The sequence below is a fragment of the Ambystoma mexicanum genome, chromosome 6q (assembly GCF_040938575.1).
Source record: "Ambystoma mexicanum isolate Mex_15411 chromosome 6q, UKY_AmexF1_1, whole genome shotgun sequence".
NCBI classification, from domain to species: Eukaryota; Metazoa; Chordata; class Amphibia; order Caudata; family Ambystomatidae; genus Ambystoma; species Ambystoma mexicanum.
Window position 1 is genome coordinate 504,506,033 of NC_090937.1, and position 144,179 is coordinate 504,650,211.

Consider the following 144,179-nt stretch of genomic DNA (forward strand, 5'->3'; position numbering starts at 1 on the left):
AACTTGCCCACGTTCTTCCTCACTTTGCTGTGAAAACGGAGAATATGCATATCCCGCGGCCTAGATATTTCTCTGTGTAGGCTCGTCCCACACTTTGCGTGAAGTCGCGTGCAGGGCGCCCGACTGCACACAAAGAGGTGACGGATCTGCGCAGAGTTCCCACAAGCTCCCAGATATGCACACAAAGCCCATTCCATGAATCAACGGAAGGAGTTCTGCTTGATGATTAGTGCACAAAGTCACTTTTCAATGAGCAGAACACTCTTAAATTATGACCTTAAAGTTGCAAGTCCCTGCTTGCCTTGATTATCAGTCTGCATATTCTGAAAACCACCTTGGTGTTTCTGAAAATGTACATGATTATTCTGAAAGCCTCTTCCGCTGAAGACTCCTCTACCTCTTGGCAGGAATCTGTTCCCTCCTTGATCCAACTGCTCTTGGTTATTTACATGCAGCATAGCTGCTGTCTGTTGTGATCCTGGTCCTTCTCAGCTAGTTAACATTGCCCCTTCTAGAGCATATTTTGACAACTTATTTTGCACTAGCTTAGCTTCCTCATTCTTCCTAACATCTTCTCTCTTTCGATTTTTCTCCTGCAACAGCCGGCAATGGTGCATAATGGTCAGCTGTATTTCTGCCCATGGTTTTGCCTCCATACCCACCAGCTTCTTGAGCTGTCTCTGCACCTGGTCTGGCAGTTCCTGACACAATATATGATAGAATAAAGGTATAGATTTCCCCCCAGCTCTCGAGTTTCCAAAAACCACTCCTCTTGAAAATTCTGAATGTAAACAAGAGGATCCTCCCCTTCCTGCATTTAACGTGCCATAATTGCACCCATATCTGACCTATCAGGATATTGTACTCTAAGTGCTTTTCAGACTGCCTCTCTAAAATTATTAAACGGTCCCCCATCATGCGCTGTGTTCTGTGCAGTGACACTTGCGTATCCTGCTCTCACCCAAATGTCATCAGCCCTCTCCCCAAGAATAGCTGCTAGAAGACCCTTAATGTCCCCTATAGCTAGTGTGTTTCGTCCTGTCATTTTCTCTAATTCATAGATCCATTTTCCGGCACCGGAAGTCAGGCTCGGGAGCTTAGACCTTAGGTTATCCTTATCCATCTGGGGCCACGAGATATACTGTGGTCTGACCACTTCTTTCTCTAACAAGGGGAATTGTGAAATTCCAAAATCACAATCGTCTCCCATCGTCTGGCTTTCCATATCAGTGACAATGGTTCCTGATCGCCTTATCCGTGGTAATGACCTTAGCCTGTTCACATAGGGTGGCTAGTCCCCCCCCTCTCACTAAGAGGTCACCTTTTAGGTTGATCTGGCCGTGCCATAAACTCTGGTGTCCTGTATTTATTTAGGTCCAGATCCGACCATCTCACTTCTTTGTCTGTCTGCGAACACCCCTCGGGATCACAGGCACCAGCGCCCTCCTCCCCATGGAAGGTTTCCCTTTCTTTGTCTGACATATCTAGTCCCCAGGTAGTGTCGCTATCATTTTCTTCTCTCTGTTTAAAGTCAGCCTGTCTGAAGACAAGGCTCTATGCTCGAGGCTAAACAGATCCCTCTCTTTGCCTTGCGACTGAGCACCTTCAGATCGATAGTCTTTCCCTTTGCTTCCTGATTCACCTTTTGCTCTCATAACTTGATAAGCTTTTTCGATTCTGTCTCTGATATTTCCCACCTCAGAATTTTCCTCTAGATCTTCTCTAGAGGGTCTTGGCATTGGTTCCTGTGGTGGGAAGAACTCCTCTGTCTTCCCACAATACTACTGGATTAGGTTCCATTAGTTGTTTCTCGATGCGATGCGATCAATGTCGCATGCCCTTTGCCTTCTCTTTTGTGCCATTTCCTCAAAAAAAACCTCTTCATTTATTTGCTCCCACCCAACTCTTTCCTCTTCCTGTCTTTTCACTTCTTTGCCCTATGCACTTCTTCGTCTCTGCATCTTTGAATTCTTTTATCTCTTAATTTATGTTATTCCTCTTTTTCCCTTTTCTTTTCTAGTGTGTCTCCTTCTTCGATTGCTCTTTGCCTGTTGTCATACTTTCTTTGCTCCTCTCCTCTCTCCTCTTTTCTCATCTGTTCATCTTGATAAAGTTGTTCTCCCTTTATATACTATATCTTTTAGATGTGTCTTCTTTCAATCGCTTCTCTCGTTCCCTGTCTTTTTTTTTCTTGCTCGCCTTGATCTTCCCCTTGCAATATCTTTCGTTCTGTATGAGCGATATCTCGCCAGCTTTGTCTTTTTTTCCTTTCCATCTCTTTATTTCCGGTTCTATATCTAAGGACCTACTTGGTTGGTCACTTTTCTCCTTGTCCTGTGGGACTTTAGAGATCACATCTTTTTATGGAGTCCTCTCTGGGCTCTCGTCGCTGTTATGGGCAGGCGGCTCATGTGTTGGATTGCTGTACACTGTTGCTGCCTTAAGCTCTCTTAATGGTTACAATCCATCATCTTTCATACTATCGCCATTTACTTCAGGTGTGGTCGGCGGAGCAGAAGGCTCAACACTGCTCTCTTTGCACTGGTTAAGCATCCAGTCTTCAGGAGGCGGGTCTTCCCTTTCCTCCTGGTACATTTTCCAAAGATCTAAGCTAGCTAGCCTTTTGTCCAACTGTTTTTCCGTGTACGCAGCATGCAAGAATGTCATCATGTGTTGTAAAACTGCTTTTGATAGTGTCCCTCTTGTGGCCATGCCATGAACGTTTTATCTGATGTCCCCTTAACCCATTCTGAACTATATTGCTCACACTTAGGTGCATGTTTTGGCAGCTGTCTGCACAGGTGTATGAGTGGTGTAATATCCTCATCATGACTAGTCACAATTCACTGTCAGCGCTTTGGATTAAGGTGCTATATAAATAACACATCATTATCACATCATTAATACTTACTGTTCTTTCACACAGACAAAATACTTTTCAGAAAAACAATACAATAGGAACCTGCACCAATTGTCGCAGCTCCAAACCTCTGTTTCTCACTTTACTTCAATCTACCTATTCAATAAACAACATCAATCAACTAAATAAATAATACAATCTCAGCCTTTTACCACAATTTACTACTTGTCACTTCTTCAATATTTCATCATTTTTTTGACACATACAACACATATAACATACAGACGGACAGACTGGTCGGCCCCAACATATGTTCATCTCTGCCAATGCTACTTGTGGCTATTCTCTCGCCCCTAAAATGTTTTTTAATAGATCTATCTGTTTTTAGCCTATGTATCCACTTGGATTCTAAAATAATTCCTTCTAGCCGCCCCTGTACGTAGGATTCTGGGAATATCTTATGGATCGCTCCTTGTCCATATACCTTACTCGGCGCTCTTTGTCTTTCATTTACTTGACTCGTCGTCCTTAAACTAAAATACCCCATCAACCCTCTGTTACTTTCTTCCCATTATCAAGTTCCCCACTCAATGCTCATTCGTTGTATGCCACCTCTCTCAATCTACTCACCATTTGCGATTCCCTTGGGATCGTATCTTATCCTCAACCAGCCACCTCAGCCTGTAGAAACTGAGAGGGGAATTCCGTGGAAGAGGGACCCATCCAACCTGCTTTGTTTGTCTGGCAAGATATTGGTTTCGGCTGTTATCCACAGGGAGCCTCACGGTCCTCCAGCTAAATGGCAGAGGACTGGGTCGACAGACTTTTAACCATCACCTCTGCTATCACGTGAACCCGTAGTCTTGGGCCCTTTAAGATGAGGTAGCACTAGTTAGAGATAGATGGGGATGCAGATTTTACTCAAATATAAATAATCAAACTGACTCAGGAAGCTGGCAAAACAGAGTACTGCTTTGTTTGCAATTATCTAAAACAGGGAGTTACAACGGACATCAGCGGACGTATGCTCCATTTCGCTCAATACTTTTCATAAAAAGTACAATTTATATAGTAAAAACTCATCATAAGTGACGTCATCCTATGTGGCAAACTACAAAAACCTACTGGGGAAAGTGACAGGCTTAGAGGGAACATCTAAGTATATGTTCCGTACTTGACAGGTATAGTGATTAGTTCTCTAACATCAGGCGGGCAACTAAGCCCTCTAGTGCATGTCATCTACATTGTCACAAATGATACGACAATATATTGGCTACCCAAACTATAGGGTTCTCTATTATTTAGCCCAATATAATTGGTTGGCACCCTCATACCCCTCTGGAATATTCCACACGCCAGCAGCAGGCAGGCTGCTACTGCAGGTGCTTCGGGGGGATGTCTGGTCATGCCTCCCCACAAAATTAGTCTACCATCCATCATCACTCTTGCAGTCTGCCAGTCAATTGAGGCTTTGAACTTGGCCTTGTAGATGTTCTCTGTGCCTGAGAATAAAAGGTTTAGGCATAGTTTGTCTCCTGGTTTCGGTATAGCTCGACCCAATGTCTATTTTCATCTGCCTTGAACGTGAGACCATGCTTCTGAGCTCTTTGCTGCATTTAATGCTATTAAATGATGAAATTCCGATGTCTTCAGTGTTTTTCAATTCGACCTCAGACAGGAGTTTGTTCTTTACTCACGTTTATGTAACTACTGAATGGGCACCTGGCTCGCAGTCGCCTCAACCTCTTGGTGCTGGGCCAGTCAAGCCTTTCTAGAATTCTTCCTTCGCCATTAGCTGTTTTCCAACTGCACCACACTGAAAGCCTTTCTATTCACGGTGTTCAAGCTCTGCTAAAGTGTGTTGTCGAACATCCATATTCCATACATTCCTATGTATATACGTTGGCACATTGCCGCAATCTATCCACTACGTAGCCAGCCTTATGATCACTTTGTCTGCTTGCGTTACTGCGTGTGTACAATTGTAAAATGAGTTTGCATTTTCTTCAGTATTTCCATAGCATGAGCATCTTCATCTCAATCCCGAAATGTTGCTCATCTTTAACACCTCCTCTTCAACTCTCATGGAATGTTTATGTTCTTTTGCCTCTGAATCTTTTCTGGGTGTGTCAGTCATACTTCGCATGACGTCACCAGTCTTTTTTCTTACTCCTTTTCACACTTCCTCTGGGACTTTGTCCAATAGACCATCAAATCTTTGTGAATGCATATGAGGTTTTCATAGTGAGTATCTTGTTTCCAGAATCCTTTGTGGTACAGGCATTTACACTGACACTGCACATGTCTCATTTTCTGGCTCTCAACATATAGGCAGCATGGGGCGAAGCTTTTGGTGGGGGTACTTGTCCTCTCCTCTACAGATTTAGGAAGTTGGCGAATACTTGGCTGTTTTAATAACAATTACCTAAAACAGGGAGTACAACGGACATCAACTGATGTCTAACTACGTGGCAAAATAGGAAAACCTATGCAGGATTCTGGAAAGGCATTGGGGAACTTTTTGGTATACTTTCTATGGGGTATGGGATTGTGATTGGGTCTCTACTGTTAGGTGGACAACTCTGCCCACCCCTAATGCAAGTCATTGTCAGTGTCATAAATGACACAACTTTTCATTGGATCTTCAAACTGTAGGTCTCTTTGATACATCGCCCTCTTTAATTGGTTGGCACGCTTGTACCCTTCTGGAATATTCCACTCGCAAGCAGCCCGCAAGCTGGTACCCCAGGTGCTGGAGGGTTGAACTTGACCATGCCTCCCCACCCAATTAGCCCAACATCTATCATCACTCCTACAGTCTGCCATTCAATTAATGCTTTGAAATCGTCCTTGCAACGGTGCACTATGCTTGAGAACAAAAGGGAGTGTGAGCATGGCCTTATCTTCTGGTCTATGCGCAACTTGCCAAATTCTATTTTCATCTGACCATGCGATAGTAGAGCATGTTTTGAGCTCCTTCGTTGTATTTAATACTATTACATGAACAAAACCTGGTGCTTATAATGTTTTTCCATTACACCGCAACAAGAGCTCACCTCTTCTTCACATTCAGTGTATCTTTCCATGATAGATAACCAGATTCTTGGCTGCTTCAACTCTTGACACTGCGTCAGACAAGACTTCTCGAATCTTCCTTTGCCATCAGCTGTTTTATTCTACTGCACCACAATTTCAGCCATTCATTCACAGGGTAGAATCTTCCATGCTCTTTACACGTGCACTCTTCATGCTGCACGTAAAGGGTCACTTGATTCTTGATTCTTTGCTTCGTCATCAGATTCTACATGGTCTATTCACTTTCCCTCTTGTCATCTCTTCATGTTGTGTCACCTCGCTTTATGTGATGTCACCAGTCTGGCGGATCCAGGGTGGGGCTCGGGGGTGGCCAGGGTGCTGGCAGGGGGCGGCCATCCCCTGTACTCCCCCTTGGTGCCCAATTTGCCCGCCAAACCTCCAGCTGGTGAGCTATTATCTGCCCATCCTGGCACCAAATGCCAGCTCAGCTACTGATTGGGGTAAACAGGGGAGTTGAGTTCAGCCTGGAGTCTTGGGTTCCAGCATATTGTCACCAGTAGTAGTTTAGTGTTGGTGCTGTTAGCCCTGTGTTAACAATGGGCCTATAGGAGGGGTTTGCAGACATTGGCAGAAGCAGAAAGAGGGAAGTTGGTGATCTTTTCAACGCTCTACTGATTCCTCAGCCTTTTCTAACATGACTCTTAATAGGTTTGCCTGTTGATCATTACTGTTTCCATCTGGCTGGGAAGCGGGTTTGTCCTCTTACTGGTGCATGGGTACTGTAGACCATTAATTCACCTGTTTTCAGAGAAGACATGTGTTGTGATGCTGCTAAGCTGAACACATGTTTGCTGCTGAACTCTGCTTTTTTTAGACAATTCAGGTCCAGTGTGAGTATAGATTTGAATAATGTATAGATGTATTATATGCCTATGCATTCCAATTCCAAAGGACATGCAGAAATCCTAAGCATTTATCGCTTCATATACATTTCCATTACAAATAACCAAGGGATCATCCAACCAGACAGGGTCACTGCTCGTGGCACAGGCCATCACAACTCAGCACCAAGAAACAATTAATGTTTGAATCCACAATTACTTCCTGAAGCAAATTATAACCTCTCTGCTTTGTATGCCTGCTTCTACAGATGACCAAAATGTACTATCTCTACGAAAAATGAATACATCCCATCGTTGTGTTTCCAGGCCTCACTAGTGTGTTGTTGTCAATTCTCAGCAGTCATGGATAATACATGCTGAATGTGAGCAGTTAAATATCATGATACAGTAGAGGTTGGGCAATGTTTTAAGCAGAGGGGTGTAAATATTTCTCCCAAATATGATCTAGCGACCAAGCACAGTGAGGCGGCCCAAGCCTATCAAGGGGGTTCAGAGGGATCCCCCACCCTGATAACATTTTTTAAACTATGTGTTAAAAGGGTGCATTTTATAGGACACTTGTTTGAAAACTTGGGGAAAATGTCAAACAGTTTGCAATTAGTTTTGTAGGATAACAAATGAATAACATATATATATATATATATGCAAGTCACCAACAGTGCAGAGAAGTATTTCTCCAACACATTTCATGATGTGTTTGCTCACAATATGTGCCAGTATAAAAACATGTGCGTGCTAGCTGTGCCCATACCTTTCCATGCTAACTTCACCAATGTATCCCATTTACGGACATACTCATGTTTGCTTTTTGCATAATGTCAGTAGTGATACTATAAGAAATTATGCCCATGCTTGTACTGCCAATATATGGTAGTATCCCCACATATGGAAATGCTACAGTTGTCTTTACCATTAAAATACATTCTACAGTATGAAAATATGTCCAAACTGGATGCACCAAAATGCCAGTCCAACTACATAATAGCACTTATCTTTCTTGCATTATATTATAATAAAGGTCCTTATACTGTGCACTTTCACCACCTGTGTGGTCCCTTGGCGCTCTGGCGGATCTGTAAGAAAAAAAGGTGAGGGGGTGTAAGTTAGTAGGACTGAGCGGGAGAAAAGAGGAAGGGAGCTGTGATGTGCTGTTGACAGCTTACTTTCGGTTTACACCGTTCGCTGATCTGATCGTAGGTGTGTTTTTCGGTGGTAGCCATCAATTGCTGCTGTACGGGGCTATGTGTGGTTTGTTTTGTTGTTGCTGTCTTGTGAAGTGCATGCAGTTTGTTGTGCTGTAGAGAAGTGGCTGTGTTTAGTTCAGAGTTTTTTTTAGTAGCGTTGGTTAGTGGCGATTCGCTATCCTCAAAGGACTATTCAGTGGCAGTACCTTTTCACCCCCAGCTTTCAGACCAAGTGCTGCCCATATCCCTTCCTCCTTAGATCACCCTGGTGCACGGCAACCACCAGCCCCACGTGTTCCTCTGGAGGGGTGCGCGCTATGCCTCAAGTTCCATTAGTTCTCAGATCGGGATACCTCCCTATCCACATTTATTCCTCTAAGGCTCTCTGTCAGTAGCCCAGTTACATCAGACCCATGTATTCCCCTGTTTCCCATTTCACCCTCTATAGGGAAGGGTACACCAAAGTATCCCTCCCATTTGGACTGCTCTCTTCTTCTCTGCACTCCACTCCAGTCTCTCTTACTTCCCATTCCTTCTTATGGAACAAACTGCTACATTGATATGATATGATATGGCATTTGTAACGCGCCTATACACAAGTGTTTCAAGGTGCGACGAGGCGGGGGGGGACAAGGGGAGAACAGGCAACGATCCTACTAGGCCAGGTGTCATTCAGATCACGCAAGTGCAAGGGTAGGGAGACTGGGAAAAGGGGAAGGGAAGGGGAGAGGGGAAGTGCAGTACATGGTTAGTAGAATACAAGATAAGTAATAGGGCCAGCTGGTGGCAAGTGCAAGGAGAGTGCAGTACATGGTTAGTAGAATACAAGATAAATAATAGGGCCAGCTGGTGGCAGGTGCAAGGTAAGTGCCGGGAGAAGGGGCTGTAGGATACAGAGACAGTCCCGTAGAGCAGGTAGGCAGTGCAGGGAAGAGTGGCAGGGCCAAGGACCAAGATCGGTGAGTGGCCAGTTGCAGATTCAGTGCAGGTTCAGTGATTTTAGCAGGGGAGAGAGGGAGAGAAAGCAGAGGCAAAGAGAAAGGTTTTGAGGTGCTTCCGGAACCGGAGATGGTTCTCCTCAAGTTTCAGGGAGGCAGGAAGGCTGTTCCAGAGGGAGGCCCCTGCTGTGGAGAGAGATCTACCCCCAGCTCGTTGCTTGGAGAAGCGGCTGACCCTGAGGTAGTTGGAGGTGGATGAGCGAAGAGCTCGAGAAGGAAGATATTTAGGAAGAGAGAGTTGAAGGTATTTTGGCCCAAGGCCCCAGAAGGCCTTGTGGACAATGCAGAGGGCTTTGAACTTAATCCTCGTGGCCACTGGGAGCCAGTGCATGATGTTCTGTTTAAATTAAAATCTAGGTGGTTTGTGCCTTTACATCACTGCATCCATTTTGAATTGCATTGTGCTCTGTTTAAATTCGAATCTACGTGGTTTGCGCCTTTTACATCACTGCTTCTCTTTTGCATTGTATTGTGCTATGTTTAAATTGGAATATAGGTGGTTTGTGACTTTACATCACTGCATTAATTTTGCATTGCATTGTGCTCTGTTTAAATTCAAATCTACGTGGTTGGTTCCTTTTACATCCTGCACCATTTGCATGCACTGCACTCTTGTGATCCTCTTTGCATACATACCTGGCTCTCCTACCTTTTGCTCTGCATTTTGCCCTCCTTATGTGTTAGGCCTCCTAGAGACTGGCCAGGACTTTGCAGTGCAGCTACTTTCCACTGTACATCTGAATCCACTTAGTTCTTGTGCTTAGTGTGCCTCTCCCTGCCACTCCTACCCCTTCCTCTGCTATGTCATGTTTCATGTACTAATCCCTATCAGAAACGCTGTCAGGCACGTATGATGGACTCATTGCCTTGTTAGTCTTACCCTACCTCACCCCTCTCTTTTTTTATGTATAGCTCTTGCATTGTTGAAATGACTGTAATGCACAATGATTTATGTCATAAGTTGTAATCAGTTTGTATTCCTCTTTGTTCTATGTTGTACCTCCAAATACTTAGCACTTGTCCATTCTGAATGTTCCAATGGATATTAAGAATGTCAATTATGTTTGCTTACCTACTCCCTCCCTGCGTTGGAGCCCTTTGAAATGCTTGTTAAGTGTATAGGAGCTATGTAAATGACCAATAAATGAATAAATACATTTGGGGCTCAACAGCAAATGTAGTGACACCCAGATCTGAGACACAGCAGCAAATGATAAAATGCCTAATTTGAGGTAACTCAATATATGCGGAAATACCCAACTTGGGACTCAACTGTGAACGCAGTGACACCAATATTTGAGATTACGCAGTGAGTGTTAGTACCCCATATTTGAGACGCCCCTGTGGTCCATGTCCCTCACGGTCCATTAGTTGTGAGCTCAGAGCACTGGTCTCTACGCTTTTATATATAAGGCCCTCTATCTGCGGTTCAATTAAGTCGGCCCATTTCTCTCCCCTATTTCCTGTATCAAAGATGCCCAATACAAAATCTCATATAATATGAAATGGCTAGACTGGCTGCCCCAAAATGCCAGTCCAGCCACGTAAAACTACTTATCGTGTTTGCTTTATCAATGGAGGCCCAATACAAAATGTCATGCCATGGTAAGAAAGGGGTAGAGTAGCTGCACTAAAATGCCAGTCTAACCATAAAATAACAATGTTCATGCTTGCATTATCAAAGATGTCCAATACAAAATGTCATGCATCAGTAAGAAATGGCTCGACTAGCTGCACTAAAAAGCCAGTTTAGCAACGCAATAACACTAATCACGCTTGCTTTATCAAAGATGTCCCATACAAAATCTCATGCCTCATTAGGAAAGTATTAGACCAGCTGCATCAAAATGCCAGTCTAGCCACACAATAACACTTATCATGCTTGCTTTATCATACATGCCCAATGCAAAATGACATGCCTGCCCCCTATTGCATCAGCGCCTCAAACTTATACTCACTTTCACGCATAATTACATTCACTATGAATGAGATTGTGTGTGTCTGTGTGCAACACATGGGGACGTAGGGGGCAGATTATGTGTGCAGGGTGCTGGGGTCCCAGTGGACAGCCATGGTCAATTTTACTGGGCAAAAATGCCCAGTAAATAATGCCATGCCTGCCCTCTCAAGCACCCAGCACCTCACAGACACCCATTATCAACTGTGTGCATGCAAAGTGCTGGGGGGCACTGACATGTTTTACTGGGCATCAATCATAGATGCCCATTAAAAAATGGCATGGCTAGCCCATGTGCCACCCAGCACCTCACACCCACACAATAAATATGATTATGTGTGTATTTGAGGGGCTGGGGGCCCAGAGTGCCAGCATGGTATTGTTTACTAGGAACCTACCACAGATGCCCAGCAAAAAAATGCCATGCCTTCCCCTGAATCCCCAGCGCCTCCCACACGCACAGAATCAATGGGATTATGTGTGTATGAGAGGTGTATGGGGGCCCTGGTGGCAGGCATGGCATTTTTTTACTTGACATCCCTTTCCGCTGGTCCCCCCAACGCCTTGTTGGGGAGGAGGGTTGTGCAACAAAAGCATTTTTAAAATGTCATTGTTGTACAACCAATCTACCCCCACCCACCAAAATCCTCTTCCTGGCCCAGCACAAACACACACACAATATTCATATGCTGCATGCACTCGCTCACTCGCACCTGCATCCATCATCATACACTCACTTATAAAACAAGCATACCTTTTTAAAATTAAAATTAACTTACTTTCTGCCCTGGTCCTGAAGTTTCCTTCTAGCGCTCCAGCTCCTGCGTAGCACAAATCAGGAAGCTAGAATTTTCTGGTTCCTGCACATGCACCCCTCTCGGTTTGTATGTGTAGGCAGGTGCAGAAGCACATAGTCCCAATCGGTATGCAAGGCTGGGGAACCAACACGCCCTGGCCTTGCAAGGATCATTGAACATGTACAGCTGGAGAACAGAACTGTCAAAACCTTGTTTCCTTTAACTAGTTCAAGCCAGCCCAAGAGCACTCCTTCAGCTGCAAAAGCATCTGAGGGAGTGCTTAATGTTTACAGTGGGCTGGCTCCTGGCTCCTCTATAATTTTCGCAAGTGACGGTGGGTCAGCACTCTCTACACATTATGGAGGAGCCGCCGCTGCTGCACCAATACCCCTGCCAAGGCCATTCCCACTCATTCATATACACATGCACACAAGCAGTCAGGCATCCATAAAGCGTCTCTCAATCATTCACATGACATCCACCAGAGAATTTTACTCACACAAATATATGCTTGTGTGTATTAGCATGAGGGGAGGGTTCTAGTGGGTGTTGTGTGAATAAATAAGAAAGCTGTACATATGCATAACAGCTTATGTGCAAGTGAATGTGAGTGTGTGGGCCTGGGCGTGAAGGGGGCATTGGATCAGGGCAATACCAAGGTGAGAAAACATGTTCTTAACGACTATGTGCACTGCATGTATCCAGAAAGAACTTGTTTTCTTACCTTGGTATTGCCACGCACTAATGTCCCCTCCGAGCCCACACACACATACATTCATGTCCACATGCATATAAGCAGTCACACACACATACAACTTTCTTAATCATGCACCTGCACACAAGCAATCATGCACCCATACAGCCTCTCTCAATCATGCACATGACACCAACCAAAATGCTTCACACTCACAGATATACACCTTCCTATATACATGCGCACATTCACACCCCCATACAGCTTCTCTCAATCTATGAATGATTGAAGGAAGCAGTATGGGTGTGCCTCTGCTTGTGTGCATGAATATATCAATGTGTGCATCTACCTGAGTAAGTGTTCTGCTAAGCACATTGTGAATGATGTATTCACATGGCATCAAGCAGAACACTTTACTCATGCATGTACACAGATTGATAAAGACACATATACAGCTTCTTTCAATGAAGCACTTTGCACCCAACAGAACACTTACTCACACATTCATAAAAGCATTCACAGCATTCCCACAAGCAGCCAGACACCCATACAGCCTCCCTCTCAATTATACTTTACACCCACCGGAACACTTATACACACACACACACACACATTCAGGGCCTGATTGCAAGTCCTGTGTGTCCCCATCACTCAATGACACTTTTCTTATTTTAGACAGAGCTCACAATCAGGCCCTCAAATACACATAGACAGCATTCAGCCTAGCAGTCATGCACCCATAGAGCCTTTCTCTCAATGATACATGCCGCACACCAGAAAACGTATGCAGACACACACATTCAGGGCTTGATTGCAAGCATTGTGTAAAATAATGAAAGTGTATTTCCATTATGGAATGACAATGTTCTTATTTTGCACAGAGCTCAAAATCAGGATCTCATATACGCATACACAGCATCCACACAGGCAGTCATGCACCCATACACCCTCTCTCATCAATCATACACTCACCAGAACGCTTAGTTAACGCAAATACACTGTCATGCACACACACATGAAAAATACAATATCACTCTCTCACACAAACACACACATACACACATTTTTCATTTTAAACACTTACCTGAGCAAGCTCAGAAGTGATCTTCTCTGGATGGCCTGGTTATTCTACCTCTTCCTCCAATGTCATCACATCTTTGGAAATAAGTTTAGAATTCGCCATTCAGCCCTCCTACAGCTTATTCCTCTATAAGGCAGAGGGCCGGGTCAGCATTCTGGCCCCGCCCTCGGCCTGAGACGGACAGCTAAAGGGATAGGTGAAGAGCCATTCAGGATGCCTCCAGTGCTGTTTTCAACCTGCTCCCGAGGGTTCCTGAAGGGATGATGTCACCCGCTGTTTCCCAATGCCTTTCACAGACCTCTACATGAGTAAAGGCATGGCTGTTTTGTTTGTCAGGCCTCACGCATGTCAAGTGCATTGTAGGGCTTAAGGGACCCCACCAGTCGTTGCATTTGCAAAGGATTTAAATGTTTTAGATTCTTTGCAAATGCAAATTCTACACTTGCATTATTATTATGCGAGTTGAAATCACTTGCTCCATAATGCAAATAAATGTTTGTAACATTGTTTTTTTTTTTTTTAAATAAATTCTTTCTTGTTTCATTTGCAGGATCTGGAGGATCCTGAAAATGTATGAGTGTCGTGTCAGGAAAAGGTGGGGGTGGGGCACCACCCTAGTGCCCCCTATGGGTGATCCTCCAGTGTTAAGGTATGGAACTGGCCGTCTCGCTGAAGATTTGAGTGCTCTGCCAGCATGTATTCTGCGCTTGTGTGCCATAAAGAAGCACAGACACTTTGTAATTGAAATGCCACCGTTGCATAAAATACTGATGCTACGGAGAGAATTGCCGGGATGAACACTGACGTAAGAAATGATGCATATACACCAGGAGCAAGCAGCTTGCTTTTAGCCTGCAAGACAAAGCAACCACTCAACAACAAATAATGATTATAATCACTCAGGGCTCCGTGGTGTAATCCTTCGACCAAAGAGGCAGCGCGCCACAGTACAGTCCCTTCCTGTGAAGGCGGCATGATTTAGCTTGTGTTCAGCAAGTGGTGATTAAGGTACAGGGCCAAAGTGGGAATTGCAGTCTCCTTGCAGATTTTGTATTGGTTATTTATCCAGTCCCTGCAATACTAAGCACTCATCTACAAGACGTGTACATTCACATACTCATATACACAGGGAACACCGCTTCCCTAGTATGAGATATTGGATGGGGAGGCAGAGCCTTCTAAATGGAGGGGTTGCAGGCACTGCTGATTGGTGAGATAGATGAACTCTGTCGCTTCATCACAGTTTCACTAGGGAGCCAGAAGGGCTTCACACACCACTCCATCATTTAATTAAGAAGGCGGATGAGACACCGATTTCCCATTATTCTGATGTAGTTCTTCGTTACGGTGGATCAAATAAATCTTCAATGGGACACAATTTAAGATGTATGAACATTAATAGGAAGAACCCTCACATGCATAAATGTTTAAATTCAGATCACTGTGTTCTTCTTGTGGTGCCTCATTAATGCTGATAAAACTTGTGCAAATGCATCCTGTGTCTTGTCAGATTTGCTGTATCCTGTCCGGTTTATAGTGATAATATGGAAAAAATAATGCTGAAAAGCAAAAATGTCAAAAAAATAATGTTGAATGTAAATATGTCAAAATTACATACATACAATAGAAAAAGTCACTTATTTGAGAAAAAAAAATGTAAAAGAAAAATTTGAAAACGCAATGTTAAAATACCAATGTAAAATGTCAGAAAGGGTAACGTTGTTATGGGAGGGGTCCCCCCCCAGGCCACCCCCCGCAAACCCCCCCACGGAACCGTCTTGCCATCCATCAAAAAAGGGATAGATATAACACATTATGAATGACGAAAAACACACAAAAGGACGATTAGTAAGGGTTAAATGAATGAATGAAACCAAGGAGTAAAGAACCTTACATAAACGCTGAGGAACAGATGACGGTTGTGACAAACCGTCATTACATGACAAAACATAAGGTCAGAGAAGCCTAAAGGACGTACACTGCAACTACTTCACACATATACAGGTAATATTACCATACTAAATATAAAACTATATAGGCAATTGGAAAAGTGAACACTACGTAATGTGTGACAGAAATAGTGAAACATTTTTTTTCAGCAATTGGAAAAGTGAGCAATACGTAATGTGTGACAGAAATAGTGAAACTTTTTTTTTCGTTATTTTAGATTTAAAATGACAGAGAACGTGAAGTATGTAACTTCGCGGAAGGGGGGACAACAGCTAATTCACGATGGATACATTTATAATAAACAATCCCACTAAAATGAAAGAACATATTGGAAGTGCACAAAATATGCAAAAACAAAGTGTACAGGAAAAGTAATAACGGAGACTTCCACTGTAAAATTAAAAGGGGAACACAATCATCTTCCTGACAGAACTAGTATAATTAAAAAAGCTCTAAATGGACTGAAGAGAAAAGAAGTAGAAAACCCTACTGAGGCCAGCGGGTCTGTAATCGCTAGAACCTGTAACAAAATGCCGTTGCACGTCTTGGCACAAATGCCTGCAGAAAAACACATGCAACGTACAATAAACAGGACAAAACAACAGAAAGAAAATCTTCTGCCAGCACCAAGAAATTACAACGATATAAACATCCCTGATATATTTAAAATTACAGAAAAAGGTGAACATTTTCATCATGCAACATTGGAAATAAAGGATGAAACTTTTTTAATATTTTGAACAGATAGCAATTTAAAACAACTTGGTGAGTGTGAAATGTGGCAAAGTGATGCGACTTTCAAAACATGCCCCAGTCTTTCCAACAGTTTTTTTACTAAACATGGATCCGTAAATAGCCATCTAATACCTGTAATCTACCTCTTGATGCCCAAAAAAACGGAAGATATCTACAAAATAGTATTAAAAAAAATTAAAGACGCCATCCCATACACAAAACCTGCTAATATCATAATGGACTTTGAAATGGCTCAACTTAAAGCATTCTCATCAGTATATAAAGAGACAAACATACAGGGATGTTTTTTCCATTTCACAGAGGCCTCCACACGAAATACATCGAGGACAGTACATATCAACACAATGTAAAAAAACTATTCGCATTGGCCTTTGTAAAGGAAGAAAACGTTATAACATTTTACGAACATTTAATCAACAGTGAATATTTCAAAAATAATGAAGAACAAAATTCGGATTTAATGGACTATATGGAAAGCACTTGGTTGGGACAGTCGACACGAAATGGCACTCGACGAAGGCCTAAATATAATATACAATGTTGGAATTGCTACAATGCTGTAATGGAAGGGAGGCCAAAAACAAACAATATGTTGGAAGGGTGGCACAACAGGATTGACAAGAACTTTAACACTAAAAACCCAAATTTGTGGCACTTTTTAAAGGACTCAATATCTGAACAATCGCATCAAGAATTTAGACTACCTCAGAGCATTTCACTTGCAAACACCCTTTTAAAAAGAAGGAAATACCGGGACTATTGGGGGCTGCTCCGGGTCACCCGGCAGCCCCATACTCATGTCGGGGGGGTCACCCGACGGGACTCACAGGGGCGGCGATCACACTGCGGACACAAGGGGTGGGGGTCACCCCACCCGCTCCAGATAACCGGAGCACCACACGTGGCCGGGGTGCCCGGCACACAGCGGCCCCGGCTCTGGGGGCACCCAGGCCGGGGTCGCCACAACAGCCATGTTCACATGGCCCCCACACTTCTTGGGTTGGTGTTGCCGGCAGGGGCACCGTCCTCGTGCTGGGCCCGGTCCTCGGGCTTACAGCACGCGGTATGGCGCCAGGAGGGCACGGCAGAGGAACAACACCGGAGTCAGTTTCAGTCTTGACTGATGAGCCGGAAGCAGCTCGTCCCTTTTATTAACGTGGTCACATGGGGAGCCATGTGACCACAACACACACTGGAAGATACCATGTCCCCCTACAGGGGTGACATGCAACAGGGACTATGACCAAAAAATTGAACAAATAGTGAAACAGTTTAACCAAGAAGACAAACACAACTACTTATACTCAATTGCATACAAATTAAAATGTTAGAAAACTCAGTTTGAAGAGTCCACGATCCGGCATAGCGAATCCTAAGTAACCAATGACGCTAATCCAACATGTCCAACGATTCTGAAATCCAGATCCCAATCCAAGGAAAAAAAGTGAAAGCCATCGAAGAAAAAGTCAAAATCCATAATCAAAGTAAAAGCCAGCCAAGGAAAAAAAATAATAAAATCATATCCCAATCCACGGTGAAAACGCCAGATGCAGGAGAAAAAAAAGGGTAAAAATCCATATTCCAATCCACGATCCAACAGAAAATCCAAACGAAAAAAAACAATCCATCAGGTCCAGGAAATCCACTAAAAAACACATCCAAAAAGACAAAATCCAAGAACCCTAAGCACGGAAACCAGATTCCAATCCACGATCCAAAGGAAAAATCCATATGATAAAAAAAAATCCATCAGGTCCAGAAAATCGCCGAAAAAAACATCCAAAAAGACAAAATCCAAGAACACACAGCACGAAGACCCAAAGGGACCGAAAGTGGATACAAACTGGACTTTAAAAATGGCACCTACGTCAACGTAACGCTAACGTACCATTACATCAAGAACAAATAACAACAAAATCTACATTAAAATTTGTTATACAATAACACCATCTAGCAGTGAAAATAGATACTATTTATTCCAGGTCGCAAGTCACCAATACACATATAATTATTTAAAAAAATATTTATCTATTAATAAAATATTTATTGTAGTTAAAAATTGAATTTATCTTTTAATAAAATATTTATTGTAGTTAAAAATGTTATTATATTTTGAAAACAAAGTTTAAGTATTTATAATTAACTATATACCAATTTTTCTGTTTAATAAAATATGGAATATATTGTAACACTTACCTTGTATGTAGAATTATTTGAAAAAAATTTGACTTATTGTTTATTCGACATTAATATTTTCAAAATAATATCTTCGACATTTTGACTTTCGAAATTATTACATTCGAAAATAGAACTACTGCACACTATCCTGTCCATAGGCATCCCTAGTGGGTGGCAAAGGGGGTCAGTTGCTTTTTTGCCAACCCCAATTGGTGCCTTGCCCCCCAAGCCCTCAGCCCCAGTAAACAACTAATTTCAGGAACCCCTAAATGTGCTCCTTCCACCAGCTGCGGGCAATCACGTTCACATACCCTTTGTTGTTTGAGTCTGCCCTTTTGGGCTTACTGCACAAAATTACCCATACTTTCTTTTAAGTGGAAAAGGTTGCTTTAATGTGACAGGCCACAGCTCACAAAAACATGCTAACCTGGCTCCCTGGCCTTACAGACTAACATATCCATTTTAACAATTGCCAAAACAAATAAATAAATAAACAATTTAAATTCCTCCATTCCTGTCCATTGCTCCCTCCCCTCGCCTTACATTTCTCTCAACCTTCATTCCTGCTTTCTGCCATGTTCTACCTGAGGCCACGCCCCTCCTATTTCAATACCTCTTCTGCCCTCTTTGTACCTCCGTGGTAGCCCATTTGTGCAAATAGCACCACCTCCCCTCCTTTATCACTCTAGTACCCCATTGTGCTTCCCCCAACCCTCCTCCAAAGGGCCATGTTCCCAGCACCAGAAAAGCCCTCCCCTGAGGTGCTCTATCCCCTTCCCTATCCAACTTCTCCTTTACCTCCATCTCCTTATGATATCCTCCACAGCCAACCTAACATCACCCAGGTAGTACATATTCTCCAGTATTTACAAATGCAAAATCCTTGAAAATGATCTCCTGGTGCGCCAACGTTTGCACCCCCAGGACCTGCAAAACTTCACCATCTCCCTTGTTGATCTTTTTCCTTATCCTTTCTAACACACCCTAAATTACAGCCCCCCTCCATACTCTTCTTGGCAACAACTTGGTCCAAACCAACCCCACCCTGGTCCATCTCTCCTTCAACCAACTCAGATCCCTCTTCATCTTTTTTAACAGTTAAACCCCTGTATCCCTAACAAAATCATTCTCCCCTGCATGCAAAATTATCGCCAAGGGGACCCCATGAAGCTCCCTCAAACCCGCTACCATAGGCAGCAGTTGGTCCCACCTGAGCCCCCCCACCCCAGACCATCTCACTAAAGCAATATTTTAGCTGCGTCCCAAAAACACTTTTAGTTGCATCTTTCCCTGTCCATTTCACTATGGAGTGTCCACATATCCAGATCTGTGGCAACTCACTACTCCTCTGTGCCACATAGGAAAAATAAAAGATTTCATGAGCCTTTTCTCTGTCAACTACATTACACCTCCTGCCAACTGCATTACACCCCCCACCCCCTACTTTCTTTCCTTTACTAACCAACCCCATCACCCAGCTCTCTAATGTATCCCTTGCATTTTGCCGATTTCCATCGCCCCAAACTCTTAACCTCATCTTCAGAAAGACCCATCCTAAAAACTTTCCAATGCCACCCCCATCCTTAAAGAATGAGTACCAAAATCCTCAGCTCTTTTCCCCAAAGCCAACAGAGCTCTCCTCATAACCCCTAAAACTTGAGCTGCAGTGACCTCAGACCCATTTTCATGCTGAAAAACCAAAGCCTCTCTTCCTTTACATGTTTTCAGCCACAATGCTCCCATCCTCACTGGACACAAATCTTTACTACCTCTATCCAGAGGCACCCAAAAGCCCTTTCCTTTCTGATCTGTCTTTTATCTACACATTTTTATATCTATGCTCATTTCTGATAAGTGTACATCCTTCCACAGTAGGCCTCCATCACTTCTACCCGCTACCAGTTACAACACCCTTAAGCCCCCCCCCAAAAAAACAAATAAAACAAGTCAAAAACATGTCCCTCTCCCATGATGACCAGCACACCCCTCCAAAACTTTGGACAACCTCAATAACAGGGCAGCTGAAACTGGTCTCCTGCTATCCTTACACGTCCTTTTTTTCATTGCCCATCCTTCCAAAATCCTATGTGCCATTTCCCTGCAACTGGGCTTAAAGCCCCAAAACCATTTTTCATAAAAGGCAATGCCCGCCAATTTCCCTGATATCGTTGTCCTAGACCAACCCTTGTCCATACACCGCAATATAAAATCAACCACAGCATCCCATTTTCTTTCCTCCACATCCTCCATTTGCGGGATCCCCTTTTTGCAGTACATGCTGTCCTGTTTGCAGTCCTAGATGAAGGGGCTAGAGAACCCTCTACTAAGCGCAGTGCTCTCAGTTTCCTAGCCGCCACAGCTCCTCCAGGATCTAATGCCCGCTCACGTCACTTCTCTGCCACTGAAAATGAGAAAATGCATCCGCGATGCCATTATCCTTCCCTGGCACGTGAGTTTCTCTAAACATCACATTCAACTTTATAAATCGCAGTACAAATTCCCTCATTAGCTTTGCTACCCTCTGGTCCCCGGCTGACTGCCTGTTCACAATATTGACCACTGCCTCATTGTCGATGTGAAAATGTGCTTTCTTATTCTGCAGCTCTCCGCCCCACAACTCCAGTTCAACTAACAACTGGAAAAACTCCCAAAAGGCTATGCTCCTCTATCCTTTCTGCCAATGCTCAGGCCACTTTTCGGCACACCACTTACCCTCTCAGATCACCCCAAAACCTCCAGAACCTGCCGCGTATGATAAACTTCCCACAAAACTGAGTCCCCTTGCAGCCACATTGACACTCCATTGAATTGTCCAAAAATCTTAGCCAAAGCTTGCAGTTCTCCCTGACTGCTCCAGACATCCTCACCCTTTAATGCAGATACTTAGCCCCTGCCATGTTCCTACAAAAGATGCGACATGGAGCTACTAGCTGACACATGAAATTGAAATGCCCCACTAACATCTGCATGTCCACCAGTTTCATTTTTTGGGCTGCTATTGTCTTCTCAAGAATCCTACAAGCTCGCTAACCTTGTTGTACGGCAAGCGTGAGGTCATTGCCACAGAATCCAGCTCTATCCCTAGAAAGGTCAACACCACCGCCGGCCCTTCAGTTTTATCCTACGCCAATGGCACTCCCAATTCCTGAATCAATGTCTGAAAAACCTCTAGCATCCGTTGACATTCTTGTTCTTTGTGCCCCCACCTGATGAAAAGAAAATCGTCCAAATAATGCAAAACTCCCTTACAACCAAAACTGTAAGTAAAAACCCACTCCAAAAAAGAGCTAAAACGCTCAAACAATGCACAAGAAATTGCACAGCAAAACTGGCAACGCTTTGTCAACATATATCAGGCCCTCGAACTGCAACCCTAGCAGCCAAAAATCTTCTGGATGCATCAGTAACAAATGAATCGCTGCCTTGATATCGCACTTGACCATGAACGCACCACGCCCTTCTTCCTCACTAAGCCCACTGCCTGATCTACACTGGCATAGGACACCCCGCAATCTTCCGGTGCAATGAAGTCATTCACTGACATGCCCTCGGGCCATGATAAATGAAGAATCAATCTGAATTCTCCCGCTGCTTTCTTAGGCACAACCCCTAAAGGAGCCTCCACCAAGTCACCGGGCAAATCCGTTAACGGCTCTACCACTCTCTACACTGCCACTTCTTTGTGCAACTTCATTCTCACCAGGTCAAAATTTTCCCGAGCAGACTATACATTTTCCTCCCACTGCTGCATCCTCGGACCCTGATAACCCAACATAAAACCGTAGCGAAAACCTTCCCCTAAAATCCTGGCCCCTTCCCTGCTGAGTAAAAACAGAGCCATTCTTCCAAAACTTCAAACTTAACTGGAGTATAGGCCTTTCCCCAAAACCCCTCGTCCTGCCCTATGCCCCCTCCCTCTGTCACCTGTTTGAAAACATTGTGTAACAGGATGCTGTCCCACACATCGGCTACACTTGTGCCTAAATTTGCAACCGTTCTAGTGCAGCTCTCTTCATTGAATGTCCAGCATGCTGCTGATGGCTGACCCCTGACTCCTCGCCCAGCCTCATCTGAGGTGGGGTGACCATGAAAGGGCCGGTAAAGCATGGGTAAACCACTTGCTGTGTGCAGCATCGATACTGGACTCCTAGGCGCCATCCACTGCAACCATAGGTCCATGTCGATTTCTCCCCATACCCCTTGGTTGTCCTCACCCATCCTTGCCCTAAATTCTTCCTCATATCTCACCCATGCAAATCCCCCAAAACTCGTAAAGGCTTTCCTGATTACGTCCATGTATTTTATCAATGCTACAACCTCTCTGGGAATTCTTTGCATTAAACACTAGCATATATTATAAATGCCAATGTCCAATTTTCAATTGTCACCAGTACCCTTGGTCTTGCCACCAATACCTGCTCTTCTTCCTTGGACCCTTATTTAGCTCTCACCTTCTTGTGTAAGAGTTTAAAAACATCCACAAACTTCCAAGCCCATATTTTTTCTTTTGTCAGATGCGTGCCCAGTGGCTTTATAATGCCCATATAAGGCATCTTCTCGGCCTTCTCTTTAAACTCCACTGTCCTTTCCATTATTATCTCTACCACCCCTTGTGCCACTGGCTCTGCAACCTTGTCTGTCTGTACTTCGACTGAGGAGACACTTCTTTTGCTCACCCTCACCAATACCCTTGCGGACAGCCTCTCCATCTGCCCCTCTGTCCCCTGCGCCCCAACGCCCCACTGTGTGTCCCCCATCACGTACCCAGCCTGACCCATGCCACTGACCACTCCCTTTCTTGCTCACCTCTTTCTGCCCCGCCGTCACCTAGACATATCATCCTGGCCTCAACACTGACACTCCTCTTCTCTTTCCTCATCGGCTCCTGCTGCAGGGACAAAAAACATCAGCAGAGTCTCCATACCAATTTCTCTCCCACTAGTGTCTGTCACAAAAGGAATGAATTGTCGTTTGCAACTTTGGCCACTTTTTCATTGGTGCCGAGCCCAACTCGAGACAATTGTATGCCCCAGTCCGACCCTGGATAGCATTCATCTAAATGAAACATGAACTGTGAATTTTTGCCTGGGTGTTTCCGTTCTTCCTTTTAATTTTATCGGCCTCATTAGTTCACAAACGAGCTTCAGCGAGGGGACCCGGAACGGTGCACGTATTGGGCCGAAACCGAAACGGCTGCACTTTGTGAGAAAAGCCCATGCAAAGACGAACTTCTGAAATGCCATTTCAGGCTTAAAGAAACACACATCGAAACTAGACAGCGATAAACATGGTGCACATGCCCACTAATCTGTCGTCATAAATAAAAGCACTAGTTGAGTATTCGTGTATAATTCTCAACCGTCTTTTGCTGTCATTTTTTTACATAATTCCAGCGCATGTTTTCTATCCTGATGTGTGGTTTATACACTGTGGCCCCTTAACCTGGGTACAATACGTTCCGAGCATGTGCTCCGAATGAGAGCACATGCAATCCTCAGATAGGAATCCTCAGATAGGGAGGTGGGTGTCTGTTACACCCCGCAGTTTAGTGAAGTATGTCAAGAACATGTCAGTGGGAAGGAAATATCTGAATATACATTCTCCTCTGGCTCCTGAATATTGGGTGACAACACATATTTAGTTTTTTAATATGTGTTAAGGTGGAAAGAGGCCCTAAATCAGAAGTAGCACAGGCCGTTGATTTCACAACAATGTCTTGCAGAAATTACTTTTTCCAAGTTATACAACACCATGCTCATGCTTGAAGGAAGGGTGAAGGGGAATGCATTTATGAGATGTGATGATTGATAAGGGCTTGAGTGTAAATTGATTACACAAAACACCTGAAAGAGGTGACTGAAGAACGGGCTGAGGGGAGGGTGCTCTTCCTGGAGGTAACCGATAAACAATACTTGGTGTACTTTAACAGACTGTCAGATGGGGCAGAGACAAATAAAGTGTAACAGTGACTGAAACAGAATGCTTTTTTATTTATTTGCATTTTTAAAGCGCTCACACAGCCCAGGGGCATCGAGACACAGTTACAGGAGGAGCATGTCTTAGTTGCGTATTTACTACTAGCCTGTGCCAGCAGTTTCTGCAGCGCCAAACTTGTTTCATGGATCAGCAGCAGTGTGATGGGCTGGTGGTTGGCCGATTTAGGTAGGTCTAGCACTGAACTGGTGCGGCCGGCATGCCCGTGCTGAGGGCAGCGCTGCACCCGCACTGCGGGCGGCGCCGCGCCCGGCATTATGGGGCCAATATTTTTTGGGCACTGGCACTTATTTTTTTACAAATTAAGCACTGCAAGGCCTGCAGGAGCAGGAACGGCAACACCCATGACACAGAAAAGGGGAACACAGGAAAAAAACAGGCCGCCGACACAACGTGGTCAAAATAACCCTTTCAGGTAAGTGTTCATGCTTTATTTACAGCACTGCTTAAATAAACATTTTTTTGAAAAGAAACCCACCCACCAAGCTACCAGTGCCCTTCCACCCAAACACCTCTGAAAAAAACCTTTCTGACTACACTAACCATCCCCTAACACAGGCCGACAGCAGGAACGGCATGGGAGCAGCGACCAGACAAACACTAATTCTCCTACCGTCGCTTGCTCCCGAACCTTCCCTGCCCCCATATATACCCCCTGGGATGGCGCTTATGCGCAAGCCAGCTCGCTGGCCTGTTCAGCACCCAAAACCACCACGGGGGGAAATGCTTATGCATTCCCTCTGGGCCCCCCTTCTTTAGACCTGAAGGGGACCCAGCAGGAATAGAGGGGCCATCGATTCTGAAAGCAGGTTTCCCACACGCAGGGCACACTGTTGCTTTGGCAATGTGCAGCTTGCAATTCCACTGGAACCAAAATTCAAAGCGTTTCCAAAGTGAAACATGCTTCCTAAACTTAAATCCACCAGGTTATTTAAACTGTCTTTCGTGTTTTTTTATGGGACTACCCCCACAAATGCACTGTGATTTTTGCACTTCTACCTTTGAGCTTCATGGCAAGGGACACTACTAAAGCTGTTTTTTTGTCAAACTGCTCATTTGAAAGCAAATGATTCTATTGTGGTAGCATCAATTATCAAGGAAGTGAGCTGTGGGGTACTGGGTTCTAACGTTTGATTTTCACTGTGGGGGCAACATTCCCCGAGCCCTGCTCTGAATATGAGAAAGCAGCCAGCCCAACCCATTCCCTGGCCGAACGGTGCATCTCACAGCACCTCTATGTGTAAGGAATTGCAAAAAGTAATATCATTTACAGACAGATTTAAATGTATTAAATCTCAATAAATCACTGAACCTGTCACTGAACCTGCTGAGCTACCGCGGTACTTTCTACTTTAGGACGGTTCACTCTACCTTCCAAGAACTGAATATCAGATCTGGATCATTTATTGTGCTCAAAATTACTTTAATACCAACAGTGCACTTCACGGTCATGACTTTGGAGTCAATGGTGTTTCATCTTCAGCTAGACTGACAGAGTCATTTGGGATGTACATTTGGAAAGTGGAAACTGTGAACATCTCTAGGAGGATAAAGTGAGGTGCCTACCTCAATTTCTAATGACCAAAGGGTGCAGTCAGTCCTACAGATAAGGGCTGTAATATTTTCAAAATAATATCTTCGACATTTTGACTTTCGAAATTATTACATTCGAAAATAGAACTACTGCACACTATCCTGTCCATAGGCATCCCTAGTGGGTGGCAAAGGGGGTCAGTTGCTTTTTTGCCAACCCCAATTGGTGCCTTGCCCCCCAAGCCCTCAGCCCCAGTAAACAACTAATTTCAGGAACCCCTAAATGTGCTCCTTCCACCAGCTGCGGGCAATCACGTTCACATACCCTTTGTTGTTTGAGTCTGCCCTTTTGGGCTTACTGCACAAAATTACCCATACTTTCTTTTAAGTGGAAAAGGTTGCTTTAATGTGACAGGCCACAGCTCACAAAAACATGCTAACCTGGCTCCCTGGCCTTACAGACTAACATATCCATTTTAACAATTGCCAAAACAAATAAATAAATAAACAATTTAAATTCCTCCATTCCTGTCCATTGCTCCCTCCCCTCGCCTTACATTTCTCTCAACCTTCATTCCTGCTTTCTGCCATGTTCTACCTGAGGCCACGCCCCTCCTATTTCAATACCTCTTCTGCCCTCTTTGTACCTCCGTGGTAGCCCATTTGTGCAAATAGCACCACCTCCCCTCCTTTATCACTCTAGTACCCCATTGTGCTTCCCCCAACCCTCCTCCAAAGGGCCATGTTCCCAGCACCAGAAAAGCCCTCCCCTGAGGTGCTCTATCCCCTTCCCTATCCAACTTCTCCTTTACCTCCATCTCCTTATGATATCCTCCACAGCCAACCTAACATCACCCAGGTAGTACATATTCTCCAGTATTTACAAATGCAAAATCCTTGAAAATGATCTCCTGGTGCGCCAACGTTTGCACCCCCAGGACCTGCAAAACTTCACCATCTCCCTTGTTGATCTTTTTCCTTATCCTTTCTAACACACCCTAAATTACAGCCCCCCTCCATACTCTTCTTGGCAACAACTTGGTCCAAACCAACCCCACCCTGGTCCATCTCTCCTTCAACCAACTCAGATCCCTCTTCATCTTTTTTAACAGTTAAACCCCTGTATCCCTAACAAAATCATTCTCCCCTGCATGCAAAATTATCGCCAAGGGGACCCCATGAAGCTCCCTCAAACCCGCTACCATAGGCAGCAGTTGGTCCCACCTGAGCCCCCCCACCCCAGACCATCTCACTAAAGCAATATTTTAGCTGCGTCCCAAAAACACTTTTAGTTGCATCTTTCCCTGTCCATTTCACTATGGAGTGTCCACATATCCAGATCTGTGGCAACTCACTACTCCTCTGTGCCACATAGGAAAAATAAAAGATTTCATGAGCCTTTTCTCTGTCAACTACATTACACCTCCTGCCAACTGCATTACACCCCCCACCCCCTACTTTCTTTCCTTTACTAACCAACCCCATCACCCAGCTCTCTAATGTATCCCTTGCATTTTGCCGATTTCCATCGCCCCAAACTCTTAACCTCATCTTCAGAAAGACCCATCCTAAAAACTTTCCAATGCCACCCCCATCCTTAAAGAATGAGTACCAAAATCCTCAGCTCTTTTCCCCAAAGCCAACAGAGCTCTCCTCATAACCCCTAAAACTTGAGCTGCAGTGACCTCAGACCCATTTTCATGCTGAAAAACCAAAGCCTCTCTTCCTTTACATGTTTTCAGCCACAATGCTCCCATCCTCACTGGACACAAATCTTTACTACCTCTATCCAGAGGCACCCAAAAGCCCTTTCCTTTCTGATCTGTCTTTTATCTACACATTTTTATATCTATGCTCATTTCTGATAAGTGTACATCCTTCCACAGTAGGCCTCCATCACTTCTACCCGCTACCAGTTACAACACCCTTAAGCCCCCCCCCAAAAAAACAAATAAAACAAGTCAAAAACATGTCCCTCTCCCATGATGACCAGCACACCCCTCCAAAACTTTGGACAACCTCAATAACAGGGCAGCTGAAACTGGTCTCCTGCTATCCTTACACGTCCTTTTTTTCATTGCCCATCCTTCCAAAATCCTATGTGCCATTTCCCTGCAACTGGGCTTAAAGCCCCAAAACCATTTTTCATAAAAGGCAATGCCCGCCAATTTCCCTGATATCGTTGTCCTAGACCAACCCTTGTCCATACACCGCAATATAAAATCAACCACAGCATTCCATTTTCTTTCCTCCACATCCTCCATTTGCGGGATCCCCTTTTTGCAGTACATGCTGTCCTGTTTGCAGTCCTAGATGAAGGGGCTAGAGAACCCTCTACTAAGCGCAGTGCTCTCAGTTTCCTAGCCGCCACAGCTCCTCCAGGATCTAATGCCCGCTCACGTCACTTCTCTGCCACTGAAAATGAGAAAATGCATCCGCGATGCCATTATCCTTCCCTGGCACGTGAGTTTCTCTAAACATCACATTCAACTTTATACATCGCAGTACAAATTCCCTCATTAGCTTTGCTACCCTCTGGTCCCCGGCTGACTGCCTGTTCACAATATTGACCACTGCCTCATTGTCGATGTGAAAATGTGCTTTCTTATTCTGCAGCTCTCCGCCCCACAACTCCAGTTCAACTAACAACTGGAAAAACTCCCAAAAGGCTATGCTCCTCTATCCTTTCTGCCAATGCTCAGGCCACTTTTCGGCACACCACTTACCCTCTCAGATCACCCCAAAACCTCCAGAACCTGCCGCGTATGATAAACTTCCCACAAAACTGAGTCCCCTTGCAGCCACATTGACACTCCATTGAATTGTCCAAAAATCTTAGCTAAAGCTTGCAGTTCTCCCTGACTGCTCCAGACATCCTCACCCTTTAATGCAGATACTTAGCCCCTGCCATGTTCCTACAAAAGATGCGACATGGAGCTACTAGCTGACACATGAAATTGAAATGCCCCACTAACATCTGCATGTCCACCAGTTTCATTTTTTGGGCTGCTATTGTCTTCTCAAGAATCCTACAAGCTCGCTAACCTTGTTGTACGGCAAGCGTGAGGTCATTGCCACAGAATCCAGCTCTATCCCTAGAAAGGTCAACACCACCGCCGGCCCTTCAGTTTTATCCTACGCCAATGGCACTCCCAATTCCTGAATCAATGTCTGAAAAACCTCTAGCATCCGTTGACATTCTTGTTCTTTGTGCCCCCACCTGATGAAAAGAAAATCGTCCAAATAATGCAAAACTCCCTTACAACCAAAACTGTAAGTAAAAACCCACTCCAAAAAAGAGCTAAAACGCTCAAACAATGCACAAGAAATTGCACAGCAAAACTGGCAACGCTTTGTCAACATATATCAGGCCCTCGAACTGCAACCCTAGCAGCCAAAAATCTTCTGGATGCATCAGTAACAAATGAATCGCTGCCTTGATATCGCACTTGACCATGAACGCACCACGCCCTTCTTCCTCACTAAGCCCACTGCCTGATCTACACTGGCATAGGACACCCCGCAATCTTCCGGTGCAATGAAGTCATTCACTGACATGCCCTCGGGCCATGATAAATGAAGAATCAATCTGAATTCTCCCGCTGCTTTCTTAGGCACAACCCCTAAAGGAGCCTCCACCAAGTCACCGGGCAAATCCGTTAACGGCTCTACCACTCTCTACACTGCCACTTCTTTGTGCAACTTCATTCTCACCAGGTCAAAATTTTCCCGAGCAGACTATACATTTTCCTCCCACTGCTGCATCCTCGGACCCTGATAACCCAACATAAAACCGTAGCGAAAACCTTCCCCTAAAATCCTGGCCCCTTCCCTGCTGAGTAAAAACAGAGCCATTCTTCCAAAACTTCAAACTTAACTGGAGTATAGGCCTTTCCCCAAAACCCCTCGTCCTGCCCTATGCCCCCTCCCTCTGTCACCTGTTTGAAAACATTGTGTAACAGGATGCTGTCCCACACATCGGCTACACTTGTGCCTAAATTTGCAACCGTTCTAGTGCAGCTCTCTTCATTGAATGTCCAGCATGCTGCTGATGGCTGACCCCTGACTCCTCGCCCAGCCTCATCTGAGGTGGGGTGACCATGAAAGGGCCGGTAAAGCATGGGTAAACCACTTGCTGTGTGCAGCATCGATACTGGACTCCTAGGCGCCATCCACTGCAACCATAGGTCCATGTCGATTTCTCCCCATACCCCTTGGTTGTCCTCACCCATCCTTGCCCTAAATTCTTCCTCATATCTCACCCATGCAAATCCCCCAAAACTCGTAAAGGCTTTCCTGATTACGTCCATGTATTTTATCAATGCTACAACCTCTCTGGGAATTCTTTGCATTAAACACTAGCATATATTATAAATGCCAATGTCCAATTTTCAATTGTCACCAGTACCCTTGGTCTTGCCACCAATACCTGCTCTTCTTCCTTGGACCCTTATTTAGCTCTCACCTTCTTGTGTAAGAGTTTAAAAACATCCACAAACTTCCAAGCCCATATTTTTTCTTTTGTCAGATGCGTGCCCAGTGGCTTTATAATGCCCATATAAGGCATCTTCTCGGCCTTCTCTTTAAACTCCACTGTCCTTTCCATTATTATCTCTACCACCCCTTGTGCCACTGGCTCTGCAACCTTGTCTGTCTGTACTTCGACTGAGGAGACACTTCTTTTGCTCACCCTCACCAATACCCTTGCGGACAGCCTCTCCATCTGCCCCTCTGTCCCCTGCGCCCCAACGCCCCACTGTGTGTCCCCCATCACGTACCCAGCCTGACCCATGCCACTGACCACTCCCTTTCTTGCTCACCTCTTTCTGCCCCGCCGTCACCTAGACATATCATCCTGGCCTCAACACTGACACTCCTCTTCTCTTTCCTCATCGGCTCCTGCTGCAGGGACAAAAAACATCAGCAGAGTCTCCATACCAATTTCTCTCCCACTAGTGTCTGTCACAAAAGGAATGAATTGTCGTTTGCAACTTTGGCCACTTTTTCATTGGTGCCGAGCCCAACTCGAGACAATTGTATGCCCCAGTCCGACCCTGGATAGCATTCATCTAAATGAAACATGAACTGTGAATTTTTGCCTGGGTGTTTCCGTTCTTCCTTTTAATTTTATCGGCCTCATTAGTTCACAAACGAGCTTCAGCGAGGGGACCCGGAACGGTGCACGTATTGGGCCGAAACCGAAACGGCTGCACTTTGTGAGAAAAGCCCATGCAAAGACGAACTTCTGAAATGCCATTTCAGGCTTAAAGAAACACACATCGAAACTAGACAGCGATAAACATGGTGCACATGCCCACTAATCTGTCGTCATAAATAAAAGCACTAGTTGAGTATTCGTGTATAATTCTCAACCGTCTTTTGCTGTCATTTTTTTACATAATTCCAGCGCATGTTTTCTATCCTGATGTGTGGTTTATACACTGTGGCCCCTTAACCTGGGTACAATACGTTCCGAGCATGTGCTCCGAATGAGAGCACATGCAATCCTCAGATAGGAATCCTCAGATAGGGAGGTGGGTGTCTGTTACACCCCGCAGTTTAGTGAAGTATGTCAAGAACATGTCAGTGGGAAGGAAATATCTGAATATACATTCTCCTCTGGCTCCTGAATATTGGGTGACAACACATATTTAGTTTTTTAATATGTGTTAAGGTGGAAAGAGGCCCTAAATCAGAAGTAGCACAGGCCGTTGATTTCACAACAATGTCTTGCAGAAATTACTTTTTCCAAGTTATACAACACCATGCTCATGCTTGAAGGAAGGGTGAAGGGGAATGCATTTATGAGATGTGATGATTGATAAGGGCTTGAGTGTAAATTGATTACACAAAACACCTGAAAGAGGTGACTGAAGAACGGGCTGAGGGGAGGGTGCTCTTCCTGGAGGTAACCGATAAACAATACTTGGTGTACTTTAACAGACTGTCAGATGGGGCAGAGACAAATAAAGTGTAACAGTGACTAAAACAGAATGCTTTTTTATTTATTTGCATTTTTAAAGCGCTCACACAGCCCAGGGGCATCGAGACACAGTTACAGGAGGAGCATGTCTTAGTTGCGTATTTACTACTAGCCTGTGCCAGCAGTTTCTGCAGCGCCAAACATGTTTCATGGATCAGCAGCAGTGTGATGGGCTGGTGGTTGGCCGATTTAGGTAGGTCTAGCACTGAACTGGTGCGGCCGGCATGCCCGTGCTGAGGGCAGCGCTGCACCCGCACTGCGGGCGGCGCCGCGCCCGGCATTATGGGGCCAATATTTTTTGGGCACTGGCACTTATTTTTTTACAAATTAAGCACTGCAAGGCCTGCAGGAGCAGGAACGGCAACACCCATGACACAGAAAAGGGGAACACAGGAAAAAAACAGGCCGCCGACACAACGTGGTCAAAATAACCCTTTCAGGTAAGTGTTCATGCTTTATTTACAGCACTGCTTAAATAAACATTTTTTTGAAAAGAAACCCACCCACCAAGCTACCAGTGCCCTTCCACCCAAACACCTCTGAAAAAAACCTTTCTGACTACACTAACCATCCCCTAACACAGGCCGACAGCAGGAACGGCATGGGAGCAGCGACCAGACAAACACTAATTCTCCTACCGTCGCTTGCTCCCGAACCTTCCCTGCCCCCATATATACCCCCTGGGATGGCGCTTATGCGCAAGTCAGCTCGCTGGCCTGTTCAGCACCCAAAACCACCACGGGGGGAAATGCTTATGCATTCCCTCTGGGCCCCCCTTCTTTAGACCTGAAGGGGACCCAGCAGGAATAGAGGGGCCATCGATTCTGAAAGCAGGTTTCCCACACGCAGGGCACACTGTTGCTTTGGCAATGTGCAGCTTGCAATTCCACTGGAACCAAAATTCAAAGCGTTTCCAAAGTGAAACATGCTTCCTAAACTTAAATCCACCAGGTTATTTAAACTGTCTTTCGTGTTTTTTTATGGGACTACCCCCACAAATGCACTGTGATTTTTGCACTTCTACCTTTGAGCTTCATGGCAAGGGACACTACTAAAGCTGTTTTTTTGTCAAACTGCTCATTTGAAAGCAAATGATTCTATTGTGGTAGCATCAATTATCAAGGAAGTGAGCTGTGGGGTACTGGGTTCTAACGTTTGATTTTCACTGTGGGGGCAACATTCCCCGAGCCCTGCTCTGAATATGAGAAAGCAGCCAGCCCAACCCATTCCCTGGCCGAACGGTGCATCTCACAGCACCTCTATGTGTAAGGAATTGCAAAAAGTAATATCATTTACAGACAGATTTAAATGTATTAAATCTCAATAAATCACTGAACCTGTCACTGAACCTGCTGAGCTACCGCGGTACTTTCTACTTTAGGACGGTTCACTCTACCTTCCAAGAACTGAATATCAGATCTGGATCATTTATTGTGCTCAAAATTACTTTAATACCAACAGTGCACTTCACGGTCATGACTTTGGAGTCAATGGTGTTTCATCTTCAGCTAGACTGACAGAGTCATTTGGGATGTACATTTGGAAAGTGGAAACTGTGAACATCTCTAGGAGGATAAAGTGAGGTGCCTACCTCAATTTCTAATGACCAAAGGGTGCAGTCAGTCCTACAGATAAGGGCTGTATCAGTAGGGCGTAAAAATACCCCCAAGAAAAAATAGGAAAAATAAATGTAGAATCTTGCGCCCCTGGTTTCACCCTCACAAGTACATGGACATTTTTGGACCAGTAGTGCACGTAGTACCACAGAAAGAAATTAATATTAGTAATGCCTGATTGGAAGAAGTAAGTAAACATGTATCTTTTATGTGCAAAGAAGTAATTCTTATAAAAAAACATTTCAGTTTTTCAGTTAAAACATATTTTTATTTGCTTATAAAATACTTCCATTGGGAAGTGGGCGTATATTTTTACTCCTTAACAATAATGTTACTCCCAACTTACTCCTCACTTACTCCTCTTCCAAATCTTATCTGGAGTTGCCTACTTTCCCCCTATGTTCAACGGCCATGGGTGTTATATAATCGGTTAAACAGACTAAGCCTGATCGAAGTGGTAGTAAAACACCTAGAGATTACCATTAACAGGAGGTTAACCACACTGACAAGTTTTTGTAAACTCTTTTTACCAGATGCCTTTGTATGATGGCAATTACCGCCACACAACAGCAGTACCTGTGGCGAATCAACATACAGGGCACCAGTAGTCCAGGCAAGAATATTGGTTCCTAAACCAGCAATCAGCCCCACGCCTCTAGTACATCAGAAGGGATCCGAACAGTTTGGAAATACAAGTAAATTAGTAAGTTAATGGAACGGTAGGCTTATCTCTGCAAGATCGTGGATCGATGGTTAATTGCAACAAAGCGAAAAACAATTATTACCCAGCGATAAAAGGGACTGTCCAGTCAAGGCTGTATAACAATATCTACTTTATTATTATTACAACAGACAGTTCGAGCCCACTACAAAATACAACCCACCCTGTAAAGGAACACAGAGGACAGACAGTTTCAGGAAGGAAAGGGACGTACTCTGGGTAGTGACAGGAGGGTAGTCAGTAAAGCAATCAGTCTTAACTATTCAAGGTTATTTGGTTTCAGCACCACAGGAGCCTGGGGTCGTAAATGTCACTAGGGCCCCTCGGAGAAGGGCCAGGGGGACAGAACCACAATGTACCTGGTGTTTGAGATCATCTTGATGCTCATCAGTGTGGAGTTGGTTCCAGAATGCTTTGCAGCTCCTGTGACAGATTTCTAGATGCGAGACAGCTGTGGGTATCGGGCGGCCTGCAGTTCGGCAAGCGAGGCTGGATGTACGATGGCAGGCTGTTGTACACGGCAGCTCAGGGACAAGAATTGTTGTCTCTGTGCTGGTTGGTGGATCTGGAATGCTGGTTGAGGGGTCCCGGATGGCTTTAGTGACTGCAGCATGACAACCACCCACGATGGCTAGGGTAGGCCCCCCCTCGCCGGAGCTGCTGGAGCTGTCTACCTTCTCCCTCTGAATCGGTGTGTGCTGCAGGGGCAGCTAGAATTCGGTTTCTACTTCAACGCCACTCCAGGAGCAGCTCAGAAGGCCAGACAAGGCCTCCTTTGCTCAGAATCTGCACCCTCCTTCACTAAAGACAGCCCCTCACCATGGCCCACCTTGCCTGAATCCATTCTGTGCCCCACATGGAGCCGTGACTATGTGGTCTCCTCACCAAGGCTTAGGAACCCTAAGATGGCCGCCGCCACAAGCGTTACTCTTTGAATACATCTGGTTGCCTAGCAACCAGTAAGGACCTTGCCCTTATCGGCCAGTAGGGAAGCCGAAAGGCGGAAGCCTGTCCCTCTCGCATAAGGTCCCCAGAGCACAAGGCCCTCCCTTTCTGTGCTCATTTCACCACCCACGAGGGCTAGGGTAGCCCCCCCCCCCGTCGCCAGAGCTGCTGGAGCAGTCTCCCTCTCCCTCCGAATCAGCATGTGCGGCAGGGGCAGCTAGGATTCAGATCCTTCTGAAACACCACTAGAGGAGCAGCTCGGAAGGCCAGACAAGGCCTCCTTTGCCCAGAATCTGCACCCTCCTTCACTACATACCGCCCCTCACTGTGGCCCACCTTGCCTGAATCCATTTTGTGCCCCATGTGGAGCCGTTTCAATGTGGTCTCCTGACCAAGGCTTAGGAACCCTAAGATGCCTGCCGCCACAAGTGTTACTCTTTATATACATCTGGTTACTAGCAACCAGCAAGGACCTTGCCCTTATTGGCCAGGAGGGAATCCAGAAGGTGGAAGCCAGCCCCCCTCGCCTAAGGCCCCCAGAGCACAATGCCCTCCCTGTCTGTGCCTGTCTGGGCCTATACGGCTACGGCAACCCACCCTTCCCGTTGCTCCATTCAACCCAGACACCAATAGTGACTATTAATGCCTGCCTTATTCGAGCGCTACATTCGAAAGAACTACCTGTAGACATCGTACCCTGGAAAGCTGCCTACTACTTAGCCGACCTGGTAAACATGCTGCAGGCAGATGTACCTTCCAATTGTGTAGAGTTAATTTCCGATAACTAATGTCACACAAGCGTACAATATTTTTTTGAAACTGATACTTCAAAGGAACCTTGTTTTCAATCGCTCATCGCTTTCATATTGTTTTCATAATAGTGCCCCTGCTAACATTAATCTTCACATTACTGCTTGCTAGTAGTACACAGGCATATTCTATGGTCGCGGATAATCGGTTAATCCATTATCACTCATCAATATTTTATAAAGTGCCTCCCTATTCCTCGCAATCCGCCTAGTTTGTTTGCCTGCTACCCTGTTTGTAACCCTACTTAATCTGCCACGTTATCCAACACGACAAAGCCTTGCCCAGCATCCACCTTTCAATGTCCACTGACAATATATGCATTGATCCATACATGTACCCACCTGGGCTGATACCTTTACTTGCTGCTGGAGTTTCACCATTTTGACTTTGCCATCCTGTTAGTTAGCTCTGCATTAGCATGCTAAAGGTTTGATACTAGCCTTCCCCACTGCTCATGACCAAATATATGCCTTGTTACATATGACTGCTTCATACTGTGAATAGATTTTTATAGTATCACCATCTCACTAATCAATTAGCCAATGTGACCCACCACAGCATTGTATTATTGTTCAATGATTATCTGTCTACTACCAATGCAAGTAGTACCTATGATGTGTCAAATATGATAGGCAATGTCATTTTGAGAATAGGCTGTACCTTTTGCTGTATCTGTACCTTGTGTTAACTATAGCACATAGTCCCTCCCTAGCTACCGTGGTCCTAAAGTATTAATCACAATCCTACAGTACACTACCAGCACTATGTATGCCTTTAAAGTCATACTGCTCATACTATTATATGCTCTTCTAATGCAGATTTCAGAATCATATATAGCTATCCTAGACATTGGTGACTACTCTAGAGCAACTAGAACAGAAATAGATAGCCACATCCTCCTTACAACAATTCCTAACAATCGGCTCATAGATGAACGCCCTCCCCTCACCCTCCAATAATTATACACCATACACGGACTGTCCATAACGCACAGTCAGATATCACTATCAGTGTAATCTCTAGTCTTCACCCCATACCCTTGACCCACCGCCTCACCCATCCAACCAATGTCCTATGCACTCTCCCCACTAGAAAGTCGAGACTCCGAGCCATATTATCAAAACTCTACGAACTACCAAATAAGTCCACCCAAACCACCCATACCCCTATCAACAGCAACGTCACTATGAAAATTCCCATTCACAACAAAACCCCTACGCTTCCTCCCATCCTATACCCTCACCCAAAATGTGCTACGCTACCTCACCTTCTAGACCTTCTGCTACCACCCTCCCCCATACCAAAACATCATTGAAGAACCCTAAGGTTGTCACCAAGAACCCTGACATTAAAGGTGCCCTAATTAATTCCATATCCCTAGTAGCACACCCCACAGAAATAGCAGACCTGATCAGTAACAAGGATTGCGACTTCCTTGTCATCACTAAATCCTGGCTCCATGCTGCCACTGGTCCCGCCCTCCTCTTAGCCATACCGGACAACCATGAAATCATTAGAGCAGACAGAACCAACACCAGAAGCGGTGGTATCGCTCTCATCAACAAATCCAAGCTGGCTATGAGAATTACACCCTCTCCCACTATGAGCTCATGTGAACTACTTACAGCTAAACTCCCCATCTCCGACAATGACACCCTTACAATCTATCTCATTTACAGACCTCCAGGTCCCACCGGATCATTTTAAAAGGACCTTGCTGCCCTCCTCTCTGAAAACACCAAATTGACCTCCCAAATACTCCTGCTTGGAGATTTTAACTTAGGATTTAATGACCTCAATGATCACCAAGCCTTGGCCTGTGCCAACATATTAACCGAACAGCGGCTCATACAAAGAGTGACCCAAGCTACTGACTATAACTGCATCACTTCTATCATATCAATAACTCCCCTAGTCTGGACAATCATTATCCTATATCATTCACTATGCCAGCCACGACCCCTAAACCGAAGGTTATTCCTATCGCACCATCCCTCTCCACAAGGAATAAAAAGAACATCACTGCAGATAAGATCATTCCACTTCTCTTACCGACTCTTGACCTACTTTCTAACTCAGCTAGTCCAGACAACCTTATACATGCCTATAATGATGTCATGAAATAAGCTCTGGATACAATTGTGCCACTTAAGTTACGGAAAAGTAAACCAAAAGCTCATTTGAACTCTTGGTTTACGCCCCATCTAAAAACTTTGAGAAAGGAAAAAAGGAAGCTTGAAGCCCTATGGAAAGTCAGCCCCACTGATAAAAATAAAACCAACTTGACTAACCTAACATCCCTTTACAAAAAATAACTAATACATGCCAAACAAGAATCCTACAATGAGATGATCAACAAAGCCAGCTCAAACACTATGGAAATATTTACCATCCTTAAAGAATTGGAAGCTCCTATCCTTGAGACAGATGACTGTCTCGAGGACAAGTCTTGGTGCACAAGTGTACAGAATGCCCTACAAAATAAAATGTCCTTACTCCAAAGCAAAATTGCTGATAAAAAAGCTACTCAACCTAGTATAGACAAACCTAGCATTGCTACAGTAGCCACCAATAAACCTCCTAACCAGTTTACATTTTCCCAAGTCTCAATCTACGAGGTTGAAAAAGTAACTCTTTCGGTCGAACCATCTAATTGCCAAGGAGATAGTTGATCGGCACAGATCATTAAAGACGCGGCCAGAGACCTCTCCCATGCCATAACTAAACTTATCAATTCCTCAGTTACTTCTGGCACCTTCCCCTGCAGCTTAAAAGAATCTTGGGTCCTACCCCTCCTAAAACAACAGACCTTAGACACCTCTATCCTGACAAATTGCAGGTCCATCACCACTGTGCCTTTTCAACTCAAGATCCTCGATAAAGTAGCCTATGTACAAATTCAGGATTACTTAGGGCCTCATTACACGGTAGGCGGTAAAAATCGCCAATTACCGGCATGGCGTAATTAGCGTGTCCGCCCTCGCAAGAGGCCGCAAATTGCGTGCCATTACGAGATCACGGGCATGAGCCTACCGCCATGCCGGTAATGAGCCTACCGCCATGCTGCAAAAGTCCCCAAAAAGTCCCTTAACGGCATCGTCGAAAGCGCTGTTAGCACTTCCGACCTGCCGCCACATGCAAATAGCGGTCTTCGCAAATAGCGGTGACCGCCATTAGCGGTCATCGCTAATAGCGGTTACCGTAATTTTGCGGAACCGGAAATAGCGTCATCGCACCGGAACAGGAAAGAGCACGGCGGCCATCTTTAAAAACACAATCCATTGCCATCCTCCTTATCCAGGACACCTTACCAGGAACCACGTTGGAAAATACACCAAGGACACCGTAAAGATGCCCAAGGCCCTTAAAAAATCGTCTGAGCGGCAACGCAAGGAGAAATTTAGCAAGGAGGAGCTCCTTATGCTCACGCAGACACTAGCAGAAAATGCACAGGTGGTCTTCAATAACGACATGCATCGGGAGACCATTGTGAAGAAGAAGGCCATCTGGGAAGAGGTAGCCCACAAGGTCAGCGCGGTAGGCACCACAACCCGCACAGTTAAAGACGGCCGAAAGAGGTGGGATGACCTCCGTCTCCGTGTGCGGAACATTCTATCCGTTAACCGCAACCTGGCTGCGGGCACAGGAGGAGGCAGTGAATCGCCAATCAAGCACACTGAGTGGGAGGAGACGTGTGCATCAACTATCGGGGTGGAATCCATTGAGGGAGTTGGACAAATGGAGCATGGCATAGCCATTTAGTCCGATGGAGGTGAGTGTATGCATCAAACAATGCACAGTGAAGTGTGATGTTCCCCCCAATCATGTGTCCATATGAATGCCGTGGATCCAGCCACAAACAAACATGCATGCATCACCACATACCCGTACAACACAGAGCCATTCATGCATGACCCACCCAACATCCCCATTACCTGCATCCACACTAAAGAGCCCTAAATGCATAGAACCGCATGACGTATTCATTTAGCTCAAGGCAGGTCGACCCATGACTGATGGTTTTCCACATTTCTCACCCGTACAGGATCACACACTGACACTGAGGAGGCACGCACTTCCACACCTGCTCCCACATCCAGCAAAAAACCCAGGAGGGATGCCACAGGGGACACCGCCACATCCGCAAGGGCAGCCAGGACGAGTGACCATGACCACAGGGACAAAGGCAGCCGGAACACCAGTTGCACGCATCCACAGGCCATGCCTGCTCCCGTCGTGGCACCCATGGAAGTATGTCTCCCAGTAGGTGAAGGCAGCATTGAGGGAATGCACTCTGCTGCCACCAGCTCAATGGGTGAGGCAGCAGACACTGCCCCACCTTCAGATGAGGAGCAAACACCTGCCATTGATGATGAAAGCCAGAGCCCCAGACCAACAAGCCCCTTACTGGCAAGCCTGAGGTTCTCTTCAGGTCCGGGTAGTCATGGAGAATCACCCACCCCTGAAGGGCCATGGAGCCCCCAGGTATTCTCTCCTGATGCAAGTGCAATGGATCCAGGTGCATCAGCCATCCCACCAGCACCCACCATGCGACATGACCTCTCGTCCATCTTTCAGAGGCAGACCGAGATGAGTGGCCTAGTAGGGCAACATGTGGCTGCGACAGCCCGCCTGAGGGAGGACATTGCTACACTTGCACAGCAGACGAGGGAGGGCATGGAGGCATGCACCAACCGAATCTGCAGTGAAATGGCCCAACTGTGGCAGGCCATGAACCGCATAGCAGACCCAATTGAGCGTCGGTGGCCACTCACGGCCCAGGAAGAACCAAGCCCCTCCTCGTCTGGGAGTTCACGTCATACTAGTCCCCTACGCCGGTCTATGCGGAACCTGCGGTGCACCGCTTCACAAACATCAGATGACGATGCAGGCACTGGCAAATAGGGCCACCAAGATTTGGGTGCCACATGTGGCGATGGACACATTCAGGCCATGAGACTCACATGGGAGTGTTGAGGGGGGAGGGGGGTAAGGGTGTATTTGGGTGTGTTGAGGGGGGAGGGGAGTAAGGGTGTATTTGGGTGTGTTGAGGGGGGAGAGGGGTAAGGGTGTATTTGGGTGTGTTGAGGGGGGGGTAAGGGTGTATTTGTGGAGTTGGGGTAATGCACTTTTTATCACATTATGTTCAATATACACTGTTCTGAGTTTGAAACCCAAGCGTGGTCTCCATTATTGTGTATGTGTCATTCATTGTGTACAGGGTCCTTTGTGGGCCTCGAAACATGCACCAGGGCAAGAATACCCGTCTATGTCCATGCTATTTCACCTTGGTGCCTGATGAGATTCCAGAATCAGATGCTGATGCACATTGTGTGCCTCCTTGGCACTGCCTCTTTCATGTCCTGCCGGGGCATTCCACCCGCACTCATCCCCAGCCACATCATACTCTTCTGGTGGTTGCATGTCAATTTCAAGTGGCATAGGCACATTCCATCATATGTACATTTTGTGATGCTCTACACATGCCATGGTTGTCTTTGCCACTTTGACACGGCCGTACAGGAGTGCCACACCCAGGCCGCTTAGGCAGCGGAGCACTGTCATTGGAAGGATGTGCAATATTGTTGTCCTCTTCCTGATGGTTCTGTGGGTTCCGTACAGGGGTTAGGAGCCACCTCCTCAGTGGATAGCTTGCATCGCCTGTATGGTGTGAGGAATGGGTACCTGTTACGGCTCACCTCTGGTACTGGCTGTTGTTGTTGGTGCTGCACTGCTATCATGTATTCCAGCCCATCATGTCATGCTGCTGCTATTGGGATCATCTTGGTGTGGGAAGGGGTGTGGTGTGCTCTTTTGTGCTGCCTGTCTCCATTGCATACACCTGTGCTGATTGTGTCCACCTGTGGCAGATGGGTACACTGCTCAGGTCTCTTAACGGGTGCTTTTCGATGCCGTTATTTGCGCCATGCCGGTAAGGGGTTTTTAGGTGTTTTCCATGCCGCTAATGCCATGTCTGCATGGCTTGTGATGCCCTGGTATTAGCGCCATGGCGCTAATTCTGGCATGGGGGACGCGCGCCCGCGGCCTTGCCACTATTAGTGGCACCGTAATTAACGGGTGTGCTAATAGCGGTGGGTCCAGGTCGTGATTGGCTTGGGAAATTACTAGTACCGGTAATTCATTACCGGTACCGGTATTCCCTTACCGCACAACGTGTAATGAGGCCCTTAGAGTCAAATAACCTCCCCGGAGTCCGACAATCGTTCTTCATACCCCAGCACAGCACCAAGACAGCATTAATAGACCTAAAAACACAGATCAATGAACTGAAAGCAAGAGAAAAACAGTCTTTCTGCTACTCCTTGAGCTCTTGGCTGCTTTGGACTTGGTGGACCACCACGTTTTTTGCAACCATTTGTCCTCAGCAACGCACTTCTCTCATAGTGCCATTACCTGGATTAAATCCTTCCTCAATAACAAGACCATGCAAGTCTTCTCACCACTTGCAGCAGCGGACCCAATACCTATAACCTGCGGGGTTCCACAAGACTTGTGTGTTTCCCCCACACTGTATAATAAATTCACAAAGCCATTGTTCGATGACCTAGATCACCTGGGTGTCACCTACACTAACTATGCAGATAACACCCAGATCCTCATACCCCCTATTGGGCGAGTCTGAAAGGGACCTGGCTTTGGTGAATAAAATATACTTCATCATTCAGGCATGGATGGCCACACACGAACTATGCCTGAATGAGGACAAGACCGAGTTGCTAGTACTTGGCTCTACGTCCAATCTCAATAAACTAAGCCAGAACTATATCACCTTGAACACTGATGGCAACTCCATTAATGTGGCAAAAGTAGTAAAAACCTTAGGCTTTTACCTAGACTCAGGCCTCACACTCAATAAACAAGTCAGCTCACTGACATCCACCACAGCCTATACTTGTAAGCTGATCAGAACATGTACACCATTCTTATCGAAGGAAAGATGCACTACCCTAGTGAGAGCACTTATTTTATCAAAGCTGGATTATTGTAATGCTCTCTATTTAGAGGCCAACACATACCTCATCAATAAAATCCAAACCCTGCAAGACAATGCCTTAAGAGCTGCTCTTGGTATACCCAAGAGAGAACACATTTCACATCTGAGGAGACCAAATGGCTCAACACCAAAGACAAAATCATGCTCAAAACCTTATCCCTCGTGCATAAATGCCTCAACCATGCAGCCCCTACATACCTCTCTGAGAGAATTAACAAACACTCAACCCAACATAGTGGGACCATTAATTCAGCATGCCTAGTGGTACCTAGATTCAAGCTAAAAAGAGCAGGGGGAACTAGCTTCCCAGTCATGGCAGACCAGGCCTGGAATGGCCTTACCCTCTCCACTGAGAGCAGACCAACCCTTCTAAATATTCAGGTGCAACATCATAAACTGGCTCATCAATAACGACACCTGTGGTCAGCCCTAGCCATGTATGGAACATACAGGAATCTAGACTGCTCTGCTCTGATCCCTAGGCTACCTATGAAGCTTCTCCTTAATTTTGTATACCTGTATATATATTCTTGCATAAGTGTTTATTGTATTTCATCTGTACTTTTAGCTTTTTTTGGCACTACTATTATCACTCCCATATTATGTAATGCTGTAATTTAAGTTGAAATTAGTATGTACTCTCTGCTCTGCTATTATCACTTCCTTTCTTTGTAATGTTGTAACCAAGTTGAAAGTATTCCTGTAACTTACCATGTAAAGGCGCCCAGATACCCCCGGGTCGGGTTTGCCATATAAATAATAAACAAACAAACAAACAAACAAACAAACAAACAAACAGTCAGTAGTGCAGCTTGTCATGGTTTGAGGGCTCGGCGGCCTCGAAAATGTAGTTAAAAGATGGACGCTGGTTGATGCTTGTTGTGGCACTCCTCCTAGCTTCTTCGCAGGGCTTGTGTGGATGGCCCAAAGCTGAGGAGAGTGTTTTCAGGCAACAGCCTTGTCCTTTTTTCAGAGACTCTCTGGCACTTGCCACCTAGGAAGCTTGCTGGAAGAACCTAGCAGGGCATGCTGTGTGCTGGCTGGGTCCAGTTCTGGAGCTGATGGACGGGTCATCTGAGTCTGGTATCGCCCTCTGTTCCCTGGGAGATGTTTAGGGGAGGTATCTTGCTTCCCTCTTCTAAATCCTGCTCGTCCTTCACTGGAGGAAGCTGTAAGGCAGACTGTACCTTCAGCCAGGGTCCAAATGAGTCCTTCTTCTTACTCCTTTTAAAGTCGTTGGATGATCTGCCAAAAGAGGGGCTCAGCCCTCTTTTAAAGCCAAATCCTGGGTCCCCACCAACAATCTTCTATTATGTTTGAGGTCATAACCAGAGTGCTTTGCAACAGGAAAGGTAAGGGATGACAACATGTACTACTAAATCCCACCCACATTCCTGTCTGTTGTGGATTAAAGTGTATCTCTGGTTAATTGAGCCCTCTGTGACTCTTAATCAAAGTAAAGATTTCCCTTGAAGTGTGTAGCGAGAACATACTTTATGTCGCCATCAAATCACATACTGCTTCACAGACATGACATTTACTGCCCTTCATACAAAGGGGTGGGAGCTAGCTTCAAGTTTACACATTGCATATCAAAGAGGTGTTAGTGTCCTATCCCTTGTGTTAGTTCTGTGCCTCTTCACGTGCCTGCTTTTGCTTAACTCTCATCAGTATGCGCTGCCACCACACAGAACATTGACAATAGACCAGGGCAGATCCATGGAGCCTTTAATATTTATTTAGACTGGCCATGGCAGTAGGAAGGTGTAGTCTTCCCTATTCCTAAGATGCTTTTATGTACCCATGGCTGTCACATTCCAGCTAAATGTGACAGGTAGGACTGCATCTGTAGGCTGTGGGTCCCCCGGAGGTCACTTAACTATGTAGGCTGTGGGTCCCCTGGAGTTCACTTGACTATGTGTTTGTTGTGTGGCGAGCATAGGAATATGTGTGCTTATTAGCCCCACACATGTTCAGGTTGATCTCCCATTATTCTGTTATTGCAAAATTTCAAAAAAGCTCAGGTCAGGGCACACTCCCCATGCGGATGGCCGAATTTCTCACAGTACCACATACAATATATACTGGGAGTGGCCATTATCAGACTCAATGGAGTCCTCTTGGACTCCAAATCGGGAAATATAAGGTTGACATAACTTGTAGTCATGCAGACCTATATGAGGGACATGTTAATTACACCATGTAGTAACGGTAAGAGAGTTTAGCAGCAGTACCTCTGATAATAGCACAGCTTTCAGAATCTAGTCAACTGTCTTTGACTACCTGTCTTTGATACTGAGCTGAGTGGTATCTAATCTGTTAGATGCACTCTTTTTGAGTGCATATTATCTGAAACTGAGCTGGTAGCGGTATCTCATCTGTTAACCACCAGGTCTTGCTACATAATATTTTAAGTTGAGCCTGGAGCAGTATCTTTTTAGTTAAAAGGCATCTGTCTCTTGCTAAGTGCAAAGTATTAGGTGGTTGAACAATGAGTGATGCATTCTCATTACCATTATCCTGTCTTTTGCCTTTACACACATCACGCATAACAACAAGCTGCATGCCTTTTTCAAACCATGACTAAGAGCAGGTGTGTATCACATGTATAACGCAGCTGGAAAATTAAAGATATCAAACATTATTTCATGTCAGTTGTTAAATGCTAAACCAGTGTGATCACTTAGGGCCTTATTAAGCGATTGGCAATATTACTATTAATAATACAACCAACCTGTTATCTTTACCCCATGAGGTGATTACCATGTGCTCTGGTAGGATCATATTAGTCCAAGTCATCTGGATCTTTCCATTATTCCACAGTTTTGAGTCCCATGTGACTCCATGGAAGCCAGTATTTACTCCATGCAGTAGTTACTGCATATTGTACTGCATTTGTGTGGCGGTCATTAGCGTTGTATGAAAACACCCGATAAAAATGAAACTTTTATTTTGGTAAAGTGGTAAAACATCTGATATTTGAAATTACTGAGTGTTTTGCCACTACTGCTAAACTTGTAATCAGGCCCTAGCCTTTAGAAAATATCTGAAAATCTGTCTGTTCACTAGACTGCAACAGACAAACTACCATGGCCCCTCCAAAGACCCACGACATGAAACCTTACAAACTCTAGCCACCCCATGCTCAGACTTTAGACCCACAAGGATTACTTTGATGAACCCGCACGGTCCTGAAACTCCCAAGGCATGGACCACTCAGATTTTTACATAATAATAGCCATCATTAATCTAGACACAAATACAGATCAGAGAACCAACCTAACAAACCTGAAAGAAATAGAGACTGAGACATTTGCAACATCTACATTGACATGTGCAATACTCTTCAGCACAGCACTTAAATCAAGCACACCTTTGACAATTATTTTAATGGAAAAAAGAAGTGCATGTTCTCACCAACCTATACTTTCTAAAACTCTCATTTTGTCTGTCCCTTTGCATCATTTTCTATTTCTCACTTTTCTTGTGTGTCTTGAACTTTGTCACCTTTTATCTGTCTCTCTACTCATCTACCCCCACCCCACTTCCAGTATGTTGCTCACCCCCTATTTAACTTTCTAAGTCCCTCTTTTTACTGTGCCTGGGATTTGGAGCATGATGAGCTGAACCATCTCAGTCAGTAATTCCAACAAAAATCTGATTATAATTGTGTACGCCTAATTCAGTATTAAATAATTCAAAGATGATTGTCAATCACAGATCAATGTTTTCCCTTTTTTGAAACAGCATTTTGATGTAAAACAGTTTAGAGCATGAAAACCCAAGTTTTACAAATAAGGCATCATGAGATTAAATTAGTTACCAAAGAATACACAATTTGTTAAGCAGTGAAGGTGTGATTTGAATGCACTGTGCAATTTAGACACCTGAACACATAACTTCTGAGCTGCAGTTGGTATACATATTTAGGGTTTGACTTTAAGAACACAAACGTTTAAAGCTGCCTTGCAAAGTACACAAATCGCATAGTAAAGCAACCTGGCATTAAGCATCCATAAACACATTGGCCCTCATTACGACCCTGGCGCTAAGGGGTTTGCGCCAGCGTTAGCTGCGCCGACCCCTTACCGCCAACTACGAGTTCCCATAGCGCCATGGTCATTTTTCCACCCGCTTTTTGCGGGCGTAAAAATCCATGGCGCTATGGGACCTCGGTGTTAATTACGCCACCGTAGTGTACGGTGGCGTAATTAACACCTTCCCCACTCCCATTGAGCCCTATGGGGCCGAAATGGGAATGGGGAAGGGTAAATGGGTCAATGGGGACTTACCGCCCCGCCGACCTCGGAATGGGGCGGTAAGTCCGCCATCCGCCATGGCGTAAAGGGACTTTGCGCCATGGCGGAAAAGTCCGCCGATGGCGGAAAAAATCCGCCAGGGTCGTAATGAGGGCCATTGTAAGATACATATAATTCCAGCTATATTTTACTTATCCTATAGGACAACTAAAGCTCCAGAACACAAAGTAATATGACCCTAAAAATTCCCTTATTTTTGTTGTGATAAGGTCACCTGCCTAAAAAAATGTTTAAGACAAACCTTGAGCTTCTTGTTATGCATGGTGTTAAACATATTTGAACATCCACATAAAAGTGCATCCTTTATTTTTTTCTTTTAGCATGTCAGACTTAGCAGACATTATAGATAAAAACAAACATATAAAAGTTGAGGGTTTTTTTGTGCTCACTTTCATAGCCTAATTAGGAGTAAAATATTTGGTAGGTAACTGAAGTGATATGTTGTCTTTCAGTCAGAAACATCCCATCACAGTTTTAAACCACCTACACATTTACATATAACAAAAGGCACTGCTAATACAACATATACAGGCTGAAAAGTAATTGCCAGGCCGTTCTTAAGGTGCTATCTGTGCAGGGGTCTCCCATATACTATAATCACTAATATATCGTCCAAATGAAAGATCGTGAGGGTCCTGTGAGGGACAGGTACAGCTCAATTAGTCAAATGTTGTTGAGTGCCCAGTAAACACACTAGCAGCCCTGCAGCTGTATGTTTGGTTCCAGATTTGTTCTGCATGGTGGGCCCTGAAGGAGACTGATGGGCACTGTGGGTTGGGGAGGGTGGAGGAAGCTGTGCATGTGCATGCAGGGGTCTTTCAACACAATATAGGCACAAACAAATTAAGAATGTTAAACAGATGTTGAGAACTATTTTTCAGGAGCCCAGCAAGTTCAGAAGCATCCATGCACTTTTAACCATTGTAGAAAGTGTCTACACCATATGTGTTGGTTTTTATACACAGTATATGTTGTCAAGTACTGTAATGATTTGTTTGAATGGTACAGAAACAGTTGTATTTGTGTATATGCACTCCTTTTGTACTTTAATAATGGTTAATAATAAAATGTATTAATTCAGATAACTTGTTTTCTGTTGAAAGCATAATGCAAGAAAACACTGGACTAACCACTAGAAACCTCTAGTAGGCGCTTTCAGGTAACAAACCCACAACCTCTCTTTTTAACACAGAGATGAGAGTCATCTTCAATGAGTTCACTCCAGCATTACATCAGAGAAACTGCATATAACTATCAATGTAGAACAAGAAAACTAGTATATATATTTGACACAGTCACCCATGCCATCCTGCTCAACCAGCTCCATGATAATATTGGTATCCCTGATCAGGCTCTGGCCTGGATGACTTCTTTCCTCTCAGACCGACCCTCCCAATTCCTACTTGGGCCCTTCCTCTCCTCTGTATCTCTCTCCACCTGTGGTGTTTGCCAGGGGTCTAACCTTTCTCCCCGGTTTCAACCAATACCTGGCACCTTTTGCCCACCACATTGCTGCTCTCTGCTCCAACTTCCAGTGCTATGCAGATGACAATCAACTTGTTTTCATGCTCCCCTCTGCTGCCTCTTCTACTTCTCTCATCCCGGATTGTCTTCTGCAATCCAGGAGTGGTGTGCTGCCAATGATCTCTGCCTGAATGCCAGTAAGATGGAGATCCTCTTCATTGGCACATCTACACCCCTCTTTCCCACCCCTCTCTGGCCGGCCTCCTTGGCCCTCTTCCTGCTCCCACCTGTGAGGCTAAGAACCTCAGGGTTATCTTCAACTCCACACTCTCCTTCTCTCCTCACATTTCCAACATCTCTAAGAAGTCAAACTAACAACTACACCTTCGCAGTGTCATTCTTCCTTTCCTCTCCTTCCCCCAGAAGATCACTGTCTCCAAAGCTTTGGTTCTCTCTAGGCTTGACTACTGTAACAGACTCCTTTTAAATGTGCCTGCCTCTCTGTCCTCTGCAACTCATCCAGAACAGTACCGCAAGAGTTGTCCTTGGCCTCAAGCCCAAGGATCGTATCTCTCCAGCACTGAAATCTCTCCATTGGCTCCCAGTGTCTGCAAGGATCAAGTTCAAGACCCTTTGCATTGTCCGCAAGGCCTACTGGGGCCTGGGACCAAAATATCTCCAGCTTTCTCTTAAGAAGTATGTTCCTACTCAAGCTCTTCGCTCCTCCACCTCCAACTCCTTGAGGGTCAGTCACTTTTAAAAGCAATGACTTGAGGCAGATTTCTCTCTTTGGCTGGCACCTCCCTCTGGAACAGCATCCCCGCCGCTCTGAAACTTGAGCAAAACCATCTCCAGTTCTGAAAGCAGCTCAAGACTGTCCACTTTGCTTCTGCCTTCTGTCTTCCTCTTCCCTGCTGATTTCCTGTCTGATACTGCACTGGTTACCTGGCTACCCTCTGAACAATGGGCCCAGGTCCCTGCCCTCCCAGTTGCAGACCTACACTGACTCCTGGCAACCCTGCACTTGGGGCTGTATCTGCAAGCCTACAGTACCCCCACCTGCACTTATCTAACACTTGTTGTCTGCACTTAAACCCTGCATTACCACCTGCTGGCCGCACTTCTTGTTTTTTGACGTTTTGATCCTATGTCTGCACTTGCTCCTCCTCCCCTTCCCCTGGCACTTTTCCCCCTTTAACTCCCCTGTACTTGCATGATCTCAATGTCACTTGGCCTAGTAAGATCGTTATCTTCTCCTCTCTTTGTTCCCCTCCCTTACCTCGTCGCGCCATGAAACACTTGTGTATAGGCACGCTATAAATGTCATATCATATCATACATTAGAGTACAGACCTACATAAATCTCAGAGATTATAACGCCTCTCTTTATTATTATCGTATTACTTTTAACTTCACCCCACCCTTATTCACTCTGCAATCATTGATATGGATGTGAGTCACCCCATGGATGACACCGTTTACAAAGATGTTCTCGCCACAGATTCCAACATAAGCTACCAGCCGTTTGGAACAAGATTTAGCACGGAAGAGACCCTTCCAGTTAATCTAAGTAAAGCCTGGAAGCCAGCAGTCCCTTCTGGACCGAGAAGAGTACCAACATTAGCAAGCACTCCTGACAAGTGTCGAACTATAAACAAACAAGTCCAGTTTTATTGCATAAATAAGTGATTCCATTGTCAAGACATTTCAACATCATTTACCCAAATGCATGTTTCTTTGTATTTCAGTATAAATGAAGACGTTCTCGTTGAAACTAGCGCACGTTCAGATTAAGAGACCATATCTAACTAAACACAGCCAGCTATATTATAATTATTTTAGCTAGTAGGCACCTTATACTTAATATAGACACTCAGCACTTTATTATATTCAGGACAAATTCGAAATATGTCCGAAAATCAGTTGCATTACTAATATTCAAGCTCCTTAGATAGAAAACAAAGGATGCAGGAGTTTTCATTGTTGTACATTTACACGAAATGCTTCATTTTTTACCTGCCCCCTAGTCAGGTACAGTACCAGTACTCTCCTTCATCTTGGCAAAGTCCTTGTACTGAGTATGGTAAAAATGAGAAGTGCAGGTAATGAGGGCTGGTTAGGACAGTCCCATTTAAAGCACTGACCTGGAAATCTCAACTCGGTTATGTCAGTCTTCCCAAATGTGTCTTCCTATCACACATAAGACACTCACCCCACCACAGTCATAATAAAATGGAACCAAGTACAGTCAAACCACCTTATCACCAAGATGAATGACAAGAGAATGATTCAGTATAACCCTACAATTCTAGTTGGACTCCTCAGTAGCTACAGCCCAACTCCAAACGTTGAATCTACAAGCAGCTTTAAATTACACACAAGGACTATAACACACACAGCAAGCATATTATGCCTCCGCGCGCCATCCCAACCGTTGGAAACATGTGAAGAAGCTCTGTTTTCATCGCACAGCCTGCTACATCTTTAGCCCTAGCACGTGCTGTGCTCTGCCAGGGACTTTACCAGTGTCCCAGAGCTGTCTTCTAATAGAACATGAAGTGTTTGGACAGTGTGTTTTGTTGCAAGGTGCAACAGGTGCTATATTTTTTTCTCCTCTGGGTTCACCAAAACTTCAGTCCACTTTCTACTTCCATCTGCAAGGTGGATCAGCAATAAAAACACCACGCATGCTCGGAGCGCAGCATGTTGTGTGGACAGTGTGTTCTGTTCCAAGGTGCGTCAAGGTTCTCTTTTTCTCCATCTGGGATCCCCACAACAGTCTCCAGTCCACTTTCTACCTGCATCTGCAAGGAATACCAGCAATAAAAACACCACACAAGTGGGGCGCAGTGCTTAGAGAGTTTGTTTTGTGTTTGGGGCTTGGAGCTTGGAGCACAGAGTTGGGAACCTGCTGCATAAGTAAATTGTGAGCACACCCTCTTCTTCATGCAATTGTGCATGAACAAATAAATCTTGTGTCCTAATGCTCACAGTATAGGCTGTGCCTTTACCCCCTCTTTCCAATCATCGACCCCAAAGCTTGAACTCTGAACACAAAAAGCATAGCCTACACTGTACTTCTGCTGAGGTGACCTTGCTTATTCACCACCCTCAGTCTTTGATTCAGAATGCTGGATATGTCATTGACTGCCCCTCTCATGTCCCGACACCCCCAGCACCCAAACCCCCCAGCAATGAATCCATCACTAAGGACTGAAGTTGGGGTAATACGATTGATAGTGCCAATACGGTTGCCCTTGATGACGTTAAGGGGTGGGATTTGTTTAAAAAGATTCTGGTTCGCCAATTGGTTGAGGCAAAATAATCTTTAAAGTCCACTAGTCAGAATACAAGAGGACATTCTCATGTACTTGATCCAAAAAGGTCACTACCCCCTTCTATATCAATTTGGTGTATTCTTCTTGCAACACACTTGGCTCTGCTCTAAGATCCAAATGGAAGGTGATGTTTTGGTTCAACATTTGGTGACCAAAGGCACCCGTGGCCGCCCATTTGGCTGCCTGATTATTGTGGTGAAACATACTGTAACGCTAATTAATATGAATCTAATTATTAGCTCAGACAATATTCTTGCAATTTAAATTTTGGTAAAAACTGAAAGTATCATTGTCCAGATATTGCTTATTAACATATATGTATCTCCAGAGGTTGACAGCCTAGACAATGTATTAGATATCTATTGATGAAACTGGATGTCCACCCAAGACCATGAATTTGTATTGTTGGGCGGAGATCTCCATGAAGTATGTATAAACCATCAGCATGGTCCTAGTTATGACAACGTCAAACCCAAGTTTATCATGGTAAAAACAAGAGGAAATAAAAAAGGCAAGAGGTGGACTGATACTCTCAGAGAATGGGGGCTGTTGATGTATGATAGACCCATTATTGGTGACTCTCCAGGCCAGTGCACATGGTTGGCAGGTACCAGTTCTTCAACACTAGAATATTTTTTTCACTTTGAATTGTTCTGAAAGAGTAGTACAATTGGCATCCCGTGCCACAATGTTCAGTGACCATATTATCGTGATACTAACCCAAATATGAATATTAAATCTGACAAAATGACAGCTCCTTCACCATTAGAAGTGAATAATGGAGGTAATAGAATGTGCTGGTCTACTACGAACCTTAACAGAGCTGCAAAATATATGAATGCTCTTGTTTTAGAGGAAGTGGACTCCTCGGCCTGGCACATAGTATAACTTATTATGAGTCGGTTAGAGACTCTTGGGCAAGAAACTGGCAATTTAAACGTCCAATACTTTGTAACTAGTGAAACAACATAGATACACTTTTGATTCCTAAGTACGCAATGCAAAATGCGTAGTGCAGGGTCAATTTAGGGGCATTTGAGCTGAATTCAACTATAACTGGCAGTCTGAAGCAAAAATTAAGTGCGTAAAAAAGTGTTTAAAAGCTGGATAAGAAGGCAACGATACTCCGTCCTTAATGGGCAATGGCAATCTATGTTCTCGCTATTATGCAGTGGGAACATTAGATCAATATGGCAAATACTAGCCAAAGGAGGACTTTCGAGGTGTAATGGTCAACCCATTACCCGAATATAAGTGGAAAGAATATGTCTTGTTAAACTATTGGTTATTATTTTTGCTTGAGGTTACTGGCAAATCACTCCAGACTTCTGCAACCACTCATAACATTAGGTTACTAGATGCATTAATTAGTGAAGCTGGCCAAAAGGGCACCCATGCCCTTTTCATAATCTGGGTGAATTTTAGTGCCACATTTGACTCTGTTAATAGGGTCACTCTATGGAAGAAGCTGTGATCATGGGGCTGTCTACCGAGTTTGCTGTCTATTATAATACGTTTATATTCTGATAATAATGTAAGAGTCTAACTTGACAGCAGTGGTACAGTAACATCTCCTATAGTTGTAAACAGAGGGGTCAGACAATGCTGTATATTAGCCGCCCTTCTGTTCAATCTATACCTAGCTCATTTACCAGCTAAATTGCTAGAAGCGGAGGGATGCTCTGTCAAGCTCGGCCCCAGGCATATTGTGAGCCTAGTATATGCTGATGATCTTGTTTTATTTGATCGGACAATAAGAGGTGGCAACAATAAATTGAAGGTCCTCATCGAATATGCAGAACAACATGACTTTTCAATCAACATGAACAAAACCAAAATTATGTTGGTAGAAGGTAGTAGGGCCACCCGAGCAAGCTTTCAGATTAATTCCAATATTGTTGAATATGTTGACAGCTACACTTATTTGGGAATTGAGCTGTGTGCAACTGGTGACCATAAATTAATTGTTGAGAACAAAAAAAGGAAATCAAGACAGTTAACTTGCCTGATCAGCTAGTTTGCAAACCGAACTGTGTGGTATTCGATTGAGGGCATTATTACATTATACAAGCAATGTTTTACCCCAGCCATATTTTATGGTCAGGAGGCCTTAGCCATAAAATATCCTGCATGGCTTAACATTGTGGAAGGTACCTTTTGGAGAAAGTTGTTCCTCCTGTCCCCTTCTACTTCAATGCCCTATCTCTGTCTGGTGTCAGGACTGGTTTGATTGAAGAGTCAGGCCTTCATTCGAGGAGGCTCTCTTTATGTTAAATCTCGCTGTTCTCCTCTATGCCACTGTTGCAATTCATGGCCATAAACTATGATTTAAAACTGTTTACTGATTTCGTTAAGCAAAATGACACATGTTTTAAAGACATATACCGGAGTCCTGATTTCACCTGCGGCACACATTTTTTTAATGTTTAAAACCATCTTTAAACACAAAGTTGAACAGTCGACTGGATTAATAATCATTCACATCTTCAAACATTGGATCATTTTAAATATATATCTACCACTAAGCATCAATTCCTCCAAACACAACAGTACCTACTGAAATATCCTAGTCCAGCTGTTCAAAACTTTGTCTTGAAACTGTGTGTGAATCAACTCCCAGTACTTACATTGCAAGGTACCAACATTCCTCCAACATTCCAACATTCCAATATACCAACATCCCTCTTTAAGACTTTTCCGTGTATGTTATTGTCAAGCTTATTTAGAGTCACCAAGACATGTCTTGACACTAGGCCCCAAAATGGGAACATTTTATATAACAATGTTGGGTTGTTTTGTGAGTAATTACGATGCTATAGAAATTTATGAATTCTGGGACGTTTGATTAAACTCACATCTCCAATTAGTACATATAGCACTTTAAAAGATCTGGAGCGAAATACTAAAACATTTAACTGCTGCATGCATACATAGTTGAAAAACGCTGTTTTATTGCACTATTTGTTCGTCTAAGACTATTGCTAGATGTGATGAAATGTAAAGAAAGTCATTTAAGACCATCTAAGTTGTTTTGAAAGTTTTAGAGAAGACTTTGAAGGCTAAAAGACCTATTGATACAGGAAAGTAAAGAAAGCAAGATACGGCCACTAGGTAATAAGATCCCATAAAATGCCATATCATGTGGCCGTGTCTGGAGGCTAAAGTCATGAAAGCCCGAGCAACGAATCCCATACGCTTAATTGGAGACTATGTTAAGATTATGTCATGTTTTATAAGCCCATGAAACGTTAACCGTTTTGACAGTCTAACTGTCCTGATGTCCTAAGACATTTTAGTCATTTTTAGTGAATTATTTATTTGTTTTCACAAAAGTATGATTTGTAAAGTGCTTTAGAACATATTTTAGAAAATGTTTTAGAAAACGTATGTTTTATAAGTCAAAATTGTTTTACATGTTTGATATGTCTAATACTTTCATATGTTTTACATGTTTTGTAAAGGTTCATAATGAACCAATACAAATAAATAAATAATAATAATAGAATAATAGAACACATAGCCAATTGTCAATACCTCATAGAATCACACTTGCACTCTCCTTTTAGGGCTGCACCCCACAGAATACCATTGAACCCCATGATAAATGTGGTCCAATTTTACAAATAGCTCTTCCACCTTTTCCTTCTCAGGCCTTCCTGAGCACCTTATCTATCCCTTCCCATCATCCCAACCACCTACTTTGACTTAGATTCCCACTACCCACTACCACTACTGAACTTTCTGTCATTCGCCTCCTTTGCCTCTCTGGCAGGCAAAAGCGCTTCAACACCATGAACTTTGGAAGTAGGAGCAATACAAATGCATGGTAACGTAACTTAACAATGAGGACTCTGGTACTTTCAGCCCACAATCAATAACACCACATGTTTAGTGACTGACTTTCCCGTATAACCACCCCCTCTTTTGCTCGGAAAAACACACTCCACAAGGCCACCACACATTTTAGAGATGTACTATAAATGACCACTTTAGATGATATTGCATTACCATTAATGTTGGTAATAATAACACTTTACAGCACTTAGGCGACAGAGTTATCCACCATGAAGCACTAAATAAAAGCGTGAGACGGTTGTTATTGTTACATTTGTAATAATGGACCAGGATTAGATAGAACATTGCAATGGATGAACTGTTTAAAGCACCAATGTAGACGGTTGAACTGTCATTTTGGAGTTGCAAAATCTAAGTTTAGATGGGGTGCCATTCGGGGTGTTGTAGGTTCGAAATTGAACGTTCTTGATAAAAGGGACACTGGGAGAGATTTCAGACTGTTAATATCTGTGATTATTTAACTTTTAATTCTTTTTTTTAAAGATACAGCAACACATGATAATGAACTGTGTGAAATGAAGAACACACAGTAAAACACTTGTAAGACTAAAAGGTCTTACGTTTTGTAGGGCCGTTCTGCAACTGGTGAACATTAGTTAACTTTTTAGGATGTGTATTACTTGATGCAAAACTTTAATTTACTTAAATCTACTCTAAACGTGCATAATGTTACCTTTAAAAAAACAAAAACTGGTGTGTTCACATATATATTTACTGAATCCAGTTTGCCCTGTTGACCCATATTTGGTGTGGCACTACCCCCCCCCCAGCCCCCCAATTCCCCACTCCCCCTTTTCTATTTGTGCCTCCTCGTTTGCCCCGTCAAATATGGATTTCTAGAGACGCCACTGATCCTTCCTCTTAGGAAAAACAATGAGTGAGTTCATTTGAGTTCAGAAGTAGGTAGATGAGTTTACCTTGTGGGCAAGCATTTTCTTTTCATTCAATGTAGCACCTTTTAACCAGTCGTTGAACCAATTAACTTGAATGGAATGCGTTCTCTGCATTCGTGTTTCTTCCTTCCTTCATCCTTGCACCACCTGCTCCCTTCGCTCATGCCTCCAGTCACCCTCCCTCCTTATGTAAATTTGTCACCGCTCCTCTGTGTATGTCCCTGCTCTCCTCACTCTCTGTCCCACTGACCCCCCCACCTCGCCCCCACTTTCGCCATCTAGTGATGTTGCTTGTGCTCCTTTTCCCTCACTTCCCACTGGGCCTATTGCTACTAGCACTTGGCATTTTTTCCAAATTCCTGCCGGGTGTGGCTTGGGCACCCGTGCACTTTCTGCATATTTTACCGTTAGTTGCTTTCAGCAGTATCAGATCCTGACAAGTGTACCTCAGACGAAAGCATGCACAACAGCACAAAGTGACGATGAAAAGGGAAGTCCGTCACCCATATATCAGACCTGGTGCCCGCCCCCTACCCACACGTACTCTCCTACTACTAGGCTGTTGGAAGTGAACAGGATGCAGCGTGAAGGAAGCGGAGAAATCCTCCTTCAAGGTCCGGCCTCTTCCTTCATGCGTCCCTGGGCCTGAGATGTGTGCCTTTGTGAAGTGCAGATGTCTCCTAAGGCCAGTTTGAGTCAAAGGCTTCGACAGCGACAACAGCCTCCCTGGCATCTCCCAGAGTCAAGGGTGTTCAGGAGGGGAGCCATGGCTGATGACTCTGATGCAGAAAGCACAATGCAAGGTTGTACACCATACCAGCATTTGCACGGCCAGCAATCCAGACTCCAGGCATGCCGAGTCCACCACACTGCCGCTCAGACGAAATGCATTTTAGGATTTTTGTTGTTGTCCTTAAAACTCCAAAAAGTAGTTAGACGCACTACATAAAACACCTTTGAATTCCTCATCATAATTCTCCAACTCTCTATGCGTTAAATGGAGATGCACATGATTTCATACGGTGAGTTTTGTACATTGCTATTGATGTTTTGAGTCTTTTTGCATTTTAGTTAACATATTTTGTGTACTGTGGGTTTTGTTTCTAGCCATTTGCAACGATTGGAGTTTTCAAATGTTGTTATACATACGTACATCATGACTGTATTCTTTTGTGGGTGCATCTGCTATTGTGCCTATGGTTAGTTTTTGAGTCAAGTGAAAACAGCATACCAAAACACAACCATCTAGAAATGTCCTGTCCTGTGTTGGTCATCTATATAGTTCATCTTTTCTCACTATGTATATCTTTCTTTTTTTTCATCCTGGCCCCTCTCTGGGATTCCTCTGTGGTGCCCTTACTCTCTTTCTAAATGTGCTTGCCTGTTCTCTTTACTCCCTCTTACCCGTTCATTTGTGTGGCTACCTCACACATTTTACTCCACTTTACATCTCTCTATCTTCTTACCACGTGTGTCACTCTTATTATGGCACCTCTTTCTCTTTCAAGCTACCCTCGGCCTCCTCCTCCTCACGCATTCCTGACTGTCTGTCCCCAATTCAGTCTTGGTGTGCTGCTAATGATCTCTGCCTCAATGCCAGTAAGACAGAGATCGTCCTCTTTAGGACCCCCTGCTCCCGCTTTCCCTCTTTCACTTTGGCCTGCCTCACTTGGCCTAGCACCCCCACATGCTAGTGAGGCACAAAATCTGGGGGTCATCTTTGACTCCGCTCTCTCCTTCTCTTCTCACATCTCGGACATCTCTAAAAAGTCCCAATATCAGCTGAACCTCCTCAGAGGTATTCTATCTCTTCTCACTTTCCCCCAAATGCTCAATGGTTCTCTCTAGGCTCGACTACTGCAACAGACTCTTTCTCAATCTTCCCATTTCTACTCTCTGTCCTGTACAACTCATCCAGAACAGAACCGCAGGAATTATCCTTGGCCTCAAGCCCAGGAACAGCATTTCTCCAGCGCTGAAATCCCTCCACTGGCGTTGTGTGGCTTCAAGGATCAAGTGCAAGACCCTTTGCATAGTCCACAAGGCTTTCTGGGGCTGGGATCTGCACTATCTTCAACACTCTCTTCCTAAATACTCTCCTTCTGGAGCCCTCTTCTCATCCTCCTCCAACTCTCTTGGGTGAGCCGTTTTTCGGAAAGAGATTTGGGGGTAGATCTTTATTCTCTGCAGGTGCCTCCCTCTGGAACAACCTCCCTGCCTCTGTCCACCTTGAGCCGGATCTCCATAAGTTCCAGAAACTCCTCAGAACCTTCCTCTTCTCTTCCTCTTTCTCTCTCTCTCCCCCTTGCTAACATTCTTTATCTTCTCATCTACTTCCCTCCTCCTTCTCTTCCCTATAGCCCGCCAAGTTTTGCTGACTGGTTGCCTGGGGCACCTCCAGAGCCTCACAGGTCCCAGTCTCACCCGACAGTCTTTGCACTTGCTTCTGGGCCTCTGCATTCTGCTTAGCACTACTGCACTTCGGAAGTCGTTCCATAAGAAGGGTAACCCCTCTGCACTTAACCCAGGGCCCTGCTGGACTGGGCACACTTGTTCCCCACCACCTGCCCTGTTGTTCCTGTCCATGCAATCACATGACCTGAATGTACTAGGCCTAGTTCGCCACACCTAGAAGGGTAGATTGTGTTCTGTATGTCCCCTCCTCCCCCATCACCTCACTTTTTGTCATGCACTAGCACTATTAGTAATGTTGTCAGGCCTGGTATGCTAGTCACTTTTTGTCAGATCATTTGGAAAACTTCATGGTCTAAGAGCGTCTTCTGCATTCCCTTGTTCCCTTCCCGCCTTGAAGTGATTTGAAGCACTTCTTGTGTATAAGCTCTTCACAAATAAACAATTACAAACCATTCCAATTACACTTTTAGCTTTTCTCTTTTGCTATAATCTTTTACATCTTTAAAAAAATGTTTTTATTGGGTTTTGGTTAAAAATCATAACCATCATACAGAATTAAATTCAAACCAATCACAAATACAAGTACAAAGAATTAAATTTCTGTATCTCTAGAGTGCATCTCTCTCCACCTTTATTCCCTTTTATTCCTCCTCTTCCATCTCTTCTTCCCCTTATTTCTACGAGTCCTCTTTCATACTTCAAAATGTTCTGTTTTCACCTTTTTCTCTCTCACACATTATCTCTCGTGTCTCTCTCCCTTGTATTTCTGTTCTCTCGCTTCCACACCACATCTCAATTCTGTTTCCCCTCCCTTCTCCCTTCGATCATCTCTTGAGCACTCACCTTACTTACCCTTCTGCACACTTCTTTTGCCTGCTTTCTATATTCTGTCTTATTTCTATCTTTCCATCTCCCTCTACCTCCATCCACATCACACTGTAATGTCCTTGTCTGCTTCTCTCTTGTCTGCTATGTTCCCCATCTATCCTTCCTTTCATCATCATTCCTCTATTCCTTCCGCATGTTCATCTCCCTCCTCCCCAGGCTGTGCGTCACCCCATCCTTTTGATTCTCCTCTGTGCGGTGATTCCTTCATGATTCTTTCCTGCTCCTTAGTCTGTTTATGAACACAGTGGTGTTTTACACGTTAGAGATCATTAATTGCGGAAGGGTTTAAAACCGGCAACACAACTTAATAGTACACATTTTTGTGGAGGAAATAGAGGTGTATGGCAACCCCAAAAACTATTGACAATATTGACATATGCTCCAGTACCATGACATGTAGGACATTTTGTGTGTATGTACATTTTTATCAGATTTAGATGATTTAAAAAAAAAAAAAGAATGTGTGGTGTAAATGCAAAAACTGTCGTTTGAAAGGAAATGAGTTAACTGCAGCCATTCAGTTTCACCGTATCTAAATGTTTGCTCTAGTGACGGATTCATAGCTGCAATTTGTGTTTGCAGCACCAACCCTTTGAAAGGCAATGGATTAATTGAAGTTAACAAGCACACATAGAGTTTGAACATCTTCTTAAGCAAGTGTGCTTTCAGTAACTTGATGTTAAGCAACACAGCAAACCATGTAAAAAACATGATCAAAGCAGGTAGCTTGCCTAATATTATGCTTTGGCTTTGAGTTGCCATTTTAAGAGCAGTTATGGAGCCAAATTCTATTGATTTAATGAGGGGCGATGACATTTACAGAGACTTACATCTACACCTAAATTTCCATTACTAGCTGATTCTCTGTGCTTACTACATTCTGAGAGATTAAGGTGATTTAGTCTGGCCCATTCACCCTGCAAAGCCAAAGGTTCATTACAACCAGTACACATCCCCTTATGTAAATACTATCATTTAAGAGATTTTAAAACTGTGCTGATTTTGGCTCTAGAACCGCACCACCAAACCACCATCGCAGTCAATATTCTGTGGCCGACTCCTCTCTGTTTTGATTTCCCAAGCCTTTCTTTGATAATCATTCTTACCTGGGGGTTTCTTAAGCCAACTAAAGCCTCAAAACTCAAAACCTGTACCCAGGGACGATGAAGGAAACCGGCTGTAGGCCGACTGTAATGTTGGAAATGCATTGGAGGGAATTGGCCTCCATGTTTGTGTCCTGTAGTCCTTTTATCATGTGTGTTCTGTGTTATTTTCTGTGCAGGAGTCCATATGGGACTCCTGGCAGTGCAGCTCTTCCTCTTTTTGGTTTGGTGAACAGACCATTGAGATACCCTTATGGCACCCATGCATGGGTGTACAACCCTGTACCCCTAGTGTATGTTTTGGGCACCTGTGTGTGGCCCACAGAGCAGGGTATGGGCTGGTGGCAGCTCCAGGCTGAATTTGACAGGTGCTCTGAGTATCGCCCATTTTGGGATATGCAGGCCCTGCCATTGGAATCAGTTGATTCCTGATAGGAGACAATATGGCCCCTGTGGCCTCTTGCTTTCTACTGCCTGTTACCTTGTTTTTCCCAAAGTCATGGGAAGCCCTGACTCTGTCCCTTCCACCTGACTAGCTGTTGGGTGGAAGTTCCATATATGGTATTATGGGGAAGTCAAAGACTGACTGGCTGGAGCCTTCCAAATGACTGGATGTTGTGGGTACACCCTTGGGGTGGGATCTAGGTGAATGGAGTGTGTGACCAATATGTACTTCATGTTATGGGTGTCTTGTATGTGACACAAAAACTGAGACAATTCTGCCTGAAACTGGTATGAATGGTGTGTGGAGTGCTGAATGGCTGTGTACTTGTCCCAATACACATTCCTTGTTGTGAGTGTCTGGAGGGAGGAGGATGACCTGAATGCACTGTGAGCCTGATTGGCTGCATGCCTGCATGAATGCCCTATTGAATGATTGGTTGCCTGAGTGTGACCCAGCAGAGTGAATGAGAGACCAAACAGTATATCTGGGGACCACTCACTGCTAGAAGTCATTCAGAAGCTGAAGTCAAAACTGATGCTTAATCTCGATAGTTGAGCCCGAAGAAGAAGGTTGACTGCTGTTAGCTTTACCGCAATCCGAAAGCTGCCATGCCATCAAAACTGATCCAAGAGAAGATCTGGCTAGGAGACCGCTTCCTGAGCTATGATGGACTATCGTGCACCGCTAACCTTCGTGGAAGCACCCTGGAAGCTAGCCTTCGAAAGGCTGTCAACCGGAAACGGAGACCGCCGAGGAGAATGAAGAGAAGCACCGGACAGCTGTCCACCGTCATCGATCAGGGTTCGCAGGTTAGCTATAACCGCTGGAGGCCCATTGAAGCTGTGTTTCCTAGAGGCGGGAACCACTAGATGCCGAGTTGCTAATGACCGGAGCCGCAACGCTCCATTGATGAAGACACTTTGAATTCAAGGACGCTCCCTCCAGCACCGCCAACCGATTTGTCCCGCCGCAGAAAGTCAAGGCTGCTGACATGGCGAGAAGCATCCACCGGTGTGCTTCTGCCACCTGAAGACCCCAAAGATGTCGACAACCCTACGCCTTTGCTGGGCCAAAGTTCTTCGTTGACTCTTTGCGGCAACAAACTATCGTTGTCGTGGTGCACCACACGCCTCATCTTTGCAGGATGTCCACAACAGATTGTCAATGAGCACCGCCAAGACCAAAGCTGCTGCCTCGATGCCGTTGTTCACCATTTCTTTAAGCAATCTCGAAGATCCATGGCTCCTGCCTTAAAGAGAGCCACTCAAGAAGGATCCATCGACAACCCGACATCAAACTCTCCTTAACCTGGTACATTGGGGCGGTAGAACCTTTTTAGAGGGAAATAAGACTCAAATAAACAATATATGGACTGGGCTTGTATTATATCTTTATTTACTGGTTGCCCAGGTGGGCAGATCCTCACACAGAACTGTCTCTAGGTAACGGGGCCAGTATTCTGCCTATTGTTTAACTAACTGCTTTTTCTCCTAAATCTAGTGTGTGTTCACATTATTTACTGATTTGTATGACATTTGAGCTGAGTACAGTTAATGCATTTTAATGGAATCAAAGATAAATTGTGGTATGTAGTATAATTTATTGTGTTTTGGAGTAGAGCTCCAATGAATGTGATACCATTATTGCCAGCAATAATGTGGCACATATATCCAGCCCTATGTTGTTAGCATAACATATGGGTATGCAAATGGAGACAGGCTGCAGGTTTAAAAGTACACCAGAATATTTTTCTTCCCTTTTTCTCTTACTTGAAATGCCTCATTCACAGGAGACTACATTAGCTGTCTAATTGACTGACTTAATTAACAAATACTAATACTAGTACAAACTCAATAACATTATAATGTAATCTCTATGTGGAAAAGAGGCAGAAAGACATGCTCTTAGATTCATTTTAAATATGCATTTGGATTTTATTCTTTCTCTGTTCACTGTGTTTGCACGAAGCAAAATCTGCATGCCAGGAAATGAGTTTAGCTCCAGTTTCTTACTGTAAAAATTGACCTTTTTTGGAAGAAAGGATGATACGGTTTTTGTAATTTGATTGGTGCAGAGTGTCTGCAGTGATTCCACGTAAGCATAGGGGGATGAGACAGAGGTTTGTTGGAAGAGTCTGACAGAAAAAAAGTTCAGTTTATTTTTGCTGAGCTGCTGACACGGACCATCAGAGACTGGGCATTCCTAGTCTCACTTAGCACCGGCTTGAGAACTGCAGATGAACTGATTATAAGGACAACCCTGTGCACATTCCTCAGAGGTGGTGAGCGAAGGGAGGTCGCATGTGGGAGAGCTACAGATAGCTGGTAATTATCCAAGTGAACTGAGGTTGTGTGCTGTACGGATGACCTTCTATAAATATCAGGCAGGGAGAGTAGCAATAGGGAATCCCCTGTGTTTAATTGCTAAGCCATAATGTTGCAAAGTGAATATTGTTCTATCACTGCAATTTTTCCTACTTATTGTTACAAATGTGCAGTGAATTTCGTTTTATTACTGCATTTGTTTTCTCTTCTGTTTGTTAGATAAGGTGGCAGCAAGAAAGGTAAGGTGTTATTTTGAAATGCAACTGTTTATAATACAAATGCTATGGACACAAACCGTGTAGAGTGTTTTTGCTTCTATGTTTTCTTGGTGCATTTAGGATAATATTTGTGGAGAGGTGGAAGATTTTTTTTAGCTAATACATGTGTCATGTTTCCCATGCAGATGGAATACTATCACTAGCAATTATAAATAGCTGTGTGCTTGTTTCCACTCAGTGTGTGGTGTCTGAGTGGAATTTAATACGATAGACATTGCTGGGCGTACATGAACCAGCAAAGAGGCCTATGGAAACATAGTTCACTAATGTATATAAATTAGTGATAATACCACAGGTTATTGAGAATGCTATATGTGAAGCTTTGGTGGTTCTGAATGTAAGTCCAAGGCCTCTATAGATCACAAGAACAGTCTAAGTAAAAGAAGAGTTTGTGTATATTGGGGCCACAAATAAAACAGAAAAATGATGGTCACCAAAATACCACCAACAATAATGTATGCCACTAACTGATCCCATATAATGTAATAAGGAATGGTCACTGAAAGGAAATAAGGCCAAACCCAATCAAAATGCAAGGAGTAGTCATCGACAAATTACCATTATTTATGGTGGTAAGAAAATACGCCAGACCCCGAATCTACAAAAAATATCCAACAGGTACCACATAGAAACTGTATATATTTATCATTTTACATTATCCTGAGCACAAAGTGTGTTATTTTGATTGTGTACATAACTTGAGCCTATTTATATAAAGAACAGTGTTATCACTAACATAGTGTGTGGACATTCCTTTGTGGGTGCTTGGGGACTACACTGTACTTAAGAGCCAGCCTGCATCACCTCCATGGAGTTCAAGCCTTGGTTGGTCGTCCACAGCTACCGAATAGAGAACCTTGGCTGGGGCTCTCTGTGTTTTTACTCTGCCATATAGAGAGCAGGAGTACAGATACCCCCCCTCCAGTATTTACAATGACAACCGCTGACCGCAGCTTTTTACCTTTCAGCATTTATGGCTCGCAACCTCAGTGCGGAAACCACTGCATGTTGAATAATCACTTTTCGCAAGGGTCTTGGCCTCCTTCGCTGCTCTGATGCATCAATGCGGACACCCAATGAAGTTGCCAAACAATGTGCACAGTGTCTGTCCCTGGATACCACAAACTGCCTGTTGCATAACTTCTTTCAGACACATGGTGTTACTCTCCTGACAAAGCTGCTGGTGAGTTATTTCTTAACTTGTCTCTTTATTGATGTATCTCCTCAGTATTCTCAAGCATCTCCTGTGGACTACTGACCACTATAACTTCTGAAACTGCTTCATGGGACAATTTCACATAAGGTAAGTCTTTCCTGACACAAGGACTCTGCCAAATCTGCAAAATCTCTCTCCCATGGTCTCTTCCAAACCTGTATGGCCTATTTACAATGAGTGTTTTATTTACCTGTAGTTCTATTCCCCCCTAGGAAAGACTCTTTACTGAACTCTTAAGAACTCTCTTTGTACAGTTATCCCACCTGTTAGTTTAATGTTTTTTTTTCTCTTTCCTTTTCTCATATAAAGATTATACTTTTATAGACCTATTGTATGTGAACCTTCTCGCATTTGACGTTAATTAAAAGTGTTATTGTACATGTTACCTCCCGAACGCCACCTCCTGAGAGTTAGGCTTGGGCTGCTCGGTCACACTACCATTTAGAGGGCCCAGTGAGCTTGTAGTAATCACTTACAATACCTGAGTCAGGAAGGTACACATAATCTCCCTAACAGCAGGCAGTGCCGAATGGTAATGGCTCTCTGCCCTGGTAACATCAACAGTCTGCTCTGGCCATTAGCTTGGGATGGCAAGCTGTTAACAGATGGTACATCCAATTCCCAATTCCATTATTGCCATATTAGCACCCGAGGAGAAGGCACTAGACATTCAGGTGACTAGGAACATGGATGCAATCCACCAATAACCATCAATGTCCCATTCTGTCCACATGAGCCTTTTCACCATTGGACATTTTCACTTCGGCCCATGCTCAGGATTTCTTGCCACTCCTGCCCCAGGGGAATTCCAAACTCACATTCTCAATTCCAGATGTCCAATTGTGCCTGTCTATCTACCACTGATGCATTTAGCTTTGCATCACAGCCGCCTTCCTCCCAGTCATAGCAATAGTCCTTTTACTACATCCTTCGCCAGCCCTTTTGTTCTGTAGCCTTTGTATGGGAAATTGATTTGTATAAGAGGTGCAAAGCTGGTTTCTTCTTTTTTTTTTTTTGTAAAGTAACATTTTGTTTGAAGGTTTTGGGTGCTATTATTGGTAATCTCCTGGTCTGTTACCTCCTGTATCCTTCAGTCAGAAATAATGTATCGACCCCAACTACGAGCCTTATGGACAATGTGAATCACATCATGTATTGCAACAACAAAATCATGCACGTGTTAACAGATCTTATAGGAAAGGGCATGCACAGGAAAACAGTCTGATGAAAAGGCAGTGGCATGCAGTGAGATGCTGGCTGTCCAACTGGAGAAAGCCAATTGTCTCCTGCCAGCAAAGGGACTCTTGCTATAGATGTCTCCAAAGAGCAGAACATGTTCTTAGAGGTGTGTGTCCTACAGTATTATGTTTGTATCTGGTTTTGTATAGCAACAACCTGGCTAGAAAGTTACACATTGTTGTAATAGTAATGTGTGGTCAACAGAGCTTGATGGTCGGCAGGATATAGGCTACAGTACCTTGGATATCGCTTACTACCTGGATGGTGTGAAGATGACTGGTCACCAGCTGGTGTTCAAATATGCAGTATTGCCTTGCATGAAATACAGCCATTTTGTATAGCATTCTGGGGTGTCCACATTTATAGCATGCCAAAACAGACAGAATGGGAGACACACAATAAAAGGTCTTTATATGCAGCACTGCTTTATGCAGCAAAGGGCTTGAATAGATGACTGAGCTAACCCGCTGGGCAGGTATCCATTGGTTGTGGGAATGAGCTTGGAGCATTTTACAGAGTCCTATGCTTACATCTGCTGTAATATCCATGCAACAGTATTAATGTTGTACCTCACATATTCATGACTTTTCCCTAATGAATCACTGAAGAGCTAGTCTGGAAGACGAATCCTTGAGTGCCACTTCAAGGATTCTATTTTCTCAAGGATAGGGCTCACACCCGTATCAAAATACCTTTATTATGTGGTGATCAGCCCTATATGGCCAACTGTAAAGTTCCCCCAGATGATATGTGGCAAATTCCTATACTGGGCAGAAGCAAGTACAGGCATTTCACATGCATTATCCGCACACTTGTACTGTATCTCATTGCAGTGGGGCGTCAGCCATGGAAGTGTAATGGATAAAAAGGGAAGTGCACACCTCCATGGACTTTATGTTGATAACAAACTGTAATCTTCACAGATGTGGGCAAACAGGTGAGTATCCAAAAACAAGGGTACAGTAAGTATAAATTTTCAAGCAAAGTTCTACAAAATATGTACTTAAATATAAATAACTACTACAACTCTTAAAGAACACCCCTGCAAGGCAAGTACACAGATTATGCAGTATAAAGATTTATAGATTGTACACTCTAGTCAGGAGGGAAACGTGTACAGTCAAGATTACAAAAGAAGCAAAAGCACAAAATAGTTATTTTAAATGATTCCATTAGATTGGGCAATGTGTCCTAATCTGTCTGTAGGGTGCAAGGTTAAGGCCATGGCTCCTGGGCTAAGAAAAGCCTTGCTAGGGTCATGTTGTCTACTTAAAAACTAGTTCAGTCTTTTTTTCTTGTCTCAGCAGTGTCAAGATGATCTTCTGCACATTATTCAATTCTTTGATTTATGGTATGATGGACCAATCTGGCAATCACTGGAGATTGGACCTAAGGACAGGGACAGCTCAAAGCCTTGATGGGTTTTGTATTCAGCTGGTGATGGTTCCAGTTAACATTGCCTTATTGCTTGAAGGTCGTATTGAAAGTAAAAGCAGGTGATTTGGTCCTGCTATGTCCAGTTTTGCAAAAAATAAAAAATTATTTGGAATTGTCCTTGTATGATGACACGTGTTTCGGCTAATTGACTAGCCTTTCTCAAATCGGGGCCTTAGTAACTACTTTATACTACAATTATAGAAGAAATAATTAATCATAGAAATACAAAGTAGCAGCCATGTTACATTCATAAATTATTCATAAAGCAAACAATCACATTAGTGATGCCACCAAATGATAAAAGTAGAGAAAACAAAACAAAACATCAGGGTGGGAAAAGGAAGTGAAAGAAAAGGGATAAGTAAAATAACAGGTGTTATTTCAGTAAATAAATGAATTATAAGCATTCATTACTAAAATGTTAAACACAAAATGTTCATTAAATGGTCACAGAGAAACAAGGGTTGGCGGAGGGGTGGATTCATGGGTCGAAACAAATATGAATGAATAAATGCATTGCAGCAAGAGAGGGGGAAGAGAAAAAGCACATCTAGGTAATCAAAATGTTTCAATATAGGTGTATTCCACAAATTTCAAATTACCATTTAATGACATAACAGCAATGCGATTACCTTCAAATGTAAGGGCTCAATGCTTGTAGTGGTTCTATTTCACTAATAAATGGGTTTGATCCCTTGAAAAGTGAATAAATGCATAATACTCATTATTTTTGGGTTTGGAAAGTAGAGGTGCCCTATGATTGTTATTGTATATCGAATATATAAGTTGTGCAACAAAACCACTAACTTCTTATTCTTCGGTGTAAACTTGAAATCACAGTGCAATAGTTACAAATGATTAGTTATGGCACGCGTGGTGCGTTCTAGAAACTGATACATATATATAGTCACTGGATCTATATTCTCCACACAATGGTATAAAGCTGAGTGGTATTTCTTGTATTATACGGGTTTGAGAATACCCTTAACCCTTTAGTTAAGGATTGTAGTTTATGGACGGTCTCTTACCCGCTTCCAGGGGCGTTGCTAGGTTTGTGAAAGATCCAGGGCTAGAGCCCATTGCAAGTTTGGATATTGCATAACTATAATATATAAACGCATGTGCCGCGCTGCACTTTCAAGCATTAATATTGCATAATATACTGCTCATACTCATTTGGAAGTACTGCTGACATGTAGCCTTATTGCCACTCTGAACATTCATTCAGTAGTGCTAGGTAATACTGTATGAGGTTATATAAGACAGAAAAGTCTTTGGACAGGACTGCCAAAGACTTGCTGTGGAATGAGAAATTGTATTTAAGCAGCAGCTGGAGAGCTACCTGTTTGCAACATTAACCATACAGTCGATTGCTGCTGGTTGTTGGGCTGACAAACTCACAGGGGTAGCTAGTGGGCTTAAAAAGTGGTGGGATACATAATGAATGTATTTATATAATGTAGCAAGTAAGCGCAGCTAGCAAGCCTGTACTAGACCAGGGCAAGGCGTTACCGGGGTTCTCCCCCCACACCTCCATCCGTGAGAGAATCTTTGAAAAACATATTTCAAATGCATGATATTTCCAAAATAACCAGAAAAGTGCATATGTTTCTTAGCGATCTAAAGGGCTAACGAATATGGTAATGCTTATTAGCTGTGGCCAACGGCAAGCATGCAGGATACAAACATACCCAATATAACATAACTAACAAATGAAAAGCATTTTCAATTCCAGCATAGCATTTTAAACAATAGAATGGGTGTGGTTTTATTCCATTACTATGTGAGTTGCATTTAGTAGAAATGCAGTATGGACAGAACATAGTGATTAAATGCCTACACTAAACCCCCAAACTGTTAGCTTTGCCAATGTTTGTACATATCATGTGTTGAGTTTACTATAGATCAATAGATGCAATGTGATGTTGATTGTTTTTATATGATGTGGTGGTGATCATATTTTAATTGGACCAGCTGAGATATATGCAGGTGATTCAAACACATCCATTACAAATGCAGTGATAGATGTGTTTTGTTGCCTTTGGAGTTTTAAAACCTTGGCCCTGATCACAAACGTACATGGAAGTTGCATGTAAATGTCCACTTCTATTTTTTTTGTGTAAAAGTGTGTGATGTTTAGTAGTGGGTAGAGGGGTCAATAATAAAGGGGATGAGTCCCAAACTAAACCCTGCTACATCAAAATGGATGTATTCTGCTGGTATGTAGTATACCTTCTATCCATATTAACTAGGTCCAGGCAAACACCCAAAATATTGACGCATGACTATTCGCATTACACCAATTTAAAGATATGCTTGGACATGAATATTCAAAGGTCCATTGTGAGGGTTGAATAACCCAGAAATAACACTTATAAGCCCTCAATCACATTGTGGCCAATGGCTTCACTTCCACCACTAATAAATCCTTATTTCCAGTCCAAAAAAGCATCAGAAATATATATATTTTTAAAAGGTTTAGGATGCCTCACTGTCCAGCTGTGGCCTAACAGGTATAGGTTGTGGGTGGGCACTCTAAGAGGGATTGGAACAGTACCCTCCCTTGCAGGGCCACAAACAAGGTGAACCTCAAACCTTTCTTTACTTAAATACAGCAAAGTTGAAAGAGTTGCTTACCTTGAACTAACTAACATTCACATGGTTTGAGTTAACCCTGTACTAGATTGCCAAGCACTAAGTTCTAACCTTTTGGTTCATGGCATGTTGAGCGCTTCAGCATGCATCCTGCCTGTATGCATTAATACTGCATTATACGTTTTGCCAGGGTGTTCACATGGGTGTGTCCTATGCTCGGTATCACTTTTACTTCTTGGCAAGCAATTGCGCTTTAGGAATGTAGTGTTTGGGTGCGAGTTCTGTAATTATTTTCTTGTTTGTGAAGCGAACAGTACATTTACCAAAGACCTTTTGAGCAATAATTATGCACTGGGTATGAAGGAATCCATTTGACTGAAATTAAGTTCAGGCAGTGAATTCATGAGCAGGAGGATCTTCGCTGTGCTGCAGTGTCTTCTTTGTTCAAGACGTGAGTCCGCTTTTTTAGATTTGTGCTGCACTCAGCTTCCTCCAACCTTACCCTTTGCAAATGATGCAGACTCAGATTCGTTTTACTTGTGGCAGCCGACTGCCAGGATCTACAAAGGCGATTTTTTTTATGAGAAATCCCCAATTTTGTAAGTCAGGCTCATGGTATATAGAAGATGCTGACACCAGTTATTAAGAATATGTGGCTCAGACAAGTAGCTGCAGGGTGTGGTAGCGTAGTTACTGGGGTAGGGTGGCAAAGGGATAGATGCAAGTTTATGTAGGTGTGGGTATGCTAATGGGACCAAACAAGCATGCGTGGACTGGCCGACCATGCAAGCACACGGGCCTCCACCATGTGACTGTTATATTCTGTTTCAATAGTTGCATCCTCCATAACAAATGTGTATAGCTTTACTTCTAAACTTCTAATTACTACGAATACCATATAGCTCCAAAATGCATCAACCACTCCTATTGACTCACAAAATAATGATGAAAACGCGGACACTACAGAGCATGCACTCGATTGTATGTGAGTTTGAGCACTGCCACGAGTATAAAAAACAAATTTAAAAAAATGAAATTTTAAATCTGCACCATCCATCTGACAGCAAGTCTCATTGTGCTGGGCTACCCTCAGCTCTCAGTCTGTTAATCAAAGGAGGGCCTTGCATGTGCACGGTGTTGCCATCCTTTTTTTTGTGCGACCCTATTCATCGGTTGCATCCGATCTTGGGGATGATGGAAGGCCTTGTTGCCACAGGACGTTATAATATAATTTATGAAAATTCACTGCCACCGTCATTGTCTTTTCTGCTGACAGACATTTCAAAACAACACAGCGATTTGTTGGGTCTCTGGGGGGTCCACGAGCGGGAGCAGATAGGCATGCACATGCTGATGGTCGGGGACGACGGTGGGCCCCTGGGACTCCATAACTATTAGGACGTTAACAGCTCACCATAAAAGTGAACACGCGATGCCCAAATTAGGAAACAAAAACATTTAAAGAGCAGACTGTAAAATGCTTAATTTAGCTCCCTTTCTCTCTCGCATAGTCAGTGAAGCAGGCATCAATCAGGGATGGTTGTAACCCATGATCTCCATCCGGGGCTACAGCCAAAGGATCCGGGGCAATAGCCCCTCAAGCCCCTCCCCCGCAGCGACACCTCTGCCCGCTTCGTTCACTTGTAGCGCTCTCACGCATAGATATGTTCAGTGAGATACCGAATGACGTCTATACAGAGTATTTGATGTTGTCTTCATCGTCACAGTGTTGGCAGTCCTTTCTCCCTTTCTTGTCAAACAACGTGATGGTGCGCGCCATCTTTAGGGATCGATATTACTGTGTTATATATAATCTCTGATGGTAGTTGCGCAATTATTCACCAATACTGATAATGCTTATTCAGTAATTCTACAAGGTAATGAAACTCTAAGTTAGTTTCAACTACTAAAATCCTCGGAAGACATTTCTTTTTAAGTATAAATTATAATTATAATATCATCCGTGTGTCAAAAGTCTAATGCCAGTAATACCGTTACCAATTTCTAAAGGGGTTGATAGTAATGTCCCATAATACGGACCCTATTATCAAATTTGGTTCTATTAAATAAGCATTAATCAGCTTGAATTAATTATTTCTAAAAGTGCTAGCACTATGCATATTTCCTAACCATGTTTACCCGTCTATTTATTCGGGCCACAAAGTGTAATGAAAAAATCGTCCATTAAAGCAGAGATTGCCGTGTAGATAATTCCGCAAGTTCAGATAGAGCCACAAAATTCTGATCATAAATCATGCATGTAAAGCGCATGATTGCGGAAACTATCCATCAAATATTTATACAACAAGTATTTTTTAGTTTGGATGCACACCATATAGTTGTCTAATTATCTGGTGAATTACTACTTTTAAGTCAGGTACTAATATGTAGGCTACTTGTCTAAAGAGTAATGATTTAAAATAATTTGAGGTAAATGAATCCCCTTCTTACTAATTGGGATGTGTTACAATGCACAGGGTGTTTAAGGAGACAGAGGTTTACAGAAAAGACAGCATGTCATTGTCTTTGTTTAGGCCTCGCACAGTTGAGTTGAATTTACAGATAATCCTGGCCTCAGCTTGACGTAGTTTCTTCTCATAGTTGCTCCCTCTCCTGCCCATTGTAATTTTCTCTAGACCTATGAATCTGATGTCGGATTTGTTTGCCAATTGATGTTTTTCTTGCCAATGGTAGGATAGGGGCAGTCTCTGATCTTGACTTCCAATTTTTGCCAAGTGTTCTCGAACTCGTGTCCTGAGTTCTCTAAAGGTACTTCCAATATATACCATATTACATATGCAGATAATACCATAGACAATGTATTTTGTTTTGCGATTAATTGTTTGTTTGATTTTCAACTCATTCTCAAATGTGTCCTTGAACGTATCTACTTTATCATGTGCATATTTGCACATAGTGCAGTTACCACATTTCCTAAACCCGTTACTTGAAGATTGTAACCAGTTAGAGGTGGTTTTACTTTCTGAATCTGGTAGTAGAGAGGGGCTCAGCTTATTCTTTATGGTTGCTTTCCATCTGAAGATCATTCGTGGCTTGGGATCTATATGGTTTCTTATATTCTCATCCAGATTTAAAAGATACCAATGTTTGGAGAGGATTTTATTCAATATTTTGTGGTTACTACTGAAGTTGTTAATGAATGCCACTTTTGGCTGATCCATCCGTTTGGTGCTTGGTGTTAGAGTCTGTTATAGTCCGTTCTTGAGTTAAATGTCTCATTGTATCTTGAGTCAGAAATGCTGTTTTCGTGAGCACCAGTAATACCCTTGAACTAGCTGTGGGTTCCATTGCATGTTCACTTGAACGATTAGCAACATTTTCTGGTCTTCCCAAGCCATCGATTGATGCTAAAATGACTTGCAGGTTGCTTGCCAAAAATAATGAATTGGGCTTTCAGTTTAAAAGAGCATAGCAAAGGTCATGTTTGTTTTGTTCCCTCCAAAAGTTAACTTCTGTTTTCCCCCAAAGAGTGTTGAAGACTCGAAATTGTATTCTCCTCTTGGAAGTTTATCTAAAGGCTGGTGAAAGACTATTTAACCAGATTAGTTGGAATGCAATACACTGGAGTGATGGGACGCTGCTACTTAGATAGCAGAATCCTAATGTGGGATCACTGCAACAAAGTAATTTGTCTGTATCCTTTCGTACACAGAGAACTCCTTCAATTATACAGGAAGTCCTGTGTGGAAATGGGAATAGATGAGTCATTTGCAAGATAGCAGGATGCTTCTTCTTTGAGTCACTTTCCCTCTAACTCCTCTTCACTACCACCACCCGCAACCCCAAACTCCACCCTGACCATGTCTCTGGCAGATACAATCAAGTTGCCTCTTTTGCAGTTGTTATATCTAAGTCCACCAACCCCTGTGCGACCAGCTCTCTTTCAAGTTCAAGTGACCCAGCCCCGCTCAGGAAAAAAGATGCCTCCACACATGGGGAGTGATGTCACATTCTCACTCAAAGTAACCAAGACAATCTTGGGGTCAACTGACCATAGGTTTCCAGTTCATATCAGATGGAACACATTCAGCCGATGTTTCATCTGCTTATCCAATGAGTGAAGGGAAATATAGGTAAACTATGCATTTGACAGCAGATTTGTGATTGTTAATCTGTATAAGCCCTTTCTTTTTACTACACGATTCATTGTTTTCTATGATATAGATTTATTTGTATTGGAACATAAGACTGAAATTCTTTTATCAGGTTTAAATGTTCCATTAATACAGGGTTGTCCAACTCCAGGCCTCTAGGAGCAGATCCATGTCAGATTTTCAGAATACCCCTCATGAATATTCATGTGATACATTTGCATACAATGATTCGAAATGTATGCACATGTTTTCTCATGAATATTCATGAAGGATAGCCTGAAAACGTGTTAGGTTTACAGCCCTCGAGGCCTGGAGTTGGACTACCCTGCATTAATACCAATGTGGGCTAACACATGAAAAATAGATGGCACTTATATACCTTCACATTTCATATAAAAGATGTATTGAATGGTTAAACAAACATATCCCTGCAATTCCGAGAACTGGATTAATGGGAATGCAGGCCAAAAAGTTCACTGCATGTGAATATAAAATGGCATTATATCAGTTTGCTTGCCTCCAACATCTCGTGGATTCCCACATTCAATCCAGTTGGGAACCCAGACTCCGCACTGTTCCCTGGGCAGTGTTCTTTCAAAATCAATTAGCCAGAAGAGACAATGAGTGGATACATTTATTAGAAACACACAGCTTCAAAACGCACAATCATCACGTTAATGGGGCCATGTTTGCAAAGTATACACACATTGAAAATAATTCGGTGTCATTAAAAGATGACCTGTGTATCATGGTTGCGGATATTCAGTATGTACATGACCTGAATGTATTCAGTAAGGACGAAATGGACACATCCCTGCTTCTTTTAAAATGTCAATGTGAGGACTGAAGAAAATCACTGTTTACACATCAGCTTAAAATATAAAGGGAAATGTAAGCACATTGCTTTGTTTTGACAAAAATAAATAAAACAACTACGTTCCAAGACTACCTTCAGCACTGGTGACCAAAACACGGTTGCACCCTTTACACATGACGCAGGGACCATTATGAACACCAGAAAAAAATAACGCATTGAAGATCGGTGGATTCCTGCACATGTAGGTGTCAAAGATATTCTAAAATGGAAGAAGTCATATCGAACTTGGATACAACGTAAAAAAAAATAAGTTACAAATAAGTGCTGAAATGACATGTTAGTCAAACTCCTGCAGAAAAATAAAGTTCTATTTTTGCAGTTAGTCTACACGAGCTATAATAGAGAATTCAACACTCTTAACAAATATGATTAAGACACAGACCTGTCAACGATTTGGCAGAAAAGTATTCGACCAACAATTAGATTTGGTCATTGCATTGTTATGAACGCAAAGGTTGGGTTAGGAACTTGATACTAGAAAACAGCAAAACAATGAAAATAAAAATGAAAACTTCTCGTGCATATGGCCATGACAGTCTGTCTATAATAATTTAGCTACATTTTGGGCTTTGAGCAAGAATATTCTCTCATTCCTTTTGGGGTGTAAACATGTTAGGAACAGCTCCTTCATCATGGATGAAGAGTACCCTAGTACATATACACAAGAAAGGGCCCAAGGAGTTGCCTGAGAACTACAGACTAGTATCAATGTTATATTCTGCAGGGATAATGGACAGCAAAATGACTGGCTTCAGAGAAGGTTTTTCCACCAATGAATACACCAAGCCTGTTGCCAGAAACGCAGTCAAAGCCAAAACCCACTCACCTTTTACAGCCACCATTGAAGTACTTGTAGCATTAGAACAAGTAATATGATTGATGTGGCACACATTACAGAAGTGGAGAATATAGCTGCCTTCTTAAACTTAGTCAAAGCTCTCCATGACAGAACAGCAGCCCAGGTTTGTCTAAATGTACAGTTGTTTTAATGGTGATCATATATACAAGTATAAGCAGACTTATCTTATTTATAACACAGTCTGCACTTTCCCTTTTAAACTGGGAATTTGTCACACACAATGATTGGCATACACAGCTGATATGTCCTCACTTTCCTCCCCGAAGCTCAATGTCTCTAGAGATATCGTTCTCTCTAGGCTAGAGTATTGCAATAGCCTTTTCTTCAATGTGCCCTCTTCTTCTCTACGACCCCTCCAGATAATCCAGAATAGGGCTGCAAGACTTATCCTTGGCATCAAGCCCAGGGACTGCATCTCTCCAGCCCTAAAAGCTCTCCACTGGCTCCCAGTTGCTGCAAGGATAACATTAAAATCCCTCAAGGCTCTCTGGGGCCGGGGACCACGCTATCTACAACTTGCTCTCACTAAATACTCTCCCTCCAGATCTTTATGCTCTTCCGGCACCAACTCTGTGTGTGTCAAGTGCTTTGCTAAACAACAAGCTGGTGGCCGATCAATTTCCTCAGCAGGCTCCCTCCATTGGATCCATTGGATCAGAGTCTCCATTCCTCTTCATCTGGAGCTGGATCTCCTCAAATTCCAGAGCTCCTGAAGAACTTCCTTTTCTCATCATCCTTCCCTTCCTCTCTCCTCTGCTAAACCCCACAGTTGCTGACATTTGTCACCAGGGCTATTATGTGACTTCCTGGGCCTTGGCCTCCCTCCCCCAATCGCCTCAGCCTCCACCTGCTTGCAGCACTTGCATTGGGACCCACTGGCTTATGCCACCACATGCCTGCACTTATTTATTGGCAGTTGACCACTCACCTAGGCACCTACAGCTGCTCACATCCTAGTACTTCCATCTTATACAACTAGCACTTACCACCCCATTCCAACATCCCTTCTCTCTGCACTTGCACATTCTGAATGCTCACAAGGCCTAGTAGATTTGCCTCTATTTTATATTGTTACACTCATTTTCATTTCCTTGTTCCCTCCCTGGTACCCTGTGGGCGCTTTGAAACACAATTTGTTTGATGTAAGTGCCTTGCAAAAGCGCAATAAATAAATGAAATAAACATTGTACTGCGTGATGCTGCACAATTGGGTTTGCATCACATGCCCACATGTTCACAGAGTTTTGCCGATGATCACAACCTTGAATTTAATACAGCAACAAGGCCTTTGATGATATTTAATTGCACACGAAATAAACAACTCTACAACCAGTACTTAAACCCAGAAGAAAACTAGAAATTGTATCACAATTCAAATATCTTGGCACAATCATCCAAGATAAACATGAAATGGACATAACAATACAAATAAAACACTTTAAAAACAACACAATTTCTACAAGCATGATCTATATTCAACAACAATATGATGGGTACAATTTAAAGGCCCTTATCTAGGGGTACAGCTCTAAGATAACAGCACCAGCCACGATATGGTGCTAGATTGCTGAAAAGAAAGTTCTTGGTACTGGGGACTGGCATGTCTACTGAATTTCAATAGTAAAAAATGATCATTTGTTCATGGAAATATCATGCCATTTAGTTTGGATTAAGCAATATAAACACAACCGAATATGAACATTAAAAGGTCTAAACATGTATTTAGGTGTTGTAAAGGTCTTGTAAATATGTGTATATCTAAATTGTATATCTCTGCCTCTATTGTAAATGTTCTAACCAATGTGCTCACTGTAACCACTGTACAGCACTGTAACTAAGCTGAGAATAATCTTGTGTGCTCCAGCGCCCTCTTACCCTCGGGTCCGGTGCACAATACAAATGAATAAACTAAACTCAACTAAACACTGCTTTTATGTTATGGTATTGAGATTTATATGACACACCACTGCCATTTTCAATGTCTTCTGGCACTCAGGGGGGTCTGAGAAGGAAGGAGGGGGGTTAGTTATTGGGGCTTAGAGGGATAGTGCAAGAGAGCTTTTGCTGTGCTGTTGGTAGCTTCAGTTCGGAACAAAAACAGGCCATGTTGCTTCTAGATGGTATGGGCTATGTGTTGTGTTGGTGCATGAGGCTATACGTGATGGTTGTGGGTGTCTCTGGCCTTATGCTGGAAATGTAGCCTCTTGTGTTGATTGAGATTAAGAAGGGGGGTGCTGTGTGCTGTGTGATTTCTTGTTTGTGCTGTGGTAGGGGTATGAATGTGTTGTATTTGGTGGCTGAGCCATGAGCTTGTAGAAAAGTTGAAGGTTTTTAGTAGGGTAAGTGGTGAAGGGGTTCTGTGCATTCATGTCAGTTGCATTGTTTGAAGTAAGCTGAATTCCAATTCTGTGCTTTGCAATAGTATTTCTTTCTCTCTTTGGGCCAGTCCTGTTTGATTTGGCTTTGCAATGATTTGCCTTTCCTCTTTTCGAGATTAGGTCTTTCTCTTCGGGGGTGCTTCAGGTTTAGGTGGGCGAGTTAAATAGCCAGGTTTTTAGTATTTCTTTCTAAATTGTGTTTTTCTATTTTGGAGTTCCTTAAGGAGGGAGTTCCAAAGTGTTGCTGAAATGCAGGAGAATGTTGATCTGCCAGATTTAAGTTTTGTGTATTTCTTTGGTTTGAGGTGTTTGTCATTGCAGGATTTGCAGATGGTGATATGTCCATGTATGAATTTCAATCCTTGGCAGTGTATTGCTCCGTGTACTATGAAAAGGGTTTTGAATACTTTTTTTTTTACTTATTAGCCGGTGTAGGGTTCTCAGTGCTGATGGAATGTGTTCTCTCTTGTTGAGTCTGAGGAGTAGTTTTTCCACTGCGATTTGTATTCAATGTTGTTATATAGTGAGGTAATCTGACGTTCCAAGGTACATGCTGTTGGCTTAGTCTTTTCTTGATATGACAAAGGGAGATTACAGCAAGTGTGTTATGTGGGAAGGTGAGAAATGGTAGGCTCCATTTGATTGTGCATAGATGGAAGAAGCATTCCTTTATGACTGTGTTGACTTGTGGTTCCATTGTTAGGTTGTTGTCCATTACTATTCCAAAATTCTTAACTACTTTTGAAGGGTCTGGTAGGTTACCCATTTCACTAGACCATGGAATGTAGTTTTCGTCCTAAGGGTTTTTGTGTGCGATCATGATATCGGTTTTGTTAGGGTGGAGTTTAAGGCTGTTATTTGTATGAGGCAGTTGGTGAGGATGTGGCCTTGATCTCTGGTACTGTTGATTTCATAGATCTGTGTGTCATCTGCTTAGTAGTAGCAGGTGAGTCAATGTATTTTGATAAGTTTGATGAGTGGGGCCATGTAGATGTTGAAACTAAATGTGATAGGGATAAGCCTTTACAGGTTGATCTGCGTGGTGCTGCCTTGAAGGGGTATTGCCTGGAGGTTTCCATTCTTGTTGTTAGAAAGGAGGGTGTCCTTAGTAAGGCAGTGTCATTAATTCCTATTTCTTGAAGTCTTTTGATCAGGGATTCATGGTAGACTATGTTGAAGGGTCCTGAAAGGCCTAGTAGTATTAGCTCTGAGGTGATATTGGAGTCGGTGTTAGTTTTAAGATCATCCCATATTTATAGTAATGCTGCTTCTGTTCCTACGACTGCTCTGAAACTTACTTCTGCCTGGTGAAGTAACTGTTTGCTTTCTGCATGTTCCAGTATTTTTTCATATACATACATTTCAAACAGTTTCCCCAGGTTATGGATGTTTGAGATAGGTCATCAGTTGGTTAGGTTTTATGAGTTTCTATAGGGGTCTTTGAGGAGTGGTTTAATGTATGCCTCTTTGAAGCTTTTCAGTACAACTCCTGCTGCCAGCGACTGGTTCATGAGGTTCCAGAAGTATTCTGCTGGCGTCTCTTGGGTGAGGATGATCTGTGCCATCAATGTGTTGAATTATGTACCATACCTTCAAGATATAATATGTTTCTAAGGTAGTGTGACTCAACACCTCAACTTTCTTGTAAGGTACATTTCCAAGAGACTATTGAAATTCCAACAAACACTGAGATCAAACTATATTTGAGATCTTAGGATTTTGGTAACAATTTTCAAAGCCTGCAATCTAACTGAACTGCTAAAAAATGCAAGACAATGCTTTCTTCAGCACATAGGACAGGTTCATATTTTAGGCTGATCTCTTGCAGATTGAGAGAAAGAATGTGTATGAAGTACTCCCTGAGTAAAATAGAAATGAGTGGAATAGTTGGTGCAGGAGCTGAGCTACACCTCTGCAGAATATTTTCTGAGAACTAGAACATGATTGAGACTCTGAGACACCTTTTCATCAAATCCTACTATTTGGGAAGAAACATATTTTCTTCATATGTTCAAGTGAGATATGAACCCACAAATGAAACACATTTCCTCAGACTATTTGAGGGAGAGCAATATTCTTTATTTGATGTGATTTACAAATGTAAGTATACATTGGTTTCTTATATATGAATGTTAGTGATTCGGCTACATACTCTATGGGCTGTTGAGGCTGATCTAGGTTATAATCATTAGAAAAACGTTTTGATGCACACAATACTTTATGCAAGTGCTGCAGGTTAGCAGACATGCTATTCATGCATAATCCATTGTTTGATTTCCTGAAATGTTAAGAGAAGTCATGGTAGTTCAATGTTATTGCACATGGCTGTACTCATTGGGAGCTCATAGAGGGACTCTCTCTTCCAAACATTAAGGTTGCACAAATGCAATAGTTTGCACAATGTGTGTATGTGTGGGTGGGGACATGTATGTAGCAAAATGTGGCTCACCTGTTTCAGCTTGCATTTCTGGCAGCATGACTGTGATATCTATAGTAAATTCCCCTCTTGAACTTCTGCCCCAGATGAAATCCATAAAAAAAAAATGGCCACCCTGACTGATTTGGTTGCTGCCAAAATGTTTGAATTGGTTGTACTTAATGAGTCCCAAACAATTAACCCAATTTCCTATAACTGTGGGAAGGCAATCTCCTTTTCCATGTTGTTCTACAGAAGAAGGCATCAACCCAGAGATAGATAGAAGAAGTACTGCTGAAGGAGCTGCATGACTTTAACATTTCTACTGTTAGGGACCTTTTGCCCCATACTTTGGGAACCAAATGGTCTACCTTGCAGGTTCAGTCCAAGACCTCCTTTGTCAGAAAGGAACCAATTAGGATGAAAAACCACTTTCTCGACAATTTAATAGCCCCACCAAAGGGTGCAATCAGCCTGCTGGAAGAGTGGGGTCCAAAATCTGTAAAGTCTCTACCTGACAAGAAATGATCTTACCTGATGCCTCTTGCAGTTTTCCGTCCTCCCATCATTGGAGTCATATGTCTACCCAAACTGAGATCCCTTATTATAACCCCACAGTTTGTACTTTAATTACTGACCACTCCATCTCTGAGGTCTGCTGGGATATTTTCCTAGTCTCTGCACCAGTACAATATTTTTTCAAGCACTAAACCTTAAAACCCCCTGACTGAAGACAATTACACTGTATTTTGTCAGCAACATATGCTATGCAAAGAGAAAAATACACTAAACAAACTTGCTATTACAAATATTCCTGAAAAAGTTACATGACTTATATAGAAAAGTGCAAGATACAAATTCTTTTGCCTTCCATCCTACTTCTCTGATTCAATACACTTATTGCAGATAAAACATATATTTATAGGGTTAAATCGAAGATGACCTCAGAGAAGCCATCCAATGCGTCCTGACAACACATGCCTGCCATGTAAATGAAGAGGCTGCAAAGACAACTTCCTGTCTGGCTGTACCATCACCCACAAAAGGGCTTCTTTCAGATGCTGTAGAGGAGGAGCCAAAAGCCTCCACCAGAAGTCCCGCCCCTAACCTGCCTATATATTGGCAACCGGAAATAGTGACGAAGGCGACACCTTTAATGATGCCAATAACAGGAGCAGCTTTTGAAGAAAAGTACCCATACTTTATATATCTACGAAGAGCTGACAGTCTCTTGGGAAAAATCCCTGAAAACAAGAGAAAATGAATGAAAGAGCAGACTGGTGACATCACATGACGTAGAGTGACACACACGGAGATGAGATAATAGAGGAGAACGTAAAGAGAACATATAGAATCCAATGACGAGGTAAAGAGTCGAGTAACCTGTTACATGCAAAAGTAAGATTACATGTGTAAGAAGCACAGAAGAAAATGCAAATGGTTTTATAATTGTGCAGATGCTGAAACGTAAGTAGATTAAGTAATCATATAGGCTGGCTAGACATAGTAAATAGACTGCAGGAGGAGCCGCCTAGTATATAAATGCATAATAAATCTGGGAAGCTCCACATCGTGTTTTAACAAACTGGGATCCCATGAGTAGGACGGCTGAAAGTGTGTCGCAGTTAATAAAAAGTATCAGGAAGGATCAAGAAGGCTTTCTGGCCCAGTGTCAAAAAGGTCAGTGCATCCGAGAACTGGTTGTCTGTTCAAAGGATACAATGAATGCAATTGACGAGCCAAGCTCCTGCCAATGTGCAGCTGAAAGACAATGAGTGCCAAGTTCTATTTGTTTTAATACCATTTAACATCGGAATGTATCTCAAACGTGTCCTCCAGTCATGTGACCGAAGATGGAAATAGGCTTGAGCAGGCTACACAGAGACCGGAAGCTAAGAGCATGTACATACTCCCTATTATTCCCAGGAGTTGTAAGGCCTACAAGGCCATGTTCAAAGACTAATTGATTGACAGAAAGTAAGAGTGATCATAGATTTTGGGCTAATTGAGTGGGGAGGTATGGTCAAGAACAACCCACCAGCACCTGGGGTACCAGCTTGTGCGCTGCTAGAGAGTGGAATATTCCAGAAGGGTGCAAGTGTGCCAACTTATTATAGAGAGCCATGTATCAAAGAGCCCTATATCTTGAGATCCAATAAATATTAGTGTATTTTGTGACGATGAAGGTGACTAGCACTAGAGGAGAGCTTAGTTGCCCACCTAAAAGTAGAGACCCAATCACAACCCTGTACCTCATAGAAAGTATATGTAGATGTTCCTGTTACCAAATCACAGCCCCACATAGGTTTTTCCAATTTGCCACGTAGTGAGAGGTCAGTGATGACAAACCTTTACTATATAAAAGGGCTTTTATGTAAATCATTGAGAATTGCTATGAGACGTCCGTCAGTGTCCGTTGTACTCCCTGTTTTAGATAATTGTTAAAAAAACAGCATATACCCGGCCAACTCCTTGAGTCAACCTTATTATTGATGTTTGAGTAATTTCTGCATCCCATCCTTCCCATAAGAGCACCACCTCGTCTTAAAGAGCCCCCTCTGGTTCAATCCCGTATATCTGCTTGCTGTGACAATTTTGTTAATCTCTTAAACCTCAAGAAGGCATAATTAGGGCAGAAAATTAAGAATGGTGGGAATGTTTTCAAGGAAGATCCCATAATCACAAAGTCATCTTACTTCTTGACACTTACAACTCCCCACCATTCTACTCATCAGAAATTAATATATAAGGCTCACATCTCCAAATGTTACAACCTAACCATGTATTTTTTCTGACCCCAGTCATATTTTAGATACAGATCCTTGAAGAATATTAGATTCAGGGACACTGTCTCAAGAAGCATTTGATCAATAGAATCCCAGTATCTCTTCTTTATCAGGCGAAGATTGATTTTGGTAATTTCGACCAGAAATTCACATGAATGGCTCCTGTCCAATTTGGTAAGGCCCTGCCTAAAGAAACATATCCAAGCTATGTCTTCATAGCCAGACTAAAAGCTCACCAGCCTCAAATGCAGCTGGTAGAATGAAGGGTCTTGAGCAGCCCAAGTACTTGCCAAATTGATTATATGTTTTATAGCAAGGATTTCACTGAGAGGTCTCACACCATGTTCTTCGCTGGTCCATTGAGACAAAGATAGAGAATGCAGCTCTGAAGCCTATAACTGACCACCACAAGAAAACCAACTTCCTAGTTCTTGTCCGCTTTGTCTTTCTAACATCATTGCATCCATGTCCACAACCAAGCTAAAGGCAGACATTATATTCCAGAAGCTTGGAATGTACTCTGTGGCTTATCTCCTTGCCTGACCGTGTCTAATGCTATTAGCCAAGTGTTTCCCAGCTCAGGTCTGAAAACCTACAGAAAAACACAACTCTGTATCACTGTCTGTTTTGTTGCATTGGTGTGTGTCCTGAACTGGCCTCCTTTTTCTATTTTCTTTCTTTTAGATATCCAATCTATCTGCACCAAACGATCAGTCACTAGAAGGGTTTTATATGCAGACATCCCAAAGGTATGTGGTAGCAAGGATCCACAACTGCATTCCTCACTATTGACAACAATTCTAAATATTGTAAGCATCGAGGCCATCTCATCCTTAACTAATCCGACATACCTTGGCTTGCATCCTGATTGCTGGGCTAGCAAAGTATCAAGTCCTGAGAATCCTCCCTTGGGACTATAGGGCACCCCTTTTATTGCATAAGGACATGAGAGATTACCAGTCAATCTCAGAAACTCTGTGACCTTAGAGTTGAACCTAATTTTGGCAAAAAAATGTGTTTTTAAGTGTGAAAACCAAGAGACTTCTGTTGTTAACAATTCAAAGCTACTTTACCTTGTAAACATCTATTGTGCATGAATCTAACTATCCACTCCTGGAAAAAGGGTTGGCTTTGTATGCCCCTTTGTCATTAACTGATTTGAAGCAGAGGGTGGAACACTGTTAGGTTAAGTCTAAAACAGTACCCAGCCTCCAAAGAAGAGCCTGAAAAAAACATGAAACATCCTTAATCTTAGCAGCATTCATTAAATAACATCTTTTTTTGTGGAGGAGTAAATGATCCCTCATTCATTTTTTGTCTGTTTAGTTTGAAGCGTCACCACTCTGTTCAGTTGTCAACCAGTATGTGGTGTATAGTAAAAGCACATACAGAGTCTTCCTACTAAGTAATATGTGTCATGGCAGCATTTGGTGTATTTTGTATCCAAAAACAGAGTGTGCCCTATATTTGATGCAGGTGAATGCTGAGCTGGAATGAGGACAATTCCAAGCCCTTGAGAACAGCACAGAGAAAGTAGATCCGCAGGGGTCATCGCATCCCTGACAATCCTTTGCCGTTGGTATTTGAGTAATAGCAGTGATTTATTAGAGTGCGTGGCATTAAATCCAATCAGTATCTTTACTCGTTAAACTAAAATAGTGTATTTTAGGATGCAGTGTTTCAGCAGTTCCTTTCCGTGCAAAGGAACAAGGATATTCTGGAGCTGTGTCATAACTGAAGTATAGCCTTGTTCCATGGTGGTTACTGAACGTGAGAGTTATGAGTTTGTTTGCTATTGAAAAAGGATGTTCATATACGTAATTACCTAAACCACTTCAATAACAGGCCATACATAGTAGTGAATTAAGGGGCAAGGAGTAATATGTTCACACTTTACTATTGAACTTCAGCGGCTTGTCAATGCATGTGAAGATTGAGGAGGAGCACAAACGAATTCAGCATTTCTGCCATGCATGGCTCCTCCGCCTCCAAATGCCTCCTGGATTTACCAATGCATAAGGTTTTCATGCAGGTGGAAAATGAATACATCACTATGGAATACGCCTGCATTTATCACCTGTCTAAAGCAGTCAGGTTGCTTAGGAATCCGTGTTAAATACAATCTGCAAAGTGTAATTTGCAATGAGCAAATACGTGTTTTTACAAAACAGAGAGTAAAATGAAAGAGTAAAGGAAATTGCACTAGTTTTCACTCATTTATTTTCCGTTCTATTTTGTAAAAGTTGAAAATTGCATGCTGGATACCCAACATAATGCACATGCTAATGTTGGTGGTTCCCTCCATGACATTTTCAACTTTTATACAATGGCTGCCATTACGTTCAGTATCCAAATTGATTCCAATATAATATGATGACAGTGAAAAATACTCCTTGGTCTTCCTTGTGATACTTGTTCCAATGTTGAACTTCAAGTTAACTTTCCTTTTGGATGGTAATTGCTCGTATGTGCTCATAATGAACTTCATTACGAGCTTGCCGGTCCGGATACAACAATACCGGTTAGCTTACCAGTACCGTTGTACCTGGACCGGTAAACTCCGAGTTGTGCTCACGGGTTCCTTTCATTCCGCCAGGTCATACCTAAAACATCCGAACACTTCAATGCGTATGAAAACAAACACTCTGGACATAATTCCTTGTTTTTAATCCAAGTAATCAATAGGGGTGCTGGCTAAATCCTGATCTACAAAGCTGTGTCAAAAGTCAAAAAGCAACAGATGATCAAGGTGCCCACAGGAAGCACACACACTTTAGTATTCAATCAATTTATGCAATGGATGACATTCTATTGTGGCTAGGTAAATACATTTTTACTTTTAAACAAAAGTTTCAAATGAGATAACATTTCAACAGGACAGACAATGGTGAGGATACCATACCCTTATGTGATATAATAACATTTCAGTCCATGTATTTTGACCTGGACTTAAACCCAGAAAAACAACAGGGTCCCATATAACATTTTGGGATCAGGTGATCTAGTTCAACAAGAACAACATTAGTGTAAACCAAATTACAATATTGACAGTGTTGACACTAAACACTGAGATGGATGTTGACACAGACATGTTTTGGCCAATTACAGCTGACCTATTGTGCTGAGAAATGGCTGGCCTTCATCAGGACGAAAAGGGGAGTTTGGTGATGGAGTCATGTTTCTCTCTGCCAAAAAATGAACAGAGATGGACATGTGAGAGTGTGTGTATGTTTGTTCAGGTAATAATTAGTTCATTTTAACAAGGCATTCAATGCTTATTCATAATTAAGCATTCAAAATACGCTTCGAGGTTATTGGTGGAGGAGAAGTAATGATGCTAAACTTTCTTACTCCCGAAGTCTCTATAAGTAGACAGTGGAAGTAGTTATGGGGCCATAATTCCCACTCAAGAAAAAATTGTGTTTGCCCATATACATAGGTATAGGACACTAGATTGCTAAGGCTATACTAGCCAACATTGTAAGTACTCCATTGGTATTTACACTATTTACTTGTGTAAAATACGGTGTAAAATACCTTATGCTTAAATTCTGCAGAATATTTTATGGTTCCCTCCATGGAGTGCGGTAGGGTCCAGTGGATACACTGCTGGGCTGGAGCTGGACATTTGGCAAATCACTGTAAACAGGTGAACAACACGGGCATAGGTCCATCTAGCTGTATCAAGCCATGTTAGGTAAAGAACGTGATTGGAAAAATAACCACTATATTAAGCCATGTCAGGTAAAAAACGTGATTGGAAACATAGCCACTATGAGTTGCACACATGGCACGGGTGGAATGGTTAGCCCGAGACTGTATAAAATGCTGTGTGGTATATAATGCAAAAGGTATGATGAGAGCCTTTTGAGCCACATGCTTTAATACGTAAAAGCCCATTAGGTGGCATCTGAGCGTGTTCGCCTAATGGATCCAGGTATAATCTTGTGAAAAGTAATCCTCTCGTGCTTGCCATGCATGTCACAAGTGCGATCATAAAATAAATATTTGCTAGCCGTGGCCAATTCCATGATTTCTATACTGGATTACATGTGCCCACTCATGCATCAGTGAATGGATATTTGATCGGAACCAAACTGAATAGCCGGTCCCTAGATTGGATTATCAGGATCTCTTACCTTGCGTGATCAGAGTTCCGAGCCGTAGTCAGTGAGTGAAGCTGCCCCCGTGTGTTGGCACAGCAAGGCTTCTCTGGTTACTGTAAAGGATGCCAAGCCAATTTGTATATGCCCAAGTATGAACTAGACCATGTCTACTCAAACTCTAACCCCTACAAGGACGCTATAGTAGTGTGGCATCGCCACATTGAAGACGTTATGCTGATTTGGGAAGGCACGGACACCGATCTAATCCTATTTCACCAGTGGCTCAGTCGATGCACTAGACACATTAAATTAACCATACAATGGGATTTTCACTGAATTGACTTCTTGGATCTGCATTTATACAGAACAGGCAGTTTCTTGAAGACTGAGCTATAGCTGCCCTATGGATAGTCCTTAAGGATAAGAAGAAACTGTTTGGACAAAACCAAATTTGATATACATGCCGAACATCTACAGAAAAGACTATTGGACAAGTGGTACCCCAAAAATCCATAAAGTCTGCCAGGAAGAGAGCAGCTAACCCCAACACAGAAGCTTGCCTCAGCTTGAAAACAAACAAGCCACTAGACAGATTGGTCTGTGTGATGACCTACAGTCCGCTAAGTAATCTGATTAAGAGCACTGTCAGCAAACATTGGCACATGATCAAGAATGTAGGAAGTTTGGTGAAGAAACCCTTTTACGCTTTCAAAAGGAATCGCAATCTTAAGGAAAATCTGGTCCATACATACATCGAGACTACCAAAATACCAGCAACTTTATGGGGCCTACGATCAGTCAAGGGTCACTATAAATGTGGACACTGTGGGGGTAATTCATAGAATTTAGCGCACAAGTGGCGCACGTGGCTGGTGCACAGTGTGCGCGCGCGAATCCCTAAGCCAGCCGCGTGCACTAAAATCCATTTCCACGCACAGCGTATCCATGGATTCCAGCTACCAAAACCAGCCGTGGCGCACAGTGGCGCAGTGACCCTGCAGCAGCGCCAGTTACGCCCCCAAGAAGCCCCTCGCGCAGGGAAAAGCCATCAAAATCCCCAATCCAGCGCAAAGGGCTGCGCTAACCCTGTACCAGCACGGCAAGCGGGGAACATGTATCACTGGGGATCGCGGGAAGTTTCACATGCGACTGGCCCTGTGCGAGCGGGGTACGTGTATTACTGGGGTGCGTTGGAAGTTTCACACGCGATTGGCCCTGTGCGAACGCGGTATGTGTATTACTAGGGTGCGCGGGAAGTTTCACACGTGATTGGCCCTGTGCGAGCGGGTTACGTGTATTACTGGGGTGCGCGGGAAGTTTCACATGCGATTTCAGCAGGGTACGTGTATTACTGGGGTGCGCGGAAAGTTTCACACGCGATTGGCCCTGTGCGAGCGGGGTACGTGTATTACTGGGGTGCGCGGGAAGTTTCACACGCGATTGGCCCTGTGCGAGCGGGGTACGTGTATTACTGGGGTGCGCGGGAAGTTTCAAACGCGATTGGCCCTGTGCGAGCGGGGTACGTGTATTACTGGGGTGCGTGGGAAGTTTCACATGCGATTGGCCCTGTGCGAGCGGGGTATGTGTATTAGTGGGGTGCGTGGGAAGTTTCACACGCGGTTGGCCCTGTGCGAGCGGGGTACGTGTATTACTGGGGTACGTGGGAAGTTTCACACGCGATTGACCATGTGCGAGCGGGGTACGTGTATTACTGGGGTGCGAGGGAAGTTTCACACGTGATTGGCCCTGTGCGAGCGGGGTACGTGTATTACTGGGGTGCACGGGAAGTTTCACACGCGATTGGCCCTGTGCGAGCGGGGTACGTGTATTACTGGGGTGCGCGGGAAGTTTCACACGCAATTTCAGCAGGGTACGTGTATTACTGGGGTGCGCGGGAAGTTTCACACGTGATTGGCCCAGGGCAAGCGGGGTACGTGTATTACTGGGATATGCGGGAAGTTTCACATGAGATTTCAGCAGGGTACGTGTATTACTGGGGTGGGCAGGAAGTTTCACACGCGATTTCAGCATGGTACGTGTATTACTGTGGTGCGTGGGAAGTTTCACACGCAATTTCAGCAGGGTACGTGAATTACTGGGGTGCGCGGGAAGTTCCACACGCGATTTCAGCAGGGTACGTGTATTATTGGGGTGCACGGGAAGTTTTACACGCAATTTCAGCAGAGTACGTGTATTACTGGGGTGCGCGGGAAGTTTCACACGCGATTTCAGCAGGGTATGTGTATTACTGTGGTGCGCGGGAAGTTTCACACGCTATATCAGCAGGGTACGTGTATTACTGGGGTGCGCAGGAAGTTCCACACGCAATTTCAGCAGGGTACGTGTATTACTGGGTTGCGCGGGAAGTCTCACACGCGATTGCCCCTGTGCGAGCAGGTATGTGTATTATTGGGGTGCGCGGGAAGTTTCACACGCGATTTCAGCAGGGTACGTGTATTTCGGGGGTGCCGGGGAGTCCCACACGTGATGTGGCAGTGTGGGTCCTCCCAGGTGTTCCCTGTACACCCTCCACGGCCCCTGCAGGCAGCCCACACCACAGGGGACTACCCTGCATCCCTGGTCATGTCCCGCAGGCAGCCCACCCAACATGGACATGCCCCCCAGCAAAGGCACGTCTTCTTGCACTACTGATCACCAACTCATGTCCCCTTGCACCCCCACCCCCCAGCATTACGGGGCACCTGCCAGCAGGCCCCCACTCATGTCCCACTCATGTCCCCCTGCACCCCCACCCCCCAGCATTGCGGGGCACCTGCCAGCAGGCCCCCATTCATGTCTTACTCATGTCCCCCTGCACCCCCACCCCCCAGCATTGCGGGGCACCTTCCAGCGGGCCCCCACTCATGTCCCACTCATGTCCCCCTGCACCCCCACCCCCCAGCATTGCGGGGCACCTGCCAGCGGGCCCCCATTCATGTCCCACTCATGTCCTCCTGCACCCCCAACCCCCAGCATTGCGGGGCACCTGCCAGCAGGCCCCCATTCATGTCCCCCTGCACCCCCACCCCCCAGCATTGCGGGGCACCTGCCAGCAGGCCCCCACTCATGTCCCCCTGCACCCCACCCCTCAGCATTGCAGGGCACCTGCCAGCAGGCCCCCACTCATGTCCCACTCATGTCCCCCTGCACCCCCACCCCCCAGCATTGCGGGGCACCTGCCAACAGGCCCCCACTCATGTCCCACTCATGTCCCCCTGCACCCCCACCCCCCAGCATTGCGGGGCTCCTGCCAGTAGGCCCCCACTCATGTCCCACTCATGTCCCCCTGCACCCCCACGCATTGGAGGGCACCTGCCAGCAGGCCCCCACTCATGTCCCACTTATGTCCCCCTGCACCCCCATCCCCCAGCATTGCGGGGCACCTGCCAGCAGGCCCCCATTCATGTCCCACTCATGTCCCCCTGCACCCCCACCCCCCAGCATTGCGGGGCACCTGCCAGCAGGCCCCCATTCATGTCCCACTCATGACCCCTGCACCCCCACCCCCCAGCATTGTTGGGCACCTGCCAGCAGGCCCCCACTCATGTCCCACTCATGTCACCCTGCACCCCCACCCCCCAGCATTGTGGGGCACCTGCCAGCAGGCCCTGATACATATTCCCCAGCCAACACGTCATCACAATCTAGATCCCTCGCCCTTATGGGCAGCCTCCACATGCCAAACATCCACCCAAGTATTGCATCCACTCACTTAGAAATGCCAATTACATGATACAACCCCAATGGCAAGTATGTAAATGATCACATGTCCCTCACATACACACATGGGTGTAAGTGAATGTCAAAACCCATATCATGATATGCATGAAACCAATGAGATGATACTACACATTGAAGTTTGATGAAAAAAATGTATTAAAAGCAACATAAATGGAATTAAAAATAAACAAACGACAATGGGAATTAAAAACCAAAAGCAGCATGTCCGTAAAATAATGAAAAAACACAAATCATAATCCAAAGGAAAGGTGTCGAAAGCCACAGTTCAAAAAAGTACATCCAAGGGAAAAACAAAACCGAAAACCATTGCTCCATGGGTAAATCCCAAAAAAAATATATAATCCAACAGTCAACTATTTACAGATAAACAATCCAGGGTCCATGATCCCAACTGAAGAAATGAAACCTATCTAAAAATACTACCTAATAAAAAAAACTATATACAAAAATGTGGTCCATTGTCCAAAAGGTCCAAAATAAATAAAAAAGCAAAGGAAACCTAACACTAACTACATAGCTATGTACAAGGGCAGCGGGCTAGTCCGACAGCTCACTGGTTGTTGTCATGGGCCAGGGCATCATCGAACTCCTGTTCAATGGCTTGGAGGCAGGCATGTTTCCTGGCCCCGAGGTCTCGCAGGGATAATGCAGTGTCCAGCCCCAACACCCTGCGAATACCCTCGAGGCACTCAGCCCGCCTCAGCGCCATCCGCATGGAGTTCGCCGCCCTGACTATTGTGAGTCGTTCCTCCTCTGCCCGCTGCCGCTCCGCACCTATCTGCTGGCCCAACCGCTCCCACACAAAAGACACTCCCATTCCAGGGTTTTCCTGCCCTCTGACCGATGCCTGCCCCCCTGATGTTGATGGCCCCGAGCCATGATGCCTCCCATGATGCCTGGGGGTTGTGGGGTGGTAGGCCACGAAAACCCCCAAGTGCTACAGTCCATCTTGTCTCTGGCTGCCTATGAGTCCAGACCTGATAACGACTCTGACGGCCATGTCGAGTTGGATGAGCATCAAGTCCATGTGTCAGGGGTGAGTGATTCTGATGTGGACACTCCTCTGTCCGCAACACCTGCACTGAGGGATCAGACTGTCTTGGTTCCTCTGCCCGTGGTGGATCGGGACACAGGGTCACCCTCCACACCAGTCACTGATGTGCCTGGGACATCACGTCGATGGGGGCATGTAGTCGTGCAGCCGCGGGCGGTGCCAACACAGCGAGGACACCCAGTTCTTGGGTCCCGCAGGGGTCAAGCCCAGCAACGCGGTTGCCACGTGCAACCACAGTATACTGAGTGGGAGCAAGACATGACTGCCAATTCAGAACGGCAGGGGGCAGCAATGGAGAACATCGCTGAGAGCATGGAGCGAGTGGCCTGATCTGTGCTCCCCCCTGCTAGGCAGGTGCTTCTCCAGCAGCAGGCGGCATGGTCCATGGCCCGCTCGGTCAGGCTGGGCATGGCGGCCTCAGACAGGGCACACCAGGCTGAAATGTCGTCTCTGCATAAAGCAATTGCTGCTCACGCAGAGGAGCACATGGATGCCCTGAGGGAGGAGTATACTTCCCTCAAATCCACTCTGGGTGTCCTTATGATGTCCCAGAGGCAGCGGGCAGAGGAGAGGTTTGCACAGCTTGAGCGTACCATCTCGGCTGAGCTACAGGCTTGCCGGGAGGTGTAACGGTTTTCCAGCCAGGCCTTGCAGGAGGAACTCCGTGTTACATGTGCTACCTTGCATGCAGACCTAGATCACATCGCCACACAGAACCAGGATCACCCATCCGGCAGACTTACTGCCGACGAGGGGCAAGCTGCAGCTAGGCATGGCCAGGCTACTGTGCCGCGTCCTCCTTTCCAGGATGAGCCAGACTCGGATGACCATCTATCTCCCAGGTCGGGCTGTGCAGGCGTTGAGCCCATGGAGTTTTTATTTTTTGGCTCAGCATCATCGCATGTGGGTGTTGAGCAGCACCCTGTACCTCCCCCCTCCTTGGTGCCTCCCCTCCCCCCCGGGTCGTATGTGGCCATTTTTGTTTTTTCTTTTAGTTTAGTTAGTTAAGTTTCTGTTTGATAGTTAGTTTAATTAGGTAATGTAGGTTTTTCATAGTTAGTGTAATTAGTTAATATAGTTTAAAATTGCTTGTCTATTGTGCTTTCATGTGACGGTGCGGTGCTAGATGGGTGTTTCATGATTAATGCGTACATTCATTGCTATGCATTGTGTAGTATGTTTCTTATCTTTACTATACACGTGCTTGTTGCATTTCATGCCGTAGATAGTTTGTTCCACACTTTGGATGTGAAAGACGGACTGATGGTGTGATTTCTGATGTACGTCTCTGACATGGTCCAGTAATGAGATGCTTGAAGAGACACACACAGATGACTTTAAAGCATTAATCATGTGTTTCATGCCCTTTCTGCAGGGAGATGAGCCTCCAGACCACCTTTGCCAGCAGACATGGCCCATTGGACGTCTGGATTCTGGGCATGTTTGTTGGTGCCCACATGCACATTTGTGCGCAAGCAGAGACACAGGGATTGCAGACATACATCCCAGAACTGCTGACGTGTTCCAAGGAACTCCAGGCAAGGTGAACAGCACAGGGGGGCCACAACACAGCAAAGCTTCCAACAAGCCAGTTTCACATGCAGGCTTAGCAGCAGCACTGAGGGTGAGCTTGGACGAATATTGGTGTTGAAGCACACAATACAGCTCAGATGTGTTGGTGGACTGATGGCTGTTGATTGTAAGGTTGTCTGGGGCACCTGCAGGGGCAGTGGCACATACCCTCCGGTACACCAAGGTCCATTGAGGCACTTGTATCACCCATGTAGCCTTCCGAGACATGGAAAGGAGCAGCTCACAGGGACATACAGCAAGGGACATACTCGGATGCAGTGCATTCCATTTCCATGTACAATTTGAAACACGCACTGCTTACTTTGTTTCGGTCATGGTGGAACATGACTTGTTCTGAAGTCATGCCTTGCTATATGGGTCTGTCTGCTTACCCAGGGAACATTGCATGTTGTGTGAATTGTGACACATTGGTGTTCCATTTGCCACGCACCCACCGGCGACTGACTTACTGCATTGACTGTGTATGACCCATCACAGGGGTAATGTTACATATGGGTACGAAGCATCCACACCAGATTGTCTGTTTGTAGAGTAGTTTGTTGCTATGGGACATATTTGGTGGTGTGTTTTTGTGTTATGGGCATGCACAGATTATTAACTGTGGCACGCTTTGCAGCATTGAAGTGCTCCTGTAACCGGACCTGAGAGTGCGCAGGCAGGAGGCCAGCACTCAAAACCAGAGCTAAGTGTCTTGTTTTTCTTTCAAACTGCTCTGCATAGGCTTGCTGGGGGGTGCACTAATGCATGGATGAATGTGTAATTCAATTTGGTATGTTTTTTTTCCCATTAATCACCCAGAGTGCTATCCAATTCTAAACCCTGTACCCTCTACCCGGTGTTCCTGTTTCCTGTACCTATCCAACCAACGTTCCCTAACCCTCTTTCCCCACTGGGGTTGCGGATGCCTGTGTTAACCCCAAGCTTGCAGGCGCAAAAACCCTAGAAGTGGTGGTTGGTTCGTGCCACTCCTAAGCCTGGACTCCAGAAGGCCGTGACAATGATGTACAAGTTTGTTCGGACTGTGTACATGTTCATGCAGGAGGTACATTTTTGTGCATTCCCTACTTTCATGTGTCATTCCTCCTCCCCTCTCCTGCCACTCATTCCAGTTATCCAGCGTGCCAACGCCTGTCCCGACTGCATATCACTGACCCTCCTTCCCCACCAGGGTCTCAGAGGCCTGTGTGAGTTTGACCTTGCAGGCACCCGGGCCACTTGGTTGGTTTGTGCCACTCCTGCGCCTGTACACAGGACCTGTGACAGTACACATCCGTTTGTGGTGCATCATTCTATGTTATGTACCACACATGGTTCACATCCTGTTGTGACATTGTTTTACTGTGCTACCTTGGTTGTTACATCATTGTGGTAGTACTTGGCCATTGTGAGGTACTGCTACTTAAAGTCATCTACTGGAGGCTGTTCTGGTTCGTTTTTCTGCCTTGGATATTGTGTTTTTGCAAATGAAGGTGGACTCTGAGGGTGCAGGCACCTTTTTGCACACAAGGTGGGAGATGGTGACGAAGGGGAATGGTGATCCTGTGGCCAGGTGAAATTGAGGGTTGAAGGCTCCATGACCCAGGTGCAGTTGTTCAGTGGGTCATGGTCATTTGTGAGGGAGAGGGGTGTTTTGTTGTTGATAGTTGCCTTGCCCTGCAGTGTGATGGGAACCCTGACATTATAATTGTGGTATCATATGTACATGTTGTGTTCTGCTGATCAATGCCTGTTCATGTGTTGTGTTTAACTTTCAGGTGTGAGGGGATAGTTGTGGTTTGACATGCTGGGGTGTACACATGGTGAATGTTCACATGTGATGTGTAGAGGACACTGATGGTCACTTGATGGCACATGCATATGTTGAGTGCATGTCCTTACTGACCCACACACTCGCACTATGATGCACTACATGTACAACCACCCTTGGATATCCACGTGTACACTCTGTTTGCCTTCTGGTGCCCACTGTGTCCCTGCAACACATGTTCCGTGACCAATTATGGATCCTGTACATGCCTAATTTGCTTTTGTTGTGGTTTGTCACTTAGATGTGATGCTCAAGGTGTGCCTCACACACAATAGCTGTTCACTGTGCTGTGCGCTGAGCAATGTTTTGCGGGAGTTGGACACAGCACACAGAAGCTGCAGTGTTGATTTTGCAATGCACAATGTGCATGTAGACAGGCATTCATTGTTATGTTACGTCTACAACTTTTGTAATGCATTTGGGAATGACTTATTTTGGGTGGGAGGTTGTTGGTCAGTCATTTCATCTGATTCCATGTCAGGCATCATTGTCTGATGCCAATGTACATTTTTAACATGGCAATGTGTACCTTATTGGTACTGTGTTGGTGTATGGCTATTGCTTGCCATGTCATGTTGTGGTTTGGGAGGGTTTGAGTGACATAACAGTGATGGTCATGGCCTGTTTTGCAGGTGTGTGTGATTCACATCTTGCATGTCAGGGTCAGCCGCTTCTCGAAGCAACGAGCTGGGGGTACATCTCTCTCTGCGGCAGGGGCCTCCCTCTGGAAAAGCCTTCCTGCCTCCCAGGAACTAGAGGAGAACCATCTCCGGTTCCGGAAGCACCTCAAAACCTTCCTCTTTGCTTCTGCTTTCTCTCTCCCTCTCCCTTGCTAAATTCTTCACTGAAACTGCACTGGATCTGCAACTGGGCCACTCTCACCGACCTCGGTCCCTGGCCCAGCCACTCTTCACTTGCACTGCCTCCCTGGCAACCCCTGCACTGCGGGACTGTCTCTCTATCCCTACAGCCCCCCCTTCCCAGCACTTGTCTGCACTTACCTTTGCAGTTGCCACCAGCTGGCCTATTTATTTGTTTATTTATTCTACTTTCCCTGTACTGCACTCCCCCACTCCCCTTGCACTTTTCCCTTCCCCCTACCCCTGCACTTGCGCAATCTAAATGACACCTGGCCTAGTAGTATCGTTGTCTGTCTTCCCTTGTTCCCCCCTCCCTGCCTCGTTGCACCTTGAAACACTTGTGTATAGGCACTGTAACGCTCACCTGACTCCCACGGAGGCACTGGTCTGGTCTGGGTTGCTGTGGCCTCTTCGAGCGTGATGCGCAGAACTCGGAACACCGACTGAACAGGACCCTCAAATCTTGCTTGTCTGGCCCGTAGGAATATCCTTCTGCAGATGAGAAAGGGGATTAACAGTCTGCAGAATAGTGTGCTTGCCCCACCCCCTTCCCCCCTTCGTTCTTCTCTAACTTCCTCCGAAAATCCCTGGTTGAAGCTCACCTTATGGTTTGAAAGGATGAACTCTCCATCCTGCTTCTGGTGCAGGGGCGCGTGTTTGTCCAGTTACTTCACTGGTTTTCAGAATGGCGCTGGCAAAATCCACTTGACTTTTCCGAGCGGAACGCCGTAAGTATGAAGATTACAAAAGTTCAAGTGTTGAGCCTCCTTTTCTGTTACCTTCCTAACCTGTGATCTGTCCTTTATTTCAGGTGCAGAATGAAGGCGATGCATTGAAGGATTGACTTGCCGATGGTAAACTCAGGTGAGTTAGCGATGGGGGCGATCCCTCTTAATGTCTTTATATTCCTCCAGTAATGTCTTTTGTCCTTTTCCCATAGGGGCTGGGGTGCGGTACCTGCCAACGAAGTGGCGCCGACCCGAAATGAGGAATGATCCACCAACAGAAGACCGGTAAGTGTTATGGCGGAAAATTAGGCTTTCCTCATATGTTCCTTCTGCTCACCTTTTGTCTCTTCTTCTCTCCCCTAGGCGCAGAGATGTGGCGACCGGTGCAGACAGTCACGGTGGAGCCAGAAGAACTCCCGAGGACAGGTGAGTGAAGCGCGGCGCTGCAGCGAGCAACGCGGTGCTTTTAAATGAAAGTCTTTTCTCAGGAACGCTTGCGTGAAGGTTCCGGATGCAGGTAAGAAGTTTGATAAAATTCTTGGTTTTCACCTTTCTCTTCTCTTCTTTCCTTACAGGTTTTCCAGGATCGAGGCGGGCGTGGCTGGAGACCAGACGCAGGAGCAGACACAGTGAGCGTTCAGCTGCTTGGATGCAGAACAACGCGAAGCGTGAGCTACTGTCTGGGCGTGGCTTAAATAGTCCCCAAAGTAGTTCCAGGTAAGTATCCTTCCCTGGCCACGCCCGAGTGGCAAAATAGTCCCAATGAAAAAATAGTCCCTTTCAGGTCTCAGGGAGGCCTGAATCTTGCAGCATGGTCTGCATCAGGTAAGTGCACAAAACACCTTCCTTTATGAGCCTGGCGCCTATGGCGCCAGGACTGATGTCCAACATGAGCCTGGCGCCAAAGGCGCCAGGACAGAGTTCAAAGAGCCCCTATAAGGGGCCGCTGGGCTTTTACCCGGGGGCATGATGCCTGCTCCTGGGGGTGCTGGGCCTGGCCTGGTGCTCCGGGGGTAGGCATCATGACAGGCACGTTACAAATGCCATATCATGTCATGTCATATGTCATATGTGAGCCTTTTGGTCACACAGGATAGCTTGTGTTTAATTAGCTAGGGATGCAGACAATGTGGCACTTCCATGGCAACAATCTCAGGGTGGTAAGGTTGTGACAGTTGACTGTCTCTTTGTCATCATCGATTGTCACCTGGTATGTGCCAGGCCTGTGTGCACTCCGCAGGGGTGGGAGTTTAGGTGAAAAATGTGGCCACAAGCTGGGTCTGGGCGTCCTCGCCACGTGCCCTGTCCCCTCCCATGGGCAGCGCCTTTACCTGTGGTTGGGGATGTGGGGGCACCACTATGTCCACTGGTACGCCCTGCCGTGTTGCAACATTGTGCAGGACACATGCTGCCACAATGATCCTGCACACTACTGGGGGTGCATAGAGTAGCTGCCTGCCAGAGCAGTCAAGGGAGCGGAAACGTTACTTGAGCACTCCGAATGTGCGCTCCACTATGGCCCTGGTTGCAATATGGGCGGCGTTGTATCTTACCTGGGGTGGTGTGGTAGGGTTCCGGATTGGCGTCATCATGTGGTTGCTCAGATGGTAGGCACTGTCCCCTGGGGAGGTGTAAATGGTTGTGATTATTGGGGTTTGTGTATTTGTGTGTGTGTGTGTGACATGCATGCATGTGCAAGGGCATTTGTACTCACCTAGGAGCCATGTGTCGCCATGCTGCCCAGCTTCCAGGGCCCGGCTCAGGGCGGACATTCTGTATATGAAACTGTCATGGGTGGAGCCAGGGTAGTTTGCATAGACAGAGGTGATGATTCCCTTTGCATCGCATACCACCTGTACATTGATGGAATGCCAGTGCTTGCGGTTTCGGTAGATGTGCTCAGTGGCCCTAGGTGGATGTAGGACCAGATGGGTGTAATCTATGGCACTGAGCACTTTGGGGAAGTGTGCCACCCTGTAAAAATCCAGGACAACGGCCTGCCTTTCTGCGGGTGTTCTGGGCATGTATATGTGCCTGCGGACTGAGGGGCGCGCTGTCATGATTGCCAGTACTTGGTGTAGGCAGCGTGACTGCGTGGCCTGTGAGACCCCCCCCACTATGGCAGTAGTCCGCTGAAATTACCCAGTGGCCAAGAAATGCAGGACATTGAGCACCTTCTCCAAGGGGCTCAATGCTTGGGAGCAAAGGGTGGGGGATGTAAGGTCATCTTCCCACTCCCTGACCAGGTCTAGGATGATATGGGGTGGAAACCTATACCTGCCGTAGACCCGGTCGTCAGGCATCCCAAAAAGGCTTGTCCGTTGTGCGAAAATGTGTGCCCTGGCTATTCTCCTCCTCCTGCGGTGTCCCACGATCAGTGCTGCGACAAATGGGGCCTTCATCGTAGCTGTATATACGTGTTTGTTGTTTGCGCGCACTTTTATACTGTGCACGGGGACGCTTCCGCCTGCCTTCGTGTGGCGGACGCATTGACGCCTGTGTGCGTCTTTTCCCGTGCGCGTGTTTCCTGTATTCGAATCCATGAATACGGCTTGTTCGCGTGCGTGTGGGCGTTACGTGTAGTTCCCTGCAGTACTTCCCCAGTTACGCCTTCTTTTTCACACGTTATTCCCCATTCCGCGTGTTACGGCCACTGTTCCCCCACTTTGGTTGTGTGCGCCGCGCTATGTGTGCTTTTGCTGTGCGCGTAGCGCACGCCGTGTGGGCCCACGTGTACCATGGCAGGATTTGGCGCATGGACAGCAGGAAACACGTGCAATGTCTTCCTTGAATCGCACGCGTGCGCTTGCGCTGGGTTTCTCACGCTTGCGCCACCTTGCGCCTGCTTGCGCTGGGATTTTCGGCGCACGTTTGCTCCATGAATCGACCTCTGTGTATCATGTAACTTCACTGACACCAAAAATGTGTTCAACCGTAACAACATACATTGGGAGCTTATGGAACACACCAACTGTAACAGTAAGCTCGTAATTTACATAATTGAATGCACCTGCGGTCTGTTATACGTTGGAAAAATCATCAGAGCAGTAAAATAACAGATCTCAGAGCATCGATCCTGAATAAAGGATGCGGTTGTAGATAGGCCTCTAGTGAAACATTACACTGCAAAGAAGCACAAATTTGGACCTGAAATGGTTTGTCCTGCAGAAGAAGGCCCCACAAAAAGAGGGGGCTATGTAAACAGAGCTCAGGCGAAACTAAAGGAAAGATGGGCACACTGCCTAGACACAGTAAAAATCAACCTCATCATCACGGTTGAGTGGAAACATTTCATGGGGACCTAGATGCATCATATCTATCAAGAACACTGAGCCTGACGGAGGCTCTCTTTGTAACAGATAATTTACAGTGTACAACCCTTGCAACCCAGAATGGCAACTAATTAAAACTTCTCTACATCTGTACTCCTTAAGGTTTTTGTCATGATCTATGTAAACGTATATCATATCCATCAAGAACACTGAGTCTGATGCAGGCTGCCTTTGTAAAACATTAGATGCAGTGTACAACCCTTGCAACCCACTACTTAACTACTACCACTTAAATCTTCTCTCTAAATCTGTGATTCTTGGGGTTTTGTCATGATCTATGTAAAAATCTATATGTTGGTTCTACACCGGTCTAACTACTGGCTTGTGATTCAAATCCCACCAAACCTTATATGCGTTTAAGGCTTCTAGTCACTCATAGTGTCTATGGGTCCTGATACCATAATGTAACTGCAGATGAGAACATCGTAATAACAAAGCTTTTACAGATAACCTGGGACAAGACAGGTCTGTGATCAATGTAGGGTTGCATACACAAGTAACCAATAAAAACAGCATTATTCCAATATGGCCACCACATAAACAATAGTTTTACCTAGGCAACAACAACTTACTGCAATTAAGTATTTAGCAGTCATTACACTTTCAATAACACGGTGCACTTTCTTTGCACAAATGTTCAAACAATCGGCCAAAATAAAAACGGGTTTCCAACAACTGTAGGGTTCCCTGCACACTTAGCATTCCAGCTCTGTGCAACACTATCCTTCAATATGGCCACCGCAGTATAAACTGGACATTGCCAGGGCAACGTAGGCTTGATATGATATGGAATTTATAAGGCGCCTATACACAAGTGTTCAAGGCGCAACAAGGAAAGGGAGGGGGAACAGATGGAAGACAGACAATGATCCTACTAGACCAGATGTTATTGAGATTGTGAAAGTGCATGGGAAGGGGGAAGAGGGAAAATGCAGGGGGAAGGGGGAGAGGACAGTGCAGTACATGGGATAATAGAATAAATAAACAATAAGTAAAGTACGGCCAGCAGGTGGCAAGTGTAAAGGTAAGTGCAGGCATCAGGTGACAAGTGCTGGTAGTGGGACTTTAGGGATACAGAAAAACAGTCCCCAAGTGCGGGGGTTGCCAGGAAGGCAGTGCAGGTGTGCGACTGGTGGGGCAGGGGACCGGGACCCGAGAATAGAGGGTGGCCAGGTAACCAGTGCAGTTTCAGCCAGGAAGTCAGCAGGGGAGAGGACGAGAACAAGCAGAAAGGTTTTGAGGGGCTTCGGAACCTGAGATGGTTCTCCTCAAGTTTCAGGGAGGCTGTTCCAGAGGGAGGCCCGAGCCGAAGAAAGAGATCTACCACCAACTCGTTGCTTGGAGAAATGACTGACCCTGAGGGAGTTGGAGGCAGATGAGCGAAGAGCTCTAGAAGGAAGATATTTAGGAAGAGAGAGTTGAAGGTATTGAGGCCTCAGGCCCCAGAAGGTCTTGTGGACAATGCAGAGGGTTTTGAACTTAATCCTCGCAGCCACTGGGAGCCAGTGCAGAGATTTCAGTCCTGGAGAGATGCGATCCCTGGGCTTGAGGCCAAGGACAAGTCTTGCATTCCTGTTCTGGATGAGTTGCAGAGGGCAGAGAGTAGAAGCAGGCAGATTTAGAAAGAGGCTGTTGCAATAGTCCAGCCTAGAGAGAACCAGAGCTCTGGAGACAGTGAGCTTTTGAGGGAAGGAGAGGAAAGGAAGAATACCTCTGAAGAGGTGCAGCTGGTAGTGTGACTTCTTAGAGATGTCGTAGATGTGAGGAGAGAAGGAGAGTGTGGAGTCGAAGATGACCCTGAGGTTTTTAGCCTCACAGGTGGGAGCAGGAAGAAAACGAATAGAGGCTGGCAAGAGAGTGACCAGAAAGGAGGGTGTGGGTGTGCCAATGAGGAGAATCTCGGTCTTACTGGCATTAAGGCAGAGATCATTGGTGGCACACCACTCCTGGATGGCGGACAGACAATCAGAGATGAGAGAGGGAGAAGAGGTGGATGAGGGTAGCCTAAAAATGAGCTGAGTGTCATCCACATAGCACTGGAAGTTGGGGCAGAGTGCGGCAATGCGGTGGGCAAGAAGTGCCAGGTATTGGTTGAATAGCCAGGGAGAGGTTAGACCCCTGGGGAACACCTCAGGAAGAGATAGAGATAGAGGAAAGGAAGGACCCAATATGAACCTGGGAGGGTTGTTCCAATCGCTTGGCAGCTTCACTAGCCGACTACAGCTCAGAAATCACATCACGCAAGGTAAGAGAACTTGATACTACAATCTAGGGACTGGCTATTCAGTTTGGTTCCCATCGAATATACATTCACTGATGCATGAGTAGGCACATGTAATCTTGCATAGAAATCACGGAATTGGCCATGGCTAGCGACTATTGATTTTACGATTGCACTTGTAACATGCATGGCGAGAACGAGAGGATTACTTTTCACAAGGTTAAATCTGATCCATTAGGCGAACATGCTCAGAGGCCGTCCGATGGGCTTTTACCTATTAAAGCATGTGCTCACGAGGCTCTCATCATACCTTTTGCATTATATGGCTTAATATAGCTAAATGGACCTATGCCTGTGTTGTTCATCTCTTTATAGTGATTTGTCAAACGCCAAGCTCCAGCCCAGCAGTGTATCCACTGGTCCCTAACGCACTCCATGGAGGGGACCATAAAATATTCGACCGAATTTAACCATACCGGGTAAGGTATTTTATACCATATTTTACACAAGTAAATAGTGTAATACCAATGGAATACTTACAATGTTGGCTAGTATAGCCTTAGCAATCTAGACTAAGGGCCTCATTACACAGAAGGCGGTGAGCCATGGCACTATTAGCGCCATGGCTCATGCCGGTAAAATACCGGCACCGCCTTGGCGGAAAGGGGATTTACCGCCCCATTCCAAGGATGGTGGGGCGGTAAATCCCCCTTCTGCCATTGCCCTTCCCCATTCCCATTTCTGCCCCATAGGGCTCTATGGGAATGGGGAAGGCGCTAATTACGGCACCGCAATTTTCGGTGCCGTAATTAGCTCCGAGGTCCCTTAACGGGTTGGTTTTTAACGCCTGCAAAAAGCAGGCGTTAAAGCACCAACCCGCGAAGGGACCTCGTAGTAAGGCGGTACTGGTTAACGGTCACCGTTACCATTAACGGTGGCCGTTAACCATTACCGCCTTCCGTGCAATGATGCCCTAAGTGTCCTATACCTATGTATATGGGCAAACGCAATTGCTGTTTTTCTTGAGTGGGAATTATGGCCCCATAACTACTTCCACTGTCTACTTATAGAGACTTCGGGAGTAAGAAAGTTTAGCATCATTACTTCTCCTGCACCAATAATCTCAAAGTGGATTTTGGAAATACTTTGTGAAACTATGAAAACACTGTAAGAACAACCATCTACCTTCACAGGTAGGAGTTATATTTTTTTTCTTTAACGAATAAGCATTGAATGCTACTAATTATTAGCTGAATGAACACACACACGCTCCCTCTCTGTTCCTTTTTTGGCAGAGATAAACAGGACTCCATCACCGAACTTCCCCTTTCGTACTGATGAAGGCCATCCATTACTCAGCACAATAGATCAGCTATCAATTTGCAGAAACACATCTTCGTCGACATCCCTCTCAGTGTTTTGTGTCAACACTGTTAATATTGTAATTTGGTTTACACTAATGTTGTTCATGTTTAACTAGATCACCTGATCCCAAAATGTTACATGGGAGCCTGTTGTTTTTCTAGATATAGGTCCAGGTCAAAATACATGGACGGAAATATTATATCACGTATGGATATTGTATCCTCAGCATTGTGTGTCCTGTTGAAATGTTATCTCCTACAAGTGTATGCATTGAAGCTTTTGGTTAAAACTAAAAATGTATTTACCTAACCTCAAAATAATGGCATTCATTGTATACATTGAAAGAATACTGAAGTGTGTGCTGAGTTTGGTCACCCTGATCCTCTGATGCTTGTTCTTAATTCTCCTTAATGAAAGGATGTTCCTTTTTCATCACTAATAGTTTCCAAAGAGAGCAGGTACAAGGAATGTTTTACTCAGCGATCGAGCTATCATATATAATAAAAGGTCTGGTGTATGTTTGTCTGATGCATTCATGCGCAGTAGAGACTGCCTGCTTCGCCTGTTTGTCACTGCTAGGGGGAGATGTTAGCTTAGGATAAATAGTGGTCCTTCTGTGTTCATGAACACCTAGTGTAACTTTCTACAGCAATGAACATCTTGCACTAATAAAATATATCGATTTTTTTTAAAAACATATAAACACTATTTCTCTAACTTAAAATAAATATTGTTTTCCCCCTTACAGAGGGCTTTCTCTAAATACAAGTATTTCCAGCATATCAATCCTCCACAATGCCTTCTAACGAATTTGTAACACATGAAGATGAAGAAAACATTAAACAATGTAGAAATGAGGCTCAATTTATACGTTGGACAAATATGACTGAGCAACAAAGGGCAAGTCAATGTGAAAAAAATACTGCAAGCAAACGAAATATAGGGCCAATATAACTGCTTAGGAAACAGCTCTCAAACCGGACATGCAACAATCATATTCTGCAGCCCGTAGAATTAATAAGACAGATGCAAAATGAGCCCTTTGAAGGGAAAACAATCGTGAACGCAACAAAAATGGTTGTGCGACCATACCGATCAAGAAAACAACAATCAACGAAAATTTAACAAAAACAATGATGGGAAACCTCCATCAAACAGAACTTTGGGTCATTTAAACAGGGTTTTACACTAGTTGGGAATGATTGAACTCGATCAATGGGGTGTTGTTTCTAATAGTCGAAAAAGTGCTTCAAGATTAAAGCTTTTTTCTTATTTTAAGCATGTGTATTCTTATACAGCCATATTTGGCCCTAAATACAGGCATCAAAATCACTTTTCTTTGATAACTTTGATGATCAGAGATAACGTAGGGCCACCATATGTGTTATCTGAATGCTTGTGGTACTCCCCTGGCTGTTTAAAAACATTTTTCATCGAAACATTGCCCTAGATGAGAATGATTTGACATCCCAACCAAATGCAGACCATTTAAAGACCCGTAAATAATGTCAATCCCTTTTTTAAAAGAAAACATAATTTTCGTCTTAGATTTGTTTATTAACACACATTCAGTTTAGTCAACATAATAGTTCTGCCGGTTAGCATTTACACTAGACATCTCAGCCTATAGGACACAGATTACAATCATAGACAGGCTAACCCAAACCTCCATACATCTGTGGTTGATATCCCGCATGCCGTTACGTTGTGTAGTAAATGCACACATCGATACACTGCTCAGAAGCAGGACTAATCCAGCATGACGCACTTTATAAATACATGATTTTATTTTAAAGCTTGTTATTCTACCATCTAATTCCCCAGAATGTTGATAACCAATTGGAAAGAAATGCACGTTTTAAAAGCGAGGATTCATAAAACGGTGGAGTGCAGTATCATTCCTGCATAAAAGTCGATATTGGCACAATACATACAGCACTTAAAACGAGGATTGTTCACACAGTGTTAAAAATGTATTTATATTCATTTACAACCACACAAAGGCAAAGTAACACCAATGAAAAAAGAACAAAGAACACCTTGCAGCCTTTTGTATACTTGGACTTACCGTAGAGCTTTAATACTCTGGAATGTGTTTTAGGTGAAAATCCCTGTTTGCACAGAGTAACCTATTTCTTTGAACACCTTCATCCACCCAGAGACAAAAGCTACAGTCCCAAGATAAAGAGTGCCAATCAGTGCGGCGGCCACGTGTGAGAACAATAAGTGACACATGTTCAAGTCTGTAGGGTACATGGATCTCCACACCTGCGACCAGCACAGGTTTTGCGTTATTTCCCACCAGTGTTCACAGCTTTCCGCTCGTTCGAACATCAGCGCCAAAATGAATTAAATTCATTTATGTAGCCCGGGCTCACTTTACCTTCAACCATTATCTCATTATTTGTAACCGACTTTCGTCACCTAGATTGTATTTGTGACTGTGCATTTTTGGTTAATTGTATGAGATGATTTGAAAATAGGCTCATTTTCTGTTGGTTGAATGTGGTGGTTCGATCTTCAAAGCAAAGCAGTACCCCTCATCTTTACACCCATTGGCTTATCCTGATTCAATCACTGTTGTTTCCACTGTAAATTAAGGACTAGTGGCTGTGTGTGGCATGTTGCGCCTTTCCAGATGTAAATTGTAATGTTAACCTTTGGGAGACACGTGACTGGGAACTGGGGCTTTCTCTAGGAGCATGTTTCCCCTTTCCAGATGTAGATATGATTCTCACCTTTAGGAGGCACGTGAGTGGGAACCGAGTCTGTCCCTGAACTTTTCTGACCCTTCCTAGCTTCGCCCTCGGGAGCACTAATGCAATTTTTGTTCATCGTGTTCAAGCTAACCGCGCACAACCTTTTCTGGCGTTATTTTACACATCTGTGTGTTCAGCTACCAGAGGGAAGTGCCGTATGAGCACCATGTTGTCGCGGTTTATTATGCAGTCACTCTCAAATCAGGGAGTTCCTTTCCCCCGAAGCATGGTGGCACACAATAAAGCACTTTTATTTTAGGTTCAATTTGGTGAGGCATCCAATCCATCTCGCACCCAACCACAACAAATACCTTGTGTTACCAACTGACTAGGAACCAGGCCGGTGTATAGTAAACATATATATTTATTTATTGATTTAATATTTGACACAATTCTATCATCAGCCACCAATGCTGTGGCAATATCCAAGATCACAAAATAACTTGTTATATAAAATAACACAGGGGAAATTTTGAAATATGCACTAGTAGCTTACACAGATTTAATTTCGATGTAACCAATAGAAAATGTTCCCAACACCATACAAGATCCACAGAAATAACTTAATTTGAAACAATGCTTTTCTCCCAGAAACCCCCACCCTCCAGGCCTCAATTAAATATGACCCCTTTGATTGAAAGGCCAGGTGCAGGGACTGTGAGCACAATGGAAAAATCATTTTGCTGCTGATTTAAAAAGGTGCTGTTTGGGAAAATAATTCAATGGTAAAAATAGTTTTGGGCTTGTTATTTAAAAATGTGCTGTTTGGCCCAGGAATTTAATAGGAACATTGTTTTGGGCTTATTATTTAAAAGGCAAGATTGGGGAAAAGGAACTCAAATGAAAATCGTTTTTCAACACACTTGAAAATAATAGGCAGGACTTGATAACTTGGGGTCAGATAGAAATGGGAACCAAAAGAGAAATTTTGTTTTTTGGACCCACAGACAGATGAGATGCAATACTTTGTAATTCTGATTTAAAAGGAATGGGGAATTTTGTTTTTCAACACACATACAGATGAGAACTATACTTTGTAATTCTGATTTAAAACGAATGAAGAATTGTGTTTTTGCACCCTCCACACTGCCTTGAAATGTGATGTTTGTGGATTACTTCCTTTTGGGATGATGGACACTCCCTCCTTTCTATGTGGAAGTCAAGGATTTCAGAGACAGTCAACAAGTTCTTTATGGGCTACACCAGCTCTAACACTGGCATGAGCTGTGTGAGTTTCGAATTCTAACAACCCTCATCCCGTGATTTTCTATATGCAAATTAATTGATTTAAATTAATCAAATATGCTAAGGATCTACACAGTTTTCCCCCTACCCACACTTTAACGGAAAAGTTTAAAGATGGCTGCTGCCAACACAATACAATTTCAACAGAGAGGTGGTTTTCGAATAGGGAAATAAGTTTGAGTAAGATTTAATAAATTGTGCGAAGGGCCTACCCAGTTTCACCTCACACTATGCACTAATGGAAAGGGATAAAGGCAGGTGGCTCCCCACACAATTGATGGCTTTGGGATATATACTTACATGGGAGGCTTTGGTCAGGAAAACAGCAGGGCTCCTCTGAGAACAGAACAGGTCTGGTCAAGGGCTTTCAGTCAGGGATTTTTTTCCTGCACCCAGCCTCTTCTGCTCCTCTGGATTGGGTCCCAGCTAGCTTTTCTATGTTTGAGCCACTGTCTCCAATACAAGCATTGAGGCCTCTCTGCTAGATGTTCCTCCCAAGATTCCAGCAGCAGCTCTCTCCCAGAATAATTCACAAAAAGCCCAGCTCTGATGCAGACTTGCCCTTTTCTATGGCTAGTGACACACCAACCTTGTCATGATTCCTGCAGTCAGGATTGGCTAGCATGTTCCCTTCACCTCCCACCAAAACGTCCACTAGCTGCTGATAGGACCAGAAGTCGGGTGATATGTAAGATGTAGGCCGAGGAAGGGGAATAGATACATCATTTCAAATTGACAAGGAGGTGTGCATCTTTTGTTCTGAAAAATCTCATACTGCAATAACTCCCTTGGTCGTTCAAATAAGCCCATGATGATATATAATGTGAGTTCTATATTTTACAGCAAATCCGGCCATACTAATTATTACTTCAGCACGCCTTTCCTAAGTGGAGTTAATGATTTTCACAGTTTTCGCTGCAACGAAATAGATAAAATTGGAACAGTTTCCAGTGTAGGCCTTATTTTCATGATCTACCCCTGGGCCAACTTTCCCATTGCTCAGGCATACGAAAATGGCAAACATCATATGTCTCCATATAATTTAAACAGTGTACATCACACACATTGAATTTTTACAGGGTCAAAATGGGCAGTTTAGACTGAACTCGGGGTGGGCTCTATCGGACATACATTGCTTCTCTTATTAAGGAAAAACTGTATTCAATGTTTAATCACTGGCAGGGCAGAACATGACCTCAGTAGGTAGGTTTCCATTTCCCTGAAACCATGTGACCAGCCATCTGGTTTATCTGTGCTTATCTTAACATTTTCTTCTGCTTTGTTTCAAAGGCGTTGTTCATTGCTTAATGCACATTTTTATGAGATGCTTGACCTTAAGGTTGCTTCTGCAGGACCTATTATCAGCAAATAATTGACAACCAGCCATTCTTCTTGGTAGGCCCAGCTCCAAAAAGCATGGAATTCAGAGGGTCTTTGTTCAGAACTAGTTGCACTTTTTAATGGGGCACCTGACCTTACAGGTTGTGTCTGTTGGCTGTGTTACCAACAATTCACCGTAGTTGAAATCTCTCCTCCGTCATTACTTTATATTTATTTTCTCTTTAAATTGAAAAACAGACATCATTTTACTGGAGAGCCCAAACCACCAGGTCATTGGTCACAGTTTTGTTCCAGTGCAAAAAATGCCCCTGTGCATCCATACTTCTCAAATTACAGCTTTAGATCAACCAAAGGTTTTTACCTTTTGACATTTTGCACTGCATTGGGCTTCCCTAGTTGCATAGTAAATTACATTTAAACCTGTTGTTTATAACATATCGTGTTTGCTTCCACAACATTAACCCCAGGTACATTCAGAATTTCACCAAACAGGCCAGTTAACAGAGAGCACCTGTGTTCAATTATGACAAATAAAATAAGCCTTTCCATTAAATGTCATTTTGGCTGTTGAAAATAAAATCTATTTTCCCTTGTGTGAAATGTCATAGGGACTCATTCCAAGATTGGAGGTAGCCATGGCGCTATTTGCGCCATGACTGCCTCCAATAACGGTACCGCACCCGTGTGGTTCAATGGGGACTTACCGGTGTAGTCCGACCTTTGCGGGACAGGTAAGTCACCATTGAAAAAGCCATTCCCCATTCCCATTTGAGCCTCCATAGGGCCCAATGGGAATGGGGAAGGCGGTAATAACAGTACCGCAAATTACGGTACCGTTATTAGCTCTGAAGTCACTTAACGGGTCCCGTCCATAACGCCTGGTTAGACCAGGCGTTAAAGGAGGGACCTGCTAAGGGACCTCGTAGTAGGGCGGTAAGGGATTACTGGCACTGGTCTCCTTACTAGTGCCCTGTATCCCTTACTGCCCTACTCGGAATGAGGCCCATAGACTCAGTTTCACCTGGATTCCTGAATCAGTCTCATGTTGCATAAAGATATTGTACACACTGCTATCTGTCCAGGAGTGGATTAGGTCCTCCTGTCCCTAGTCTGGGGGGAAGAGTGTTGGGAGATTTATCATTTCTATGCTTCATCCCCTCACCTAGAGAGACCCCGGGTGATTTTTGCTATTCTGAATGAATGGAGCTTTTTTCCAGTCATTCATTCTTATAGGCTCTGTCTTTTGGAACTCTGTTCTCTGTGTTTTACCTTTTCTATGGAGTCTACTTTCCTCCATATCTCTTTAAAGGCATATGTGTTTAACTTTTGCATCACCCAGCTCCTCATGGGCAGTGTTGCTGGGAACCCTTTGCGTTCTCCTTTGAGATTATATATCCTCAATTAAATACAGTATTTTAAGCATAGAGGGATACTTTTTATCGCTCCTAAAACTTTATACTATGAGAGAATAGGACACACCACCTTATGTGGAGTGCTAAGGGGCTACATCATATTCCCCTTTTCTCTGCTCCTGTGACATAGCCAGCCTTCTAGATATGGCTGGTGGCAGTGGACGTGTTCTACCAACACATGCTATTTTTTAAAGCAGACTGTAGTCACAGGGCCTCATTACACGGAAGGCGGTGAGCCATGGCGCTATTAGCGCCATGGCTCATGCCGGTAAAATACCGGCACCGCCTTGGCGGAAAGGGGATTTACCGCCCCATTCCAAGGTTGGAGGGGCGGTAAATCCCCCTTCCGCCATTGCCCTTCCCCATTCCCATTTCTGCCCCATAGGGCTCTATGGGAATGGGGAAGGCGCTAATTACGGCACCGCAATTTTGCGGTGCCGTAATTAGCTCCGAGGTCCCTTAGCGGGTTAGTTTTTAACGCCTGCAAAAAGCAGGCGTTAAAGCACCAACCCGCTAAGGGACCTCGTAGTAAGACGGTAATGGTTAACGGTCACCGTTACCATTAACGGTGGCCATTAACCATTACCGCCTTCCGTGTAATGAGGCCAACAGTCTCGGTTGTGCACAATAGGGTCACCTCAGTACTAATTTGGTGGCTCCTTTCTTGTGTTGCCATTTCTATTGTGGTTGTTCTTTGATAGCCCTTCTTCTTCCATTATGGGAGGGGGATGTCTATGTGTGTGTTTTGCCTTGGGTGGGAACCATTGGGTGTCCTGCCTAGGCTCCAGTGTGTATATGCAAGCAGGAAGTGGGGGAGGAGTGTTTCACTCCCCTGCTATTTGTCTGCTTGAATGCCTAAATGGAACCAGCTCCCATTGGGATTGTCCTGATTGGAAATCCACCCGCCTATTTCTGTAAACTGATGAAAGAGATTGCAGAGGACTGTATGCTGAAATTGAATAAAAGGTGAGCTTCCTGAGGTGAAAGGCAAGTCGATCACTGGAAACTCAAGGAACTGAAGAAGAAGCCAACCAGAGATGTCTGCAGACCCTTTGCAACACCAAAGTGACCACTGCTGTCCTTTCCCCATTTTCTATGTGGCAGAGGAACTCAGAAGAGGATGACTCCTTCCCTTTCATTGGTGATAAGAACCAGTGCTGAGACAGAGTACAATCTGAGCTATCTCCGGAGGTGCTGTGCCTCTCCAGAGCTGTGGACCATGAATACGAGGACACCTCCTACCCAATTGCAGTGCATTGTCTTTTAAAGACTGAATCTGTCCGAGTCTTTTCTGAGCTTCAGGTGAACCTCTACAGACACAATCCAACTCATCCAAGTCCCCTCACCAGAGTGTGCAGGAATCAAAGAAGGTTAACCAGGAAAATCATGTCCTTTGTTGGTGCTGCAGAAAAGACACCAAAACTGCAGAATGACCAGAGAAGCTGAAGAAATCTGTGCCAGAAGCCCTCCCTCAACACTGCTGCTGTGAAATTCAATCCATTGTCCTGCCTGACCAAGGAATCCGGAGGTTGGGTCCAAAACTACCCCATTGAGGAGAAGCTATATGAGTGGGTACTCCTTATTTTTGTTATCGGGGGGTCAAGTCTGATGGAAGGGAGAATCTACAAAGAGAAAAAATGCATTACAGACTGACTACCCCTCTCTAGTAATGTGTTTGGGTAAGGAAACCAGTTGGTTAGTCAAACAGCAGCAAAGCTTAAGGTTTTAGAGATGGTTTTCCGAGCAAACTAACGCTTTTACGTCCAATTCCTAAATAGCAGCAAAAGTCAGTAAAGAGAGGGTTTAAAGTCTTACGAAGCAGGGAACAGCAAATGTTCCTGAGGGTACTTCTAGTCACTAGACAAAAGTGCATGAAGAATAACACAACGCCAGAGACCCTGTTAAATGACTTGCAAATGGGACACAAGCTGGAAACTTGGGTCGAGGGAAGAGGGGACATCCTGGACACCTCTTTGTGCTCGCCAACGCTCTGGAGTGACATTTTGGATCAAGATAAGCAATATCTTTCATTCCCACAGTTTTATTTAGGTTGGAAGAAATGTTCTTGCCTGGATTCTCCTCGATGAGAAAACATGCATTACAGACTGACTACCCCTCTCCATAGTCCTGTGAAGACACAGGTCTAGGTACAGTGAAACTGCTTATTTATTGTGCAGACTAAGCACCTTGTGGGAAAGAATTGTTACAATTGAATGCAATGTGGCAATAACATAGATTACTTTAATATAAATTCATTAAAACATCTTTAAAACATGTCATTAACTTCTTCGCAAAACAATCATACCTTTCATTCCACTCATACGTATTTCACATACTGCCTGTTTATACAGTTAGTTTCATTATAGGCTGGCTTTGCATGTCATCATCAACATCATCTGCTTTATTCGGTTTAGACCATAAAAGCAAGAACAACAACACATAACATATCATAGACATCCCTTAAAGCATCTGACATTGACAAAACACCTAACATTCCAATACATCATTGGCATTAATAATACAACCATCCTTTCACCAAACAATAAATGCATCAATACAGTTTTCCCCCAGAGAACCTAAACAAATTAACTGATCAGATGCTTTCTCCTGAGTGTACTTGTCCAATGCTCTTAGTAATGGGTTCATTTACGATGCCCTCATCACTTTATACCCTTCACCGAAGGAACCTAAAGTGCTTGCTGGAGTCATTGGGCCTCATTACACGGTAGGCGGAGAACCATGGCGCTATTAGCGCCATGGTTCATGCCGGTAAAATACCGGCACCGCCTTGGTGGAAAGGGAAATTACCGCGCCATTCCAAGGATGGCGGGGCGGTAATTCCCCCTTCCACCATTGCCCTTCCCCATTCCCATTTTTGCCCCATAGGGCATAATGGGAATGGGGAAGGCGCTAATTATGGCACCGCAAATTGCGGTACCGTAATTAGCTCCCTGGGTCCCTTTGCGGGTTGGGTTTTAACGCCTGCTAAAAGCAGTCGTTAAATTCCACAACCTGCAAAGGGACCTTGTGGTAAGGCGGTAAGGGTTTACAGGTACCGGTAAAATACCGGTACCGCTAAACCCTTACCACCTACCGTGTAATGAGGCCCATTGTCCTTACACACACCTGACAGGTGGCAGAGTTAATGCCAATGCTTAGTCAACTTTGCCACCTTTAGCGTGTTCATCCTATACTCCCTGCATAGTGCCACTGCAAATGGGGAGAGATTCTACTGAGGTAGTTCTCAAAGCCATAATCAAAATTAATACTCAGATACTGTACACCTGAGCTCAACGAAAGGCAAGCATTCTCCACATTTTTCAGTTAATAAATACTGTATAATACAATAAGAATTAAAACCAAGTTAAAATACTGCTGTTGTGTTGCAACCTAAGGTGCCAGCCCAGGTTACTCTGTTACTAACTAGTCCAGCAGCAAGCTCAACAAATCCTCTGTCCCGGAGCAAGGAATGCTTGTCTTGTTGCACGGCAGCCTTAGCCCAAATATGGTTTAAAATAATGTTAATTAGTTTAACTAGGTCCAACTTGGTCGAAGTCATTCAAGATTAATGCTTGCAATGCTTTAATCAGGGCTTTAAGCTAGGATTGCCTTCCCAGCGACCAGACAAGAATCAACATTGGCAAAATCATCTGAAAACACAATTCAAAAAACAGAAGGAAACGAGAACAAAAGGTACATCAGATACCTAGCTAGTTTGTCCTTGGACTTCCGGCAGTTAAATGGAACTTAATTCGGTCACTGGCAGTTGAACTCCCAAGCTCCTTGCAGGTAGCTCAGCACCAAAGTAAAAATTCCTTAACAATGGAAGTTACAATTACTGTGCTCACTATTCCTCAGTGAGCTGCGGGCTACGAACAGCTTTGAACAGTCAATGGCCCTCATTACAACACGGGCACTAAACCATGGCGCTTTTAGCACCGTGGTTGGTGCCGGTGTTGTAACGGGTCCGCCATGGTTCAATGGGGAATTACCACCCCATTCCAAGGTTGGCGGGGTGGTAATTCCCCATTGAACCATGGCCCTTCCCCATTCCCATTTTCGCCCCATAAGGCTCTATGGGAATGGGGAAGGCGCTAAGTACGGTACTGCAAATTGCGGTACCGTACTTAGCACCAAGGTCCCTTTGCGGGTCCCTACTTTAATGGCTGGTCTAGACCAGCTGTTCACGTCGGGTCCTGCAAAGGGATCTTGTAGTAAGGCGCTAAGTGCTTAACAGCGCCACAGCCTTTTAAGGCGCCGTTAAACACTTAGCGCCAGGGTCGTAATGAGGCCCAATGGCTCCAGCTGACCCTTAGCCTGCTGCCGCTCCGACTGCTCCTGTTGTTACTCAGCTGCAGGGAGCAAGGCCTCCAATCTGTCCAAATACAAAAATGACCCTTAATCTGCTGCCAAACTGCTGCTAAACTGCGTTTAGTTTTTCAACATACTCACCCCTTTCCGTCAATTCTCCTCCCTGGCAGTGATCTCATATCGCCTTGACTCTAAATACACATCTAAATACACATGTCACGGCTCCTCTGTGCTGCAGCAACATAGATCATGGTTACCATGGCTTGCAGCAAAATGATTTAGTCACCGTCCAAGGCACAACTAGTCACCTTTTAGGCACAACTCCTGCGCCCTTTCCCTGCAATCTTCACCCGTGCAGGGCCGTCCTTGGCCTTTTGAGGGTCGGCGCATGAATCAGCTGGTTTGGTCATTGGGAGCTTGTAGAGAGCACAACACCCTGCAGGCACACAGCACCTGTGCCCTTTCCCTGCGGACTTCACCCTTGCAGGCTCGTCCTTGGCCTTTTGAAGCTCGGCTGGGACGCAGCTGACTTGGACATTCATATCTCAAACTTAGCAAATGCAGGCACACAACACCTGCCTCCTTTTCCTGCGTGATTCACCCTTGCGTGCTTTCCTTGGCCTTTTGAAGATTGGTGGGATTCAGCTGACTCGGACATCAAGAGCAGTAGAGAGTGCAACACCCTGCAGGCACACAACACTTGCGTCCTTTCCCTGTAGGCTTCAACCCTGCAGGCTCGTCTTTGGTCTTTCTAAGATGGGGCGGTACTCAGCTGACTCGGACATCTGGAGCTTGTATAGAGCACAATACCCTGCAGGCGCACACCACCTGTGCCCTTTCCCTGCAGGCTTTGCATGTGGGATATTTACTCCCATGAATATTTTTTAGAGGTTATATTTTAATTGGAAGTTTATGGTATAAAACATGTTAAAACGAAGCTTGGGCAAAGAGGTACATAGTACTACTTAGGTTCAATCACACGACAGAAGAAAAGAAAAACCCAATCAAGGTATACATGAATTATAGTTTGCTGATGACCCAATTCCGCATTTAGCAGCTTCTACAAATAGATTCCATAGGAATCCATTTGTTTTGGGCATTTAAAAAAATCTCACACTGGCATAAAAATGAAGTGCAATTACATGATTAAAACTCTGCTCAGTGCCCTTTTGCCGCCTTCTTCTTGTTCACAGCCAGTATTCCAAAATGAAACTTTGCACCATATAAGGGTCTTGTCCACAAAACAATACTCTCTGGCACTACTCTGCCTGCAAGTGTGTAAGCCATCTGGAACGCCGTGACTGGCTCCCAGAGGGACAAGTGACTGGAGGCTCATTTTCAATAAAGTTTTGTCTTGGCCATTTAGCCACATCCTACTTTGCCAGAGGAACCTGTGCACCTTCTGAGGGTCCTCCCTACAAAACAAGGCTCCCTGGGCTTACAACACCAATGACTCTGCCTGCAAGTGCGGGAGCCATCTGGAAGTTTGTGACTGGCTCCTAGAGGCATTAGCTACTGGATGGAGATTTGTTTTTAATACAGTGTTTTTGTTTTCCTTGGCCACGTGGCCACATCCTGCTTTGTCAGAGGACCCTAAGCACCATGGGAGAGTCATGCCTTTAAACAGAAGCTCCCTGGGCCTACAACACCCAGCACACGTCCTTCAAGTGTGGTAGCCAACTAGAAAACTGTGACTGACTCCCACAGGTACATGTGACACCCTGCCTTCCTTATTCAGATTCCCCTGGGTGTCCAGCCCGGGCCACTGCAGCCAAGGGCCAAATGCAGCAAAGGGCCTGTTGGGGCTGGGAACGTTTTAGGGCCAGAACACCTGCTCAAACCTAGACTACTCCAAGCTAACACTTTACCTGTGTCTACTTCCACGCATAGGAATCTATACAGCCATTGGCTATTCATTCACCACAGAGTTATAGAATCCCATACTGCAGTGATATGTGAGTGGTTCTAACCCATGTACAGGTAGAGGTACCCAGCCACGAAGTGACCCCATTTATTGCAGCCATGGTGCCATTTACCTTAATGTGCAGGAAAACCACTTGGTCTGATCATTCAGCAGATTATGTAAGACACATTTTGCCTCATATAATTTCAGAAGTGCTTCAGTGTCATGGCACGAACTGCTTAACAAAAAACTTTAATTTTCTTTTCAAATTTAGACACCTCATTCTTGTGGCCTTCTCAAAAAAAAAAAGTCCTCCCAGCGCTTCCTGACATGGTGTAAGTCCCGGACTGCCACCCCCTCCGCGTTGATGGCAGTCACAATGTCAGTCCAGATCCGAGTCCGTCCTTCCTTGTCGGCGCGGGAACTTCCGAAGAGGGCATCATACTGCCCCAGGACTTGCTCCACCAGGACACCAACTTCGGTGGCACTGAAGCTGGTGCCCCTCTGCCTCTCTGGCCGGGGGTTGTCAGTGGTCACAGATGGTGTTTGCCCCGACATGACAACCCCAGAGGCAGGAGTGGGTGGGCAACTGGGTCCTGGGGCTGGGCTGTGGAGCGATGGAATTCCAGTCGGGAGTCTTCGGTACCAGCAGGGGTGGTCACAGCAACAGCACCCCTGGCTGATGTGCAGGCAGCAAATGGCAGTGCACGTGGGCAGCAGGCAGTCAGGCAGCAGCAGATGGCAGGTGGGAGCGTGCTCGGGGCTCTGGGGGGCAGTAGTTCGGCCTTCTGGGCAGGAGCGTGGTCTTCCGTGTGCTTACGCGTGGCCAGCTTGGTACGGAGTGATTTGGCACGTGAAAATCCTGCACGTCAGCGTGAAAATCGAGGAAAGGCCCTTAGCGCGTAAGCGCGTCAGCACGCATACGCGATTCTATTGGACCAAAGGCCCTCAGCGCGTAAGCGCGTCTGTGACGTGACCCGCACGGGTGTTTCCCACACAGCACGTGATGACAGAGCACACGTGGAAAGACTGCACGTCAGAGTCTCATCGCGTGTGATTGGTGGAAATGGCCCTACACGCAGAAGTGACAAAGCGTGTAATTGGTGGAAATGGCCCCACACGCAGAAGTGACAAAGCGTGTAATTGGAGGAAATGTCCCTACACGCAGAAGTGACAAAGCGTGTAATTGGTGGAAATGGCCCTAGCGCGTACACGCCGCGTAAGTGACGCTGGACGTGTGGGCCTGTATAAAAGGTACGCGTAGAACACCACTTCCTTTTACGTGCTTTTCGTGGAGAGCGAGTGGGTGAATTCTGTACTTCTTGTCGTTTCACACGCGATTTACTTCACGGCGTTTCAAGTTCGTATTCCCTGTTACCTCTGACAGCTTTTTCTCTTCTTTCGCTTTTACTGGTTTACCTGGGCCTGTTCCCTCAAACAGTGTTCCCTTCTACTGTTGTCCTGTCTCCTCAGACAGCGTACAAATCTTCTTTTGGCGGGGGTGTTGCCAACCAAACGTGCTCCTTTTACACGCTCGTTTACCAGGCAGACGGTGAGTCACGCACGTATCTAACATCTGTGCTTGCCCCGTGTGTAGCCTACCCCTTCAGAGGTCATTCTAGGCTGCGTGTGACACGCATACGTTCATTCTTGTGTTTCTGGGTGCCACAGCATAGTGCAGGTTTTTCTTTCTGCACACGTGGTCTAGGAGGGGTTGCGTGCACGTCATCTCCCTTTTTCGGGCCTCCTGTGCGTTGCGTGACCCGTCATCTTTCCCCAGGGGTTACATTCAGCCTTGCTAGAGCACTAGGGTACAATTACCATCTGGTACCCAACCCCTTTGACCCCCAATTGCCCAGGACAATAGTCTACATCCACTCCCATACGCACATTAACATCAGTGCCATGGCTGGGAGGCGAGGATTCCGTAAGGGTGGCAAAGGTGGAAGAGCCACAAGTGGTGGCCGTGGTGGATCCGGTAGGGGACGTGGTCGTAACTTGCAGGGTGAGCCTGTCCCCCCATGTGTGGAGGACCAGTCACGGGCACCCATAATCCCCCCCCCCCCCTCCCCCCCTCCCATTCAGGCTGATGTGGCTGACACCATCCATGCTCAGCCCTTGTTGGACCAGCCCATTGTGGCACCAGACCTGGCTGACTCCATGGCTGACTTCCAGGTCAGCAGGGCTACGACACGTGCGCTGGTGCACGTTGATGCCATCATGCCACGTGGATCTGGGGCAGCAAGGTCATCTGCTGCACCAAGGAGGCAGGGCGGAGAGGCTGCAGGGGCAGCTGCGGCTCCATCCACCCCAGCCCTCACACACCCAGCCAGGACAGTGTCGGTCCTAGTCCATGCTGCTGACATTCCCCCTGACACCATCACACTAGAGCCAATGCCTGCACCAACTCCCATGCTGAGTGTGCAATCCCACACTCCTGATACAGAGTCAACCAGGGCTCCTGCCCCTAGTGTCTAGAGCGGCGCAGGACACTCAGGATCACCACCACCTTCCAAGCGGAAGAGGAAGAGTGCTCGTCCGGCACAGGCTGATGCCCCAGACACGGCTACACAGTCCGGCCCGTCCAGGAAGCCCAGCTTCACGGATGACGAACTGAATGCACTTGTCGAGTATGTGTCCGGACATGACAACGAGATGGTCATTGTTGCAGGATCCAAGACCACACCTGCACAACGCCAGGCACACTGGCAGACCGTTGCGGACATCGTAAGTGCCCTTGGAATCGTGAGGCGCACAGCCAATGATTGCTATAAGCGCTGGATTGACCTAAAGCGCAGTGCAAAGAGTAAGCTGGCCTCAAGTCATGCCGCAACTCTAGTGACTGGAGGTGGGTCTCCAGTAGTAGACATGGAACTCACTCCACATGAGTCAGTCGCTGGGACCTACGTCACAGAGGAACAGATCCAAGGCGTGGGAGATCTGGCTGATTACGAGGCATTGTCCGGTGAGTGCACATGCAGGTGTGTGTCATACATGTGCATGGTGTGTGTGTGAGGGCTTCTGTTTGTGTGCCAGGTGAGAGTGTGTGCGCCTGAGTCGTATGGGTCAGCCATGTGCTTCATGCAATACTTCCTGCCCAGCTGCATTTGGCCATAGCAGTATCCCTTCTGCCAACAGTAGACATCTAGCCCAACTGCACGCCAGTTGCCCTTGAAGTGTCACCTTGCCACAACATATTTGCTTATTTTTCACTGTTCATTCAGTCAGTTTGTTTGCATTCCACCACTTTCACTAGGCATGTCGCTGTCCACTAGTCACATGTCTGACATGGGTATGGTAAAGTGGAGTGACTTTGTTACCTAGATATCATTTGTACACACATGTCCCTGTGCAATTGGACCATTTCAGACTGGCAGCTCCAGGTGAAAAATCTGACCTGTTAGAATTAGAAAAGCAATTACATGCGGGAACTGGACTGAATGAATAGGTGCTGCCCTCCTCTCCATCTTCACTCAATAGCAATGGTACATGCCATCTGTGTGATGGCATGTGTGTTTCACCTGGCAATAACAGGCCAATGTGTGATGCCACTGCCAGGCAGCATGCAGAAAATGTGTTCATCTTCCATCTTGGTGTCATCAGTGTGTGCCATTTGCCTGCACTTCATACGCAGTGAGGGTGCATGCATGGGAGGGTTTTAGTCATGTGGGACATGTGTCAATCAAGTACTGGTTCTCTTGCTTCTCAGCCCTCATTGTGTGCCATGGTGCTAATGCCTGTTTCCATTTCTTTGTTTTCATGTCTTTGCAGGGGAAGACGCACCTGATACTGCTGGGGTTGTGGAGATGGTGCAGACCCAGGAGGGGTCCGAGGGCCGACCAACCACCAGTGAGGGACGTGGTGTGGTGGTGGGGGAGAACCCACAAGTGCTGCAGGTCGTGCTCTCAAGGGGTGTCTCTGGCTGCACCTCCCCCGAGCTGTACTCAGGTGTTGATTCGGATGAGACCTACGTGCCGTCGCAGGTGAGTGTTCCAGGGAGGGATTCTGTTCTGTCTCACCCACCTGCACCAGGGTCAGAACCCTCCATGGGGATGTCAGTGTTGGCAGCTACGCCTTCGGTGGTTACGGATGCAGGGTCACACTCCGCGCCATCTGATCCTGTTCCTGGGCCAGCAGATCAGAGGGGGAATGCAGTCCTGCAGCCTCAGGCAGTGCCGGCACAGCAAGGCGCAGTTCGCCTTGCCCCAGACAGGTGTGGTGCCCGCCGACGTGGTGGCCGTACGCCACCCGGCAATACCGCATGGGAGCAATCCATTTACGGTATGGCAACCCAACAGGCTGCATCATCCGAGATGATGGCTCAGGCCATGGATAGGGTGGCCACTTCCATTGTCCCCCCAGAAAGGCTGATGGAGCGACTAGAGCAGGCAACCAACTCCATCTGCCAGTCACACAGGGAGGACATGTTGGGGTCCAACAGGGACAGGCGGGCGGCACTGGCGACTCTGCAGGAGGCCATCTCCATTGAGTCCCAGGGCCACAGGGAAGCCCTGAGGCAGGAGCTCCTTCACCTCAGGACGACTCTTGTTGAGCTTGAGGCTTCAACACACCAAAGGACAGAACAGCAGCTGGAGCGTCTCACCCGTACGCTCTCAGCTGAGATGCAGGCAACGAGGGCGGAGGTCCGGGCATCCCGTGAGTTGTTGCATGGGGACCTCCGCACACTCATCCTCCAGAACCAGACCTACCACACCCGCATGCTTGCAGCCATGGAGGAGCAGACTAGGGCCTTGCGTGGGCTGCCTCCCATAGTGCAACCACCTCCGGATGCAGCTGCACAGGGTGATAATAGCGACAGCAGTGATACTCCCACAATAGGGTAGCCGTGTGGGCCATGAGCCCATGGAGGTGTTTTATCTTCCCAGGATCCACGCAGGTGGGTTCTGGTGTGCATCCTGTCCTCGGACCTCCTGGGTGGCCTCCCCAACCCCCCCGGGCCCATCAATGGCCATTTTTGATTGTTTCTTATTTTTATTTTTATTTTGATTTCTTTTATTCCCAATTTTTTTGGGACGATCTGTTGGCTTCCGTGGTTCCTGTGGGCATACGCTGCATTGTGGCTGGGCACATGCAGGCTTGTAATGTATTTGGTTCAGATGCTTGGGTTTGAGTCACACACACCCCTCCTGCTTCCCGTTTCCATGGGCTTGCAAAGGGTGTGCCCAAGTGACAGTGAATTACACAGTGACGTTGGACTCCCATGAGCTGTGTGGGCAGTCTGTAGTCAATACTGTGTATACATTCCTAGTGCATATTGCTGTTGTGTTGTACACTGCATGTTGCATTGATGTGTAACTCTTCTTCTGTGTCTACCTCCCAATTTGCAGGTCCCTTCCTCATGTCCACACAAGGACCTCTAGTCTGGAGATGGGGTCCATGTTGGCAGCAGTGCACCTACAACTCTACATGGCGACAACACTGCACAGTTGGTAGTGGTGGGAGTGCAGGCATTTCCAGGTGGTGAGACTACTAATATGTAACATTTGTGATGTCATGTTAATGGTAGTACGTGCTCAAGTATGTTGTTTGTCCGGCATTGCTGTGAGCATTTCAGGTGTTGCAGGTTTCTAATAGTGCCACTGTACATAGTGAGACTGATGTCATGTTGTGGGGATTACTTTGTTTACCTGCAATTAGCATGACATGGCACGGTGTGTCGTGTGGCGGTGCTGGGGTTGGGTTGGCTGACATGGCACTGTCCTCTTGTTGCATTTTGCAAGTGGGTATTCATTTTAGCTGCTTCAATGTGTAACTTCACAAAACTGCATTGGTGGTGTCTGTGTGGGTAGGGATGCACACATTGTGACACTTCCAGGTGAACAATCTCAGGCTGACATGGTATTCCCGGTTCATTCTCCAGACATTCAGGATCAGTGTCAGGTTGAGTCATCATTGATTGTCAGATGGAATGTGCCAGGGCAGTGTGCACTCCACAGGGGTGTGATTTCTATGTGAAGTAATTAGCCACTAGCTGTGTACGGGCTGCCTCCCCCCGTGCCCTTTCCCCTCCCATGCGCAGCGGCTGTGCATGTGGTTGGGGATGTGGGGCCACCACCATGTCCACGGCCAGGCCCCGGCGTGTTGCAATGTTGTGCAGGACACATGCTGCCACTATGATCCTGCACACTACTGGGGGAGCGTATAACAGCTGCCCGCCAGAACGGTCAAGGGAGCGAAAGCGTGACTTTAGCACTCCGAATGTGCGCTCCACTATGCCCCTGGTTGTAATGTGGGCTGTGTTATATCTTACCTGGGGTGGCGTGGTGGGGTTCCGAATTGGCGTCATCATGTGTGGGCTGAGAGGGTAGGCACTGTCCCCTGTGGAGGTGGTGATTGGTATCATTGGTGGGGTTGTGACCTTGCTCAGTATCCAACATGCATGCATGTGCAGTGGCATACATACTCACCAAGCAGCCATGTATCGCCATGCCGCCCAGCTTCTAGGTCCCGGCTTAGGGTGGACATTCGGTAAATGAAGCTGTCGTGGGTGGAGCCGGGATAGTTGGCATATACTGAGGTGATGATTCCCTTGGCATTACATGCTACCTGCACGTTGATGGAATGCCAGTGCTTGCGGTTCCTATAGATGTGCTCAGATGCCCTGGGGGGACGTAGAGCCACATGGGTGCAGTCGATGGCACCTAGCACTTTGGGGAATCGTGCCACAGCGTAAAACTCCAGGGCGGCAGCATGCCTTTCTGCAGGTGTTCTGGGCAGGTATATGTGCCTGCGGACTGATGGGCGTGCAGTGATGATGTTCAAGACCTGGTGTAGGCAGCGTGACTGGGTGGCCTGTGACACCCCACCCACTATGGCACTTGTCCGCTAAAATGATCCAGTGGCTAAGAAGTGCAGTACATTGAGGACCTTCTCCAGGGGGCTGAGTGCTTGGGAGCACACGGTGGGTGATGTGAGGTCATCCTCCCACTCACTCACCAGGTCCAGTATAATGTGTGGTGGAAACCTGTACCTCCCATACACCTGGTCATCAGGCATCCCGAAAAGGCTGGTTCTGGGTGTGAATATTCTGGCCCTGACTATCCTCCTCCTCCTCCTTTGGTAGCCCACTGCCACTGCTGCTAGGAACGGTATGTTCATCCTGGCGTCTGAGCTTGTTATTGTTAAAGTCTGCAAATGTATGCTTTGCGCGTGTTCTAGGCGAGCGTGTGACCCGCGCACCCCTGGAATCCAGTTCCCAGTCCAATAGCGTGTGGAAATTCACACGCACCACGGGATACAGCGTGTGACCCGCGCACCCCTGGAATCCAGTTCCCAGTCCAATAGCGTGTGGAAATTCACACGCACCACGGGATACAGGTTCCCTGACGTACTTGCGTGTGTAAGTGCCCGCGCACCCATTAAATACACGTTCATAGGCCAATCGCGTGTACGCGCACTTTTGTCCAATTACACGCGATGACACTCTGACGTGCAGTATTTCCACGTGTGCCCCGTCATCACGTGCTGAGTGGGGAACACCCGTGCGGGTCACGTCACAGACGCGCTTACGCGCTGAGGGACTCTGGTCCAATAGAATCGCGTATGCGTGCTGACGCGCTTACGCGCTAAGGGCCTTTCCTCGGATTTCACGCTGACGTGCAGGATTTTCACGTGCCAAATCACTCCGTATCAAGCTGGCCACGCGAAAACACACGGAAGACCACGCTCCTGCCCAGAAGGCCGAGTTACTGCCCCCCAGTGCCCCGAGCAGCCTCCCACGTGCCATCTGCTGCTGCCTGCCTGCCTGCCTGCTGCCACCGTGCCCTGCCATTTGGTGCCTGCTCATCAGCCATCTGCAGGGGTCCAGTTGCTGTGTCCACCCCTGCTGGAACTGAAGACTCCCGACTGGGATTACATCGCTCCTTAGCCCAGCCCCAGGACCCAGTTGCCCACCCACACCTGCCTCTGGGGTTGCCATGTCGGGCACTTCCACATCTGGCACCAGTGGCAACCCCAGGCCAGAGGGGCAGAGGGGCACCAGCTTCACTGTCACCGAAGTTGGTGTCCTGGTGGAGCATGTCCTGGGGCAGTATGATGCCCTCTTTGGATCGTCCCGCGCCAGCAAGGAAGGACGGCAGAGGATCTGGGCCGACTGTGTGGTTGCCATCAACGCAGAGGGGGTGGCAACCCGCGACGTCCTGAAGATCAAGAAGCGCTGGGAGGACTTGAGGTCCAGGACCCTTGTGAAGGCCCGGCGCCTCGTGGAGGGGGGCCGGGGCCGCATGAGTTCCATCCAGATGAGGGTCCTGGAACGCGTACGCCCAGCGCTCCACGCCCAGATCCTTGAGAGGGAGGCCCGTCTGGAGTTGAGCGGTAAGTGTCCAAGCATTACTGTGTGAGACAGGGCATGTTGCGGTGTGCTGGTTCTATGATACCTGCCTGTATGTGTTCCATAGGCTATGTATGCATGTATGTGTGCAGGGACATCATGGTAATGCATGTGCGACCAGTGATGTGTGATCCACATGGTTGTTGCATGTGTTGAAATGCCGCATGGGGAGCCCTATGCAGATTTTGAACATGAGAGCATGCCAGTCTCTGTACCTGGACATGGGTGGGGGTGAGGGATGGGTGCTGATGCCAGGTACATATATGGTAGCCATGTCTGTGTGCCTGACCTGCGTGTCTGTGACTTGTGCATGCCATGGATGCATGACACATGTGTGTGACAATGCACAGATTCAGTGAAGCAGCCAAATTACCCTTGTATCTGCTGTGTTTGGTGTGTTTGGGGCCAGATGGATGTGACTGAGGTGAAGTGTGTGCATGTGATAGGCATGAGCCATGATGCATGTGAGTTACATATCATTGAATGTTTCAAGAGTCCATTGGACATGCATGGAAATGTCCATGGCATGCACCATGCCTGTTACTGTGTGTGTTTTGCCTGGACTGACCCATGTGTTGTGGAGGGACATGATGGAAGTGTACTTTGACAGTGGTGCTCATCTGCTATTGCTTCCTGTCTAGGGGACCATTGTACAGTGCCCTGATGCTTGTGTTCTTTGTCTCCCTCTACGCAGCGGCTAGTGAAGAAGAGGGCGAAGACGGTGCTGTGGAGCAAGGCGGCGGGGATGCCCCCACGGCTGCAGCAGAAGGGGTGGGTGAGCCCCCACAGGGGCCTGCTACGGTGGGAGACGGTGAGGAGCCATCCAGGTTGGTGGTTTGCACAGAGGAGGAGGAGGCCGCCACTGGGGCACACATGTGGCCTGGTGGGGGCATCCCTGCTGGTGCAAGTGGTGCAGTCCAGGGCCAGGGGCAGGAGGCAGCACAGGTCACCGTGGAGGGGCCTGTGCATGTCGCTGTCCCTGACCCTGTGAGTGCACCACCATGCACCAGCAGGGATGCCCCGTCCCAGGCCTGTCCGCAGGTAGAGGGGATGTCCATGTCACCTGACTCCCCTCGACCTGCGGACGTGGGAACCCCTGGCCGTGCGGAGAAGGTCCTGATTGGGGTCGCGATGCGCACGGCTGTGATTCGTGATGCCGTGCGTGCTTCCCGGGAGGAGCACGCACGTCATCACGAAGTGCACCGTGCCGACGTGGCCCAATTGGGATCGGCCATGTTCGGGGGTTTCCTGCATGTGTTGGCCAATGTGGCGGCCCTCTCCTCCTCTGTGCAGGCTATCCACCAGTCGTTCCCCTTGCCGTCTTCCAGCCCAGATGCCACCAGGGCCCCCTGTGGACCTGCCCCGACCAATGCAGCCAGCTCGGTGGGGATCCCATCCCTGCCACAGTTGGGAGTCGGAGGTCCAGCAGGGGTGGACAACACAGCAACTGGACCCCAGCAGATGGAAGATGTGACAGCATCTTCAGGCAGGGCACGTGCACAACGGCGTCGGTGGTTTCCATCAGCCTGGATGCCGTCGTGCTGGCAGAGGCAGTGGCGTCGGAGGCAGCAGCGGGCTCGATGTGGGAGGCATCATGGCTCGGGGCCATCAAGATCAGAGGGGCAGGCATCGGCCGGAGGGCAGGGCAACCCTGGGATGGTGGTGTCTTCCGTGTGGGAGCAGTTGGTCCAGCGGATAGGTGCGGAGCGGCAGCGGGCGGAAGAGGAGCGGCTCGCCATGGTCAGGGCGGAGTTCTCCATGCGTCGGGCGTTGAGGCGGGCTGAGTGCCTCGAGGAAGCTCGCAGGGAGTTTGAGCTGAACATGGGGTTATCCCTGCGAGACCTCAGGGCCAGGACAGAGTCCCGCCTCCAGGACATCGACATGGAGTTCGATGATGCCCTGGCCAGCAACATCAACAAGTGAGCCGCAGGACTCGCCCGCTGCCTTTGTATATAGTTAGTTAGTGTTAGGTTTCCTTTATTTGTTTTTATTATTTTGGACCGCTCGGACAATGGCCACTTTTTTGTATATATTTTTTTCATTAGGTAGTAGTAGGTTTCCTTTATGGTGTTGGGCTCATGGACCCTGGTACATTCCTGTATTTAGTTTGATTTTTGAAGGAACATTTTCTTTTTTTCATTATTGTGTTCACCATGTGGAAATGGTTTTTGATTCTTTTGCTTCTACTTGATATTGCTTTGGTCAACATTTGTTTTTGTATTCCTTTTTCGTTTTTTGATTTTTACTTTTGTTCTCCAACATGGACCATTTATTTTATTATCCACATAGTTGTATGTTTGATTTGTTTACTTATTTTTAATCTTTAATACATTTTTTATTTTTACTTCCACTTGCCTTATTTTGTCTTTGGTTTCATACATTTCATGATATGGGTTTTGACATTCACTTGCAGCCATTGTGTATGTGTGTGTGACGGACATGTGTTCATTTACATACTTGCCATTGGGGTTGTGTCATGTAATTGCATTCACTATGTGGGTGGATGCAATCCTTGCCTGGGTGTTTGTGCTGGGTATGCTGCCCATTACTGCCATGATTGTGTATCGTCAGGACCTGGGGCAGGGGGACATGGGTGGGGGCCTGGTGGAGGGTGACCCTGCACTGCTGGGGTGTGGGGGTGGTGGGTGACATGAGTGGGGGCCTGGTGGAGGCTGCCCCTGCACTGCTGGGGTGTGGGGGTGGTGGGAGACATGAGTGGGGGCCTGGTGGAGGGTGCTCCTGGTGGCTGGGGTGTGGGGGTGGTGGGAGACATGAGTGGGGGCCTGGTGGAGGGTGCCCCTGGTGGCTGGGGTGTGGGGGTGGTGGGAGACATGAGTGGGGGCCTGGTGGAGGGTGACCCTGCACTGCTGGGGTGTGGGGGTGGTGGGAGACATGAGTGGGGCCTGGTGGAGGGTGCCCCTGGTGGCTGGGGGGTGGGGGTGGTGGGTGACATGAGTGGGGGCCTGGTGGAGGGTGCCCCTGCACTGCTGGGGTGTGGGGGTGGTGGGAGACATGAGTGGGGGCCTGGTGGAGGGTGCCCCTGGTGGCTGGGGGGTGGGGGTGGTGGGAGACATGAGTTGGACATGGGTGGGGGCCTGCTGGCAGGTGCCCCACAGTGCTGGGGTGTGGGGGTGGTGGGTGACATGAGTGGGGGCCTGGTGGAGGCTGCCCCTGCACTGCTGGGGTGTGGGGGTGGTGGGAGACATGAGTTGGACATGGGTGGGGGCCTGCTGGCAGGTGCCCCACAGTGCTGGGGGGTGGGGGTGGTGGGTGACATGCGTGGGGGCCTGGTGGAGGCTGCCCCTGCACTGCTGGGGTGTGGGGGTGGTGGGAGACATGAGTGGGGGCCTGGTGGAGGGTGACCCTGCACTGCTGGGGTGTGGGGGTGGTGGGAGACATGAGTGGGGGCCTGGTGGAGGGTGACCCTGCACTGCTGGGGTGTGGGGGTGGTGGGTGACATGAGTGGGGGCCTGGTGGAGGGTGACCCTGCACTGCTGGGGTGTGGGGTGGTGGGAGACATGAGTGGGGGCCTGGTGGAGGGTGCCCCTGGTGGCTGGGGTGTGGGGGTGGTGGGAGACATGAGTGGGGGCCTGGTGGAGGGTGCCCCTGGTGGCTGGGGTGTGGGGGTGGTGGGAGACATGAGTGGGGGCCTGGTGGAGGGTGACCCTGCACTGCTGGGGTGTGGGGGTGGTGGGAGACATGAGTGGGGGCCTGGTGGAGGGTGCCCCTGGTGGCTGGGGGCTGGGGGTGGTGGGTGACATGAGTGGGGGCCTGGTGGAGGGTGCCCCTGCACTGCTGGGGTGTGGGGGTGGTGGGAGACATGAGTGGGGGCCTGGTGGAGGGTGCCCCTGGTGGCTGGGGGGTGGGGGTGGTGGGAGACATGAGTTGGACATGGGTGGGGGCCTGCTGGCAGGTGCCCCACAGTGCTGGGGTGTGGGGGTGGTGGGTGACATGAGTGGGGGCCTGGTGGAGGGTGCCCCTGGTGGCTGGGGGGTGGGGGTGGTGGGTGACATGAGTGGGGGCCTGGTGGAGGGTGCCCCTGCACTGCTGGGGTGTGGGGGTGGTGGGAGACATGAGTGGGGGCCTGGTGGAGGGTGCCCCTGGTGGCTGGGGTGTGGGGGTGGTGGGAGACATGAGTGGGGGCCTGGTGGAGGGTGCCCCTGGTGGCTGGGGTGTGGGGGTGGTGGGAGACATGAGTGGGGGCCTGGTGGAGGGTGCCCCTGGTGGCTGGGGTGTGGGGGTGGTGGGAGACATGAGTGGGGGCCTGGTGGAGGGTGCCCCTGGTGGCTGGGGTGTGGGGGTGGTGGGAGACATGAGTTGGACATGGGTGGGGGCCTGCTGGCAGGTGCCCCACAGTGCTGGGGGGTGGGGGTGGTGGCTGACATGAGTGGGGGCCTGGTGGAGGCTGCCCCTGCACTGCTGGGGTGTGGGGGTGGTGGGAGACATGAGTGGGGGCCTGGTGGAGGGTGACCCTGCACTGCTGGGGTGTGGGGGTGGTGGGTGACATGAGTGGGGGCCTGGTGGAGGGTGACCCTGCACTGCTGGGGTGTGGGGTGGTGGGAGACATGAGTGGGGGCCTGGTGGAGGGTGCCCCTGGTGGCTGGGGTGTGGGGGTGGTGGGAGAAATGAGTGGGGGCCTGGTGGAGGGTGCCCCTGGTGGCTGGGGTGTGGGGGTGGTGGGAGACATGAGTGGGGGCCTGGTGGAGGGTGACCCTGCACTGCTGGGGTGTGGGGGTGGTGGGAGACATGAGTGGGGGCCTGGTGGAGGGTGCCCCTGGTGGCTGGGGGCTGGGGGTGGTGGGTGACATGAGTGGGGGCCTGGTGGAGGGTGCCCCTGCACTGCTGGGGTGTGGGGGTGGTGGGAGACATGAGTGGGGGCCTGGTGGAGGGTGCCCCTGGTGGCTGGGGGGTGGGGGTGGTGGGAGACATGAGTTGGACATGGGTGGGGGCCTGCTGGCAGGTGCCCCACAGTGCTGGGGTGTGGGGGTGGTGGGTGACATGAGTGGGGGCCTGGTGGAGGGTGCCCCTGGTGGCTGGGGGGTGGGGGTGGTGGGTGACATGAGTGGGGGCCTGGTGGAGGGTGCCCCTGCACTGCTGGGGTGTGGGGGTGGTGGGAGACATGAGTGGGGGCCTGGTGGAGGGTGCCCCTGGTGGCTGGGGTGTGGGGGTGGTGGGAGACATGAGTGGGGGCCTGGTGGAGGGTGCCCCTGGTGGCTGGGGTGTGGGGGTGGTGGGAGACATGAGTGGGGGCCTGGTGGAGGGTGCCCCTGGTGGCTGGGGTGTGGGGGTGGTGGGAGACATGAGTGGGGGCCTGGTGGAGGGTGCCCCTGGTGGCTGGGGTGTGGGGGTGGTGGGAGACATGAGTTGGACATGGGTGGGGGCCTGCTGGCAGGTGCCCCACAGTGCTGGGGGGTGGGGGTGGTGGGTGACATGAGTGGGGGCCTGGTGGAGGCTGCCCCTGCACTGCTGGGGTGAGGGGTGGTGGGAGACATGAGTGGGGGCCTGGTGGAGGGTGCCCCTGGTGGCTGGGGTGTGGGGGTGGTGGGAGACATGAGTGGGGGCCTGGTTGACGGTGCCCCTGCACTGCTGGGGTGTGGGGGTGGTGGGAGACATGAGTGGGGGCCTGGTGGAGGGTGCCCCTGGTGGCTGGGGTGTGGGGGTGGTGGGAGACATGAGTGGGGGCCTGGTGGAGGGTGCCCCTGGTGGCTGGGGGGTGGGGGTGGTGGGAGACATGAGTGGGGGCCTGGTGGAGGGTGCCCCTGGTGGCTGGGGTGTGGGGGTGGTGGGAGACATGAGTTGGACATGGGTGGGGGCCTGCTGGCAGGTGCCCCACAGTGCTGGGGGGTGGGGGTGGTGGGTGACATGAGTGGGGGCCTGGTGGAGGCTGCCCCTGCACTGCTGGGGTGTGGGGGTGGTGGGAGACATGAGTGGGGGCCTTGTGGAGGGTGACCCTGCACTGCTGGGGTGTGGGGGTGGTGGGAGACATGAGTGGGGGCCTGGTGGAGGGTGACCCTGCACTGCTGGGGTGTGGGGGTGGTGGGAGACATGAGTGGGGGCCTGGTTGACGGTGCCCCTGCACTGCTGGGGTGTGGGGATGGTGGGAGACATGAGTGGGGGCCTGGTGGAGGGTGCCCCTGGTGGCTGGGGTGTGGGGGTGGTGGGAGACATGAGTTGGACATGGGTGGGGGCCTGCTGGCAGGTGCCCCACAGTGCTGGGGTGTGGGGGTGGTGGGAGACATGATGGGGGCCTGGTGGAGGGTGCCCCTGGTGGCTGGGGTGTGGGGGTGGTGGGAGACATGAGTGGGGGCCTGGTGGAGGGTGCCCCTGGTGGCTGGGGTGTGGGGGTGGTGGGAGACATGAGTGGGGGCCTGGTGGAGGGTGCCCCTGGTGGCTGGGGGGTGGGGGTGGTGGGTGACATGAGTGGGGGCCTGGTGGAGGCTGCCCCTGCACTGCTGGGGTGTGGGGGTGGTGGGAGACATGAGTGGGGGCCTGGTGGAGGGTGCCCCTGCACTGCTGGGGTGTGGGGGTGGTGGGAGACATGAGTGGGGGCCTGGTGGAGGGTGCCCCTGGTGGCTGGGGGGTGGGGGTGGTGGGTGACATGAGTGGGGGCCTGGTGGAGGGTGCCCCTGCACTGCTGGGGTGTGGGGGTGGTGGGAGACATGAGTGGGGGCCTGGTGGAGGGTGCCCCTGGTGGCTGGGGTGTGGGGGTGGTGGGAGACATGAGTTGGACATGGGTGGGGGCCTGCTGGCAGGTGCCCCACAGTGCTGGGGGGTGGGGGTGCAAGGGGACATGAGTTGGTGTTCATTAGTTCAAGGAGACATGTGCCTTTGCTGGGGGGCATGCCCATGTTGGGTGGGCTGCCTGCGGGACATGACCAGGGATGCAGGGTAGTCCCCTGTGGTGTGGACTGCCTGCAGGGGCCGTGGAGGGTGTACAGGGTACACCTGGGAGGACCCACACTGTCAAATCACATGTGGAACTTCCCGCGCACCCCTGAAATACACGCGCCCAGGCTATTCGCGTGTGGAACTTCCCGCGCACCCCTGAAATACACGCGCCCAGGCTATTCGCGTGTGGAACTTCCCGCGCACCCCTGAAATACACGCACCCAGGCTATTCGCGTGTGGAACTCCCCGCGCACCCCTGAAATACACGCGCACCCAGGCTATTCGCGTGTCGAACTTCCCGCGCACCCCTGAAATACACGCGCCCAGGCTATTCGCGTGTGGAACTTCCCGCGCACCCCTGAAATACACGCACCCAGGCTATTCGCGTGTGGGACTCCCCGCGCACCCCTGAAATACACGCGCACCCAGGCTATTCGCGTGTGGAACTTCCCGCGCACCCCTCAAATACACGCGCACAGGCTATTCGCGTGTGGAACTTCCCGCGCACCCCTCAAATACACGCGCCCAGGCTATTCGCGTGTGGAACTTCCCGCGCACCCCTCAAATACACGCGCCCAGGCTATTCGCGTGTGGAACTTCCCGCGCACCCCTCAAATACACGCGCCCAGGCTATTCGCGTGTGGAACTTCCCGCGCACCCCTCAAATACACGCGCCCAGGCTATTCGCGTGTGGAACTTCCCGCGCACCCCTGGAATACACGTAGCCCGCTCCCCCAGGCCCGATCGCGTGAGGATCTTCACGCGAACCCCTGTAATACACGTAGCCCGCTACCCCAGGCCCGATCGCGTGAGGAACTTCACGCGAACCCCTGTAATACACGTAGCCCGCTCCCCCAGGCCCGATCGCGTGTGAAACTTCACGCGAACCCCTGAAATACACGTAGCACGCTCCCCCAGGCCCGATCGCGTGAGGGACTTCACGCGAACCCCTGTAATACACATAGCCCGCTCCCCCAGACCCGATCGCGTGTGAAACTTCACGCGAACCCCTGAAATACACGTAGCACGCTCCCCCAGGCCCGATCGCGTGAGAAACTTCACGCGAACCCCGAAATACACGTAGCCCGCTCCCCCAGGCCCGATCGCGTGAATAACTTCACGCGAACCCCTGTGATGCACGTACCCTGCTGAAATCGCGTGTTAGACTTCCCGCGCACCCCGGTATACACGCACACGTATTTTTTGTCAGCGGGTGTCCGTGTTTGTGGGTACCCCTTTGCACGTCATTTTTCCTGGAGGGCCACAGTATGGGACATTCATCATGGCAGTATATAGGTGCTATTTGTTGGCGCACCTTTTGGCGCACATTTCTTACAGCCGCAGAGACGCTACCGCCTGCTTTCTTGTGGCGGTCGTGTTTGTGCCTGTGCGCTGGTTTGAGCGTGCGCTTTTTTCCCCTATTCTATTCCATGAATACGTGTTGTAGGCGAGCGTGTGGGCGTTCCGCGCACTTGTGCCCTGTACTTCCCCCGTGACGCCCACGTTTTGGCAAGTTGTTCCCCATTCCGAGTGTTACGCCCGTGTTCCGCCTACTTTTGTTGCGTGCGCCGCGCTATGTGCGAATTTCGCTGTGGCCTGTGCGATTTTCGCTGTGACCTGGCGCACGCTGTTAGATGGCCTGTGCGCCAACGTGCGCCGCGCACTTTTTTATCGCACATACGCTGGTTTTCTCGTGCACGGCCTTCCATGAATCGACGTGCGCTGCTTTTCGTGCGATTTTCGCAATTGCACTGCGATTTTCGCTATTCCACTGCGATTCGCACGTTTTTGCCCACTTGCACCGCGCTAATTATTCCATGAATCGGCCTGATAGTCTCTTCATAATTTTGAACCATAAAGTATGGATTGTGGATACCCTAAAGTGGCAAAACACTGGCTTGCAATTTCAGGGGCATAAATGTTATTTACTTTACGTTTCAATGTTTCAAAATTGAAGTGGCAATACACCACCTGCCCTCTGCATCCTCCTGGGTATGTGTAATCTTAACATAATAACCTTCTGAGATCAGGATTGAGACTCAAGGCTTTCGGTTAAAGGTGGCCGCCACAATTGCCATAGCTAGCCACTCCTGTTGTACATGTTCAGATGTATACACGTCCAGCTGTGTTTCCTCTATTGTTTAGAAATGACAGTGCTTTTTTGTAATTAACCAAGAAGTTTGCCTTTAATGGGGTGTGTGAGTCCTTGCGCATTCCAGCAAAGGAATGTGGAGAGTCCCATGGCAAGCTGTTGTAGAGGAAGACATCATTCAACAATGTCATAAAACTGTAAGAAGATGCATGACCTGAATGAATACCCTGGAAGTATACCAGAATGTGAGCCTCCATCTTTTGTTTAAATATAATAGTCGAACACATGATTGTATTAACTGCTATGTAGGACATGCTGCGATGAAAAAATAAAAAAAACAAAGTTAAATAGGAGACCTAGATTTGGAGAGGCAGAGGGCAAAAGGCTCACGTTCATCATGTGAAGTAACACACATATGTGTGGCAATCCGGGCACAGGGTGCATCTCAAAACCTGGAGTAACACTCCCAGACACAGAGGTTCCAATGTTGAACGCACATTCGTATTCAAATTTGTTAAGGAAGAAACCTGGAAGACCATGTAGATACATTCATTTGAACAGTGTACATAGTTTATTTTAAACTGCAAAACATTATAATAAAAATACATGCATACATAAATAAATACATATAAACATACATATACTGTTAGCAAGGGAGCCTACAATCTGTTCAATTGAGCATCTGCAAGTTAAAATAACAAGACAGCCACATGCTGTATCCAGCCGTGGATTATAATCAATAACATCCAGGATATATACACCATCTACATGTAATCTAAAGAGAAGAGAACGCTGGTAAAGTCTGTTGTTGCTCATCCATCAAGGTATTGAGGTCATCATATGACATGGCTCTGTCTCTGTATATTACTTTCATTCTCGTCGCAGCGATGAGCCCATATTTATTGCCTATGGGTCTCAAGATGGGCAACGTTTCAAGTAAGTTCTTCTGCATTTTCACCATAAGGACGAAATAGTCTTGATTGACCTATGTGTTGTGAAAAGAAAACTTTATTAGCAACAGCTGATTCACCGCCCTCATGAGCCCCATCACCTGGGTGACCTATTATACATGAAATACGGTGCATCTATGTTTAGTTTTACTTGCAGTCAAGGTCATGGGGCAAAGACTGTCTGCACGCAGTACTTCCAGGACTCAAGATTTAGGAACGGCAAGCAGCATTGGGGGAATTTGTTGTGGATCTTAAATCTCTTCTATGTGACCACTCCCTCTAGTTAGGTTAACATGATTATTCCTTCTGTAACAATGTAGATTATCACACTTATGTGTCCGCTGCAATTTCTGGCATTGCTGATAGCCCATTGTAAGGTCCAGGCTCTCCTTTCTCAGACATGGAGGTTTTGGACAGCTGGGCCCTCATTACAACCTTGGCGGTAAGTTTTCAACTTTAAGCCAAGGCGTAATTTATGTTAACGCCATGGTGGATGGCGGATTTACTGCCCCATTCCAACCTTGGAGGGGCGGTAAATCCCCATTCACCATGGCCTCTTCCCCATTCCCATTTTGCCCCATAGGGCATAATGGGAGTGGGGAAGGCGCTAATTACGGCACCGTAAATTACAGTGACGTAATTAGCACCAAGGCGGCTTAGCGCCTTGCATTTTAACGCCTGCTAAAAGCAGGCGTTAAAATGGGAATCAGGCGTTAAGGGTTAACTGTGCTGACGGCGTCGTTAAACCCTTAACGCCTGGGTTGTAATGAGGGCCCTGGTCTTCATATTTTAGCATGTGAATTTCCAGGGCATCAATTGTGATTTCGAAATCTGAATAGCCGGCCTGGATGTTGCTACCTAGTGTTTGCATTAGTGCAACATTATCATTGGCAGTGCCAGGAATAGTTGGAAGATCTTGAGTTAGGCCATGAAATTCACCAAAAACAGTTTAGGGCGGGAGACCTTAGAAGGTGCAGATGCATCTGACCTTCACTCAGTGCTAGACATTAGAAGGTGACACATTTCCTTTCCTTGTGTATTTTTATTATTGTCAGCAGGACTCTTGGACACCCTGTGAGTAGGTGAGCAGTCCTTGTTTATATTCTCCACAGAGCAGATATTCGTCTACCCGTTCCACAGTTATTAGCACAGGCATGGTGGGGACTGCAGGGGACATCTGTTGTTGTCTTCAGTGCTATGGTCAAAATTCTGGTGTATTCTTTGGAATATGTGATATGCAGGTTCGTAGAAGAAGCAGAAGGTGGGATACATACGTCTCTATTGAAGGGGGAGGTTGAATGTGGTCGCAGGCAGGGGCAGTGGTGCAGAATCAGCTACAGAAGAACACAGGTGATAGTTTGTTGTCATAACACGGTGGAATCCGACTAAGGGTGTGCGACTAAGGATGTGCGACAGAATGTAAAATGGCAGTGTGTTTCAGCTCTACAGTGGCTGCGCATGTCAAAGCATGTTTCTGCTCCTTCAGTCATCACCCAGTCATCCACAATGTGGCCCTCTTTACTTCCGGCAACGAGCATCTCAATATATGCAGACTTACTGAATTGTGGGTGTCGGTCAATCTCCTCACATCGTCAAGGTTACAAACCTAGGGCGGGGAGTGCAATCTTGAGGGAGCCCTTGGACTTCATAAAGAAATAGTTTCTTTATGTAGTCACTCTGCCTTCATAAATGAATTATTTCTGTTACTTTGTAACAGAAATACTTTCTTTATAACAGAAATAATTCCTTTATGAAGGCAGAGTGACTTCAAAAAGCAACTATTTATTTTGTTGTGCTTCTAATTTTATTTTTTATTTATTTTTTTAATCTGAGGGGCCCCCTCCCAGGACATGTGTGGGGCCCCCTCTATGCCAGTGTTTTTGATCTGATCTACTTGCCCTATCGTGCCGACCCCCCCACTGCTATCAATACGTTCAGGCAACTGCTGGCATAGCACACATCTGTCTTTATCAGCCTGTCCTCTACATATCTTCTGTCGAAATACATTTTGAAATTAAAACATCAAGAAGCTGATTTTATGGTTACAAAATTGTATTAATCAAGGATATGTACGTAGATATGAGCCACCATCTTGGGGTAACCCCCGCACACCCATTCCCCGCGTCCTTAACTCTTGCGGTCATTTTAAACAGCTACTGCTTTAAGTGCACTATGTATGAATATAGACTATGACACTTCCACAAATATTCACAATGCTACAGCTATTTAAATGCAAATGTACAAGGCACAGAATTATTGCTATTGCTTTGAATATTCTTATAAGGAATACCAATAAAACCAAAATGTGTGCCTAAGTATTAAGTAAAATGGCTACTGTGTAACTTAGCTCAATTCATGATTGAATGAGAATTTATATAATGTAGAACTAGATTACCTGAGGTCATCGAGGATGTGAACTTTAAGCAGCCAATTGGCCAGCCTACCCATAACAAAGTACATATATTAGACGAGCTGCTTTGAAATAGTATTATCACAAGGGTGTTCTTATTGACCTTCTCACAGCCTATCCGAATGCTCAGAATGCAGCCAAAAACTAGTAATACTGAATGTATTCCAAGCATTGCGACTTCAGAAGCAGACAGGAAACAACGAAGAGGATTTCTCTACATTCAATAAACAGCAATGCAGTTTTCCAGCAATCTTTCTTTGAACAACACAATCTAATTTAACACAAGTTACAGCTAGTACATTGGCCAATGTTTTCAATTACATATTGAAAAATCTTTATCTTTTGCATTACATATTGTCGGGGGGGAAATTCTGCCCGGGTCGGCCGGGCCGTCCGCAGACCTCCGGACAGGGAGGCCCCAACTCCTCCCGTATATCCCAAAAGAGATAGAGTATGAGACACACGCAAGAAGCAAGGTGACTCTGCTGTTTATTAGACAAAACGGCAGGGATGGGTCAAGGAGCGTACGCGTCCGTCCTGACACACACACAATCGTGGGGCTCGCAGGCCCTTTTTACCTTAGTATGACGCGCTACTTGCGTCACTTGGAAAGTTTAGCAAAAAACCCATCTCCACTCCGGATTGGTTACTCGAGTGGTAGGGTTAGTATAGCACACATATAGAGAACGGTGTTAGTGGTTGAGGGTTAGTCAGGTGGTATACCTGGGCTGTCCCTTCAATTTGATACATGAAAGTTGTTACATGAAGACCTCTGAGGATTGGTCAATGTTAATGGCGTCAGTGATAGGAGCCCCATGTTCTGATTGGTCCGCTCGCGAGCCTCCCAGTCTGGGACTGTCGCTGTTCCCAGCTCGTGGTGCACCTGTAATTTGCAACAATGTTTTACTACGGGTAGGTGTAAACAATGTGAGGATTTATTCATATGTTGGGAGGTCGACTACTCCCACTGCTGCAGATGTCCAATGAGTCTTTTAATTGTATCTGCCTGTGTCTTGAAACGTGGGATTCAGGCGTATCTTTCCTCCTGGGCTTGGCATCTTGTCAGGTTTGGCTTTGTCACGTGAGGTGGGACCGTGTTTGAGGCAAAATTCAACATAATTAATATTGTTTTTCCTACTGTGTGCCTGGTTTATCTTGCAGGTGCGACCTTGGCGTTGGCTTGCAGTGTGCGAGATTGCAACATCGTGCCCTTGGCGGTGTGCTTTCGCCGGGCTCATTTTGCAGGGTCAGCAACCCAGTTCTTGCTCATTCAATGTTCATGGAAGCTTTTGCTTGCGGCCTACTTGGGCCTGGTGCATAGGTGGAACCGTTTGATGCAGAGCGCTTTAGGTTACGGTATCATATTGCTCTATCCTCAGTATCGTGTCTCCGTTATATTCTTCATTATGGTACATGGTTCTTAGAAGAAGCGTGAGCAAGCCTTTTTAGATAAGTTCATGATGCGTCTTGTGTTTCTGCATTTTGAGAGCCTATGTGGAAAATAATAAAGATGCACGTCCGTGAGTATGTCTGTCGCCTACGTCATAGCACTGAGTATATTGTTCGTGTGGATTGGTGTGGGAGTGTCCGGTGTGCATGTTTGCACAGGTGTGCTGACCGTTGGCTAGGTCGTCATGGCATCTCTAACGACGTGTAGGTTTAGTCGAGTTGATCCGTGCCGCAGGTGTCGGCATGGACAGGGCGGGCTGCTGGGCAGGTAGATGGGCACATCCGTATGTTCCTGTACCAGGGTATTTGGTCGTCTGGTAGATAGGCAAATTCCTCTCGTGGCGGGTGTCTAGGCCGTGATCCTCTAGGCCAAGCGCGAGAGGGGAAGGGCGGGAGCCTGTTCTTTTATTCTCCCACTTCAGTCCCCCCTCTGGTCGACTTGTCGACCACAAACATATCCTTTTCTTTATCTCCTCTTACTCTCCATATTTTAGTTATTCCTCCCAAATGTCCATAGTGGTTAACATGGTCTTCAAATGACCAATACATATATTCACAGGTTCCTCCAGGAGTGCAGTATACCCATTTCCCTATGTAGCTCCTTGGCTTTCTTGGGTTTTCGAGCTTCACAGATGGTGGGTCCAGGTGGTTGGTGATGATCTGGTTGCGCAACTTCTCTCTCTCTTTTATGATTGTGCCTGTGTGTTGGCCGTCATCTGTTGGCATCAAGAGGTGTATACCAACCATTTCAATCATCTCGTCTGTGGTGCGTGCCTTCCGGGCCTTCCAAAATCTTATTATGATCAGTGTAGCTCCAGCCAAAATAGTACATCCAACTATAATCTTCAGTCTATCTGACAGCCAAGATGGCAACCATGACCATAATATTGAAAACCAGCTCTCATCCTTTTTCACACCTTTACTTTCATCCATCATTTTTGAGTGCATCTGGGCCAATTGTGATACAGCTTCCGTGAGTGTACCATTGTCAGCATCATTAGCAGGAATGAATGTGCAGCATGATTGTCCTATCTTTGCGCAAACTCCTCCTTCCATTGCTGTGAGGAGGTCCAGTACATATCTGTTCTGTAGTGCAACCATTCTTACTGCTCGCCATTCCTCTTTTATTGCGTTGAATCCATTTACTGTAGAGTTAATTGTCATCATTAGTTCCCACCTAGTTATCTGGAGCCATTTTGCGTTTGCGTAGGCCTGCAGTCCAGGATGTATTATTGAGGAGAAGAACATAGCTGCTCTGCTGAATAGTCTGTGTTCCGGCGGAATTGAGGTGAGTGCTGTTTCCGACCTTCCCCACAGGTAATTTCCTGTCAGAGGTTCTCCTTGTCTTTTCCTTCTGTTGAGGACAGTGTAGTTGCCGTTGCGTCGGTTCTCTGGCCCTTTCCGAGGCTGTGCAGATCTCCTCTTCCTTTTGTTCCCTTCATCCATCTTGGGGAAATTCGCCATATTCACATGCTTCTGGGGTACCACTAGTGATGGTACATTAACGTGTACTATAGTGCATACACCATTCCACAAAGGGGGCAGTGTGTGGTACGCCTTGTCTCCACAGGCCCAGTAATGGTCCATTACTACTGCTGTTCCTGCTCCCCCCTCAGGTAACTCCATCACGCTTTCACAGTTGGTGTTGTATCCTACATCCACCTCTCCTTTATGTTGGTAGCATACCTTAGGCGCAGTTAGCGGCAGTATTGTTATTGGGTCTTCATCCTTCTCCATCCACGTGAGCATGGGTACGTACTTGATCCAAGTCATCCAACATCTATGGTTATGTCCATCAATAGTTGAAATGTTTTCTCTTGTTACCATGTTGCTGTCAACCACTCCTATGTCCAATTTGTTGTTCATGTACACCTTCCCTGTTATTATCATCAGTGGTCTTTCCCAACATCCGTTTTTACCAGGGACTTCAGTGGCGTACCAATCACATGGTAGGTACTGCAGTGTTACTTTCTTTGTTTCTCCTTTTTCAGGACCACTTGTTATGTATCTGAATCATTCAGCATATAAACTGCTCTTGTGGTAACTCAAATAAGTCTTGAGGAAGTTGTTTTCATATGGATATGTATCTCGTGTTTTCCACACCAGTTGCACCACTGTCCCTTGAAATCTTCCTTTCGTCTGGAACAGTGCCAGGTAATATTATACATCGTGCTATTTTTCCATCTATCTCTGTGGCAACAAATGTTCGAGAAGCGCTCATGGCGTATGGGCTCAATGAGCAAACGTAGCAGCTGTCTTCTGTTGTCTGCTTACCTATGTGGGTCATGTGTTGGTACCATATGTTGTTTGGGATGTGTGCTGAATCTTGTATGTAGTTGTTAATGCCTTTATTATCGGAGTATGTGCTGCGTTTAACTCTATTTTCCTTGTGTGGGATTTTACTAGTACCACCTGACGTAACACCTGTTGCAGCTGGGGGTGGGGGTGCATTAGGTTTGGGTACAGCAATAAAATCAATAGCATAGCTGTACTGCCATACAGAGGCAGCCAAGAACCCGGTGATCATTAAAATCCCTATCAATTTTATTACAGATGCTAATTTCACCGGCATTTTGCTCTTACCTTGCTGCAGTCCGGCAGCTTATTCTTGCGACGTTACAGTTGCCCGCCTGAAAATTCTTAATATGCTTGTTATTGGTGTTAGTTGTCGTTTTTCAGTGCCCAGGCGAAGAGCTGTTCCCACGCCAATCTAAGTGATCTATCTCTTAGGGCGGGCAAGTATGGTTGGAGGTGGGGCATTGAATGTTCTATGGCCAAGAGGAAGGCTGTGTAGTAGACACGTACCCTTCTTCTTTTCAGGTACGTTGGCCGTTTTATTTCATACACAAATTGGTGTGACAATTCTTCCAGGTAATTATCGTCTGAGGGTACCATCTACTCCTGGGCAGTGAATTGGTTAGTTATCTACTTTCTTAATAGTACAATAATACGCTGTACCTGCATGTGCGAGAGAAAAGAAAGAGAACATTCAGGTGTTTACATGTGTGTATGTGCAAAACAATGTCCTTCAGTTCAGTTATTACTACAGTGGGTAGGGGGTCAATGGGCAGAGGGTTTGGGGCTCAACTGGCGGAAGTCTCTTTACTCTTTAATCATGTAACCATGGGGTGGGCGGTACGGGGATCACCCCTTTCTTTTCTAGTAGTTGTCTCCGGGGAATCTGGGGGGTGGCAGGGTATGGGGACACTGAGGCCGTAAGTTGTGGTAGAAGTCTCTTACTCCGTTGGTGACGCTGTTGTTGTTCTTCCAGTGGCCCTGTCGATGGCGCTGGGGCGGGTCTGGAGTTTGTAGATCTTTACGTCGTGTAGGTGGTTCCAGGCACGTTTGTCCTGTAGCTTTACTGCTCTCGTTGATACCTCCTCTACCAGATGGGGGCCAGTGAATCGTGGACTGTTCCACTTTCTGTTGAAATTGCGAAGTAGTACGTGGTCACCTTTAGCAACTTTGCACAGTCTTTCCTTTTCCAATTCTTTATCCACGTCTTCTTGTTGATCGCTGTTAGACCCGCCCCGCGTGCGCTCGAGCTGTTGAGACACAAACACTACACTAGTAATCAAAGAAGACACATATTGGTACATTTCATCACCAAGGACATCTGCAGTACTCTCGTGGTCGGTAAATGCTCTTGATGTTCGCGTTAGTGGAAGGCGCATTTGACGTCCGGAAACCACCTCGTGAGGGGTGAGGTGGTGGTCGGAACCTGGTCTATTCCTTAGCTCAAATAGGGCTAGTGGAAGGCAATACAACCAACTCTTCTTTGTTGTTTGCTGTATTTTTGCAATTGCCTCCTTTAATAGGCCATTCAGGCGTTGGCCTGTGGGTGGTATGCACATGCAAATTTATGCTTGATGTTCAGCAAGGAAGTAATGTGCTGGAACATTTCGTTTGCGAAATGTGGGCCATTGTCTGACCTCAGTACCTCGCACACTCCCCACCTGGGGAAGACCTCCCTCACTAGGAATTTAGCTGCTCTAAATGCATCTGGGTGTGA